Consider the following 140,570-nt stretch of genomic DNA (forward strand, 5'->3'; position numbering starts at 1 on the left):
CCACCCACTGCTGGAAAACTGCATTTTCAGCCCTGTAATTCAATAGGAATAATAGGTGGGGAGGAGCAGACAGAGCACATGGGAGGGCAGGGCACAAGCAGAGTTCAGTGAGGTCTTTACCATCTTCTGTGGCTCAGTGAAGCATCCCCAGATTTCCCATATTATTCCCATATTCCCAGCAGGGTTTCCTAGAGAGCAGAGTGTGCATGTGGGCAGTACAGTGAGTAAGAGCTCTGGGAATGTGCTCTGGGAAAAACCAGCTTTGCTGCTTGAGCCCAAAGTCCTTCAGTCCAACATGCCATGCACACATGAGTGTGTTTGGGTCACTGTGGCTCCCTGGCAGTGCCCTGGTGGGCATTGGACACCTCAGGGCAGGCAGTGAGTCCTCCAGAAACCCCTGAGCCTGGTAAAATTTTCAGAGTGAGGCAGAGAAAATGTATTTTGAGAAGCTCTGGCATAGGTGAACTCTTTTCCTGCTGATGGATAGAGGAAAATGCTCTAAGTGCTCTTCAGGTGTCCCCCTGGCCAGTGTCTCTGCCCTGAGTTAATGTGTTGGTTTTCTTCTCTCCCTTAACTCTGTGGGTCTCCCTCACTTTGTCCCAGCTCCCTGTGTTCTTCCACGCTGCTTTCCCTGCACAGCATCTCCTCTGCCAGCCCTCCCTCTCTCCCCTTAACATAAATGCTCATGGAAACATAAAATATCCCAGGTTAGAAGGGACACACAATGATCATCAAGTCAAACTCCTGGCCCTGCCCTGGACAATCCCAAGAATCCCACCATGTGCCTGTTGGACAGGGGTGGCCTGGGTGGACCAGCTGCATGGAGAGCTGGGCCCTTGCAGAAGGGTGGTTGTCTCTCCTCTTAATTGCCACAGGGAAGTGCTCCAGGCTCATTTGTGCTCCTAGTCAAGGGGATCCTCAGCAACTTGTTCCCAGCTCATCAGCTTTTTGGCAGTTGTGGGCTGGGGATGGAAATCAGATGAATTTTTTTCTCCCTTGACTGGCTCTTAGATGTTTTCCCCAACTCAGTGTGTCCTGGCCATCCCTCCATCTCTTGGTGCCCATGTCTTGGTAGGGGTGACCTTCCTGTGCAGCTGCCATCTGTCCCCACCTGCCTCCCTCCAACTCCACCAAGACCCAAATTATGATGTCAAACTTGCACACTTAGGGACAACTGGCACAGCCCAAGCTGAGCCTGCAATTTCCTGGCTCATAAAAACATGAGCTTCCTTCAGGCCCAGGTCTCTGCCAGGTCATACTGCTCTGAATCCCACACCACTTCCCCAAGGCCCCCCACCCCCAAAATATTTCGTGACACCAGCCATGAGCTAGACTTCTTTTTTTTTTTTTTTTTTTTTTTTTTTTAATTGCTCCATATGTTGGAGACTCATGGAAAAATGCACTGGAGAAATCCCCTTAGCAAGGGAGTGAAAAGCCCCCGAGTTTACAGGGTGTTGCAAATAATCTGAGGCAAAACAAATGTTTAAGGCTGCCTCGACTGCCAATTTTGAGTACGTTGTTTTAAATGCACAAAAACAGGCCAAGGGGCAGCAGTTAATGGGCCAGTAATTTTCTTCTTTTCTAGACACCCCAGAGCAACTAATATCAAATATTCCTTGGGAAAGGAATCAAGTGTGGGGGCCTTTTTACTTAACATATCAAAAGGTATCATTGACTCTCCCTCGGAGCTGCTGCTCCTTCCAGCGAGGGGCTTTTTTTACAAGCAATAACCTGTTTGGGAAGCAGAGCAGTGAAGCCACACAGCCCAGTTTGCAGCTTATTGTTGGTGCTGGCTTTTATAAGACACTGTGGGGGCTCACAACAGGCCTGCTTTTTGTAACCCAGTCCATTAAACAGCACAACCTGAGCTAAACAGCAGCGGGGGACGGAGCCCCCGGGGACCCTCCCGAGCCGACCCCTCTGCTTCTGTAATAAACTCAGCAGCATCCCACTTAGGGCTGGAGCAGCAAAGAGCCTGTACAGAGAGGCTAATGTGCTGCTGCAGGGAAGGTCAAGTGTGAAAAGACCCAGGGTTGGGATTTTCCAAGAGGTTTGGGTTGTTGCTGCAAGATTAGTTGGCCAAAACGCCGCTGGTCCTTGCGGGTTTGTTGCTGGTGTCAAGCCCTGGGTAAGGCACTTCAGGATCCTTGCTGAGAAGGTTTCTCTCATCAGGATCTCGGGGGTGTTACAGTGCTCTGCAGCCCAGGAGATGTGGCAGGGACAGGACCTGAGGGAATGGCACAGGGCTGAGCTGGGGAGGTTCAAGCTGGGTATCGGGAAGAGGTTCTTCCCCCAGAGGGTGGTTGGGCACTGAACAGGCTCCCCAGGGAAGTGGTCACAGCCCCAAGACTTCCAGAGTTCAAGAAGCTTTTGGACAACGCTCTCAGGTGTGTGGTGGGATTTTGGGGGCTCTTGGGCACACCTCTTGGTCCTGGTTCAGTCTTCACCAGATGGGCTTTGGCCCCAAGGCAAAGCCAGTGACTCTGAAAGAGCAGCAGCTGTTATGGGAAAGCTGCAGCTCTTTGGGATACTGGAGAAAAGTGTGTTTTGGAAGAGTTCAGGGAGGAGGAGGAGAAAATACCTTCTTTGGGAGGTGGGGGGGGTCATGTGCTTGCTGGCTGGGCAGGGACCACAGCTGGCAGCATGGGACACCTCTGTGACTGGTCTTTGCAGACCTTGGTGGTCTGTGCTTGGGGACATCAGCTGAGGGATGTCCCAAGCTGGAGAGGGCAACCAGCCCTTATTTGAACTTCTCAAACCTTTCTGAGCATTCAGTTGGTTTCATTGTCTTGTGCCAGGGTGTTCTCCAACTGGATTACAGACTGAAAGGGAAAAATCTTTCATGTATAAAATCTGCCACCTGAGCAGCACCTCGAGGTCCTTCTCTTGCATTGTCAGAAGAGGAGAGAGGGTGTCCCATCTACTCTCTCTGCCCAGAGCCTGGCTGCTCACCCCATCCTGACATGGGGCTGTTGGCAGTGGATGAAGAGCAGGAGCAGCTTTGGGCAGAAATGTAACCTTGTAACCTGGACACCCAAGGAGGGTTTGAGTTCCCTGCCTGAATGCTGAGCTGCAAAACCGAATTCAGTGTTCTGTGAGATGGGAAATAACCCTTTGGCATCCCAGCCTTATCTGCTCTTTCCTGCCCATCTATTTTTGCCATGGAAAAGGGAGAGAAAAGGGGATTATACATTTGCTTTTCACAGCCCCCAACTGCTCTGCCTGCGTGCGAAGGGCACAGGTACTCTCTGCCTTATTCCCTTTCTGGATCTGCTGGTGTTTTCTCAAGGAATAGCCATCTGGAGCACTTAAATCCTTCCCTCACCTCCAGCCCATCCCCTCTCAGGCAGCAGGATGGAAATCCTGCAGTGCCCAGCCTGCTGCGTGCAGGGCTCAGAGATCATTTGGCTGCAGCAAAACTCAGGGTGGACTTAAAGTGTGGGGTGAAAAAAACCAAACCAACCAATAATTTTCGCATTAAATTTGGCCTGCCCGACCCCCCTGGTGTCCTTCCTCTGCAGGGGCTGCCCTTGGTCTTCAGCTGCTGTCACTTGCTGTCACTTGAGCAGAGCATCTTCATGTCATCTGAGGAGGCTGTGGGCATCAAGGAGAGACCTGTGTCTGCTTGTCCTTCCCCCAGTGCTTTCAGTGTTTTGCTGTGAGGTTTTAACCTGTTGACAGGTTGTTTTCTCTCTACCAGGGCTGGGGGAGGAAAAGAAATTGCTACAAAATGCTCAAGGTCTGTGGGATAACACCAAGGTTGGCACAGGTCGCAGTTTCCACCAGTATTTTTAGTTGGGAAAAACAGAGATCTGGCAATCTGGGAATTTTTTGGGAGCATATTCTGGCACATTATTACTTTAGAAAAGTGAATTTCTCCTTGAACCCAAACTGTTCACCTCTGTAATTGCAGAATAGCCCTGTCATTTGCTTTGGAACAATCTTTCCTTTAAATTTTATTTAATCTTTGATTTTGAGGGTCTTACTCAAATTGATTGAATTACTTTGGAGCAAAATATCTTGATGAGTCAGTGCTTTAAATAAATTTCCAAACGATTTACTTGCAAACCCAGGGTGTTCTGTTGTGAATCGGGACAATTCTACTCAAATCCCCTCTGTGATAATTCAGCTACATGTTTTTGTGCACAGATACCTACTATTGCCCCAACCCTGGAGGTGTTCAAGGCCAGGCTGGATGGGACTTGGAGCCACCTGGGCTAGTGGAAGGTGTCCCTGTCCATGGCAGGGGGGTTGGAATAAGAAAATCTTTAAGGTCCCTTCCAACCCAAACCACCCTGTGATTCTATTGCACTCCCGAGCCAGAAAAAGTTTGTTATTATGAGTTTGAAAGCAATTTAGTCTGCTTATTTCTGGTCTAAAAAGTCTGGGTTGCAGGTCTCTGGGGGGATGAAAACTTAAGGAGGAATAATTCCAGTTCATTAAGGGATTCAGGACTGGGACAGGGACTTCATGGGCTGGACCCACGAAGCATCCCGTGGTCCAGCACCGATCACTGGGGGATGCTGCGCCCGGGGGGTTTCCATGGAGACGGGAAGATACCGAGTTTGAGATGCGGTTTGGTCGCCTCTGATGTCGCCGGGGTGGCGGTAGCGTGGCTGGATCCCCCCAGAGGGGCCGGGGGAGCTCTCGGGGGATGCCCCAGCCCGTCCCGGGCCGGCAGCGCTGCGGGAGCTCTCGGGGGGCTCAGGGCGAAGGGGGCGGGTGACACCTGGTGGCAGCGGCTCCTCGCCGGGGCTGTGTCCCCACAGCAGAGGCTGCTCGGCCATTCCGGCTCAAATCCCGGAGTCTGGGGCGGGGAGAGCTCCTCCAGGCCCCCAAACATTCCCTGGGAGTTTGGCTGCCGTCCGAAGCGCCCGCACAGCTCGAACTCTGCCAGGGTGTGCGGGTGGAGCTGGGGGCCAGGAAGCCCTGGTGCTCGGCAGGAGGATAAATTCCCCAGTTTTCCCCCCTTAGGCCAATCAGGAAGTGAAAGTTTCAGCTGTGGATGGGTTTTTCTGGGTTCATGCCGTGATGGGGACACGGGGGGCTCAGTTCACTCTGCCCTGATCCTGCCCAGTGGACTTAAAACCTGATGGAGGGTCTGTAATCCAACCTGAACTCACTGCTGTGAGATGCCAGGGAAGCCAGGAATATCAGGGGCTGGAAACCTTAGAAAGCAGAGGGCTGTCTGTCAGGGGATGTTAAACAGCAGGGCTTGGAGAAAACTTGGGATGTCCCTGGACCACTGGCAGCTGAGGCTGTAAATCCATGCACATGGGGCTGCCTTGCCTGACTGCCTGATGCTGGCTGGTGCGAGGAGGAGGATGCTGAGCCAGCTGGGTGTCCAGACTGGCCCCTTCCTGCTGTGTTTTATGCACTTTGTGTCTTTTGGGAATCTGCTTCAGTCCCAGATGTTGAGATAGAACATGAGGGCAGAGCTCTGAGAATTCATCACACCCTGAACCGCACCCAGAGCCTGTTCCTGTGCTCCAGTGTGGGGAGGAGGGACAAGCACCCTGCTTTCTTGGGAGATGGGGAGGTTTTACAGTGTCTGGCTCTTTAGGCTGCTTATTCTGTGCAGGAGAAGGTTAATCCCTGGACAGGGATGATGGCTGGGACTGTGCTACTGCTGAGCACATTGGAGATGTTCTTATTCCCCTTGATCTCCTTATGCCCTGGCTCTCAGCACCCTCCTGCCACTGTCCTGGTCCCCAGGAGTGACAGGGATCCACCTCCCCTGAGCTACTGTGGGAGCAGCCTCGACCTTTGCAGTCAGTAATGCCTGGTGCATCCATCCCTCCAGCTGCAGAGCAACTCCAGCAGCAGTCAAGGAATGAAGTGGCAACTCCAGCAGCAGCCAAGGACTAAAGTGGCCCTGGGGGTTTTGGTACCTGTAGGTCACTGGGCTCCTGCTCTTTGGCTCGGACATCCCTTCCCTGGCTGCCAGCAGCATGAAGCAGGGTCCATCTCCTGCTCTCTGTGTGTATTTTTGGCTGTACAAGGTCCCTGCTTTGAGTCCCCATGGCTTTTTGGGGTGGGAATTTCTTGGTTCAGACAGATCCCTGTGGAAGCGGGACTTGGAGTGCAGCTGGGATTTTGTATATGATGGGGGGACTGTAGGTGTGGATACTTCAATGCTGCAAATAATAAAGTGGATTTGCGGTGCTGTGGGGAAGGAAACATGGAGTGAAACCCTATTTTGGGGGTTGTGGTTCTGCTCCCCCCTCATGAGCCAATATTGGAGGGGGCAGGTGCTCCCCCCAGAGGCTTTTGAGAGCTCCTCTTTAGGCAGCTGAGTTGATGGAGGGTTAATGATTCAAGAAGGATGGAAAGGTTTAACCCTACCCTGCCTCAGCCACCATTTTTCTGGTTGGGTGGGCAGGAGGCTTAAAATGCCACTTTGGCTGGCAGAAAGATGGGGGCCAGGGGAAGGGTGAAGGGAAAAAAAAGGCTTTTACTTCCAAAAATAACTCTGGAACAAAATGAAGAGGTCAGAGGGCGAGCAGGAAAACGGAGAAGTGCCTTCCCCAGGGTGCAGCATCCCTGTTCTCATCCTCTGAGTACCTGAGGAAGGAAAGCTTGGCTGTATTAAAGGCAGTCCCCTGCTGCAGAGCTAAAACGAGCTGTGGCACGGCGAGCACGTGTGAGAGCAGACAGGTGATGATGGCACAGGGGCATCTCACTGCCCTTCCTCCACTGCCTGGTTGGAGTTGAGCCTCCCCCAGATCCCCCTCTCAACAAACTCTTCTCTTCTGTGCAGTCAGAGCTGGGATCCAGCAGGACATGGCCACGGTGGCATCGCTGTGATGGTCATGGCACCTCTCATTGCCTGCCTCTCTGGATCTTGTGTGGTGATGCTGCAGCTGCTCCCCAAGCCCAGGACTCCCATGACACTGGCATGGGGCAGGAGGGGACACTGAGGGGCTCCTCTGGTCCCTTACCCACGTGTGTGCTGGTCCACACCCGTGGGTGTCTGTCTGGAGATGAAGTTGGGATTACCCAGAGGGTGGAAACATTTGTGGGGTTTCACCAGGCTCTGCCTGCACTGGAGGGAAGATCAGCAGAGAGGGAGAAAGGACTGGGGTCTGCTGTGCATGAACCCAAGCAGAGGCATGAGGACATGTGACAGCTGGGGACCCATGTCCAGGCCCCCTTTGCAGAGCAGGATTTGATCTGGATAAAGGGAGATGCTGGGACCATGTTGGTGGAGGAGCTCTGGCTGGAAGTGTTACAGGTGGGGAAGGAGGAACCTGCTGCTCTGGTGGCTTTTATTTTTTCCCCACCCCACTTGATCTAAACACCAGTTTCCCACCCTTACACTGAGCTCAGGGCTTCGTGAAGAAGATGTTTCCTCTAACATCTTGGCACTGAGCTGGTCAGAGGGAGCAATCCATGAGCTGGCAGCTTTTCAGCACCAGGACACAGGGAAATCCAGTAGCCAAGTGGGAAAAAATCAGAATAACACCCCAAAGGGTGTCTGTTGACCAAAAGAGACCATCCTGCAGCATCCCTGCAGGGCTCTGTGGCCTCATTACCCAGGGCAAGGTGAGCACAGGGGCTGTCCTTGCTCCCTGGGCCCAGCACCCATCCCTGAACCCATCACCATCCCTGCTCCATGTGAGGGTTTTCCCTGTGGGTCCCAGTGCTTGATGCTACAAAGTCCTCCTCCTGTGCACTGAGCTGTCCCCCCAAAACAGGGATTTACAAAAGGAGATGATGCAGGGAGCATTTTTTCAGCAAGTGTTGGTTGTGCATTTAACCACCAGTGGTGGCCAGTGTGCCAGGAAATGCTGTTCTTCCTCCCCTTCCCAGAGCTGGGAGATGATAAACACTGGGGTCTGCCTCCATTCAGCTGTGATCCATCAAGGCAGGGGGGGGACTGGCCCCAGAGAGCGGGTGAAGGGAGGTCAGTGATTGTGTAAACAGGCACTTTAGAGTTCACCCCGAGCTGGTATTACTGTAATTCATTAGAGGTGTCAGCCTGCTTTGTAGTTCCTTGCTTGGAGAACCCCTTGCCTGGCAGCTTCCAACATCCAGCTTTGCCAGCAGGAAAATAAACCTCGGGAGATGGCTTTGCAGGAGGCAAAGTTGCAGTTGCAGCATCACTCTTTTTTTAAAAAAAAAAAAAGGGATTTGGAATCTCTGTGTTTCCAGGCCAGGATCTATTGCAGTAACAGGGGCTGCTCCTCTGCTGGGGGCCCTGGGGTTGAAGAGCATTTTGCTCCTGCCAGAGTGAGGTGCAATGTAGTGCCTGTCCAGGCAGAGCAAACTCACTGCTGGAATTGTGGAATTTGGTTAGGGGAGGAGTTGGGGCTGAATTCTTATACTGAGTGTGCAAATCTTCTGATAGGATTCCCGTGTTTCTCTGATATTTAATACCTCAGGTTTGCATGATTTCAGGCACTAATGTGTTGCCCTAATGAGGGTTTCTCCTGTACTGGGGCACCTGCTGCTGGAGTCCTCTTTGCTCCCAGCAAATCCATGCTAAGGGAGATGCAACGTGATGCCCACTGCTGAAATTACAGAATTGGCTTAGAAAAAGCTGTGAGGGCACTAAAAGCAGTTTGGGTTGTGCCTCTAGAGAAGGGATGGACACTTTGGATGGGGTGGGAGGAAGGAACAACCCTGGATGCAGTGGGACTGTCATCACTCGTGGTCTTTGCATCAAGCCCTGCTCAGTGAGGAGGGTGAGCTGCAAGGCACAGCACCTTGTTTTGGCAATAGGACAAGGGGAAATGGCCTCAGGTTGGACATTAGGAAAAAATTCTTCATTGAAAGAGTGGTTAAGTGTTTGAACAGGCTGCTGTTTGAACTGCAGGGAAGTGGTGGAGTCACCATCCCTCTAAGTATTCAAAAAACAGACAGACTTTGCAATATGTTGAGTGGGCACGGTGGTACTCAGCTGAGGGCTGGACTTGATCTTGAAGGCCTTTTCTCACCTTAATTATTCCATTCCTCTAAACAAATTACTATTAACCCAGGTGACAATTTCCATTTCTTCCTTATCTGCCTCCTCCATGCCACAACCTGCTCTAATCCCATCTCTCCACTCACCAAGCCCACTACAGAGTGCTGCATTCCCAAATGATTCCAGCCTCTCCTGCCCTGCTGCCAAGGGAGTGAGTGTGTGCTGGCAGGGGAAACAGGCTTGTCACCGACCCACCTCTGATGTCTTAGTGCTGGAATGAGAAAACAAGTGTGGGCTCCCAGCTCTTTAGTCACTAATAAACCATCTGGCCTTGCTTGTTTTAATTGTGTGGTGCCCTGATGAGGGTCAGCGAGGAGAGAGGGTGCCCTACATTCTCACCCGTGGCATTTGGTCAGGAATAATTGTGCTGATCCCAGCACTGGGGCCTTTGATTCCCGGCCAAGGGAGGCAGGTGCTTTCAATATTCCCCTTGCTAAGCCTCTCCGATGGGGAAAAGTGTTTGCAAGATGCATGTGGTGGAGGAGGGAGCTCAGCCCGGGTAGGTGGCAAGTCCTTGGTGGGGGCTGCCCCGTGGCCTCGTGTCACAGCCGTCCCTCGTTGTGCCGTGCCCTTGCCGTGCTGCCTGTCCCTGTGTGCGGCTCTCCCGAGGTGTCAGAGGTGGCCTGTCACCCTGTGCTGCCTCAGAGCAGCTTCAGCAGTGCCCAGTGCTCTGCCCTCCCTTCCCACTGCTGTCTGTCCCTCGCTGCTCTCCTGAATTCTCCCTCCAACCATGCCCAGGCGTCAGCTCTGGTTAGTCCATTTGGGGTGGGATGAAGGAGCTGCATCCCTGCACCGAGGGCTGTTCCTGCAGCTCAGGAAGCCTCTGGCCACCTCCATCACCTTCACAAAAGTGAGGGTCCTTGGGTTACCCCCGGTGCTGGAGCCCAAACAGCCCAGCAATGGCAAAGGGAGGTTGTGGTTGCACCCTGGCTGTGTCACCAGGCTTTCTCCTGTGCCTCTGTTTCCCTCTCTGTTCTTTGATTTTCAGCTTCCAAGAGCTGAGGTGCAGAACTTTGATTAGACATGGCTGTAGGTGCGGGCTGTGGATCTTGGTTTGTTACCAAGTGGGGGGGAAAGAGCTTTTTGTGGTCTGTGGGATATTTTGGCAGGTGAATCCTTTGGGCTGGGTGTTGTCTGACATGACTGTGTCTGCTGATCAGGCCATCCCTCCTGCCTTACTGCCACTTACTGGGATCTCATTTTTGTGGCAAATCTTCCCAAGGGGTCTTCCAGGTGAGATTTACTCACCTCATGTGGACACCCAGCACCTCCTGGCCCCACATCCTGTGGGTCTGGCACAGCAGGGCAGAGCTGGGGTTGGATTATTCATTCCTCAACTGCCATCCATCCTGGTCTGAGTGGAATGTCTGCAGCTGGGGGGGCTCAGCTTGGAGAAAAGGGGGCTCAGAGGGGACCTTCTTGCTCTCTACAACTCCCTCACAGGAGGGTGGAGCCAAGTAGGGGGCAGGTTCTGCTCGCAGGGGACAAATGACAGGACAAGAGGAAACAGCCCCAAGCTACACCAGGGGAGATTTAGAATGGATATTTGGGAAAATTTCTTCATGGAAAGCGTTTTCAAGCCCTGACACAGCTGCCCAGGGCAGTAGTGGAGTTCCCATCCCTGGAGAGATTCAAAAGACATGAAGGTGTGGCACTGAAGGACATGATTTAGTGGTGGGCTTGGAAGTGCTGGTTAGTGGTTGGATCTGATGGCTTGGAGGTCTCTTCCAACCTAAATGATCCTGTAATCTCAGCCATTCCCACTTGCTGTGGCAGCCCCTCCAGCTCACTGTGGAGGCAGTCAGCAGCATCCCAGCACAGAGCATCACCACTCTGGAGCAACCTGGAAGCCCAACCCTTGAGCTGCTGGTCTGTTCCCACAGCTCCCTGCCTCCCAATTCCCAAGCTCTGTGCCAGCCCCATCAGCTCTTAAGCCCAAAACTCTCCACCCACACCAAAAAAAAAACAACAAAAAGGCTCATCCCTGCTGGATTCCCAGCCTGGTGCAGGAGCAGACATCTTCATGTCTTTATTTTCCCAGGGATTGCTGATAAATCCTGTCTCCATAACCCCGGCCTTGATTGACTCATTATCAGGCAATGCACGGTGAGGAAGCGACCTGTGACCCCACCTGGGGACGGGGGTGACCCTGATGGAGCCGCCCTTATCGGCTTTAAAAGCTTCCCTTTTTAACATGACAGAGGAGCCTTGGCCAAGCCAAGCAGTGCCTGAATAGCCATGGAGTAGAGGAGGGTGTGGGCGGGTGCAGGCACGTGGGGGGGGATTATTCCTGCTGGCTGAGGTTGGGAAGAGCCTCTGCTGGGGTGAAAGCTGGGATGTGGTTCCCATTGGAAGAGCCAAGTATCGTGGTGGAGTGGGGCTGGCTGTAGCTCAGGGGGGCTGAGCTTGCCTGAGTCCACCTGCTCCTCCAGACAGGCTTCCCACTGGGATTATCAGGAGAAAGCCCAGCAGGAGATAAGAGTGTCTGTGGGGGAAGGTGACATGGGACAGGCTTGCCATCAGGGCCCAGCCCACACATGGGGCTGCCCTACATGCTGCCACCCACACACCTGGGATGGACAGGGGCTGGGAGCTGTGTCCCTGCTGTCCCCAAGTCCTGGGTGTCTGTCAGGAGGGGCTAATTTGTCTTCCCTTTTCCTCCCAGCTGTTTTTATAGCAAGTGACCTTTCAACCCTCGGCTCATCTTTTTGGAGGCGATAAAAGTCTTGGGGCATCACTGACCCGCTTTTCCTTCAGCTCCCTCTCTGAGGGGAAGGTGCAGGAGCTACAGGGTTTGGAGCTGGGATGGCAGAGATGCTGGCAGGGCTGCTCAGCATGTAAGAGTGGGGGTGAAATCACTGAGGGCAAAAGAAGAGATGAAAATGCCACCGCTTGCCTTGCTGCAGGGAGGGTAACACCCTGCTCAGGATGGGGCAGACAGGAGCAGCTCTGCTGCCCTCCACCCTGGGTCAGGGCATGGATCACTCCCTTCCACGGGCTGAGGGCTGCCCTGCCCGTGGGGGTCGCTGATCCAACCCCCCCAGCTCCCCAGCAGGGATTAGCTGGGATGGGTTTCTGCCAAGTCCCGGCTGTCACTGTGTTCCCACCTTTGATCAGGAGTCGGCATTCCTGAAGTGCTCCATCTCCCACATGTTGCGCTGATCAAAGGCAGCTGTTGCCTGGACCCTCCCCTGAGTCCATTTACACACATGCACACACCCCCAAAAATACAGAAATAAAGGGAACTGAAGGTGGTGGGGGGGTGATGGATGGGGTAGAGACTGGGAAAGGGGCAGCAGCAGGAAAATCCCTCTCCCTGGTCTCCTCATGGAGGGTCCCATCCACACCCATCAGAAGGGCTGCCATGGGCCTAAAGAGAGATCTGAAGGGTGACTTGGGGCAGCTTGGGGCAGCTTGGGAAGAAGTTGGACCTTATCTGTCACCTGGAGGAACCTGTCCCTGGTGGGTGACAGCAGCAGACTGGGCTGGATGCAGCTGTGGCAGAGACAGCCAGCATCTCCCATGGCTTTAGGTGGGAGACTGGATTGACCTTTCCTTGAAGTCCACTCCAATCTCAGCAGTCTGTGTGTGCTCAGTACCAAGGTCCCTGCAGTCCCCTCTGCTGGGGACAGATGTTACTGGAGACACGTGGGCTGGTGTGATGGGCAGAGTGATGCCATGAGAGGTTTGACCTCACAGACCATCTGCAGCTCTGCCAGCCACCAGCATCTGCTGCTTCAAAGGGAGAGGAGAAAGGTCTGAGACCTGCTCCGGTGGTGTCTCCTCTCCAAGGCAAGTGTGGTCCCATTAACAATGTTTTGGCAGATGATTTATTGTTCATTCACAGGATTTAACTCTGCTCCCCAGCTCCTGTAATGCAAAGGACTTGGATTATCTGGGGTGCCAAGACTTTCCTGAGTCCTCCTTGCTGGCTCCTTGTGCTCGATGAGATGGGGAAAATCTCCCCAGCCCTTCCTCGTCCTCACATTCATCTGCTGTTACTCAGCATTACAGTTTAGCTGTGGGGCTTTGAAAAAACACAGTGTCCACCCAAAAACTGCAGATAAACAGAGGGCAGAGAGCAGGGTCATGGGACACACCTGCAGACTGAGACAGCAGGTTCAGGGGAGGGTTGGTCTGGTTGAAAGCCAAACCGTGCTACCCATGGTGACATGCAGCAATCACACCCCCAGGCAAGGACAATAGTGTCCTGTCCCTCTAGCAGAGCAGAGGGTCCAGCAGGCCAGGCTGGGCAGAGTCCAGGGGAGGGGATGAAGGCCTTCAGAAGGGCAGTTTGTCCTCCTCCTCCCTGGCCCCATCCCGTTGTGCAGCACACCGTAGGGGCAGGTGTATCAGGCAATGAGTTTCCAAGCACCAACTGTGTCATTAAAGGCAGCCTTTTATCTCCTTCAGCATTGTCAGGACAATTGGCTTATACAAGGAGAGTTCAGCCGTCTCCTCTCCCAAAATCTAATGTCTCTGGCAGCAAAACTGAGGAGGTTCAGGCAGAATTTCCAATAGTGCTGTTAAAACAATGTTACCCACTTCAGCAGGGTGCCTTGGAGGGGTGTCAGCACACAAAAACCAGGTGGTGAGTACTGCTGGGTCACGTTCATCCCTGTCCTCACTGGTACCTGTGTGTTAATTCAATCAGCAGAAGGTCCTCAGCCAGGTTACAGCCCTCTGCAGTAATTCCCTGAGGCTGAATTTTGCTCATTACCCAGGGAAGGACTTAAGGTCTGAGTGCCAAGGAAACCAAGCACCTCCAGTGTTTACTGCTATGGAGGACTGTGGTACACTCAGAACCCCCCACAGCCCCCAAACCTGCTCAGCAGCATCTTATGAGCACCAGGAGAGCTGCCTGGAGTGAGGGATCCTGTCCCAGTGAAGGTGACCCTGCCTCAGATGGATCTTACCTTCCCCAGTGTCCAGCAGTGGCCAAGGCACTCCTGATCAGACAGGCATGAAGGGCACCCCGGGGCTGTGCTCGTCCTTCCCAGGCAGGGCTGGGCCAGGGATGGCAGCACCAGCCTCCAGCCCAGGGATGTCCAGGGCATGACACCACATCACAGCAGCTGCTCTGGCTCAGGGCCACAGCTCTGGCTGCCTGGGGTGGCACAAGTGGCACCTGGAGAAGTTGGGGGGAAACCTCTGGTGCCCCTTTGGACAGCACAGAGGCCGTAGAGCAAGAGCAGCATCTCTCCAGACACCGCAGCAGACTTTGCTCTGACCTCTGCCTTCTCATACCTGGAGGCAGACAGGATCTGCAGCAGCTCCTTCCTTTCTCTCCTTCTCAGCAGCACTTTAACCCCGGTGCACTCACGACCCGGAGCACAATGTCAGGGCCCCTTTGCCCCTCCGCCCACACCTGCCTCTTCCCACTGACACACGGCCCTGACACCACGGTCCCTTGCCCTAACCCTGCTTTCCAAAGTTCATTTCCCTGGCTGCAGGCAGCCCATAATACCATTTTACAGCCAGGTGACCCCTGCTCTTTGGTGCTGTGCCAGCCCCTGTCCGGCCAGTTGAGGGGCCGGGCACGTAACGCGCTCCGACAGCTCAGCTGGAGGGAGCTCACGGAGGGACCACGGCTTCCCCTCCCTCCAGTGTGGGGCTGACAGAGCCATGGGGGCTCCTCTCTGCCCGGCATGGCAGGGGGGATTTGCAGGAGTGAGGGAGAAGGGACAGTCATCACTCAGACCCTGCCACCAGCCCTTGGACACCCCAACACGGAGCCAACTGGAGGGGCAGGAGGCAAACCTGGTGCCCTCTCCAGGCAGCACCCTGGCTGTGGGTTGATGTGCCACCTTTGCTGGGCACATCACCTCCCTGTTACCCTCTGCCTCCTGCTGCTACAAGCCAGTTCAGGGAAAAAAAACAACTGGGCACAGTCCTTTTCCTTTCACTTCCCCACCCAGCTCCTACCCAACCGTCTGCATCCATCCCATCCACTGCCGGGAACACCTCGCCAGGAACAGGTCCAGCACACAGTGACCCTGGGACAGGAGTTTCTCACACTGGCATCACCAAGGACAATATTTTCCATGGGGAAAAGCATCCCAAACAATGCATTTGGACTCTTTCCCTGCCTCTGCTTTGGAGCACGGACTGTGTGACCTGCACCCAGTGACCCACCCAAGCTGGCTCTACAATGCCCGGTCCATCCCCTGCCTATGCTCTGTGCCAGCAGCAAAAGGGTTACAGATGATTTTCAGGACAGATATTTAGGTACTGGGAGCTGCTTTCCAAAACCTTGTCAGAACCTTCTCAAGACAGGGCCTCAGTTTCTCTTGTCTGCCCAGGGCTGGGGTCTCAGAGCAGAGGGTGCCTGCCTTGGGGAAGGACCTTCCGTGGTGCAGCAGAGCCACCAGCTGAAGGAGCAACTCTTGTCTCTCTGATCCCCTTAAAATCTCCAGTTTTTCAGAGAAAGGATGTTCTAAATCTCACATTTGTAAACTTAAAACCTTGACCCACCCTGGGGACCAGAACCAAATCTGAAGTCAGTGTGTATGTAAAGCTTGTGCTTCTGTACTGAATCTTTGCATCCGGGCAGGGATAAATTTGCTGTTTTCAAAGAAGTGAGATTAGTAAAGCTGAGCATCTCCATGGACTTTGCAAAACCCATGTCCCTGCATGGGCACTGAGGTTTTCCTGTTGGGATCAAGAACCCAGGTGCCTGGCTCAGTTAGGCACTGCTCTCCCAAGCTTCCCAGGAGAACTGGCTCTTTCTGATCCCAGGTATCCTTAGGGGTCGCAGCTGCAGCTGTTGAGCACTGGGCCAGGCTCTCACCTGGGGCAAATCATCCCCAATTGCAGAAAATTTCCATATTAGGAGGGAAATTGCAGCCTCAAGTGCAGCTGTGGCTGAGGACTCATGGGAAGCAGGATGGATGGACACAGCCAGGATCAATCCCTGTCCTGGCAGTGCCGGGCAGGAGCAGGAACAGACAAGGTCAGTGCTGTCTCCAGCGTGGGCAGGAGCTGGGCACTGCTGCTGGCTGCACACAGTAGGTGAGGAGGAGATGGGGAGGGAGAGAGGGGGACAAGTGTCTTGGAGAGGACAGGGATGACAAGGGCAAGGTCTGGAAGCGTTAGTGATGGTGAGAGTGTCCTGTCAGTGCCAGCCTTCATCCCAAGTGACATCCCTGACAGCCCGGCCAAGGACGAGGCAGGAGCAGAGGGCACAGGGGGGAGGGAGAGGAGGGAGCTGTGTCCCTGTGCTGTGACACCTCACAGAGACTCCTTTGAAGGGCAGGTGAAAGGGCACAGGAGCCCCCTGGGAGCCCCCACTTGGGGCTGTGGGGGTAGAGGGATTTGTGCTGAGCACTTTCCCTTTGAGCAGGGCACTGGATGACATTCCCAGCACCATCCCACCCTCTGCTGCTTCCCATGCACTGAGCCTGGCCATTGTCCCTGCTCTTCCCACCTGGAAAATAAATGCAAGTGTTTTCCTTGCTGCTCTCCTGAGGAGAGAGCATTGGCTCAGGCTGGAATCTGCAGTTAACCATCTTACATTCCAGTCCCACCAGGACACTGGGATGTAGCAGTGGTGTGGCTGGGTCAGGGCTGTCTCCCCCAGAGAGCTCTCTGTCCTGTGTTCCCTGATGCTCTGAGCCTTTGGGATAGGCTCAGCCAGCTGAACTGGACTCAAAGGGGCATTAGGACATGGCATGGGGGAGTGGAAAAGCTCCATGCTGGGGGGGCTTGATCTGGGCAGAGGCATCTCCATCCCTGGGGTAACTCCAGTGTGGAGCCAAACTGGGCAGGGAAACAGTGAGGTCTGTGCTGGAGCTGAGAGATGCCCTGAGGATCTTCCTCTGGGAATAAAGGTGTAAAGTCAGATTTTGGGTCCAGCTTACTTGTAGTGCCTTGTGTAAGATGGACAGAGCTGGGCTGAGGGGCTGTGAGCAGGAGGGGATGTTTGAAGGTGAACAGTCCTGCTTCCCCAAGGTATGCTCACCCTCCAGCAATGGATCATGGAATCATAGAATATCCTGAGTTGGAAGGGACCCACAAGGATCATCCAGTCCAACTCCTGGCCCTGCACAGACACCCCAAAAATCTCACCCTGTCCAAACACTCCTTGAGCTCTGGCAGCCTTGGGGTCATGCCCACTGCCCTGGGGAGCCTGTTCAGTGCCCAACCACCATCTGGGAGAAGAACCTTTTCCTGAAATCCAAATTAAACTTCCCCTGACACAACTCCAGCTGTTCCTGAGTCCTGTCCCTGCTCACAGAGAGCAGAGATCAGTGCTGCTCCTCTACTGCTCCTCATGAGGAAGTTGTAGTTGGATGTTTAGGTAGAAAAGGACCCACAGTGTTTAATAACCCTCAAGGGATTTTTTTTTTCCCCCCATGATTTTTGCCCTCTTTTGTCCATGGGACAACACATCTCCTGGCCGTGGGGTTATTTAGCTGTTGCTTGGAGGGAAGTTGTTTTCTCTTAGAATCACAGAATGGTTCGGTTTTGCAACGACCTTAAAGCTCATTTCATTCCACCCCCTGCCATGGGCAGGGACACCTTCCATAGACCAGGTTGCTCCAAGCCCCGTCCAACCGGGCCTTGGGCACTTCCAGGGATGGGGCAGCCACGGCTTCCCTGGTCCAGACCCTCCGTCCCCCTTCCCTCCTCGCTCCTTCGTGGCTTTTAGAGCAGCGGGGGACTGCGGCTTCCCCTCGCTCAAGCCCAACAGCTCCGGTGGGAATTCGGCTCCGTGGCCGCCCGGAGCCGGGACGGGCGGGCGCCGAGCTCCCTCCTGCGGCCCCGCCGAGCAGCGCAGACAGGCCGGGAGACCGCAGCCGCGCACCTCGGGGAAACCCGGGGGTGATCAGAGGGATTCTCCCCCTATTCCCCCCCTCGCCGCCTGTCGCTGTCCCCCGGTGCCCCAGTGACGCTCCCCCTGCCACCCGCAGGGCCCCGTTGCTAAGGGGCCGTTGCTAAGGACCAACATCCGGGTCCCGCCGCCCCCCCGGCCCACGTGACCCGCTGGGAACATGGCGGCGCCCACGGCGCGGCGTGCGCGGCGCTGAGAGCGGCGGCTCCGAGTGCTCCGGGCTCCCCTCCCCGCGGCTCCTGTCGCTGACATGTCGCGGCTTATCGTGAAGAACCTCCCCAATGGGGTGAGACCGCCGTGCGGCTGCGGAAAGGGCCGGTGGAAGGGGGGTGGCGGGTGTAGAGACGGGTCTGAGGGGATGCACCGGGGGGAGGCGGATGGGAGGGCAGGGAGAGGCACCGGGAGGGGAAGGGGGTACACGGGGAGGTTCCCGGTCAGGGAGAGGCACCAGGAGGGGAGGGAGTCCCGCGGTGTGGTGGGGACGGGTGTGAGCGGGAAGACACACACCACCACCACTCCCCGGCAGGGAAAGTTCTTGATTCGGGTTGGAGAGAGGAAGATGTTTTGATGGGGGAGCAGCGAGATGTCCTGGCGGAAGGGGCTCTGAGGACATAAGAGATTGTGAAGATGTACTGGGACGGGGGTCTTCCTGAGAGAGCGTGGGGATTCCCTCGGGGATAGGATAGTGGGGGATGCTGGGCAGGGAGAGCTCCTGGACTGGTCAGGGAGGTGCCCTGGGGGGCTGGAAGCAGCGTGTGGAGGTGCCCAGGCAGCCCCTCAGGGTGGGGGAGCAGAGTTTGTTGTGACCATTGCCCTTCCCTCGGTGCCTGGGAGGTGGGTACAGGTGCCCACTGTACTGCTCTGCCCCAGTCAGGTCCTCCCCAGGATCCCACCGTGTTCCCTCTCTGTCCATGGAGGGGATTCATGGAGGGGTGAAGGGATTTGGTTTCCACTGTGTGGTTCCTACAGCCCTTCAGAAGCCCTTTGATAGAGAACATTTTGTTTTGGGCTTGTCCACAAAGCATCTCTGTATTTGCATTCCATGGCTGACTTCCCCTCACGTTGTCCTTCCTCTTTCCCAGATGAAGGAGGATCGCTTCAGGAAACTGTTTGCTGCCTTTGGAACGCTGACTGACTGTTGCTTGAAGTTCACCAAGGATGGCAAGTTCAGGAAATTTGGCTTCATTGGCTACAGGTCTGAAGATGAAGCTCAAACGGCCCTGAAGCATTTCAACAAAAGCTTCATAGACACTTCCAGGATCACGGTGAGTTGGTGCTGAAAAATTATCTCCTTGGGATTTTTAAGAAGGTTTGGTGTTGAAGATTTTGGGGGTCTTGGGGGTGAATAGCTGGGGTCAGGAAAGCCTGAAGGTGAAGGTCTCTGCAGTAAAGCAGCAAAACCTGGTGCCAGCTCTCACTTCTGGAGTCTCAGCAGGTGCTGGGTTCAGCTGGGCTGTGGTTGTGCATAGCAGTGATTTCAGGGCTGGTTGGAGCAGCACAGTCAGATTGTGAGCTGTCATAATCCAAAATTTTAAATTTCAGCTCGTTTTTTCATTTCAAATCTTGCTGTTCTGGATAGAGAATGATTCAGGATAAACAGGATAACTTATTTGACTTGACTTGCATCAGGAACTGTAGTTACAGGACAAGGGGGAATGGCTTCAAATTGAAGGAGGGCAGGTTTAGATTAGGTATTAGGCAGAAGTTGTTCCCTGTGAGGGTGAGAAGGCCCTGGCACAGATTTCCCAGAGAAGCTGTGGCTACCCCATCCCTGGAAGTGTCCAAGGCCAGGTTGGATGGGGCTTGGAGCCACCTGGTCTAGTGGAACATGTCCCTGGAACAACATGAACTTTAAGGTCCCTTCCAACCCAAACCATTCCAGTATTATGTGATGATATGACACAGCTTAAATGAGCACAATAAAGTGTTTCCCATGTTAGATTGTTTCCCATGATTGAACATGTAGCTCTGTGCTTTTAAAATGAACATCTGTATGAAGTTGCCTGTTCTCTTGCACACACCCTCCATCCCTTTAGGGTTGCAATAAAGATTCTTGAGTGAAGTTATCCAGCAGTTACAGAAGCAGACTCTTGAACATGTGTTTAATTAGAGGTCTGATTCTTTCCAGGTGGAGTTATGCAAGTCTTTTGGTGACCCTTCAAAACCCAAAGCATGGAGCAAACACTCTCAGAAGGTTCCTGCCTCAGAAAAACAGACAGAGAAGCCTGTGGCAAGTGCAGCTCCTGCAGCCACAAAGAAAGTGAGTCTTGCCTGATCCCTTGAGGCTCTGATGTGTGTCAGTGAGGTGGCAGAGAGAAGGTTGGCCTGGTGTGTGGAGAAGGGGACAGAACAGCTGGATGTTGGAGTCCTGGTTCTGGGATTTTCTACCTTGGGATCTCTGTTCCCTGGACCATTATGTTCCCTGAAATTGGCTGTGCTTCTAATAAGCCTTTCTAATTTTTTTCCCCAAGGATAAAAAGAAGAAAGATCCCACGGATAACCTGAAGGAGGTGAGCTGAGGTTGAATTGCAGTCCCTACATCCTTGCTAGCTTGTATTAACAGCAAGAGTTGAATAGTTCCTTCCTGTAGTCCTTCCCATGCTATTAATTCAGGCTGTGACAGTCCAATTCTGCTGCAACAAACCCTCATTTTAACAGCCCCAACACTGGGGTCCAGTCTTTTAATTGTCAGCTACTCCCACATGACCACACTCTGCATCCAGGACAATCCTGTTTCAACATTTCTGGGTTTTAACCTTGTGCAAGATTTTTCACATTTAACTTCTGCATCTTTTGCTCTTTTTAATGTTTCATTTTCCTTTTTAAAGTACTTTCTAAAAATGAATTATAAAAAAAGAGTAGGAATGAGAGATCTCATGAAGACTTTAATCACTTTAAGGGCTCACCTTGTCAGTGTAAATTGAGCTCTCCTTAAGGGACTTTTGTTTTTGCTTTGCTGGAAATGAGGGGATATCTTTATTTCAAACTCACTGTTAGCTTTCCTGTGTCTGTCTTCACAGCTTATCTGCTTGGTTTCTTTTTTAACAGCTGGAAGAAGATAAAAAATTCCAGGAGTTCTTGGTGGTTCACCAGAAACGGTCTCAGGTGGCCACTTGGGCTAATGACACTTTGCCAGAGGAGCCCAAGAAGAGCAAACCAACAGCAGCAGCTGATTATCTCAACTTTGATTCAGATGAGTCTGAGGAGCTGAGTGAGGATGGGGATGAGCCCTCTGAAGATGAGGAGGAAACTAAAGGTACCAAAAGGAACTGTCACGTGGGTTGGTCGTGGTGACTGTGAGGGCAGAGGTGCTGCCAGGACCCAAATCAGAGTCCTTCCTGCACACAGAGACACTGTAACAAGGAAGGTGGTTCCTCAGGCATGGTGCTCATTCTGTGTGCTGTGGATGTATGGTTGTTTTCCCAAATTTGGGGAAATGTGGGAGATGCAGTTTCTGATATTTTCTGATATTAAGCATCTGTGCCTACCCCTGGGTCCTTAGGGCAGTGTTAGGGAAGAGAACAGGGCAAAAAGTTTGCACCTTTCCCTTAAATGCTCTCCTATTCTGCAGCTACTTTCATCCCTGGGATTTCCAGAGCTGGATGTGGTTTCTGTTTATTTAATAACCTGTCTGTGAACTTATCTAGTCTGCCTTTGATTGCATATTTCTGGAAATGGTGTGTGCTTGGGCCCTGTTGGAGTTGATGGGAAGGGACAGAGTTCAGTATCTTGGATCCTGAAAGGAAAACTGGAGTAGTGGGTTAACTTAGAAGACTGGGAAGTCTGGGCTGCAGTCTAGTATATGTCTTTTAGAATCCAGTGTCCCTACAGCAGTGATGGGTGTGGTTTTGGAGCCTTTCTCCCTCCCTACATGGTATTTCCTTATGCTGTTCCATTGGAGTGAACAGCATTTTCCCTGCTGCTCCTCTTCTCCCTTTGGGTAACTCAGGTGTAGGTGTGACTTGGCAAGGGGTGGAGGGGTGTTTTGGAGGAACAGCTTGCTCTGTCCTTCTCCTTGCAAAACTAAACTGAACATTTTAAAACCTTCTCTGTGGTCTGCTTGGAGTATTTAGTTAAAATTGTGACGAAATCCCTTGTCATGGAGTTCCTCCATCTCCTCTCTAATTTGTTTTATACATGAACTGTTGCTTTGAAAAACAAATTGTCAGCCTGGAAGTGCTGAGATAAAATTGCTCTGCTGCTCTCAAGCCTGTCATTCCCATGGAAAGGGTAGAGGAAGGGGATTGTCATGATTGTGCCAGTTCTGAGCTTTTCTCTGGCTGAGGAAAGAGCAGCAGCATCTGTGTGCAAAACTTCTCTGGTCTCTCCTCCCCAGCAGCAAAGAAAGGAGGGAAGAAGGCAGCTAACAGCAAAGACCTCTCAGATATGGAGTACCTGAAATCTAAAGTGGTGAAGGATTCTTCCTCCTCATCCAGTACAGAGGAAGAAACAGATACTGAGGAGGAGGTGGAAGAGGAAAGTGAGACTGAGGAGGATTCAGGCATTGCAGAAACCATTGGCACCTGCACAGATAAAAAGGGGAAGGTAAAAGCCCAAAACACACAGCAAGAGACACCAGTGGAGAAGAAGAAGAAAAAAGGATCTACAGTAGAGGTACAGCTGAATTAGACTTTTGTCTTCTCTAAAGCAGGAGCTTTATGGGTAGTATGTGTCTGTCAGTCTCTCCAGGGGTGAGCTGAAGGCCTGTGAAGGCTGCAGGACCCTCTAGGTACCAGCTGCTTTGGCTCACTGGGTGAGAACCATTAAAAAAAATCTCTTCTTAGGAATGAATTCCTAAAGATCAGCCTTCCAAACAAGTGCTGCTAGTGCCTCTTTTCAGAGGCTTTCCTGTTTTTCCCTGTGTGCAGAAAATGCTGTCCTGCAGAACTCAGTGTCAGTGATGGGGGGTGACTGTCCCAGCTTCCCAACCTGCCCCCCAGGCTGTTGTGGTGATGAGAATCTCTCGATATCCCCTCCCACTCTTCAACCTCCTGTTTGTTGGACAAGACCAGCTTGTTGTGCTGTGATTTTTCTTCTTTCATTCAGCTTTTTTTCCCCTTTATCTTCCCCATCCTTGTGTGCAGAACCAAGGCAGCTCAGCAGAAGCCAGCACCCCGTTCACAGTGAAGCTTCGTGGTGCCCCCTCGAACATCACTGAGGCAAGTTTTGTTACCCAGCTGGGGATGGAGGCTCCAAAGGGGGTTCTCAACATGATCCTTGCAGAGACTTTTCACTTATGGAGCAGTTTTGAGGGTTGTGTGGGCAGTCAGGGAAACTTTAGAACTGGCTTTGTGCAGAGACGTTTTGTTGCATGGGGTGTTTTTTATACTGGATGTAAAAACCTAAGTCTGCAACTTGCTGCTTCCTGCAGCTGAAAACTTATCCAGACTATTTTAATTCTTCCTGCAGGAAAAGATCCGTGATTTCTTCTTACCTCTGAAGCCAGTGGCAGTTAGGATAGGAAAAAATGCCCAGGGGAAGAATTCAGGTAATGTCTATGTGTGGAAGGGGGGGGGGTGGACCTGTGAGTTAGGGGACCTCTCAGTCCTTTTATCTGCTCTTTTTATCTGCGGTTTCAAAGCACTGGCTTGTGTCCTGATTATTCCAGACCTTTCTGTGACTTTGCAGCTCTCCTGCCCTACTTGCTGTCCTTAGGATGCCCGGGGCAGAGTAATGTTGGCTGTGCTCCCTTAGGAGTAGCTGCAGGATCTGCCTCCAGAATTTTCCTAAACATCCCAAACCATGCCAAGGAAAGGCCTGTTCCCCTGGGATAGCTGCAGCAGCACCCAGGGACTGTGCTGACCTGTGTTTATGGGCTGCAGGGCAGCCTTTAGCCAAGGTGGGTCTCCTGACAGGCTGTGACTGCTGGAGGTGCCTGTGAAAGAGTTTGGAGCAGGTTCTTGGAGTTGTCAGGGAGGTTTGCTGTGTGCCCTTTTCCTTTAATAGCCTAAAAACAGATGCACCTTTTATTTCCTCCTGTAGGTACCTGTAAAAGCCTCCTTCAGCTGTTAAGTTGGGCTTCTTTGATTTGTATGTAGAGAATAAGCTTTTTAAAGGCAGCCTTCCAGTCGGACGTGGCCGTTTTCAGGCTGGATCGAAGCTTTAATGGGAGCTGAATGCTTTATCTATAGGAATCTATATTAGAGAAAGCCCAATTCACCCTTAATTAGCCAATTAGTGGCTGTATGTTCCCCACATGATGCTCAGTTGAACGTTTCCTTCCTCCAAGGTTACATCTTTGTTGACTTGAAGAGTGAAGCAGAAGTGCAGAGGGCCTTGAAGAGAAAAAAAGAATACATGGGTAAGGGCTGTTTGTTCCTCCTTGTTCTGGCTGATGCCACTGGCAGGGTGCTCAGCTGCTGGAGTGTTCACTGTAGGAGTATCTCCTGTCGTTTAGTTTTTCCCAGGCAGATGGTGGGGGTGGTTCCTCTGCTCAGCCCACAGGGGATAAACCCGGTGCCGTGTCAGGAGGAAGTGACTGAACTGTGCGTGTTCCTCTTGGGCCCTCGTGTTTTGTCCTGTGCTCGAGGTGTATCTTGTTCCTGGGATAAAAGTGATGTTGTTTCAGTCTGGTTGGGATCTGTACAAACAGTTCTGTAAGCCTGTGCTTGAGACCTGTGCCTGGCCTTAGTGGAACTCCTGAAATTATGTTTGCAAAACCCACATGCAGAATGGGAACAGCTGCTCAGGAGCCTGGCTGGCACAGGCAGAGGAGCTGGAGCTCCCTGAAAGGAAGGGAGACTGAGGAGTTGTTGATAACCTGGTTTTTATGAGGACTGATCTCTTGTAGCCCCCACCACCTCTTTTTATTTATTTTTTTTTTTTTTTAAATCAGGCAGAGTCCTGCTCAGAGCTTGTGGGATTGGGATTGTAATTGCTTGTGGGATTGGGGTTGTAATTGTTTGTGTCACTGCTGTAACCCTGGGCTCTTTGTGCACTGATGTTGGCTGCCCATGGCCTTGGGAAGCACCTAACTTGTCTCTGTGTGTGGTTGTGGCTCAGGTGGACGATGTGTTGAGGTTTCCCGATGCAGGAACACCCCAAAAGAAACTGTTCCAGCAAAACCCACTAACCAACCATGGCAGAGAAGGCTGAGGGATGATGAGGAGGAAGAGGACTTGTCTGAATCAGGGAGACTCTTTGTCAGGAATCTTCCCTTTACGAGCACCGAGGAGGACTTGGAGAAGATCTTTTCAAAGTATGGTGAGTGTTTGCCCTAGGACTGAGACTTGCAGAGCAACATCTTTCATCTTTCCTCTGTAAACACAGAGGTTTTCATGCTGGGTGTGAATGGACAAAGCTCCATGTCCCACATCTCTTGAATATGGCCCAGCTCTCATCATCTTTATTGTGGGGTGTGCTTGGCAGGAGATTTATAGATGCTGCAGGTAAGAGGGGAATCTCTGAGATACACCCCAAGTTTGTTTGGAATGTTAGGTCGAAGCTTGGAGTTTCCCTTTTCTACCTTGAATTTAAACAGATTTAAGGCTATCTTTGCGTTTGAGTGTCCTGGGGGCAGAGAGGGTTAGGTTGTGGAAGGATTAAGACTGAAGATAAATGCAGCTGCTCAGAGCTTGCCTGGTTTGTGTCATGTTTCAGAGCCCTGTGAGCTGCCACGTGGTGCACAGCCAGGCTTGGGGTGCTTTTGTTGGACCCACCTTGTCAGCCTGCAGCTCCTGGCTCAGGTTGGTGGCTCACCACACACCCTGTGCAATATCCAGAGCTGCTCTGCCCTCCCTGACTCCCTCATCCCTGGCTGTGTCTGGGAGATGCCAGTTCAAAGTGTAACCCTTCCCATCCTCTTCAGAGGTTCAGATTGAACATCAGGGTTCACAGAAAGCATTGTTAAACATCATAAGGGGCTGCCCAGGGAGCTGGTGGAGTCACCATCCTTGGAGGTGTTCAAGAACCAACTGGACATGACACTTAGTGCCATGATCTAGTTGACAAGGTGGAGGTTGGTCTCAGGTTGGACTCAGTGATCTCAGAGCTCTTTTCCATCCTAAATGATTCTGGGATCCTGTGTGGTGGCTGTTCAGGGACATCTCTCACCATAAAGCCTTTCCCCCTGCAGGGCCCCTCTCGGAGATCCATTTCCCTATTGACAGACTGACCAAGAAGCCCAAAGGATTTGCTTTCATCACCTACATGATTCCCGAGCACGCAGTGAAGGCCTTTGCAGAATTGGATGGGCAGGTGTTCCAGGTACAGAACTGATGGTTTTCCTGTGCTGTTGGGCTGCAGCTGCTGGGAATGTTTGTTACTAACACAGCCAAAAGTTTCCTTCTGTGCTTTGCTGCACAGATTGAGTCTCTTCTGCTGTGCTGTTTGGGAACACAGGTGCTTTTGGTAGAGTAGCTTGGTTTGAGCAGCCTTGCAGGCACCAAAATCCTGGTAGAGGTGGGGAAAGAGCTCCAAGTCTGTCTCTTATGTGGCCTCTCTGACTTGCAACCGTGTCTCCTTTGGGAAGGAAAGTTCCCTCCTTCCACCTTGGCTGTTTGACTAGCAAAGGTGCCAGAAAATTTCCTCCACTCTACTCCAGCTCATGGACTTCTGTGGGTTATTTCAAAGCTGCTGGACTTCTTCTTCCTGTCTTGTAGGGCAGGATGATGCATCTTTTACCATCCACGATCAAAAAGGAGAAAATCGAAGATGGGGATGCAGAAGAATCTTCCTCCTACAAAAAGCGCAAAGAGGCCAAGGACAAAGCCAACAGTGCCAGGTACAACACAACCTGCCAAATTCCCAAGTGGCAGAAATGCATGTGGGGGCTTTGCAGGGCTGTCTAGATTCCCAAAGTCAATAAAGCATTTGCTGTGCAGCTCTGTTTCCTTTGTCTCTTACAAAGTCCTTTGTTCAGGTAGTTCAGTGAGCAGCAGAAATTGAGAAAAACAGGGTTTTGAATGGCTTTGTGTATGAGTTTATTTCTCTGGTGTCTAATAAAAGTTGCAATTCTTCAGGGTGATGGTTTCAGATCAGTTGGGTCTTTCTCCTCTACTTGACCACCTGTATTTTTAAAACTTGTAGGAACTTTATCTTGCTGTGTGACAAATTAGTTTGAAAGAAGTGGCGAATACTTTCTGATTTAAAGGGAAAGAGATGCAACCTTGCTTGCATGGGCTTTGTGGTTTTAGGAAAACAGTTGGAAGGTGTGTTCCTCTGAGCCAACACCTGAACTCCCAGCTATAGCTGCAGAGCTGTGACCAGTGAGATCTAGGGAAGAAGAGCTCAGCTGTCTGCACTGCTGCCTCTCTTTTTGCCCTCCAGACATGTCTCCCTCATCCTGTCAATTCTCTAAGGATATTCCACCCTACCTTCTCTCTGACTCTTCATTCTGGCTGCTCGTGGTGGCATTCAAAGCTATTTTTTCCCCAGGAGTATGAACTAGAGAGCCCTCAGTGGAAGAAGGGGCCGTATGACTGAACCTGGCCCTTGTTTGTCTCTGCAGCTCCCACAACTGGAACACGCTGTTTGTGGGGACCAACGCTGTGGCTGATGCCATGGCTCAGAAGTACAACGCTTCCAAAAGCCAAGTGCTGGATCCTGTGAGTTGGGTTCTCATCAGCTGGGGTGGGAGATCCCTTTCCTACCTGTTTCTTCGTGTCCTGGTCTCTCCTAAAGCCCCTGTGCTTCCGTGAGGCTGGGAGGTCTGTGATGCTGTAGCACCTCTGTGGGATCTGAGCCCATCAATCCCTTTGTCACTAGGACAGTGACACTCCCAGCCCTCTTTCCCCCTCTGCTTTTCTGTGCCTGAATTTTGTATTCCTACATAACCAGCAATTGATGGGAATTTACACCTGAAAGCTCAGTTCCTTCCTGGAAACTTTGTTTTGCTTTGGGAAGTGTTCCGATTCCAACAGCAAAACTTCCAGCAGCTTCAGAGGAGCTGGAGCATTTTACCTTTAAGCTTTCTGCCACATTTCCTTTACATCTGCTTCTTGGAGCAGCAGGAACAGCAGGTGACTGACATTCTTGCCTGCAGGAGAGTAAAGACAGCGTGGCAGTGAGAGTTGCTCTGGGAGAAACCGAGCTGGTCCAGGAAATCCGCCGGTTCCTCATTGAAAACGGAGTCAGCCTGGATTCCTTCAGTCAGGTGAGATGCTCAGCTGGAGGCAGCACTGTGGACCTACCTCCTCTAGTCCTGGTGTCCTCATCTCTCTCTGAAACGGGTAATTAAATCCTCACCATCTTGCAGGATTGAACCCTTAGGAAATGTTATATCTGTTTGAAAGTGCAGCTGCCCTCAGCATGGTTTAAATCCGTAATGTAATGGCTTTAGTATGGTCAGGGGAGGAGTCCTGTGTCCATATCAGGGTGGATCTGGAGCTGAAACCTCCACACACAAGCATTTGTGGAACAGGGAGGTTGTACTGGGGTGTGGATCTTACAGGAAGTGTTTTCTAAATGCCCGTTGGCCCTCTTGGCCCCTGGAAAGGGGCAGCGTGGAGCGAGAGAGCACGGCGTGTTGGATCTGAAACCTTCAGTTAGGCAGCTGTCAGAGTTTGCAGTTTTAAACCCATCTTCCCTTTCTTTCCCCACCGAACTTGCCAGGCTGCTGGGGAGCGGAGCAAGACGGTGATCCTGGTGAAGAACCTCCCGGCCGGCACCAGCGCGGCGGAGCTGGAGGACGTGTTCGGCCAACACGGCAGCCTGGGCCGGGTGCTGCTGCCAGAGGGGGGGATCACGGCCATCGTGGAGTTCCTGGAGCCAACAGAGGCCAAGCAGGCGTTCACCAGGCTGGCCTACTCCAGGGTGAGGCAGCTGCCTGGAGAGTGTGGGTCGTGGCTGCTTGGGAAGCTGCAGGAGGGAGTGCCTGCTGCGGGAGGGGGGCGGGAGTCCTGAGGGAAGCGAGTTGTCCCAGAGCCGCTGCTGTTATCCTCTGTCCCTTGGATCTGGGGAATTGCCTGATGCATCCTTGTGCAACAGTGGCTAAATAGGGTTCAGAAATAGGGTTCAGCCCGGAGAGGATGGCTGGAGGAGGGGGATGTGACATATTTAGAGGGTTTCTTTTCCCTTTCACAACACAGGAGTGTAATACTGTGGTCCTGCCTGAGGCTGGATCCTTTTGTGAAAGAATTTAACCAGCTAGAAAAGCTGCTCAACTTTTCCACTGGTGTTTTCCATTACAGAGCGAGATGAAAATGAGGCTGAGAGCAGAGGTTTTTCTTCAGGCCTTGCCCTTCAGTCTTCATTTCTTTCCTGTCTTCTCTTCACAGTTTCATTCTGTGCCGTTGTATCTGGAATGGGCTCCAATGGGTGTCTTTTTAAGCCCAGCCCCTCAGAAAAAAAAGACTGAGGTTCCAGAAAAGGAGGATGAAGCAGGGCTGGTACCAGGTAAGAACTTTGTCCAACTTGCTGTTGACAGGCTGTGGGTCCCTGCAGTGTTTCCCTGCTCGTGTCAGGCCACAATATATGCTTTGTCTGGGTGATTTCCCACTGCAAGGACATGATCTTCCCTTCTTTCTCCCCATTCCAGGAGCTCTCCCAGAATTTGAGTGGGCAAACTCCCCCCCTAAGTTTGACTTTGTTTCATCTTACAAAGTTTGGTTTATCCTTTTTGTTTCAGGTGAAGCTCTAAAGGTCTCAGGGGAAGCAGCAGCACAGGAAGAAGAAGAGGAAGAAGAGGAGGAGGAGGAAGAAGAAAACGTTCCTGGGTGTACCTTGTTCATCAAAAACCTCAACTTTGCCACCACAGAAGACACGCTGAAAGAGGTGAGCCATGGGGATATAGTGTTTAAAGCAGTTAAATTGCAGTGGGAGATGAGAAAACATTATTACACTGGGACTGGGAATATCCACTTTGGGGTTTCAGGCATCAGTTAAGACAAATGTATCTGAAACTGTTTTGATGGGGTTTAATTCCACCTTGGGACAGGTGGAGGCAGTAGAAAATCTTTTAAGACTCCTCATTTCCCATGCTTTCTGTAATGCTTCTCCTTGGGATAGGCATTTTCCTCATACTGCTTTGTGTGTGAAGGCAATGAATAAATAAAGGATGGTTTCAGAGATGTGCTTTTCATCTCAGCTTCTCCTGCCATTGAGCTGTCTGTGCTGCTTTGCCTCAGCAAAGCACTTGGGAGAGAGTGTAGCATTACTAAAGCCATGTGGGATGCTAATAGCAGAATAGGGAAAAGCAGCTGGGAATTCTCAGCTCTGCTAGTTTTTGTAGCTGTGTAAAATGCCACATTCCATGGCCCAAGAATGCTGGAGCAGTGTCAGTCCATCCTGGACCTGTGTTCCTCTGCCTTGGGACTGTGAGACTGTGTAGAGACCCTGGTCCATTTGGGTCTGGGGACAAATGTAAATGTTCAGAGGAGGACTGGGGCTTGTCCCCTCTTCTTTTTTTACCTTCTGGCTGTAGTTTTACAAAGAAGTCAAAAAAATAGTTTATCTTTGGAAAGAGGTGAATTTTTGGGGACATCACAGAAGTCACCCACCCCTAAGGTGTCTGAGGGCATCTTGTAATCCACAGTGTTGCTCCAGTGCCATCTCAGATCTCTGCACTGTTTCCAAGGAGTGGTAGATGATTTATGGGAACACATCGTGATTTCTTTAACAATCTTTTAGTGTGTGTGTGTGTATATTTTTACAGAAATGATTTTATAAGAAAGACTGAGCTGCAGTGACTGCTTGTCAGGTGTGTGCTGGGGGAGGTGGGCCTGTGAGTGTGTGCTGCTGTGGAAGAGGGACACGTTGTCACTCAAGTTGAGCTGCAAGCCTGTGACAAAGGGAACTGAATCACGTGTCCAAATTCCTTGCAGACATTCTCCAAAGTGGGAGCCCTGAAGAGCTGCACAATATCCAAGAAGAAAGACAAAGCAGGTACTCTAGATGTTGCTGTTCAGTTCCTTCCCTTGGCTGGTTGCTGAGGGCTCAGGTGTGGCATTGCTTTAGCATTCATCTGGCTGAGCATTTGTGTTCTCCTTGGCAAAATCCTTAGTGTCTCTAGAAGTGTTGCTGCTGAAATGGCTGAAAGCAGCAACCAAACATACCCCGGGGTTCGGTCTAGGAGGTTAAGCTCAATTGGCCTTCTCTTGAGATCTTGAGATAGAGAAGGCAGACTCCTTCAGAAGCACAGAAGAGAGCAGGATGTGGGTTGAAAGGAACCGGTGCCCCACCATGATTTGACTGCGCACGGCACGTTATCCTCGAGGGTGTCTGGCTGAGTGCTGGGCTGAGTGGGCTTCCTTTGCCTTCTGCCTGCCAGCCCTGGGCCCCACAGGCTGCAGGGACAAGTGGCTGTGCTCTTGCATTGACTGCTCTCGCTTTCCAGGCAGTTGGACAGGGAAAATTTGGATTAAGGCAAGCGCTGGCTGGAAGGGCCGTGTCTTCTTACTGGGAGCTGCAAAGCTTTATGAGATTTTGCCTTGACAGGGCTTCTCTTTCATGGGGTACTTAAAAACTTGGATCCAGTGAAAGAAAAAGAAATAAAGCAAACTCTTCAGTAGTGCTGGTGTGTCTGGTGTGCTCATGACCAGACAGCAACATCCCAGTCTGGGCTGATCTCGTACCACCTACCCAAGAGCTCCCCTTCTGTCCCTGTGGGTCATCCCTGCAGTCTGATACCACTGAGGTGGTGAAGTTGGAAACTGGGTGTGATGTTTTCACTTGTGGGTTTTTCCTTCCCTCATTATTAATCATACCTTAATTATGGCTCCTGTGCTGGTGTGACTGCAGGCGATGCAAACCTTTGCTGTGGAAGGGGGGGGTGGAATTGGTGTCCTCTCCCTTGTTGTAGAAGTGGCAGCTGCCCACTCAGGTTTAGGGAGTATTTGTGTCTCCATAACGGGATCACTTCCTCCTGTCTGTGTCAGCAGTTGCTTTGTGGGACTCAGTGTTTTATTTTAAGTTTTGCACTGAAATGTTGCAAAGCAAAAAATCTGTTCTGTGTGCAGCATTGATTATCTCCTTTTTGACATCAGCACCAAAACCAGCTGTTCTTGCTCAGAACAAATCAACCAGGGGTGCTCATGAGGAGCCTCAGGACATGGGCAGGCTGGCCTTTGCCTGGGGTATTAAGTTTTTGTCCCCCCAGTTTTGGCAATCAGTACTTGCTCCTGGTTTGTTTTTACATCTTAGACCATCCCTGTTTCCTGGTAGCTTAAAAAGTTTCCTTTCTTGACAGGCACTTTGCTTTCCATGGGCTTTGGGTTTGTGGAGTACAAGAAGCCAGAGAGTGCCCAGAAAGCCTTACGCCAGCTCCAGGTAAGCTCAGGTGTTCCCAGCCTGGAATTCTTTGCAGAGGTGGTGGGCAAGGACTTGGATGAACCCTGGAGTTCAAAATGGAGCTGAGGATGTCAGTGCTATGAGGTTCACTGGGCAGGTAGAGAAGCCTGTAAAAAGGGCCAGGTCTGTGAGGGAAGGGGGTTTGTAAAGGGACAAGACCATGCAGGAGAGTGTTTCCTAGTGCTGATCCAACGTGGGGGTGGCAGAAAACGTACAATGATTGAAGTGTAATGAATTTGAAATTTAATGAGGTTTTTCTGCAAGGTACCCTTTGCAGAGGGGCAGTGACCCAGGTTCTCCCTCACAGGGAGAACAGATATTGCTTAGTATTTAATTAGTGCTGCAGAGTTTGACTTCACCCTCTGTGACTCTGCCTGTGACTTCAGGGTCTTCCAACCTCCTCCTGCCTTCTCCATGGCACGGGATTTGGCTGCCCTCTGAAGGAATGAATGATAAAAATAAAACATCCAAGTGTTTGGTCCTCACTACCTGGATATTATGGGCCAGACAGCTGGAGATTGAAGGAATTACTGTCTCATCTGTGCATGTTCAATGACTGTTATCCATGAGTCCCCCCTTCACCAGGTGGTCATTTCACATTCCACAGCCTGGACAGTCTTGGGATAAATGTACATGCTCCATCCTTTTAAGAGGAAAATGGGTATTTTGGGCAGGGATTGGGCAGCAGGGCTCCAGGTTCCCAGTGTAGTGCCCACTGCATGTTTTGTGCCCTGTCAGGGATGATTAGGAAAGAGGCTGAACTCTATGAGGTTTTGGAGCATGGGAAGCATGACCAGTGTTCAACAGAGAAAAGCTTTGGTTGGGAGAAGGGGAGGACTAGATGGAAAAAAAGCAAGATTTGAAATGCTGTGCTTATGTCCTGGAAGCTGTTGTGACTTTGACTTTCAGTTACTTTATTTACATCAACTATATTTTTTTTGTTGTTGTTTCTTTGTTTTAACTTCTAGGGCTGCTCTGTAGATGGCCATAAGCTGGAAGTGAAACTCTCAGAGAGAGCTATCAGGTAAAGCTCATGTCTCACCTCTATAACAGGGTTATATTTAAGCTGCACTAATGCTTGGTGGGTTCTTCCCTTCTTTCCTGGCATCTGCATCACGAGGGATGTGAGCAGTGGTGCTCCAGCTGTTGAACACATCAGGCTTTGTGCTTTACTCAGAGTCAGTTTGGCTTGAAAAGAAGAAAAGAAATGATGAGTAGCTGTAGTGGCACCCCAGAAAGGAGCTCAGAGTGAGAACCAGGCACAGAGTTTCCTTCCATGCTCAAGGAAAAGGTTCCTCTAAACCCTCTGCTTTGCTCAGCATTGCAAAACCAACTATAGCCCAAGTTCCAGGGGGCTTAAAAAGTTCTTGAAGATAAATATTTTCTAGGTAATGAAATCTTTTACCCTAGTTCCTCTGAGAAAACAAGAGCTTAAGAATGATGTTCTGCTGCCAATTCTGATCAAATCAAGATAAACAGGTTTCTTGCTTGATAAAAAAATTTGGATTTACCTTCTTTTCTTTGGTCAGTCAAGTGCAGAGGAGATGGTTAATTGTGGGTGAGTTTACTTGAAATTAGAGTCTTGATTTTTAGGGTTTCCTTCCTAGTTTTTATTCAGTGCAGACTATTCTAAATGCAAAATTGAAAATTAATCCACATGTTTGAAGGTGAGTGTTGGCACCTAAACACTGTCCTTTAGGCACTTTGGAAACCCTACTGGAGCTGGTATATCTTAAATGTCAAAATTTGTTTGAAAATCTGGTTCCTGGGGACCAGAAGCTGTCTGACAGCTCCCTGTCTGCACTTTGTATTTCAGTTCTTTAATAAACCATTTTTATCCATTTTGATTTTTAAAATCCCTTCAGCAGGTACCCAACCCTCAATGTGAAGTGCTTTGCTTTATGAAATAAGCTGCTGTCTTTTGTGTTAGGTAAATTCTGACCTCGTCCAAATGCAATACAATTCTGGAGGTAAAAAAATTAATACTCTGTTACAAAATTTCACTTGATGTTTTATAAGCCAGGAAGAAAAAGAATCAAAATTGGCTTACATTAAGCTAACTTTTTAAAAATATATCAATTAGTGCATTCTCTTTGACAGCTGAATGGACGAGATTTGGTGTCAGAACAAAAGTTAGTGGAAAACATGAGTCCAGGACCCCAACTGGGGTTGAAGATGGACTATTTCATTTGCAGGTGTGGGGTTTAAATCAGTGCAATTCCTTCCTTCCTGGTGTGCTGGGTGACATTCCTGCTGTCAGGAGCGAGGGTCTCAGTGTGAACCAGCTGCCTCATTTTCCCACATTCCAAATCCTGAAGGAGCCCCAGTGCAAAGGGGGCTTTGCTGCCCCGTGGTCCTCACCTGCCCTTGCTGTTGCCTCCCCAGGCCTGCTGTGAAACCCTCCCGGAAGAAACAGACTGCCAAGAAGCAGAAGACCTCCAAGATCTTGGTCCGAAACATCCCCTTCCAGGCCACTGTCAGGGAAGTCAGGGAGCTCTTCAGGTAGGGGAAAAAAATGCTTCCTGTTGGGTCTGTGGGGTGCTCTGGGCTGGAGCTGCTGTGATTTTCATATGGGATTTTGTTGCTGGATTTTTAAATACTGGATTTTAAAATGGCAGTTTTGTTGTCTTTGTGGAAGTAAGCAAGCCTTTTACTGAGTGTAAAGACAAATGGTTTGACAGTGTAGAAATTCCAGTAGAGGTACCAGTGTGGAAATTCTGCTGGTGGGGTGGCTGGAGCCACTGTGAGCTGTTGGAGCCATGCAGTAGATATCCATGGAGCTTGGAGATCCCTGTGCCTGTCCAGTAAATGATCCAGCCTTGGGTATTTTTCCCTGTCTCCTGAAGGCTGTACAGCAGCATTCCTGATGCTCAGCACATCTGCCTGGGGAGGAGCACCCAGGTTGGAGTGGGGCTGGCTCCTTCCTCCACCTGCCTCGCCCACGTGTTGGTGCAGCTCCATCCCCTCGTGGAGGGAGCATTTCCATCTGGCTTTTCCCTTCCACTGCTTGTGCCTCCCACCCTTGGTGGGGTGTTGCCCCTTGCCTGTAAGGATGTGGAACTTTGCTGCCCTTAATACTCTCTCTGACAAGAAATAACCTTGTCAGCCATCAGAGATAATGCCAAGTGTTGGACAGGGATTTTGGGATCCCAGCCTGCCTTCTTTCTGTGTGTTCTGTATGCCCTCAACCTTTTCTGCTGCCTTGTAATGCATCCTGGAAAACGGGGGAAACTTGGTAAAAAGAAAACCATCTTTACTGCTCTCAGGATGAGAATGTTTAGCTCACTGTCCCGGGCCATGGTCCCTGCTCTGCTTGGAGAAGGAATCTGGGAGGAATTTGTGTTCAAATCTGCCCATCACTCTTTCCCACCTGCAAAATAAGGGTGATAGCTCAGATGTGCAGGGCATGGTGGAGTACTTGCTGTATTAGGAGGTGGCCTCTTTGTGTGCCTGTCTAAGCAGAGGCAGGTGCTTTTGTCACAACTGTGGGAATGAGTTCAGGAGTTCAGGAATTGCTTAACTCTTTGAAACCTGCCCAGATCATGCAATGAAAAGCACTGGCAGTGATTTGTTTGTGTTAGGGAAAACTGCAGTTCCCTGTCTGCAGGGAATTCCACCTACTTTTTTAGCATGCGGTGTTCTCCTGGCTTGTCTGCATGGCTGGGAGGCTGTTTACATGCAAGGTGTAAGGAAAGCTCTGTGTTGCAACACTGGGTTTGGGGTGAATTCTGGGGTTTTCACCGAAGGCAGACCATGACTTGGTTCTTAAACACACATTGCTGGAAGGCTGATAGTAGAATGTAAAGATCTGTGTAAAACAGCAAAAGCTTTTCCTTCCTTGTGCTGTGCAGCTTGGATGCTTTTGCTTCAGTGCTACCCTGACAGGTCCAGGCAAAATCCCTGGACTTCCAAGTCACTGCTCTGAGTTTTCTCACCACGTGCAGCACTGCTAATTTAAATCCCAGCACTGTGGCTGCAGAGGTGACCTTCCTAAAGCTTGAGCAAACAAAACCAGGGGCATCTGTTTGCTTTCTGGGGTGCTGGGTTAAGTTCAAGGAGCTGGGAGGTTTATGTGTATCACAAGGACAGACAAGCCCAGTAGAGACTGTGGGGTTTTTTCTAGTGTGGTTTTTTTTTTTTCCTCCTGTCTCTTGTCTGGCACCTCAGTGCTGTGGAGAGGAGGGGCAGAGGAACAGTCTGAATAATATTGTAAGGAATGTGCAACTTCCAGCTGCATGTGCTGGTGACAGTGGTCTTGGAGCAACGTGGAAACATCCTGGGATATTCAGAGATGGGGGGTTTATCCTCAAAACAACAGCTTGTGGGGAGACACACACAGCCTTCCATCCACCCCTGCCATCCCTCCTTCCCTTCAGAGAGGCTAAAACCAGGCATGGCAGAGCACTGCCAGGCACTTCATCCTCCTGGATTGCTTTGGTTTGTGCTTTTAAATCAGGTGCCTTTGCTCTGGAGCTTTTTAGCTGTCCTATTTTGTGTTTTGCTAGTTATTTATTTAAAATTGCAGGCAGTCACTTGGCAGTGGAATGGATGGCAGGGCTGCAGGGGGCACTCTTAGCCTGCCCAGAAAAGCCTGGCTGGGGACCACCAGGCTGGGGGGACAGCAAGGGACCACCAGGCCACTCCAGCAGGCATTGCCATGCAGGGTGGCAGCCCCAGGCCCGTGGAGGTGGGAGGCTTTGCAGGGTGAGCATCTTCTCTATTGTTTCACATGCTCCTGGGCCACTTTCCAGCCCTGCAGCTGATGTTGTCCCCCAACCTGCTTCCTCCTGTGCTTGCTTTTTTTTATTTTTTTTTCCAATTACCTGGGAAGGAGAAAAATTAATAAATAAATATATATATACACACACACAATATATTTGTGCATATATTTATTATACACACACATATGTGTATATTACATATACACACACAGTATATGTGTCTATCTATATATGTGCACACTGTATGTATCAACTCAAGTACATATATTGTGCCAGTACATATTTCCAAAAATATCCATAATACAAGTGTGTTGGATGTATTTCCCCAAATTAATATTTCCATGTTTTGAGCTTTTTCAAGGAACCCTGTGTCGCTTTTCAAACAGCCCCACAGAAGGTGTTAATGACACTGGAAAACAGCAAAACAAGAGAGCTGGGTGGTTTGAATAGTGGATTTTTAAAGCTGTTGTGCCTGTGCTGCTCAGCACTGGCAGTCCAGGGAATCCTGTCCTGGTTGCCTTTAGACTTTTTGATATTTTTATTTATGGACCCACCAGTTAAATGCTCAGACTTGCCCTGCACTGTCGTTTGTGTTCCTACAACAACCTGTAGGAACTTTTTAATTTTGGACTTTGAGGATATCGAGTTCTAATTCTTGGGCTGGAGAAAGTGGTGTTTAATCTTCTCTGTAGGGGAGTCGGGGACTCTCTGGTTAACAGCTCAAGTCCTCTGCCTGCAAAATCAATGTCTTCTAGTTCCACCAGCCTTAGGTGCTGCCCACCTTCCACCCCAGCCCCAGAGGCTTTGCTGGGATGTGTGATGCTGGTTCAGATCGTGTCCTGCCACGTTCTGCTGGAGGTTTTGACCTCTCTTGCACCCTCCTGGATTTATTTATTATTTTTTCTGAGACCCTATAGGTGTTGTTTTCTTCCGAGGGAGAGCTGTTCAATTATAGGGGCTGCTTCTGGGCTAGGTGTGAAGATTTAGCTTTTGTGGGTGTGTTTTTTTTCCCCCATTTTTGTTCTTTATTGGATTCTACTCTTATCTTTACTACCAGGAAAAATAACAAAAGATAAATGGTCCTTAGTTCTTTCCAAAGAGCCACAGTTAGGGGAGGAGAGACAAAGGGATTGCTATCCCATGAAGGCTGCTAATTTTTGCTACCAAATTGTGGGCCTTTTATGGCAAGAGGGTTTTTTTTTTTCTGTTTTTTTTTTTTTTTTTTTCAAAAGGAACTCTAGATGTGGCAAGCTGAATTGGAGATCTGTGAAAGGCCACATTTTCACAGATTGGAGCCCTGGCAATTTCTGAAAATTGGGCTCCTTTAAAAATCTATCACATTAGATCCACGCAGCCTTCATTGGAAGTTCCAATTAACTGTTTGTTTCAGAGCCTCCTCTTCCATCCTCCTTCCCCCTGTCTGTACCAACTGCATTAATATTAAAAATAAGGCTGTTTTGCAGCTCCTGTAGAACATTTTGAGGAGATGTATGTTGTATTTTCCTCAAAGGGGGAACGATTAGCTTTAGAAAAAGACTTTTTAAAAGATTCCTACCCAACCAAAGGCAACCTGAGGGATAGATACAGTCCAGAGTCTGCTTAGGGTTTGGCATCATTGATGCTTTACCACCAAAGGATGCAGTTGTTGGAGTTGCACCTCAGGTAGTGTGTTTGGGGGATGGAGTTGTTTCTTTTTTTCTGTGTAAAATAGATCTGAGAAGTTATCATATGGTCTGTATCTATAATTGCTCTTAAATTTGCAATGGCTGTCACTTTGAGCCCTCCCCTGCCACTTAGCTGTGGTAGCCCTCCAAATTCAGGGTGAGATCAGGGGCCAGCACTGCGTGTGGAAGGTGTTTTATCTTCCCTCTGGCCACCCCTTGCCTTTCACCTGTAGGAACTGCAGTCAAACACTTTGCATAAAGCTGTTAAATCACAAAATTATTATCAGTTGAGAGACTGGACTTCAGTTTGACTAAAGAAGCAGCGAGCAGAAAAGCAACTGAAAGGTATTCCAGGGCAGGGAACAGGTTATCAGGTGCATTTATCTCCACATTCTGACTTTCCTGTGAAGAAAGTAACGCTGCTTCTTGCAAAGACCTTTGGGGGTGGGTGTCTCTTTTAATTTTAACTCCTTTGCTGACTATTTTCTGCGTCCTGACAAAGACGTGGCATTTATTGCATCTGGCAAAACAAGTGTCTGGGATTGATTAGGAGGAAACAGATCTATTCCCTCTGATGGAGGGTAAAAGTGAAGACAGGCAGTGGGACAGGACTTTGGAGTCGTGTCTCTTCTAGGAGGAGAAAAATCTCTGAAGGGAGATGCAGTGGATAAAGTGGCAGAGATATTTTTTTTTAAAGGCAGCCTTTATGAAGTTAATTTTATAAGATGATGCCTTTCACTTCTTCTGACCTATTATAATAAAGTGTAGTTATCAGAATGGGCTTTTCATTTCCCATTATAAAGGACACGGTGGTATAATGAATCCTTCTGCCAGACATGCTTGCTGTTCACACCTTTCTCCCAGTAATGGAGTCTACATGACTGGAGACAATTTCTCCTTCCCAGAGTAACAGTGCCCTGTTGAAGCCGTGGAAATCTTTGCTAGTGAAAGGCAGAGGAGGAAAAAAATTAGTCCCTTCATAAACATGTGAGTTTGTTCAGCAAGTGCTGGGCAGAATTAATTAGAACATTCAATGCAAACAGCCCTGGGATGTCCAGTGCTGTCAGGATTTCTGGATGAACAGTGATGCTTTCACTTTTAAAACCCTTCATGTGCTGGAAACATCTCAAAACCCATTGCTGCTTCCTTTTAGCAGCTTAAAATTTTTCCTCCATGTTGTAGATGGGTGTGGGGAGAGCTGCAGAAGTCACCACGAGCATCTCCCTGTGGTGTAAGGGTCTGCTGGGGGTAGGACAGGGGCTGCACAGCTGCAGCAGGGGAAGGTGAAGGTGGTGAATGACATTTGGGAGAAACCAGGAGACATCTGAGACATCTGACCTAGGACAGATCTACTGATGCAACAGGGTGGCAGAAGGAACAGGCAGCCCAGGGTACCCTGCTTGCAAGCCTGGGCATGAAAAGGATGCCCAAAAATGAGTCTTGTTGAAGCAGAAAGCCCCTGGGGAAGAAGGTGACATTGGTGGACACCCTCATACAGCCATCAGGGTGTGGGATCCCAGCTTCCTGGCTTCCCCTGGGAATTAGGACATTGGTGCCAGCACATGGGAGGACTGTGGAGAGTTGTGTCTCACCTAGAGGTGTATGTTCAGGTGGAAACCTGTCAGAAACAGTATTAGGAGCAAGAACTGGCTCATTCCCCCTTTGAGCAGTAATGATGCCTCCGAGCTGGGTTTGGTGCTGGGTGGGAGCACCATATCGTGTTCTCCAGGAAACAAATGGGTTTTTTAAAAAGGTGACCCACCTTTTGAGATCTCTAAAGCCATTCCCAGGCTCCTTCTCCAGGCCATTGAGTGCCAGAGGTTACAGACACTTCATGGTGTGGTGGTTGGCATCCGAACCACCTTCAGCACACGGGAGGATTCCTGTGCCAGCAGCACTTCTGCCTTGTTTTGGTCTATCCTTAGGGATAATAATGTCTGGTTCCCGTTTCAAAGGTGGCTTTCCAGGGTGCAGGCCCACGCCAGGAGCACTGCAGGGCTGTGTGCACGGAAGAAGCATCAGTGAGGTGGTTCAGGGCCCATCCTCAGGAGGCGGAAACGCTCGCGGTGTCCGATGATGCCGCAGACGATGTGGCACTTGTGTTAATGCTGGATTCCAGCCTCTCATTAGAATGCAAGGTCTGTGCTGGGCTGCTGAGTGTCTGAGGAGGAGCATGTCTGGTGTGGGGGGCTCAGGATGCTGCTCTGGAGTGAAACTTTGCACCCCAGGGTGGCTCTGCCCCTCTCACCCACGGGCTGTGCGGGCCCTGTCCGCCCACGTTATTTAAAATTCTTACAAAAATTGCATCTCTGGATGTGTTTCCTTGTTTGGTTGATGGCTCCCTCCTCCCTGGCTGAAGAGCTTGGCCCCACTGGTTGCTTTTAGTGCCTTTTGGTGTGCAAGGGGAACACAAGGTGTGGATCTGCTGGAGCGAGTCCAGAGGAGTTGATCGGGGGGCTGGAGCTCCTCTGCTCCAGGGGAAGGCTGAGGGGGGTGAGGCTGTGCAGCCTGGAGAAGGCTCTGAGGAGACCTTAGAGCCCCTTCCAGTACCTAAAGGGGCTCCAAGAGAGCTGGAGAGGGACTTTGGACAAGGGCCTGATGTGGCAGGACAAGGGGGAAGCTGAAGGAGGGCAGGTCTAGATATGTGGAAGAAATTCCTCTCTGTGAGGGTGGTGAGGCCCTGGCACAGGTTGCCCAGAGAGGTAGTGGACTTACCATCCCTGGAAGTGTTCAAGGCCGAGTTGGACAGGGTTTGGAGCAACCTGGGACAGTGGAAGGTGTCCCTGCCCATGGCAGGAGGTTGGAGTGAGGTGATCTTTAGGGTTCCTTCCAACCCAAACCATTCCACGGTGTTTCTTTACTGGTACATTTTCCCCTGCTCTGCAGCATCCCTGGCACTGTCTCCTCCCTGCAGCCTTCCAGCAGGCTCAGGGCTGGTGTTTCCAGCAGGTCCTGGCTGCAGTGCAGCAGCTGGGCTGCTGTGATCTTCCCTGTGATCCCACTGCATAGCTTGGTTCTCTTCCCACCCTTGGTCTCTGTTAGCATCCCATTCCCTCCTTTGCTGGGGCTCTTGGAAGATTTAAGTCTTCCCTGAACCACCCCCTGCCATCTGCTCTTCCACACCTTGGGATTGTGTGCAACCTGGATCTCCTGCACAGCCCAGCTCAGGTACATCCTTAAAGCCTGGCTTAGCCCAGAGGATTTACCAGTCCTTTGTGTTTCCATGTCCAAATTGCAGTACCAGGGAATGTTGCACAGGGTGATGCAAGTGCTTTTCTGGGCAGCAGCTTGCAGATGTGTGCACCAGCATCATAAGCTGAGAGCTCCAGGTGGGAATAAAGGGCTCTGCTGGGCTGATTTTTTTTTTTTCCCCTTACTCTCTCAAAGATCATAAATTAAACTTTTTTTTTTGGTCTTTCTTCAAGTCTTTTCCTTGTGTGCTGGAAACCCAAACACAGCAGTGCCAACACTGAATATCTGTTGATATTCAGAGAGCAGAAATGTAACTGGCCACTTTAATTTGGCCGCTCTCCAAAGCGAGCCATGGGGTGGGGGAGAGTGAAATAGGTTTTCAGTGCTGTTTTTCAGTTTGAATCATAAAGGTGTTTAACATAGATAAGGAAATGTTTAACTCTGTGTTATCTTGGCGAGGTTGCTTTAAAAGGTGGCTCTTCCCAAGAGCAGAAGGAAGATTTTTCAGCATATCTCTTTCCCTGGTTTGAATATTCATTGCATACTTGATTTTTATGTTTATAGTTTTCCCCCTCTTCTGCACTCCACATACTCCATACCCACAGGTCCCTTTTCTGCTCACCCAAAACCTCTGCTGAGGAGTTTTCAGTTGCCTGCCTTGCTCAGTCTAGGTGCCCAATGCAAAAATGAAAGGGAGTTTCTGGGCTGCTTCCTCCCAGCTCCTGCCAGGGCACCCACCTGAACCTCCTGAAGGAGCTCAGTTTTACACACAGATTCCACTGTGTGTAGGGGCTCAGGGAGGGGGAGTGAGGTGGGAAAGGGGCTGCTTTGAGAATGTCTTATTCAAGTTGGGGTTTGCTTTGGGATTTTTACCTTTTTTTGGTGCCCAGTGGCACTGGCACATGTGTGTGCAGACATGTGGGCTGCTTCTCCTCTCAGGAAGCAACAAACCAAAACCTGCTTGTGCTGTCTCCTGTAAATAGCCCATTCAATGCTGATAGTATTATAAGGTCTCCTTTTGTCTGAATTGTTAAGAGTATGTGTGCCTCTGTGTATAAGGAAGGCAAAGCATCATTTTTTTTGCCTTATGTTGTACCCAGTTCTTGTTCACTCTCAAAATTGGCCCCTTGGCCACTGAGTCTGTTTTTGAGTCTGGCAGCCATTGCAGAATCTACAGTGTTGAAGTTCCACTGGACTAACTTTTGAGCTTGTGTCTCAGCCTTTAAGTCAAGGTGCAATCAAGATGATTATTTTCTTGATCTTAAAATCCATGTGTCTGTTGCATTTCTTAACTACAGCTCTTGCACAGTGCTGTTGACCCATCCACCTTCCTGTCTTTCACTACCATGTGCATGTGGGTATTTTTCAGTCTCACTTCTCGAGAAGGTCCTGAACAAGCCTCTAATGAATCACAGTTTTCTCCTCAGGATGACATCGTGTCCTTTATTTGCATCTCTGTTTGCATCATTTTTTTTTTTTTCACCTCGAGCCTGCTGCAGCCTTTCCCCCCTCTTCTCATCCAGTGGGTTTTCAGCCTTGGGATATGATTGCAATTAAGGACCTTCCATTGCCACAGTCTCTCACCTCCCCTGGGGCAGCCCCTGTGCCAAAGGCCTTTGAACCGTGTTGGCTTCTGCAGCTGGTGGCACCAGGAGCAGCTCTGTCTGCACGTTGTTTTTCCTGAAGAAACCAAGCTAAGGCAGAGCAGGATGACCATCTGTCTTCTCACCTCTCTTCCCTCCTCCCCCAGCAGTATCCTGAGCACTTCCAGGCATCTGGCAGAGGACAGGAGACCTTAAATTTGAGAGCTTGGTGCAATTAAGCACGGGAAGAAGCTCCTGAGCCTTGCCCTCTCAGGAAGGTGCTGTTGTGACCTTGACCCTTATGAGACATCCAGGAGTTCACATAAGCTGCCCTTGAAGATGGGACATTTTTTCTGACCAAGTTCCCATTTATCAGATGCCAGGCAAGCTGACCCTGGGAAAACCACTTCCTTTGTTCTGCTTGTGTTCTGCTGCCCATCAGTGGTCTGTGCACATCAGGCTCTCCCCCTCATGGGTGGTCTCTGGGCCTTGCCCAGGGATGTTTGGTGGACAGGTTTGGCCCCTCTTCAGCCCATCTATCTTTTTTTTTTTTTAAATTTCCTTGTGGAAACTCGCATGGAAAAGCAGCAATGATGACTTTTCCAAGCCCAGGAGTGCCAATCTCAGCACCTCAACAGGCTGAACCTGACCACTGGCAGGATCTGTGCCAAAACTTGCCGTGCAAATTCAATTGTCGGGGGGCTGCATGAGACCCCTCTTTGGTTCTCTTTAACCCAGTTCCTGTTCTCCCCACCCTTTGATCCCGCTGCCATGACAGCAACTGAAGGGTTAAAAGAGTCTGGGGGGCGAGGGGGTGGGGACAAGGTATTTCAGATGCTCATTACTCACTGCCAACTTCCCCCAAAATCATATTAATTTCACGCTGTCACGCAGGACTGCGCCGTCTCCCTCGTCAGCATCCGGGAGGGTGACGGGCATGGGGGGAGTGCAGGTCCCCCCCTCCTCACCACGGGTGTGCTTTGCAAAGCTCATTGGTGGCCTCTTTCCTGGCTGAGGCACCGACCCAGCGGGGCTGGCACTGGGCTGGGGCTGCTCACCTTGCGGGGGGATCTGGGGAACCGCCGTGCGCTGCCTCCCGAGGATCATTTTCCACCCCGCTGCTTGTGCAAAAACCCCATGAAATTAGGTCTGCTGCAGCAGGGAGGTCTGGAGGAGGGAAGGAGGGAGGCAGGGGAGCTGCCAGCCTGCCCTGCCCTACCTGTGGGCAGCCAGGGTGCTGCTTGAAAGTTGGTCTTTAACCATTTGCCTCCCTTTGTGTTTTTTAATGCCAGTGAGCACGGCCTGGCTCTGCCTGCAGAGATCGAGCTGCCATTGCCTCCTCTCTCATTTCTCCCCTTCTCCCCCTCTTTGGCTCTTTGCTTGCTGTGTCTGCCAGAGCTGTCACCTCTGCAGGGACTTCTTGCTGTCAGCTGGGACTCTGACAGCTCCCACACAAGCTTAGCATTCCCAAGCCCATCCCAGTTGGAAGCTCACTCTCTGGCTTCAGGCATTCCACTCTGTCCCCAACCATTTTTACTGTTGTCATCCCTAGAACCTGACTCACTTTTTTTTTTTTTCTCCATGTGTGTGCTTGTATTTTTTTGTGTTTTGGAACTGGAAGGATCATCCCCTCCCTTTTTCTTCCATCGTGTAGCCTGTGGCCACACTTCTTGGAGCACTTGGCAAAATCCAGAGCAGCAGCTCGGGGCTCCCTGTGTTTGCAGAGCTGGGAAGGAAATGGTACATTAAGAGACACAGCTCTCCCCACAGCAGAGAGCTGGTGGCTTGGGCTAAAAAGCCTTGTTTGAGGCTAAAAAGCTTTGGAATAAACCTTGAGAGAGGAGGGAAGAGGAGATTCATGAGCCCCAAGGGTTCTGTGGCTCTCGTGCCCACAGAGCTCTGGGCCCTTGGGAGTGGAGGATGAGAGCAGCAGCCTCTGGTACCTCCAGCTGTGTGCTGGGACTTATCAATGCTTTGGAAACATTAGGGAATCTATCATACTCCATTTCTTTAATCAACTGTGCTCGTGCTTTTCTGGCTCTCATTCCTTTCTGAGGTCCCATCTTGCTTGAAAAGGCCATCCTCTGATGTGTGAACTGAAAGCAGGCTCCTCCTACACAGACTCATCCCTTGGGAACATCAACATCTCCGTGCTGCGCCTCCCCCACTTTGGCATTGACCTTAGGAGCAGAGAGTGCTGCAGGAAAGCTCTCTGAACCTCCTTTTGCAGGGCCAAAGCACCACCCCAGCAGCTGGCACTGTGTGTGTGACCAGCCCATGTGATGCTTCCTGGCATTGGCTTTTACCCTTTCCCACGTAGTGGATCTTCCCCCAGGAGCAGAGCTGTTCCTTCTGGGAGGTATGTGGGGTGTTGTGGCCATTCCAAGGCAAACAGGTGCTGGTGGAGGTGGTTTCCTGAGCCCTGTTGCTTGATATCCATGCAAGAATCAGAGGAAAGCTCTTAACTTGGCAAGTTCCTCTATTCAAGCCAAGCATCTCTTCTCCAGGTGTTCTTACCTGCTCTCACCTCTTTGGCTCCTTCAGTATGGGCATGGCAGCTTGTGTACCAGCTTCAAGAGCTGTGCATGTGTAGCCTTTAAAAATTAGGATCATCTGTTGAAAGCCCCTGGCCCGGAAGCCTCACATCAAGTAGAGGTGGAGATCCCAACTTCTTGCAAGCTGGGTGTCCCTACTTGGGTATTCCATGCTGTTGGAAATGCCCCCTCTGGAGAGGGCAAACTCTGGCCCTTTTGGACCCATGGGTGCATTACAGCTCGTTCAGGTTGGCTGGTGAGGCACTGCCAGCAGATGCAGAACGATGTGGTTTCTGTTCCTCCTCTGGAGCCCCCTCATTTCTGCCTCACGTTCCCCTTCTCAGCCTGCAGCTGCCACCCGGCTCTGACAGCATCTGTCAGCCAGGTACAAGTGTCTGCTCCTGCCTGCCATCGATTGTGAACACCCAGGGCACTGGGATGAGCCTTCCCAGAGGTTTTGAGGGAGCAGTGGAAGGGGGATGATGGGCAGAGCTCACACCCTGCCATGCAGACACCCTGCTCAGCGTTCGGCGCTGCCTTTGACCTGTCCTGCCCAGCTCTGCCTTTATTTGCATCTTTCTGGCTCCCACCAGAGAGCAGAGCTGTAAAAGGCTCAGGCTGTGCATTTGTTGGGTGGTTTAATTTATGGGAGAGGCTCTGAGTTGGGAGGGGGCAGTCAGGGCTGGGGCAGGGAGATGGGGAGCATTGAAGCAGATGCTTCTCCTTGTCAAAATCCATTTATTAAATTAGCAAGGTTGTATCAACAGGGCTTAGGACTGCTGGTGTTTGTGTACTGATACAGTGATTCTGAGTGAGGACAAGGTTTGAAACCGAAGGAGGGTCAATTTAGACCAGATAAAAGGAAGAAGTTTTTTACGAGGAGGGTGGTGAGGCACTGGCATGGATTACCCAGAGAAGCTGTGGGTGCTCCCTCCCTGGAAGCATTCAAGGTCAGGTGGACAGGGCTCTGAACAACCTGGTCTAGTGGAAGGTGTCCCTGCTCATGGCAGGGGAGTTGGGTTAGATGATCTTTAAAGGTCCCTCTCAACCCAAACCATTCTGATTCTATGACAGTGCAGGGAGGTTTGTCCCACCTCTGGACATCTCCCTTCACAGGGGGATGTGAGTGGTTCACTCTATGCCTGGCAGAGGTCCATTCCCACAGGGAGGATCTGCCTCTGGGAAGTGTGTGCCTGGCTCCAGAGCAGCTCCCATGAACATGGGCTCCCACTTCCCTGCACCTGGACACTCCTGCTTCCTCTCAGTCACAGTTGTCTCAGTGCAGCCCTGCTGCACAGAAAATGCTCTTCTGTGCTAAGACATAAATAAGGAAACAAATTAGAAACCCAAACCCAACAGGCAGTTACTGCCACTGCAGTTTTCTTTGTCCAAAAGATCCCATGGGTGGATCAGCCAGAGTTGGCGACTTCCATCCTGGCCTCTGCCTCTCTTTGCTGGTTGTGGTGGTGCAAATAATCTGCTGTAGGTGACCCTGCCTTGGCAGGGGAGTTGGACTAGGTGATCTCCAGAGGCCCTTTCCAACCTTTCTTTGGTTCTGTGAAATCTCTCTCCTCGTGATCCAGCACTTTCTGAGATGGGTGGGTGGATACTGATGAACTTTCCACAGAAACAGAGCTTGAATCCCATGGTGGCTCAGGTAATGATTGCACCCTGCCATCACTCCCTGTCCTCCTGTCTTTTGGGAGTTTTCCACATGATCTCTAAAGATGAGTCCTGCTGTGTAAAGCAGCCTCTGAGCTTTAGCAGGTGGTGTGGTTGTGTCAGGTTGGGAAGGAGTGACCGAAGGACTGGGCACACTGGCAGCAGGAAGAGAACCACCATTGCAGCTTGGGTGACAGCCACACCTGCAGTTTGGGAACAGGATGGGTGAGTTGGGCCATTATCAGTGTAAAACAGTACCTCTAGAAGTACCCCTCTGTTCACACTGCTTTTACAATGAGGAAATCTACTGTTGTGCTGTGGGTCACGTCTCTGGAGGGGACAGTGCCGGCCGGGGGAGCACAGTGGTGTGGTGGCTCCCAACGAGCTGCTCTGTGCTTGGATCTCATGCTTTGCCTTGTTCTGATGCCTGGCAGACGTCAGATGTGGTCAGCCTGGGCTCTTCAGAGACAGCCCTGCCCTCAGGAGATCTCACCATCCTCCTTGTGTCTGAGTCACCAGAGCAGCTCCCGCGTTCCCGGTGCATTTGTGTGCATTTGATCTTCCCTACGTGTTTCTCTGTTCCTCTGATGAAAATAATTAATCAGGTTATTTTTCTAAGTCATCCTGCAGCTTTACAGGGGACAAGACTTAAATAAGGATTCTCTTTAAAGCAGAGCTATGTTAAAATAGCTGTCTGCCTATAAATATCTCATTGCTTCTATATTTATTCTCCTCCAGCTCAGTGCAGGAGGCTCTACAGTTGAATATGAGAGATATATAGATATATATATATATAATGGGGCTGATGCAGCTGGTATCTTAACAGCAAGGCTACCTTCTCCAAAGGATGCCCTGAGTACACCTCTGTGGGTACATGAGGCATGTCTAAATCCTCCTCCTGTGTTTCCTGCTTTGCTAGTTGTACAAATTTCCTCTTGTCTTTGAAACAAGCTGACTCACAGGAATCCTACAGGAGCAGAGATTTGCACCAGACCCTCCTGTGAGCACTATTTTTAGCATAACTTGTTTTTGACCAGAGCTGCACTCTGATCAGGATTTTCAAAAGAGCCCAGGAGAGATAAATCCCCAAATCTCAGTGCTGTTGGAGCTGCGGGTTCCTTTGAAATCCTGACCTGCTGGTGATTAGGGCAGTGACTTGGTGGCTCCTAAGCACTGGTCCTGCAAGGTGCTGTGTGTGGGGAGAATTGTGGCTTAGGAGTGTGAGCTCTGCAAAAGGCTCTGGTTGAAGTCCATGCAAGGATTGAGATTTTGTGAGGTTTGGGTTATAAGGGTCATTACTTCTGTTGTTTTTACATCTCAGGCAGAGCTGCCACGGGAGGGTGGTTTGATCCTGGTGTGGTCTGTGGAGGTGGGGGAAGACATCCTTTTTCAGTTGTCCTGATACAGCTGGTCCTTTCTCCAACAACCTTGAATGTCTTTTGTCTCCCCCAGAAAAAAAAAAAAAATAATTACAATAGGATTAAAAAGAGAACCATTGGTTAGATGAAATTAGAGAATCTGAGAATGGCCATGGCCCAGGCAGGGCTGGCCCATGGCAGCAGAGGAGAGGAGAGCCCTGCTGTGACCAGGACCAGCTCAGAGCTCTGTGAGGTTGCAAAAGTGGAGAGAAGCAGCAGCAAAACCTGAATAATATTAGAGTGGGATTTTCAGGCTCTCTCCTGGTTTGGGGTGACCTCTTCAGTCACATATGTCCATGAGCAGTTATCTTTAAATTCTCTGAGTCACCAGCTCACACTCTTTTGGGATGACTTTTAAGTCCCAGCTCCCTTTCAGAGTTCAAGTCCAGCAGTGCTGTTTAAATCTGGGGCTTCCTGAAGCTTATGGTGTTCCCTGTGCCAGCTCTACACCTTCCCCTGTGCCTTGGGAACTGGATTGGAAGTTGTGAGCATTGAGATGGAGAATTTCACAAGGAAATCCGATTGTGCTTTAACTAAATAGTGAATCATCATTGTCTTTAAAGCATGGAAATAAATGAGGATAATAGGCAGGTGTCTTGTGTGGGAGGTGTCAGCATGCTCAGCGAGTCCTGGGAGTTTTTCCTTGGTCTACACAACTCTAAAATAGGTTTATAAGAATGGATAGATTAAAAAGAACTCCCCACCCCAATGGTAGGCACTCTTCTATCAGCGAGGACCAGGAAACAAAGCAGGATAGATGTGAGCAGATGTGACTCTGCCTGTGGGCAGGCACAGGTAGGAATTGACCCTCAGAAGAGCTGAAATCTCACTTTGCTGTCAGACCAGAAAGATGGGAACAAATCAGGAGGTGACTGAGCCCATCCCTCCATCCAGAAAGCGTGGGGAGGCTGCTGGGTGGTTCTCTGCATGTCCCACCTCCCAGTTCAGGGGCTCCAGGGCTGGCTCTCCTCCCCTCCACCGTCCCCACCTTTCCTTTTGCCACACTGCCCCGTGAAATTCCAGCCTGGGAACCGGCTCTGTAGGACTAAATTACTGTGACAGTCACACCATAGCAACTGTACCTGTCTGCCTCCACGAGCTGGGGAGCTGTGGAAAAATAATCATGGACTGGGAGGAGCGGAGGGCCGAGGAGGGAAGGGAGGCTGCAAGGCAACACTGCCACCTCCTCCAGCAGCACAAATCCGTGCTGTCCAGGGAAGAGAAAGGCCCCTTTTAACACCAGCCTTTAAAGAAAATCACTTGAAGGAACCGACCGACGTTAAACCTTGCAAAGTAGGATTAAATGCGGCAAAATTAAGAAACCAAACCTGGTTGCAGCACCTGGTTAGAAATGACTGAAGTGGAGGGATATTAAAATTTTAAAGCTTGCTGCTGTGCTGGTGATGGAGGATTTAAAAAATAATAATTACTGTTGTGGGTTTGGGTGGGTTTTTTTTCCTTTTTGCTTGGTTTTCAGGATTGGTTTCTCTCTGTTTAGCGTGCAGCCTAATTGCGTAATTACACGATAGACTGGAGTAGAATTTAGTGCCTGTAATACCAGTTATAAAGAAGAGCCCTAATTATGTATATCTTCTCAGGTAAATAATACATCAGGGGCATGGAGTGGCCTAATTACTGTTCTGAAAACCTGCCTAATGACTAATTTACTTGGAATTTCAGAAAGCTTTTGATAAGGTCCCTCATAAGCAACTGTTAAGGAAAATAAATCGAGAAGGGGTAAAATGTTTTGCTACATTTTTAAACGAGCCATTTAAGCGACAGGAAGCAGCCACTGCCTTCTGGTCCTGCCTCCTGAGGAGAGGGAAGGTCCCACGGCTGCCTGTTGGTCTGGGGCCAAAGCTGTTGTGTTGCTGATCCCACTTGGCCATGAGTTCCAAGGGAGACTCCTACCAAGGTCCACTAAAAATGGGATTTGATATTAACAGGAGTCTTGTGGGTAAATTCACAGCTCCTTGGAAGAAGCTTGTCCTCACAGTCTCTGGCACTGGCAGTGGTTGTGGTGTTGAGCATTTAAATAATTTTGAAAGATCTGTGCCAAAAATCCAGTGAATTCAAAGGCAGCTGAACTTTGCTTAGTTGTCTGCAGGTGGGTATGGGAAGCAAGGGCAATCCAAAAGCTGGACCCACTTCCCCAGGGCTGGTTTCTGGGTGGATCTTGTGACCTTCCTCCATTTGCTGGAGCTGGGACCAGCACTGCTGTTACTCCATGGAGTGTGGGAGGCACATCAGGGAGAGGCGGCTGTGAAGCTTAAATCACAACCCCCCGCTTTGCTTTTGGGTCTCCTCTGGGAGAAAGCACAGCCTTGTGTTTCCAAGTGGAGGAGCCACAGAGGGGATTAGCACCGAAGGGTCCTTGGAGCAGCCACTGCAGAGATAAAGCTGGAGGATCTTTGTGCCTCACCAATGACATGCTAACTGGCTTTTCTTTCCCAGCAAACTCTGCAAATGATGCTCTTTAAGTTGCTGGCAAGATGAGCAGTTGCTGTGACAGGTGTGCCGAAAGCACCGTCTGGATGCAATTAGAGAGAGTATCCCGGAGACATGGATGGAGCCGGGCACGTCCCAGGGAGTCTGTCCTGCTGCCCCTCCTCTGCCAGGGGCAGGGCTGCTTTTGGAAAGCATTGGTCCCTTCCAGCCGAATTTTGGGGGGTTCAAGGTGGGAATTGGGCTGGTGTAGGACTCCTACGAGCCTGGTGGAAATAGAGAAACGGGGAAGGGTGTTGTTTGTGCTGCAGTGGCAGAAAGGTGGAAAATTCCACTCTGTGGCAAATCAGAGATTCTCCACATGGGACAGAGTGGCTTCACACTGACAGAGGGCAGAGTTAGATGGAATATTGGGAAGGAATCCTTCCCTGGGAGGGTGATGAGGTCCTGGCACAGGTTGCCCAGAGAAGCTGTGGCTAACTCATCCCTGTGAATGTTCAAGGCCAGGCTGGACAGGGCTTGGAGCAACCTGGGCTAGTGGAAGGTGTTCCTGCCCATGGCAGGGGATGGAACAAGATGATCCTTCCAACCCAAACCATTCCATGAGTCTATGACAGGGAGGGGGGTGGCTACCCAGGCTGGGCACCCCATGTCCCACCACCACAGCCCTCAGCAACCTGCTTCCTGTGGGCCTTTCTCTGGCTTCAGTTCTCCCAGCAAAGAGAAATCCCTGAGTGACTTCTCTCTCTTACAAGACCCATTTACCCATTTGCAGCACTTCCAGCTCTCCTGCTGCTTTTGCCATGAGGCTTTTGCTTTCTCTCTTGTACCAAAGTCGTGTTGCACAGGATATATTTTTTTTAAATCACAAGTCTCTCTGCAGCCTTGTATGTGTGTGTGAGGTGGGTAGGCAGCAGCTGTGGGTTTGCAGGCAGTGAGCTGGAAAAATGGGAGAGGTTAGGTATTCCAAGAGCACCTGTATGGGGAGCAGAGGCTGGAAAGGGGCCTGGAGTCTCCTCATTTCCTCCCCAGCATCACTGCTGGCTACTGAGCTCCTTAGGGAGCTGCAGCATCTCTTAGTGGTCACGTCTGCCTTATCCAAACCTGATGGTCGTCACTAATCCTGGAGAGAGTCCTGATTTGAAAATGCCATTCTTGATTTTTGTGGGCCCTTTACATAGGACTCCTGTCTGAGAAACCTTGTTTCAGAGAGACCTCTGTCTCTGGGGAGATTTGGGAATCTCTCCCTGTCCCTTCACTTTGTTGTTTCACTACCCTGTCAAGCACTTAAAGATTCTGGGGAATACGTTGTAGGTGTTTTTTGGGTAATATGACGTTGAATGCTGGCTGGGATGAGGTTGCAGCACCCCAGGAAAGCAGCTGCCTCTGGAGGGGCTGTGTGACCCTTTCCTGCCATCACCCAGCAGTGCAGCAGAGGGACAAGTGGGAATCACCCATATCCAGCATTGGAACAATTATTATTTCACAGGAACTGAGGATACAGGCTTGAACAGCTCAGAAACCTTGTCACGATGAGGCTTCCCACAGCTCCAACCCAAAGCAGGCAGGGCTGTGCTTTGTTCAGGTGGTACCCCACTGCATCCATGAGTTTCAGCATGACCAGCAGCTCCTGCCTGGAACTGCTTGGTGCCAAAAGGAATGATTTGGGATGAAATGCTGTGGCTGAGCTCAGACAGTTGCCCTCGGTGCTCGGCTTCCCTCGGTGTGGGTGAGCAGGAGGGAGCCTGGCTTTGGACCTGCCACTGGAGGCTCTGTGCACCATGGACAGGTCTTCCCCAGGAAACTGGGCTCAGAAAGGGGTCCATCACTTGGAGCAGCCAAGCTCAGAGAGGATGACAGCACTTCTCCCAGCAGCATGAGGCTGGCCCTGAAAAAGAGGAATCGCATAAAGCAAAGCCCGGTTTTGCTGCAGCAGCAGATCAAGAGGCCTCCAAACAAAGGCAGTGCTCCTGGGCAAGGAGCAGAGGAAGCTGGAAAAACTGATGACCCATGTAGTAAAGAACAAAGCACAGACATGGCTGTCCCCCTCCCGTGTCCCGCTGGCTTTTCCTGGGGATTTTGCAGCTGGTTTGATTATCCAGCAGGTCCGTCCAGTGCTGGCGAGGAGTGGGAGTGAAGGAGCAGCTCTGCAGTGGGGACCTGCTTCCCGGTGTCACTTCATCCATGCAGCCGTGGGCTGGGGGTCCACTGGGACACCTGCTCTGCTACCAAGTCCCTCCACCCGTGGCTCTTCCAGAGCTGGAGGCAGCGGCAGTTGGACTTGGCTCGGTGCATCCGGAGGCTCCGCTCCCGCCTTGCCCTCCTGTGCCTTCATTTGCTAATTTTCAGAGGTTACCGAGGAGACATTATTGATGATGATGATGATGATGGTAATAGGGGAGATAGGTGGCAGATTAATTCCTGAACTCTCTAACAGGATTTAAGCTAACAAGAGAGGAAGGCTTTTTTTCCTCCCTCTTTCCTTTCCCTTCCTCCTTTCAGGTATTTCCTGTGCTGGGGATAACAACACCAAGGAGTGTTAAATTGGCTCTGAATGTCCACCCCTGGCTGTCCACATTCTTGTAACGATTTCATTAGCTTGAATTATCCACGTTATTTTCTTGTAATGGGATTAGCTGTACTGGAGTCAGCTGAAGTCCTGGAGCGGGAGGCGGGAGGGACCTTCCACTGCGTATTCCATTAACTCCCTCATGCAGGGGGTGGAACTGGCCATGGCTCAGCCCAGGGGCAAAACCATTTGCCAGGGTCCTGCCTTCCTAAAGGAGGAAGAAAGAAAAAGGAACATTATTATATTTTTTTTTCTCTCCCCCTTATAATCAGCGAGTGGGTGCAGAGGCAGAGACGGGCAAGGCCGTAATTTTCTAGGGGAGGGAAGGTCCTGTTTGGGGGCGAGGGGGGAAAAATAATGAAATGAAGGCGACCATTGCAAAGCAACTGAGTGAATTCTGCTGGGCTGACGTGTGGCTGCAGCTTGTTCCTGGGGCTGAGGCTGGGAAGGGAAGGATTTGTGTCTCTTTTGGGCTCGTCATCCCTGCCCAGAGCCATCTCTGATGAGCGGTCACGCTGCCTGGCTCGTTCGCCTGAGCTCTGTCCTAGGGCTGCCAGCAGTCACGAGGGGGGATTTAGGCAGTGGCAGGGCTTGGGATGGGAAGGCAGGGAGAGGAGAGGAGGAGGAGGAGGAGGTGGTGGCAGTAGATGGCAAGCAACGAGAAGGTTGGCAGCCTTGCTAGAGGTTTTCAGGTTCAGTTTTTTCAACACGTTATTGCTGGTTTGTTTTTCTTGTAGGGATATAAAGGGGGATTTAGGATCCCCCCATGCCATGGGATGTCTGTACACATCTGCAGAAACCTAAGGGGAAGGGTTTTTGTTTGTTTTCCAAGAAGTTCTGCTCTCCTGGCAGTGGACAGTGGTTGGTCTCTCCAACCATGGCATGAATTTGTGGTGTCAGTTGTGCTTTCCCCTACAGAACTTGGCATCCCAGGAGTCTTTATTCAGCTCATGGCTTAGGGTGCACCAAGATCAAGCGTGATGAACACATCTGTGTGTTTGGGACTTGAAAATACCAATTAGGGATGGACAGGTCTTGGCCTGACCCAAGGATCTTGTAGTTCAAATGCTGCTATTTGAGACAGGGAAGGTGTTGCAATAGAGGGGTTGCTTCCCAGCTGGAGAGATGTTCACAGCTTCTTAGGAAGAAGCTGTTCCCTGTGAGGGTGGTGAGGCTCTGGCACAGGTTGTCCAGAAAAGCTGGGGCTGCCCCATCCCTGGAAGTGTCCAAGGCCAGGTTGGATGGAGCTCTGAGCAACCTGGGATAATGGAATGTGTCCCTGCCCATGGCAGGGTGTCAGAATGAGATGAACTTTAACGTTTCTTCCAACCCAAACCATTCTGTGATTCCATGTTTAACCTGATCCAGAGGTGCCTGTCCCATGAACAAGCATGTGTGAGTGGCTGTCACCACTGCCTGAGGCTGTGATGGGGCCAGACTTACACACTGGGAGCTGAGGGAGGGTGAGGAGAGGTTTGGGAGCAGGGGCAGAAATTCAAACAAAACCTAGGGGGAGAGGAGGAGCTGTGAAAAGAGGTGATGGAGTCAGTGGCAGAAGAGGACTGGTGTGCCTGGCAATCCTGGGGTGGAAGCACAGAGGGTTTGAGGCTGTGCCTGTCCCAGGATGATGGAAGGGGAGGGAGCTGCTGGGTGGAACTTGTGTGTCATGCTGGCATAGGAGGGAAGAGGGTTTCTGGAGACCACCTGTATCCCTGTCCTCCTCTGTCCTGTGTCTGCTGGGCTGTGTTGGTGAAGGATGTGCAGGCACCTTCTGGTGAACAGGCAAAGCCAAGTGAGCAGTGTGTTGTCTCCGAGCTGGAATGTTCTCTGTTTAATAGCAATATAATGTCCTATAATTAGCAGGCAAAGGACTTGCCTCCCAGCTGGCCTGTGCCAGAAGGATATAATTACAATCCCAAGGAGTGATGTTCCTCTGACCTGCAGCCAGCTTGCAGTGTACATCTTACAGCATGGAGGAGAAATCTACTTCTCCTCCCTCTGTTCAGCCAGGGAAGCGGGATGGCTGCGGCACCCCTGGAAGAGCTGCCAAAACATTGGGAAAGCAGCAGTGCCATGTAGAAGTGCTGGATCCCTTGTGGGTGGGAGGGAGGGGATGTCCCTTCTGGCATCTCTTGGAACATCCTGTGTCTCTGCTGAACTTGGAATGGGTGCCTAGTCAAGGGAGAGGCTGTGGCTGTCTTTATCCTGCAGCCCTGCAGATTGTCGCTCAGCCAGGGCCAGAACAGGCTTTTCCTGGTTTCCCAGTAAATCTGGATCAGCATAAAACAAAGGTTCTCATTTAGGAAATAGTAGTTGCAGTGTTTGCTCAGGGCTGTCATCCCTTCCAGCCAACGGAGTGAAAATGTGCCAAGCCTGGGAGAGCGAGCGTAGGCGCGAGGACAGAGTTGCCAGCCTGGCTGGCAGGATTCCTGCAGGGAGAGGGGAGCCCAGGCAGAGCCCCATCCCCAGACCCACCCCACACCTCTGCCCTCCCCTTCAGGCCCTGATTCCACTTGGGAATTCAGGGAGCAGCTGTTTGGACATCATTTTTCATGCTAGGGGAAGGAGGTAATGGAGCCGCCGTGTGCATGGCAGGTCACCAGGGGCTTTGCAGTCCTGCCACCTCTGTGGGAAAATTCTTTGCTTTTGCCCCCTCCCCCTGCCCCAACCTGCCCATATTAATTGTGAACAGCTCCACGGGGAGGTCATTCATACAGAGATTTGGTTTTACCACCCACCTTGGCTGCACTCATTACAGGTGAGATTCAGCCCAGTGCAGTACCACCAGGAACTGTGGGAGTGTCCTGCCAGAAATCCAGCCCCAGTGGGCCTGATGGGGACAGGATTCACCAGGAAGGAGGTTAGGATCTTCTGCAAAGTTAAGCCAGGCTGACTGTAAACCAGACAATGTCTCAAGATGGAAAAGGCTTTGCTCTCACAACCACCAGATCCTTCAACCCTGGTGCAGGGGCTCAGGAGCACTTGGAGAAGGCATGGATGCTGGTGGGTACAAATCCAGAAAGCTCTCAGGTTTCACACTCACACTGACTCCAGGAGCTTCCCTGTAAACCCTTGTGCATGAGGTGAGGAGCCTGGCATGGTGCTGTGCTCCACACCAGCAGCAGGGTTTGGTGCCAGCTCTTTCTGGTCTCTGTCCAGTTTGACAGGAAAGGAACATCAGCTCCCAGAGGAATCCCCACCCAGGGGCTGTGTGGGTTTTTTCACTCCTTGGAGCTCTGTGCTGGAAGGGGAAGGAGCTGGCAGTGACACCAGGTCTGAGCTGCTGTGATCCCCCTGCCTCCCCTGCCATCCCAGCCCCTGAGAGGACGTGTTTTCAAGCAGCTTGATGGGGTCTTATGGAAGAGCTGCCTTCTTCCCTCCTGTTTCAGTGTGCTCTGGCTTTACTTGGATGATGTGCTCCATCCCTTTTTCTTCTGCCATCCCCACCCCTGTGGCTTTGACTGTGGTGTGATCCATGTGCAGCCATCCCGGAGCTGGAAGGCTGCGGCATGGATGCAGCTGGAGTGGGAACAAACACGTCAGCACCTGGCTTCCCTGGGCACTGCGGGGGGTAATTGGGTTCCCTCTGCCTCTCTCCCCCCAAAACCAGGGGAAATAATTGGAAAAGAGAGGTGTGAGTCTCTGCCTGGCACTGGAGAGGAGAACATTAAAGGCCGGAGCTCTCCGCTTCATTCGCAGCTCCCGGGATGGTAATTGCTGTGTTGTGGTTTCTAATTAGCGCCGCAGTGGGGGGGACAACATTCTGCTCCACAACCCCAGTGGGGTCAGCCCTGTCTCCACTGTGCCCCTCGGCTTTCCTCACCCCCCCACTCTGCCTGTTCCCCAGATCCACCTCTCCGTGCTGGGTACCCCTGTCCTTCCCCCGAGCCGTCTGCCTGGGGAGATGCTCGTGGCCAGCCCAGCTCTGGATCAGATCCCCACCACCTCCACCTCTCCCAGCGTGGGTGGTTTGGACTGGTCTGAGCTGGGGAGGAAGGAAGAACCAACTTCTCCCACCTCTGCCCAGGCTCATGTGGGTCAGCACAGCTTCCCTGGGACCCTCAGCCTCGGGGTCCTGCTCCTGTGGGCACCTCCTTGCCCATCCTGTGTCCAAGGACACGTGGTGTTTCAGCACACAGAGTGAGTGTTGTCTGAGGCTTCCCTTTGACCAAGCACTCTGGTCCTGTTCCTTTAATGAATACTCTGCTCCCTTGGCAGTGCCCATGATGTTTTCCACAGAGAAATAGGTCGGAGCAAGAGCTCCCCTGCCCATGTCTCCCATCTTTCCTAGCTAGGTGGTCATCTCCTTGAGCCACGAGCTCTCTCCTTACCTCATCCTTAACCCAGCTGTGGCATTTGAGATGCTCCAGGGCTGCTCCAAGCAAGAGGAGCCACCTCTGCCACCTTGGGGGTCCCTGTCACCCCCACCCCCTTGCAGGAGGACCCTCCTGCTGCTGGAAACCCCAGGGTGCTCCTGCTGCTCCCCGAGCAGAGCATCCCCACCAGCCGAGAGCGGGGTTTGTTTGTTTGTTTGCGCAGCTCCAACTCGGAGGGAGCAGGAGGGAGAGAGGGAGGGAAAGCTCCGAGCAGGAGACGTGCAGATTCATTTCGAGGCTTCATAATGGTACATTTACACACCACGTTGCCTAAGGAAATTGGGTGGATGAATGCCTGGTCATGCTGCCAGTGCACCAGGTTAACTCCCAGGATTTAGCTTATATCATTTCACGAGAGCGTTTATGGCCTTTACTGTGTTTATTCCCAGGTGCTCTTTGGCACTGCTGTGTCCCAGGCTCCTTTTGTGTATGCACGCCTGTGTGTAGATTTTCAAATAAAATAACACATCTCTTCAGACCTGGGCCACATTAAATATTTATTGCCTGTAGTTTGTGCATATGTGTTTGATAAATGGGTGTGTGGGGAGGGGAGGAGAAGGGGAAGCGGCGGCAGAGGAAGCGTTGGCTTTGTCCTGGAATTTCTCCAGGGGATGGCACTGGAGAGGGTTGTCCAGCAAGCACTGCCTTTGGGGCTGTTTTCAGGCTTTTGGGGCAAGGTGGGATCCCTGGTGGGGTGGCTGAGGGCTCAAGACACAAGTTCTTTCTCTGGGGACAAGCCTGGGACAAGGTTCCTGCTGAGCACAGGTGCTGCCAGCTCTACCCCACAGCAGGAACCCCCTTATCTCCCCATTCCTGGCTTTCCATTGACGCTCAGAATAACTGAAATGCTGTCAGATCTGGAGGTTGTTGTGCAGGGCTTGGGTCTGCTGGATTTGCCTGTTTCCTTTTGTACATTCAGCAAGCTTAAGTAAAACCAGTTTATTCCAGCCCAGAGACTGGATGGGAAAGGCTGGTACCTGACTGAAGTGTTAGAGCAAGGAAATTCAGCCTTAAAACTGATGCCCAGCATCCATGGAGCAGAGGGATGAAATCTTTGTGTCACCTCTGGGGACAGAGTGGTTATTCTGGAAAGACATTAAACCCATGTGGGGCTGTTCTCTGTCTCATGCCCATATCCTGTGCACTCCAGCCCCTCTCCAGAGGTGCAAATAAATCTGCTTTGGTGGAAATTTGGAGAAGCCCTGTCTCCTGGTAACCTGGAGATGCTTTTTGTTCACCCTGAACAGGGCATGGCATGCAGGCTGGATCTCCTGAAGGGAGGAGAAGCATGGTAGTTATATAAAATAAGTTTTTTGCTTTGTTAAGGTTTGTGACCAGTAAGGATGATCCTTGAAATCCAAGCTGATTTTTTAGCTGTCAGTAGGTGCTTTGGACGTGGGGTTTACAGGGAAGCAGAGTGGCTGCAGGACACCCGGACCCAGACTCACCTGAGTCCACAGCAACGTGGGTCTGCAACCAGCCCTGGTTCTTCCCTTGACCTCACACTGTCTTTGCTTTTCCCTCCCTGATTCACAGCACCTTTGGAGAGCTGAAGACTGTCCGGCTGCCCAAGAAAATGGCAGGAACTGGATCCCACCGAGGCTTCGGCTTTGTGGATTTTGTCACCAAGCAGGATGCCAAGGTGAGCTGTGGTCCTTCCTCTCCGACATCTTCCCTGCCAGGTCTTGGAGCAGATGAGGAAGGGAGCCTGCAGGCTCTGTCCTGCTGAGTTTTATCCCAGATTTGGAGCAGGCTGTTGCCATTCCCAACAAAGCTGCATTGAGGCTGAAACCACCACACAGGCAAGCACTGGAGGTTGTGTGACAGAAACCCCAGCCTAGGCCATGATGGGGATAAGTTTGGTGTAATTGATAAAATGGCTGAAAATTCTTGTAACATAGAAGGACAGGAGCTTATTATTCAGGTTTCTCAGCAGTAAGATGAAAAAGGATGGTATTAACCCAACATTAACACATCAGGAAATCTCTGTACTTGTCCCATCTTCACCACCACCTTGGTTTTAGGGGAGTTTTGGATATTGTGGCTGTTTCCTGAGTTGTAAACTGCTCAAGGCTTGTGTTCATCGGTTCCTCTGTGTGTTTTGAGACCCTTTGCATGAGCAGCCTCACCCTGGTGCTTTCACAGTGAGTGTACCAGAAGATCAGGAGTTGTGAATTGATCTAGTTCATTTATTTTTTTAAAGCTTTCCTGTGTGTTCAAGTTCCATACTTGCAGCAGAAACAAAGGGATTGTAGCCTGCCTGATAATATCCAGCTCTTACCCTTTGCTAGAGGTTCCAGAGCAGGCTGGCTCAGGCATGAGCTCTGGTGCACTGGGCAGAAGAAGGTCCTTGTTCCTGCTGTGAGCTGCTCTGTGGGCACTCCCAGCACTGCAGCAGGGTGGATTTCATCCTGCTGTTGGTTCCTGGTGATTTGAGCAGTATCTGGAAGAGCATGGTGGTAGGCACAAACCATGGGATGTTATTGCTGAAGGGAAGGGACCACGTGGCTCCACTGATTCCCCAAGACTGCAGATTTTCAAGACTGTGAGCAGAGATGAAGGAGAGAGGAGGGGGGAGCCAGCATAGCCTGTGTTTATGTTTTTAGACAGGATTCATTGATCCAGGATCACAAGGGACTATTAGATCATCCATTCCAGTCTGACCTCCCATATAACACAGTACATGGAGTTTCTTTGTTAGTCCTGTATTGATCCTAATTCAAACTTCCCTCTGCTCAGCTTTCATCCTCTCCTTGAGGACCCACTGGCTGGGCAGCCTGGGGTGCACTGAGCCCCCCAGGAGCCTGGTTCCTCTCCCTGTACCATGAACTGTGCCCATGGTTCTCCTCAAAGTTCACCTCTGCCTTGCTCCACAGTTGTTCAGGCTTTATTCCTGGTTTTTGAATTAATCTTTTACTTAGGAATCTTTAGGCAGTTGATGGAAAGGTGCACAGAGGGACCTGGCTGGTTTTTTATTGCTGCTCTGTTTGGGGGGGATGTGAGGCAGCGCTCACTTTTCTGATGGTTTCTGGAGGAAACAGGCACAGGCTCAGTGTTTGCCTCCCCTTTTGATCCCTTTTCATCCCAGTGGCTGATTCCAGCTGCACTGGAGAACTAGGAATCTGAGGAGCAGGAAATCCATCTGTGGCTGATGAGGGGAGTGAGCCAGGCAGGGCTCTGGATCAGGGCACTGCTCCCAAAGCTGCGGGATTTGAGCGTGCAGGGAACAAGTTGCCCTGTGGAAGAGCTCTCAGTGGGGTTTTCTTCTTTTCCAGCAAAGCAGCTCTTCTTCCTTCTCCTTCATATTTTTTTCTACCCTCATCTCTTTGAGGAATTTAATTGTCTCACAAGTGGCACATCAAGTACACTCCATTGGCCGTCTGGAAAAGGATGCACAGTGTATTGATGAATAGGATCCTGAATATTGTAAACACGGTCATAATTGGCTTAGAGTTTATTGCTTAGTGAAATGAGAGAGGAGGGGAGTGGGCCCAGAGACCTCTGAGCTGAATAGCTGTGACTGCCAGTGACGTTTTTTGCTCAGAGTGGTAATCTGGAAATCGCTTATAAGCATCTTATAAAACATGATGGGTTTGTAATAGAATAGTTGGGCTGCCTTTGTTGGGCATTTAAAGCCTGTGACCTCCCGTGTTTGTCTTTTTCTCTCAGCAACCACGGCTGCTGTGGGAGCGCACACGGAGATTTTCCAAAGCCAGGATAGGGATGCAGGGCTCCCCCTCCCAACTCACTGATGCTGTGCCTGCAGATTCTGTCCCATCAGGCTTGGGTTTGTCTTCTCAGCCTCCCCTGAGGCTCTGCCACCCGCTCGAGGAGAGCCAGCCCTGCCAAAAGGTGTTGTCCCAGGAGGGGTGAACATCAGGCTGTGAGTCCCCTTGGCAGCCAGGGAGGTGACATTCAGGCAGGGCACGGGATGCTTCTGGTGGCAGCACCTTCTGCCCATCCTCTGCTCATCCTTCAGAGCCCCAGCCTCACTCCTGGCTTTCCCACGGTGACGTCTGTGGCCGGGGCTGTCTCTGGGGGTGCCTGACGGCTCCCAGGGTGATGGATGGACCTTGGCTGGGAGTGTTATACCCCCATCAGATGGAATTAGCAGCCCTCTCTCTCCTGTGTCGTGAACATTTACCAGATCCCAGGAATGGGGAGGAACCCACGGCAGAGACAGCAGCGGGAGGGACAGAGTGATGTTCACAAAGAGGCTGATCCAGCCTTTGTTTTTAAACCTCCAGTGCCAGCTGGCCACTAGCTGGGAGTGCCTGGAAGGTGGGGATGAGCAGGGGAACTTTGATCCACTGGCAATAACAAAATAACTCCCTTTAAGGAAGCACTAACCATTCGCGTTTCCTGATGTTCCCCGTGCAGAATTGTTGTGGAATTGTTTTTATTTTTGAACTATTAACTGGAAGCCGAGTTTCCACTTTTCTCCCCTGTTGATATAAAAATACATCTGGTCTCCAAATAGAGATTGCCCATTTGGGAAAGACAGTCGACGCTTTAAAAATGCACACACACGGAAGGAAAAATCCTCGTGTGCAGCTGGCATTGCAGAGAGCATCCTCAGCTGGGACTGGTTCTTGCAAGGAAGGGATATTTATCAATCTCCTAATGTTGTTGACCCTTTGTCCCTCTAATGATTCCAGCCCGAAGGCTCTTCGGCTTGAGTATTTAATAGGGCAAGGGGGAATCTATAGGCAGAGCAGCCCTGTCCTCCAAATTAATACAGCAGTTGGGGTTGGAGCTGTCACACTCAGGGGTGACAGACACCATGGTCCAGTCTCTGATCTCTGCCTCTCCATCGCCCTGGCACAGCAGGCTCTGCTCCAGAGCTCTGTCTGGCTCATCCCAACAGCCCAGGCTTCATCAGAGTTTATTTTGAAATTTCCTTTCTGAATCCCACAGATATTTTTCAGCTGCTGTTCCAGCCTTTCTCTGTCCACTTTTCCCTGCTCTGTCCACCTCTCCATCCACTTCCTGGGCAAGCTGTACTTGCAGGTAGTGACGATATCCTGCTGTGCTGAGCCGGAATGTTGAGCTCGAACCAAACTCTGCAAAATCATATTCAAAAAAATGTTCAGAAATGAAATTCCTAAACATGCTCACATGCTATTTTCTAAGGGGAGAAGACCATAGGTTTTTCATGCAACCCCTAAAAGCAAAAGGGGCCTGTGAGGAGGTTTGCCAGGGAGCTACAGCCTTCGGTGTGGCCTGGCAGTGGGTGTGTTACCAAATGCAGCTTTAACAAAATCCTTTTTTGGCATTTGAAAAGGAGCCTTGTGTGGCAAAGGCTCCCCTTTCCTTAAAGGTGTAGGAGGATGTGAGGCTGTGGGAATTAGAGGTCTTTTCTGGTGGTCTTAAGTGGACACCACACCTCTCTTTGTCCCTCGTTGGGGCACAGCTGCACAAACCTCTGGCTGTTCAGTGCTTGGGTCCTCAAAAGAAGTGTCCTAGGAAGGGAGATGCTCAGGTGGAGGAGCTGCACCCCAAAAATAGCTCCTGCCTCCAGCCCCACTTTCTGTGAAAACCAGCCTGCTTGTCCTCGTTTCATGTTTCTCACCTAATTAAAATATATTTTTTCCCTCCCTATCTTTTCATTTGGAACAGCAGCAGTGGCAAATTTCTTCCTCTCGCTGGAAGGTTTCCAGCAGTGTGGATGTATGGGAATGGCATTTCTCCCCTTCATCTCTTTGTCTTTTAAATCATCAGTGATTTCTCTTTTTTTGTCCCCCTGAAAAAGTCTTAATTCCTCTCAGAGCAGCAAACAGTTTCATTTTTTAGCTCTTTTTCCAAAGAAGTGACATTCGCGTGTTTGTCACCTGAAATGTGCAGCTTCTCTCCTGCAGCCCCAGCTCCGGGAGCTCAAATGGAAAACAGGTCACAGGGAGCAGAGCTCCCAGCACAGGCTGGAGCTTTCCTTCATCCTGGGTGCAAACCAGCTCATTTTGGGAATGTGCTTGACCGGGAAGGGCCGGTGTCACCAGGCTGCTGGCAGATGCCTCTCTCCCAGCGGGTTCCTTTCATGCAACACAACTTGATGGCAGCATCTGCCTTCCCTCTTGCTCCATGACCTTTCCCAGTGCTGCCAGCAGAACTAGAGGATGGCTCATCCCAGACTGGGCTGAGCAGCTGTGTGTGCCTGGTGAGGTGTGGAAGCAATCCTGCAAGGAGGAGGAGGAGGAGGTGGCAGAGAAGTGGCTCAGAGGACGAGAGACCACCGAGCGCCGCGTGTCACACCCCGTTCCTCACAGTCTGCCCTCCTCCACGACCTGCTGCAGAGCACACCGAGCTCACAGGGGCTGTGCAGTGCCATCCAACCTTCCTCTTCCTTGTGCTGTGGGAAGTGAGGAATTAAAAAGTATAAATTGACAAATGAAACCCGGCGATTAGAGCTGCAGTTGCCTGCCAGGCTTTGGAAGAGGCTTGTTCTGCCAACGTAAACAGCCATCACAACTCCCTCCTGCCGCCTCCCCCCGAGTGTTTATTTAAGCCAACACATTGCTCTGCTAATTGGAAGATAGGCCTTTAAAACACAGCAGCAGCAAATAAAAACAGCTGTAGCTTGCAGCCCTTCCGAGAGGAATGTGCCTCCCAAAAAGGGGCCACCCTCTGGGGTCACCCCGGGGAGCTGCTGACAGCTGGACAGTGGGAATCTCAGCCATGCTGTGGAGCTGGTGGTGCTGGTGCTCCTCATCTCTCTTTTTTTATAGCAAGTGAGAAAGGGATTCAGAAGGAGGGGGAAATGCAGGTTACTGAGTGCTGGTCACTGGAAGTGGGGAGGTTTTTGAGTTTCATAACCCAGCGGCTCAAAGAGGGTCCTGGCTGCTGAGGAGCAGTTGTGGGCAGCAAAGCCTCTTGCAGGAGAAGCCCCTCTGCCCAGACATGTGGCATTTGGGGACAACTATAGTGGTTCAAAGTTGCCACTTAGCAAATGGCTCGGAGGAGAGGTCTGGGCTTCTCCAGGACAGCTTTGGTGCTGTTTTGAGGGCCTCCAGATGAGAGGACAGGTCCCTGTTGGACTGCAGGATGTCTTTCTGTGGTCCTATAACTGCCGTATTTTTTCCAAGGATATGAGTTTGCAGAGCTAATCCCAGCCTTAGCTGGGGCTCTTAAAAGAGCATTTGGGGCATTTCTCTCCCCCTGTGCCCAGCCATGTGTCACGTTACTGTGGAGTACTTTGTGCCTGGGTATGAAAATACTTGACCAATATGTCTGTGTATTTGCATTATGGGCCCTACCTTACTCAGTCCTGAATTTCCTTGAAAGTCTGTGGGAAATAAGGACAAGGCCAAACTTCCCTGGATGGAGTTGCTGTTTTCTGAGTGTCTCTGCTTGTTGCCTTCAGGCATAAAAAGCCATCTGAGCTCTGTGCTGGCCGGCAGACTTGTATTCCACATCACCAAGAGCTATATGGATGTTATTAATCAGGATCTAACAATGAGGAGGCCTCTGGATTTCTATGACATAACAAACCACCATAGGCAGAAAGAGCAGAGGACTTCTCCAATGGCTTCTGCTCTGCCCTGTTTGCTGCCACTACGGCCAATATCACAAGATGGTTGGTGAGAGGAAGGCAGCTTTCAAACTTGTTGCCCCTGAGCAGAAAGGAACCTCTCTGCTCACACTGAGCCGTGCTTTCCTGTGTGCCAGCAGAGAACAGGGTGGTAGAGAGTCACGAGATGTCCCATGAAGGCCCTGGTTTGTTGCTGACCCCCCATGTGCTTCCCCAAGGCTCGACAGCCTTTCCAGGCTGCAGCTTTCCTGGCTCAGGTGTGGTCCCATCCTTGAGCTGCTCCCTGTGCTGGATTTCAGCCTGTTCCCATGAGCAGCAGCCTGAGGGAATGGCAGTGGGTATTTGCTCTGCTGCAAGTATGTAGAAGATAAATGATCCAGTCAAAGCCACTGATGGAGATGAATCCTGCCCCGTCAGAGCAAAGCGCTCAGAGCAGGATGTTCTCTGGTGGCCTTTTAGCTTCAGGGCGGAGGGAGGGACGTCTTTGCTTTCCCTTATGTGAGCCTGTTCTTATTTTCTCTTGCAATTTTTATTTCTTCTCATCTGAATTCTGCAGAAAGCCTTCAACGCCCTGTGCCACAGCACACATTTGTACGGCCGGAGGCTGGTCCTGGAGTGGGCAGACACGGAGGAGACGCTGGAGGCTCTGAGACGGAAAACAGCCGACCATTTCCACGGTAACACACAGCATCCTTCTGGCCTGTCCCTGCAGCCTGGCTGGCACCAGCCCATCTGGCACACGCTGCTGGTCCACGCCAGCCCTTTCCCTACTGCTGCTGGCGTGTTGGAGCTGGCAGGTAGATGCTGGAGCCTGAGGATGCAGGGGGAAGCGGGAGGCAGCCAGGCCAGGGCTTTGTCTGACAGCTCTGTGTGTGTGAGCTGCTTAACTCTCTGTGTGCTGGCACTGCCGAGGCACCTCAATGCCACCTGCCACCACGGTGCCTTTGCTCCATCCCCTAGCACCCCAGGGTGCTCCAGAGCTGGGGACAGGCTCTGTGCATGCAGCACACAGATTAAAAATGACCAATAATTTGGCCATGGGTTGAGATGCAGAGAGGGCTGTTTGGATCAGGTTGAGAATGGCAGCCCTGCAGATGACAGCACTGCAGGCTCCTATTGACAGCCATCGACAGGCACAAATGCATTGCTTGGCAAATATTTATGTAGGAAGGGCTCCCCTGGGCTGGAGGGCTAAGCTGGAGATCAATGTGCTTCCTCCTGCATCCCCTCCCAGCCTCCCCTCTCCATCACCACATGCCCATGGCCCGGGGGTTTGGCAGGAGCAGTTGTGGGGCTGCACATCACAATCCCTGGTGATGGAAGAGCAGCACGCCTCGGTTATTTAGTGAGCCTGACTCCAGCAGGGTCTGGCCACGTGTTCCTGAAATTGTGTGTGCAGGGCTAGTTATTCCAGGCTGGGGAAGCTGCAGGTTGGTGCTGGAAGGGCTGAGGGTGGGTAAAACCAGAGAGGTGTGGAGCAAAGTGCTGGGATCCAGAGGCTGTTCTCTCACGTGGTGCCAAAGAGGTAACTGAAAAGAGCACAATGGTGTCCAGGCACGTGTAAGAGCCTGGATGTGCAGGAGGCAGCAGGGAGGGTGGGCACAGCTGGGGGTTGGATGTGCCCACCCAGAACCCAGTGCTGGAGGGGGGACACATCGTGCTTACTCACAGTAACATGAGTCTCCACCTGGGTGGAGAAGGCAGCAGATGTGATGTTTCATGCACCCAGTTTTATCTTCAGCATCACCTTCCCTCCTTTCTCCTCTATTCAGCCCAGGGGGAATTAAATAGTCTTGGATTTGGGGTCGTTGCAAACTCACAGCAGATGCTGGCTGCTGCCTGTGAGCTCTGTCACCTCCCCCAGGTTTCTGTCTGCCTTTTGCTCCAGCCTCCTTCTCTGGGCTCTTCCTCACCGAGCTGGAGACTGGGTGAGCAGCAGGAAGAGCATTTTCACATCCCGAGGGGAATGCAGCCTCGGAGCTGAAGTGGCCCCAGGGGCTCGACTGAAAAACAGGAGCCAGGTTATCACTCCCCATCTTTAGGGACGGGGAATGGGATGGAAGCAGCAGCCACTGCTGTGCTCCAGTCTCGAGGGGAGAGCAATAACATCCAATGACTCCAGCCCTGGCTGGTGCACAGGCACGTCCTCCACAGCTAATCCTGCAGCAGAGGGACCTGCAGGAGCAGATCTCCGTAACAAAGCCAGGCTGGGGCACACAGCAGGCACTGGCCGGTGCCTGGGACCGGGTCTCAGCCTCTCCACACCGCCCTGGCAGGCTGGAGGGTCACAAGTGGGATTTTATTTCCTTGGAAAGTGTCCTTTCCTGATTTCGAGGGGGTTTCTGGCAGCGATGCCCGGTGGCTCCGAGGTGGGGGGGGAGCTGCACCCTGTCCCTCTTGCTGTGGGGGTGCAGAGTGTGATAGTGATAAAGAGGGGAAAACAGCAGCCACCACCCTGCCTGCAGCCCCCATGGGGATACTCCTTCACCTTTCCTGCCCGCTGTAGCTGGAGGCTGGTTTTCCCACAGGGAGCACACACAGCATTCCTGCCCTGCCTTGCATCCTCCCTACCCCTGCAGCCACCACTCAGCTGGGCTGAGACCACACATCTCATTGCACTGGTGATAACAGACCAGGTGCTGTCAACCAGAAACCAAACTCGCTTCTTCCTTCTCATACCCATTTCCCCTACTCTCCTCTCCCCAGGAGCAGCTCAGACATCCCTGTGCTGCTCATGGATGTCCCCCTGAGTTTTTCCCTCCCACCTCAGTGTGGGTGACTTGTGAGGGTCTTTTCACAGCTTTGCAGGCTGCAGTGGCCAGGCCCATCTGGTCTCTTACCTCCAGGTAGGAAGAGACTGAGCTGATAATGGGAAAGAAAAGATAATTTAGAGTCTTCAAGGTTCAGGAAACAGTCAAGACTGAAGTCCCTTGTGTCCTCAGCTGGTCTTTGTCCCCAAAAGTCACCACTGCTGCTGTCTTCAAGTTGCTCTCCAAGCCAAGCCCAGCCAGCAGTGCCTGGGAAGCAGGATGTGGAGGCAGATGCCATGTAAAGGCACAGTGTAGTAGATGAGATAGGCCTTATCCCACTATCCATCTCAGCTTATTCCTTGCTTTCTGCCCTGAACTTCTTTGCAGGGTTGAGCATTGCTGTCTCATGGGGGAGCCTTTGTTTTTTTCCTTTCTCTGCAGGTTTTCTCTGATCCTTTTGGACCTGGAGACCTCCAACACCACAAGCCACCCTTGGTGTTGGAGAAGCTGCTCTTGCCATTTGTATCCAGCTGTGTTGGCTTGCTATGCCATGGGTACAGGGTGACCTCTGTTGCTCCTGGCTCTTTTCCTGGTTATTCCATAGAAAAGCAACCAGGGAGCATACCAAGGACTTTGCACATGCCAGAGGAGGTCACAGGACAAAGGACTGAGCCACCTTGATCTTACAGGTGTCTTGAGTAGCAGCAGCCAAAACCCCTTATCCAGCAGCTCCAGTGTCATCCCCATCACCTTTGTCTTAGCAAGGAAACACTCTGGAGTATTTCCAAGTCCAGACCTGGGCTGTGAGAGACGTGTCCTACCACTGACTGCTCTCTGCTACAATTATGCACCTAATTTCTAGACGCCATTTACAGAGATTTGGCTTCCAGTTCCAGGTCTCTGCTGTTATTTGTTAAGTTAAAGAGAGGTCTGGGCTCCCAAATCTTTTTTTCCATGCAGGCGTTTGCCATGGCAATCAAGCCACTTCTGAGCCATCTTTTCAATAGGTCTAATAGATGCAATAAAATGGAATAGGCTTCCTTCCCATTTTGTGTAGTTTTCAGGTCATTCTTTATGGCTTGTTCTGAGGCTTTGTAATGTTCCACGAGAAAGTGAGGACCTCAGAAGTGGTCACTGACTGCCAGAGGTGGTTTCAGTAATGCTGTCAGGAGTGAAGCCACAGCTGAGCTCTGATGCCTGGGACTGCAGCACTGCACTCCACACTGGCTCTCCTGGCCCCCCAAGAACAGTCTGTAAGAGCTTTGAATCTTTTTACTCATTTCTGAGAGCACCTTCTTTTCACCCTGAGGCAGGAGCATCTTATATTAGGAAACAAAAAGCCACTTTGAGCTTTAACTGCACCCCACTCGTAATTTGGGGGGACCCACTGCTGCAAGGAGTGCAGAGAGCCTGAGAGCTGGGACAGTGACAGGGGAGGATTTGGTGCTGCTGTGGATAAACTTACCTACTCTAACTTGGTAAGGAGAAGCCAGGGAAAGGTTGGCCAACAGCTGTCCTTGGGGTTTATAATCCAGCTCATAACCTGAAGCAGGGTTGTGGCAGGTGCTACATCAGGGCAGTGAGGGATAGCAAACCCTGCCACCCACAGCATCTTGGCTCCTGAGTGGGAAACAAGGAAAACAAGGATCACTGATGTCCTTGAAACCACCACCCAAACAGTGACAAAGGGACCCCCCTGCCCTGCAGCTGAATTGCCAGGCCTGGGGTGAGAGGCAGATCTGGATCCGTGCCCTGCACAGGAAGCAACATTCCAGGGTCGCATCCAGAGCCCCGGTGCTGACCCGCACATCTCCTGCAGCCCCACAACCGCATAACCACAGCCCACCAAAGGTCTGCCAGCAGCTCAAGCCCCCTTTTCCCCCCCGCTTGCCCAGGTTGCTGCTGCAGCTCCAGCCTGGCAAGCCTTGCTGGGGGCAGGTTTGCGAGGGGAGGCGGCGATCCCGCTCTCCCGGGAGCCCGCAGTCCGTGCAGGGAAGGTACTTGCTCCCAATCCAGCTAAATTACTATTGACTTGTGTTCTCTGCGCTTCACAAACATCACACTCAGCCGGCTCCAGCGGGGCCGCCGGTATCCTGCCAGGGCTAACTTGGGAAGCCAGCTGTGCTGGGCCGTTTTTTCCTGCTCTTTCCCATCGATCAAAGAATTAAATTGACAGATGGGGAATTTTGCGCGAGGCGCGAGAAAGGGGAAGGAATGACTTGGGGGGGATTTTTATTTTTTTTTTTTTTTATGGGAAGGACGGGGTGGAAGGAGGGGAGGGTGAGTGAGGAGGGGGTTGCAGTTGTGAGTGTTTCCAGCGAGGGCCCTGCTCAGCAGAGGCTGTGGGTGGGTGTAAAGCAGAGGAGCCCCACTGCGGCTCATCCTTGTTATTTACAGTTGTTTACTGGAAGTTGGGGGTTTGCAAGGGAAGGCATGTTCCACTCTGGACCTGATCCTCCCTGGCGGGGTGGGAAAAGTCTTCCCTGTCCCCATCACCTTTCGGGTTGCTCCTCCTTTGGCCACAGCCCTCCAGGCTGCTCCTTTTCCCTCACCTCCCAGCTGTTTGGCCTCCCTTTTTTCTCCTTTCTTCTTCTTCTTCTCCATTTTTTTTTTTCTTTTAGAATTTTTTTAAGAGAGCATCTGTAACTAATGCAAACACATGCCGTAGCCGGAGAGTAAAACCCTGCAGGATTAGCGTGGCATCCGCAACCCTGCCACGTTCTAATCCCGTGGTAATCCCCCTCTCGGCCCACCCCCGCCGGCTTTGCCTATTGTTTAAAGGAAGCAAATGGGATCGTTAGCGGGCAAACCTTAACCAGCTTGGAGCAGCAGAACGGAAGTTGAACCAATTCGCTTCCCCACCCTCCTGGGTTTTTGTTGTCCCGTTTTCCTCCCTGTTACACGATGGGAGAATGTTCCCGGGGCTCCCCGTGGCCGAGCTGGTGAATCTGGAGGATGCAGTGGGGGGGCATTTGCCCTGCCAGCCCCCAGCCCGTGCCACTGCAGGTCCTGTGGGTCCAGCACTCTGCTTAGGGATGCTCCCTTTGAATCCAGCATCCCACGTCCTCTCCTCCATGCAACCCCCATCATTGCTTCCATGCAGGCTTTCTGCATGGGACACTTCAGGGTCTGCTGGGGACAGGGTGGCAGGTGCAGGACACACTTCCCTGCAATGGATTTGGGAGCTGAGGCCACGGTTGATGCTGTTTTCAAGCATGAGGGCAGAGTAAAGGCAAGGGAGAACTGCTGAGCTGGCACCTTTCTCCAGGGTGGGTTATCCCTTGTGCCTTTGGGTGATTGAACTGGGAAGAGCCGCTGGAGGGTCTTGGGGGTGGCACCTTGTGGTCCCTCTTGGCTCCCCTGAGCTCAGCAGGGTGGGTGCTGGGAGGGGAGCGGGGTCCATCAGCACCTCTGTCCCCAGCCTGTCCCCACAGCCCCCAGGGGGAAGGGAGGCAGATTCTGGCTCCCTGTCAAAGAATTAATTGAAAAATAAAATCATTAGATGGGAACTCCAGAAATGCAAAATTGTTGGGAGTTGGGGGGAGGTGGAGGGGGGGGGATGTGAGCTTTTGTCAGGTTAATTTCTTCTGTATTGATGTTTTGTGACATTTACTTGTTGTTTATCTCCCGCAGCAGCTGTAATACTAAAAGAAAATGCACAGCTTGTTCCATTTATTTATTTTACACCTTTTCTTTAGTCCTATGGTATGTTTGTTTGTTTGAGAAACCCAGCGAGGCTTTTGATGTCTGAAAGCAGGATTTAAACAGCTGTTCTCCATGTGCTGCTCGCAAGCGAGAGCCGCTGGCTGGGGAGTGAGAGGGGGGAGAGGGGGCTGTGCCGTGGCTCCTGCCAGGAGGGCATTTCTTGCCCACCAGAGAGGGGGGTGTTTGCCTCAGAACAGGGACTAAATGGCTCTGTCACCCTAAAGTGGGGTTGGGATGTTCACTCAGGTGCTGGCAGCCCCCAGGGCTGGCTGTAGCATCCGTGGGGAGGGATACACGGTGCTGCACCCCACGGGAGTTTGGGGAGCCAGGGGGTCACAGGACAGTGCTGTGAGTGTGGGGTAGGAGAAGCAAAGCAGGGACATCCTTGCCCCAGCTGTCTGGGCAGAGTCAGGTGAGAGATGTGGACTGGGCTATAGGAATTGTGTGGTCTCAGCGAGGGTGTTGGTGGGTCTGTGTTGGTTGGTGGTGCCTGGGTCACTTTTGCACAAGAGATGGGTGAATTGGGGTGAACAGGAGGGGTTGGCATCACCTCTGAGCCTGTTGGGCTGCTGGGGCTGTTTGCTTTCAGCAAAGCCTGTGAACTAAAGCACAGGTGGAAGGTAGAGAGTCACAGCTCCAGCCATGGTGCCCTGCCAGGACCTGGCTGGGGAGGAGAAGGACGTGATAGTTGAGGGGCTTCACCTGGAAGGGGGATGAGAGGACTGGAGGTATCCTGCTACCTCCAGCCCCCTCATGCCCTCCCAGGTAAATGAGCTGGAGGTGAGCTGTGTGTGAGTCCAGGTTGCAATTTTTGCTTTTCTTCTTCCCTGTTTCGCTGCCACCTGGGCCTGGACAGACTCCCCAAAGAAGAAAAAACGATCAGAAGTTTTGAATGAAATCCTGGAGCACCTGGAAGAGGAGGAGAACAACAAAGATGAGGACATGTAACAGCTGCCTGGTGTCTGGTGAGGTGGGTACAGGGCAGTGGGGCCGTGGTGGGCACAGCTGGCCCTAAAGGTCGGAATGTCTTGGGCTGCCACAGGGTTGTCAGTGCCAGGCAGAGGAGAAGGTGGAACTGCAAAGGCTCAGCAGCCTCCAAGCAGGGGTCCTACCCTCTGCCCCTCCTCCCTGTCACCCCACAGGCTCGTGGCCATGGTCTCAGGGGGTACAGCCCAGATTTGGGCTGGGGTTAGGCTCCATGTAGAAGTGAGTGCACACACTGCTTGTGTCCCTGTGTGCTCCCTTGTGTGTTTGCTTCCCTACAAGGGAAGGCAGCAGAATTGCTGCTGCAGCAGAAATCGCTGTCGAGGCACGAATTGGCCCTCCCTGTGGCTGGGGGAGAACAGATGGGCTGCCAAGAAATAAAAATGCCTGTTTGGAAACCAACCTGCAGCTACCACCTTGAAACAGAGGGTTTGGCAAAGGCCTTTTTCCTGCTATCACCCAGGACTTTCCTGGTTCGCTCCCTCCAAGGGCACCCTGGTCCCCAAGGGCTGGTTCATGCTGTCTCCAGTCCTGGCTGACATTACTCTTCCTTGGCATGTGTCTTCTTGGACATCTTGAGGCTGCAGAGTGTGAGGTGGCAGAGGTTGGCAGGAGGGAACCAGAATTAAATGTGCAGTCGTGCCAGCCCCCCACCTCCTTTTGAGACCACCGAGCACACCCTGGGTAGGTTCAAGAGAGCTGAGACAGGCTCATGGATCTGCTTTGCCTGTGTTTGTGGCCATGGTGGAGACCCTGGATTGCTGGTAGGAAACCTGTTCACCGACCACAGCGTCTGGAGAACACCAGGAGGGCTCCTAGGTCCCTTTGAGCTGCACCCTGTTCCCCTTTTCCCATCCACTGATGGACTGGCTGCACCTCACTCTGTGTGTGTGTGTGTGTTAGATGCACATTACTGCCAGAGAGGCTGTTTTCCTCTCAGCAATCTCTGCCTGTTGCTGCGAGGTGGTGCCCAATACACCAAGCAGTGGGGTGCTCATCACCTTACTTATTACCAGACTTTTGTTCAGCTCACACCACCGCTGGCCGCCTGAACCGCGGGCCCATCTGGCCCTGGAGCCAACCAATAACCCCATTAACCCACTGGAGCCAACCAATAACCCATTAACCCACGTGCCTTCCCGGGGCTGCCACTGGCACTGGGCACGAGCACAGCCCCGGGGCCCTCCTGATGAAAGGGAAGGTGCTTAGGTGACCACGGGAATAATCCAGGTTGGGTTAAACAACTGCCTGCTTCGTGCAGTGCCTCTGCAGGAAGTGCTGGGCCTTCCAGATAATGTTTGTCCCCTCGGAGCAGCTCTGATTTAAGGATCCCTCCAGGTGTACCTGCTGTTAACACCTTCTCCAGCCCGAGGGTGGAGCTGGGGAGGGATTGAGGAGGGGAAGGACGTGCAGTGTTGCTCAGAGGCCAGGCAAGCCCTGTGCTCACAGATGTGTCCTGTCCCAGTTCTTCTGGGACACAAATGTGACCTTACCAGTTTTTCTCCCAAAACCCATCCTCCCACGGGGCCTGGGGGTTGGCACTGGTGGGCTTGAGGCTCCCTGGCTCTTCCTGCAGTCCCAGGAGGAGGCTGAGCACTCTTGCTCAGTGACCAGAGCTGTGACACCCCATGCTGGTCCCCCAAGTTGTGCTGCAGTTCCAGAGCCCTGCTACTGCCACTGAGGGGCTTCCCAGACCCCAACTCCAGACATTCCTGCTGTTGGGGCCTGGGGGTGCTGGCTCAGGGGACAGACTCCCACAAAATTCAGGGATACCCCTTTGAGATCCCTGCAGAGCTGCAGTGTAAAACCCTCAGCCCTTATGGCAGCTCCAGTGCATCCGCCCTGCCCTTTGCAGGTGGGTAAACTGAGGTACAGGTGTAGAAGCAGGGCTGTCAAAGGAGATGTCAGTGTGTCACCTGCAGTGGTGACATGTTTTTTTCCCCCCTTTTTTTTTTGCTTAGCAATGATGAGTGACATTCCCATCCCCACTCCCTCTGCGTCTCCCCACTGCCTTTGCCTCCTGACCATCACCAGTCCCAGCAGCTCTGCACTGGGTGATCACTGCAGGGAAACTTTCCCCTTAGCTAAATTAGATTTAAATTTAGCAGGGATGTTTTTACATCCTGGGTGTGAAGGACCAACCAGCAGCTGACAGCCAGCACAGGGGACAGAGGAGCCGGGCAGGGTCCCTTCCAGGCACGTGTATCACCCAGCACATGATTTAAGTGAAGCTTTGCAGTGTTGCAGGTTGGGCTTGGATTTTCCTGGGGGGGTTTTTTCCTGATTTTTTTGAGGTTTGGGTTTTTTTGGGTTTTTTTTTTTTTTTTGGTTTTTCTTTTTTTTCCTCTCTTTCCCTTCATTGTCTTTTGTGGCAGGGCAGGTTTCTTGCTGAGTGTCTCTGAGGTCTGCAGCGGCGACGAAAAGGATTAGCGCAAGCAGAGCATGTAGGCTTTAGAGAACAGAGCAGAGTTTGGTTTCAACATCTAATTCAATTTGTTCTGCCGAGATTGAAATATGAAATGGTTGCCAGTCAAACGTTCAAAGGGGGAGGAGGGAGGAAAGAAGAGAGGGAGCCTTCTCAAATTTAAATTTTAATGAAAATTAATTTAACCCTTTGATATGTTTTAAAACATGTTATTTCCCGGGCTGGAAACAGGCTGGAAAACATTCATGAGGGTTTCTTTTTTTTTTTTCCCCCGTACCTTCAATCGTAATGAAGATTTTCTTTTTCCCTTAATGATACTTATCTTGTTGAGCAGTTTGACATTGGTTAATTTTTCAGGCAATTTGGTATCAAGGAAATCTGTTTGATGTGAGCGGAGGGGGGCTGTGTATGTGTATACAGATATATATGTGCCTGGACATTAATTATGAAAGTGCTGATCGCAGCTCTGAAGAACTGTTTGAGTTAATTCCTGCTCCACCAGCAAAGACTTCTTTGTTACGTATTGAGAATCCCACACATGGCACCCCTAAAATTACAGCGGGTTTACCGGGAATTTTTGGAAAACGAGCATATACCTGCTAATTACCCTGAATTAAAATGATTGCCTAAGTAGGTCTGCAGGAAATTCATCACTCCCCGCTGCCTGGGTTTTTTTTTTTTCCTCTGATCTGGAACAATCATAATGATAAAATAATACAAACTCTCTTAACTGTCCACGTAGTTAAAGCTGGGAAACAGCCTCCCACTGGTCCTTAACCTCGGCCGTGCTTCTCCAGCTCAACACCATCACAATGCACTTGTTTTCTTCGGGAGGGATAATAGTTTCTTTTAGCAATAACTGTTATTCAGAAAGGTTGTATCTGTACCAAATGATTGCACACTAATTGTTGTAATGAGGCTGTGAGGGGCTGTAGCCCTGGTCCCCTCGCTTTCCTGGCTCTTGGCACCCCAGGGTCGGTGTCACCGTGTGTGCCGGTCACCCCTCGGCTGCCCTGTGCTCCCTGGGGAGAGCTGGCCACTTGGGGATGCTCACCTGCTCTGGGTGTCCTTTTTGGGATGGGTGTGTTTACCCAGGCTGTGCTAATGGCAGAGGGGATGAGCAGCTCCAAGCCCATCATCACCCCTTGCTCTGCAGACAAGAGCTGGGGTACAGCCACCCTAAGATGGGGTCAGGGAGTCTCTCTGGGATCGTGCTCAGCACATGCTCTTCCCATTGGAGAGCTGAAACCAGTAGTTTACACTCAGTCCTGTCTTCTGGGACCCTGGGATACGATGCAGGGTCCCCATGGGGTCTGCAGATCCCAGGTTGGAGCTGGTGGGCTTCTGGCAGGTTGTGACATCTTCATCCAGGGTGAGACCCCAGCGAGCTGGACAACAGCAGGGGCTGTGACAGCTGTGGCTGTTCCCCAGGCACTCTCCATATCCCCTTCCCCAGGGCCAGCTCTGGAATTGGATTAGGATATTATTCAAATGCAGTCTTTTTACTGAATGAGAGGGTTAACTGGTTTTAATGTAGAACCAGCTCTCCTTCATTGCTGCCTGTTGCCAGAGGCCTGTGTGGGCTGTTATCTACTTACAGGGACAGCAGGCAAGGCAAGGCAGAGAGGATATCCAAGGGGCCTGGCTTTACTGGGCACTGCCAACCCCTCTGCTTGCAGGGCTGAGACAGCATGTCTCTGCTGAGCCAGGCTGTGCCACAGTGCCCTCTTTGATTGCTCAAAGTGACTCCCTGCCTTTGGAAAACTCCTGACCACGATCTGTGGTGTTTTTTCTCCCTGTTCCACGGGAGGAGGGGGCAGGAGAGTCAGAGCAGGCAGGGAGCATCCTGCTCTGTGAGCTCTTGGTGGTTTCTTTTCATCACCATTGCACTGCTCCTGCCTACAGGTCACAAATTTCAGCTCTTCTCATCCCTCTAGTCCCATCTTGCCTTTGCAAAGTCTTTCTCCTGGGTGTCCTACCTGGAGTGGAGCTCTGGGAAGTGCTGAAGAGCCAAGCAAGGCTGTCTCCTTGCAGAAAACACTGGAGATGCCATTCACCAGCCCTTTGCCAGGGCTGCACAGGCTTGCATCCCCCTGTGTCATGCCTGCTGTTTTCCAGCCAGGAACTCTGGAATCTCCAGCATTTTCTCAGCCTGTTTGTCAACAGCCATCCCCTTCTCCCCAGCAACTTTACCAGCTTTTCTTGCCTGCTCACAGAGGCAGTGAGTGTGGTGTCTGTGCATGTTTGCAGTTGTCTTGAGCAAGATGTGGCAGGGAACACGCTGGAAGGGTTTAGGCTTGGGAAACAAACAGTGCTTTGGTGGCTACTCCTTTGAGAGGGAAGAAGCAGTGTGGTCAGGGGAGACCTTTTTGCTCTCCACAGCTACCTGACAGGAGGTTGTGGTGAGGTGGGGGTCTCTTCTCCCAGGCAAATAAGTGATAGGACAAAAAGAAATGGCCTGAGGAGCTGTGCCAGGGGAGGTTCAGGTTGCACATCAGGAAGAATTTGGTGGTCAGGCACTGGAACTGGCTCCCTATCCCTGGGGGTGTTCAAGGAATGACTGGACGAAGCTCTCGGTGCTCTGGGCTGGGTGACAAGGTGGTGTTTGGTCAAAGGTTGGACTCGATGATCTTGGAGGTCTTTTCCAACCTCAGTGATTCTGTGATTCTATAAAGGCAAGCTGCTGCTAGTGGAGCAAAGCTCTCCCACAGAGACCTTCCCTCACTGCCTCAGTTTCCCCATTTGCAAAGGCTGTTACTGAGATGCTGGAGGGAGATTTGGGGAGCACGAGCTCCTCCTTGATACTGCAACACACCTGGACCTTACCCTGGGTCACACCATGGCCAGTGCTCGACACCACCACCTCCAGCTTCCACCACCACCTTCCTCCCCAGGAAACACAGCAGGAGAATGAGGAGGCAGCGTGCAGTTCTCCTTTCTCCAGAGCATGGCTCCGTGTGACTGAGACACGCTGCCTCCTGTTTTCCCTAAATATATGCATTGGAGAGGGAGAGAAATCGCATGGCCGGGCTTGAGATTTCAGACTTCGCCATTCATGAATAATAATCAGGCTCAGTAATTCACAGTAAATAGGTATCCAAATTGGCTAATAAGGGAGGCTTTCACCCCAAACTGGAGCTAGGAAGAGAGGCAGAGAGAACATGAGCAGAGTTGGCTGAGGCGCTGTGTGCACAGTGTGACCTGAATCGGTGAAACGCGGGAAGCGGTGCCAGCGCGGGAGTGGGGAGAAGGACCCTGGAGAAGGGATGGTATCCCACCTCCCCTGCTGTGGGGCAGCTGTGGCCAGGCTCAGGCATGCAGGAGCAGGATCCCTACGTTCCACAGTCCATAATTAGTGCTGTGTAATTGGGCTTGGCTCTCTCTCCCAGCCCCAGGACCACGCTGGGCTGCTGGGCCTGAGTGTGTGTGGGCAGGGAGGGTATGAAGACAGTGTCACCACATCCCCACATGTGACATCCCCAGCTCAGGGCTTAGCAAAGCTGCTGGGACAAGGGGAATGAGAGTAGGACAGTAGTAGGGAGGTCTGCAGCATGAGTCAGGAGAGGTGATCTGGGGGCAAAAAAGGTTTTCTTCGTGTTCATGCAACTAAAATTTGGGTTTTGCTTTGCTGGTGGTTAATTTTCTCCTGTGAGAGCTAATGAGGCAGTGGTGGGAGCTGCATTCAGGTGCAGTGAGGTGGCCTGTGGGTCTTCATCTGCTGGCAACAGGCTCTGACAGGGAGAAGATGGTGCCCCACAGACACCCCCTGCTCAGAGAACAGCTCTCAAATGCCCAACATCAGACAGAGCAGCAGTGATGGGCACTTGGGAAGTCACAGAGTCCTTCCCTGCTGCTTCCCAACAAATATTCCTCTAGCAGCTTCTTAAGGTGATGCTAGATCAAGTGAAGATAAACATGGAAAAGCCTCTCTGCAGACTGGTTCAGGCTATTTAAATAGGTTGGGTAGAAGCTGGAGGTGCAGCTGCTGAGTAGTTGGAGGAAGGCTGCCCCTCTGAGGGCTGGCTGCTACCAGGCAGTGTTTTGCAGCTGCTAAATGACTTTTTAAATTGAGGAGGAACCTACAGCCACGTTTACAGTCCCCTCAGCTCCCTTATATAGGGCAGCACAATGGCTGGAGAGCACCACTTGGTTCTGTTACCAGACAGCACAGTCCTGCTGTCCCACAGCAAGGAGTGGCTATGGATTCCAATAAACCACAGCAGCTCTGGCCAAAGGTGATTTCCCTCCTGCCCTTCTGCTCCCCTTCCCCACCTCTCCCTTCCCTGTGCCACTGGACTGAGGACACTCACAAAATTTAGCCCTCTGGGAGGCGTGGAGCAAACAAGCCTTCAGGGTTTTTTTTCCCTGTGACTTGGCTTATTTAAGTGTATTGGAGAGTGGGTTTGGGATGTGCAGTGTTTTTCCTTGGGGTCTGACAGATACTGTTGATGTCCCAGCAGCTGCAGCACCTTAGAGCTGATGGCTGGAGCCTCCCTGTCCTTTCCCTGCAGCTCAAACCATCCCTCATGGCCCAAAACCGTAGGTGGGATTTAGCAGGTGTAATGAGGACAGCTTTATAAGCCACAAGAGATGGAGAGAAATGTGTGCTCCTGCCTCTCCCACGTTCAGTGACCTAAAATCTTCTTTGGACTGAAGTGTAGCCTGTGTTTGCAGTCATCCTGCTGGTGCTGGTGGGGCTGGAGAAGTGCTTGGGTGCTGCCCTCAGTCCATCCAAAGGTTTTCTGCTTCATCAGCTTAGAAATCAGACCACAAAAGGCAAGAATCTCTTCACGAGAGTTCGGGCTCTGGACAGCCATTCCATTCCCTTTCAGAGACCACCCTGCCCCAAAAACCTGGCAGCAAAGCCCAGGCTTAACCTCAGGCTCATCCCTCCTGCTGAGCCTTGAGCCCTGCCAGAGCCTTCATGCCTGGCAGGGCCAGGGATCTCTCCTGGTGTTTTGGGTAAAGCTTTAATTTTGCATTTTGTAGTCTGGTTTCTAAGCTGATGAAGTAGAAACCCTTTTAATTTCTTTTCTCCCCCAGATTCCAGGTGGGTGTGAGGGACAAGCTGCCACCGTGGGCTCAACCCAAAGCGGGACCCCCCCTCCAGCTGCTCCCCCATCCCAGGGCTGGGAGCATCCTGCTGGGGTCTAAATTAACCCAGGTTATTTCAGCAGAGCCAAGGCAGGCAGAGACAACCCATGTGGGGCTGCTGGTGGCTCTAGAGGCTCCATGACACTCGATGGGGAGGTAGAAACAGGCAGATTGCAGACAGGAGCTGTTTTAATTTCATCTTCAGATGAATTCAGCCCAGTGTGTCAGCCTGGGCTGAGCAAGCCCTGGGAAACAGGAGGATGGACTGTCCCAGGAGCAATTTTAACCACGTGTCAGACAAACTGATACAGGGCTGCAGAGGCATCACACTGAGGGGGGGGAGGGTGTCACAGCTCATTCTACCCCCCCAGCAGGATAAATGGGACAGGCACATCCAGGCAGCTGCAAAACAGAGCAGGAGCTCCTCCCGCCAGTGATTTGGGCTGAAAAATGAAAACTAAGAAGTTTCTTTTTTTAATTTTAGAACTAAAAAAAGCAGATCACCCCACTCTCATGTTTCAGCTGGGGGTCTGGAGCCCCGTGTGGCAGTGGGAGGGGGCGGCGGGGGCCACGGCAGGCAGGAGCCTTGGACTTCGTTAGGATTCAGCCCTTAGATCTCTCCTTTCTCTCTGATGGCTGAGTGTGATTGACACTTACAAATTACCCAGCCAAAAGTGTCGAGTCTTTGACCCCTGAGTAACATCTTTGGCAAGCCTGAGATTTGCCAGCATTTTGTCATCTAATTACTACAAATCCCTTGAAAATTCACTGGCTGGTGAATTTTTAATGCGGGACAATTTCAATGTGATGCATCGCCCAGATGGGCACGCGCGCGCCTGCTCCTTCCCTCTCCCCCCGCTGCCGCTTCTCCTTCCCTTTCTTCTCCTCCTTCTCTCCTTGCTTTGCTCCACTTCCTCCCCCCATCCCGTTTCTTACCTCCCTCCTGCCTCTGTGCATTCACAGGCCCGGTGTCTCATCCCTTCCTGGGCTCTCCATCCTGCTGGATGTGCCCGGGATGGAGCCGGGCACTTGGTGTCCCCCCAGCCTGGCTCAGGTCCCCCTCGCTGTCTCGCCGGTGGTGACAGGGAGGTGCTACATGGGATTAATTCTCTTTCCATCTTCTCAGGTCTCTGGCTGATGGATGGAGCAGGAGAAGCCTCCGTGAGGACTCGGCAGCCAGCACACTTGTTGCCGGTGCCGTCCGCCCGCCCTGTGAACCCCGGGGCTGATTTATGCCATGGGTCCAGCTCTCGGTGTTCCCAGCCTTTTAAACAGACCTTAAATCCAGAGCGGGAGGAAAAAGCCCTTGTCTGCCAGCAGCTCCTGCCTGAGCATCACTTCTTAAATCCAGGCAGGGATGTGATTCCCTTCATCTCAGAAGCCGCCCAACCTGGTGGAAGAGGAACTTGGGGCGATGGACAGTTCCCTGCTGACCCCGGGGACTCGGGAACCCGCTTTTAGCCTCTGAACTAAACCACAGTTTCTGTACATTGAAAACCACACGTGTATTTTAAGTCTTCCACACGGAATCACGTCTGGGGTTTGTTTGGGTTGGTTTGTTTAATACCATCTTTGCCACAGGCAGGTAGTTCTGTTGGGCTGATGGGGAAATAAGCGTGTTTTGGGAGGGAGGCCTGGGGTTTGCCGCGCTGGGCTTTGTGCCTGTGTCATTTCTGTCCCTGCTCTCAGGCAGTCGCCTCCCATCTCTCCCTTCCCAGCTTTCAAAGGGAAAGAGGCTTTGCTTTTCAACCAGGGTACCGCTTTACATATGTAGGCAGCTGATAAAGTATTTTCACTTCGCCCCTTTCCCCTCTGGGAATCGCTGTCTTACGGCAAAACTGTTTTGTCTGACAAGGGCTGCAACAGATTACACATGTTGGCTGCAAACATGGGGCCTTTTCCCCCCCCCCTTTTTTTTTTCCTTTATGAGAACCACATGCCTTTAAAAAAAAAAAAAAATCTTTATCTCTGCACTGCCACGAGGAGCTTTTTTTTTTGCCTCAAGTCCCCAGGAGCGGCCCCGTGTTCGGATCTGCCTGTGGCATCAAACCTCCCGGGTGATGCACCTGCCCAGTTTGTTTTTCTCACATGAGGTTAATTTGAGCCTGAATCCATGAAAATACCACTGATTCTGTCAGGGATGAGCACTTCAGCTGGATTTGAGGTGGGATATTTTGGGACCCCTCGGCATCAGCACCCACAGCACCCATGGAGATCAGCAGGACTCGGAGGAGCTGAGGACCAAGCTCCAAGTTTCATGCTGGCAACCACAACAGGGAGCCACACATGATGGACTCAGTGGCTCAGGGACATCCCCTTTCCAACCCAAACATGGGTTATAGATTTCTCCCATCTTTAACTGGGAGCCAGGTGGGAAAAGTTTGGGCTCTGCTTTTCAAATTGGTTGTTTAGATGTTGAAAACCTTAAAACCCTCAGCTGGCTCCAGCAGGAGAGGGGCAGAGCCAGGAAACTCCTGGTCTCAGGCTCCATCTCCTGAGCTGCCCCTTCCAGAAATGTCCCTTGTTTTCCCAGCAGCACTGGCACCCAGAGGGAAGGGCTTGGAGAAGGTGGATTTAGGCACCAAGGATGAAGGGAACACCAGGATTCATGGATGTTTCGCTGTTACGAAGCTGCACACCAGGGCTGAGACGTGGCCAGGTTTCAGAGAGAGAAAAATGAGGACACTGCAGTGCCTTGGAGTGGGCACCCAAAACTGGGGGTGCCTGAGGGGGCTTTGGAAGAGAGGAGCCCTGAGAGGGGGGGCAGTTCATCACAAACTAACCCAGGCAGTGCCTTGTGTGTTTTAAGGGGGAAATACAAGATGATTAGTGATGGGTTTGAAGAATTAGGGTGTGTCACTGCAGGTGGAAGGCAGCTCAGGAGAAAGCTGCTCTCCAGGAGGGATCCTGGCTGGGAGGTGACATCCAAGTCAGGGAACCCAAACTGGATGCCATGGGGAAGTGTGAGCTTCCTGAAGCATGAGGTTAAGACATGAGGTTTAGTTTAACTTCTGAAAGCAGAAACTTGTTGTTTTGCAGTATGTTTTGTGTGTCACAGAGGACCTGGAGTCACACCAGGGTGCCAGCAGCTCTCCTTGTGCCACTGCTGATGGATGCTAGTCCTGCCTGCTCCCAAAGACCTCGGGGGACCCTGGCACTGAGCAGACTTTGGACCTGGGCACCATCCATCAGTTGTGTCAGCACTGGGGATGCTCAGACCCAGGGAGAAGCTGTGGTTGCCTCAAGTGTTGGTGATCCCACTGGATCCACCCGGCCTTTTCTGAAGGAGAAAGTCCCACAGCAGCACAGTCTGACTCCAGACTGAGAACACCATCCTTCTGGGCACATCATGATGGGCATTTTCATGCCCAAGGACACCCAGAAGCGATGTGAAGCCCAACCTGCTCTTTTCCAAATTAATGCCTTCCTTTTTTTTCCCCCCCCATTTCCACATTCTCACTCGTGAAATCCCATCGAAGCAGCAGGTCCAGGTCCAGGGAATACTTTGCTTCCCCCGAGTTGTTTGTGGAGATAATTAACTGTGTGTTCTCTCAGCTGAGACCTGCCATGGCAGTGCTGAGTGAAGGGAGCCCGAGGCCTGCGGCGTCGGCGGGGGATGGATGGGGAGAACCATGGATGGAAAACGCAGGAGGAACCAGCTGAGAGTGACCCTCACTGTGGTGTTTGCCAGGTGGGACCAGCCACCACGGGCTGCCCCTTCTCCTGGTCTCTAATTGTCCCCCAGCCTCAGGCCATTCAGCTTTGGGGACATCCTTTTTGCCCTTTCCCACCTTCTCTGTGCCGCGTTGGAGCTTCCTCCCCTCCTGCAGATGTGGCCACAGCTCTGGTCCGTATCATGACACAGTGATGATCCTGCTTGGTGCTTTTCCCAGCATTCCCATCTTTTCCCAGTGATTTCTGACCTTGAGCCTCCCATTACTTCCCACTCCTGTTTCTTGCAGAGCCAGGTCTGACGATGCTCCCTGCGGGCGGGGGGGACACGGTGGGTCAGCCCAGGGCACTGCCTGGTGTACAGGGTGACACTGCCAGGCCAGGCAAAGCCACCTGCACCCCAGCACCTCCCCAGGCTCTTCCCAGGTCTGGCGACATCCTGGTGCCCCCCAGCAGCCCCTGGCACTCCATAAAGCCCCTGCTCTCCTCACACCGCAGTGCCTGGGTAACTGAGAAGTAATTAGTGCCGCTTGCTATGGCAAGTAGTGCCCAAATGTCAAGGAACAGCAAAGTTATTAAACCTGTTTTTACTGCACTTTTGCAGCCAAAGTCTGTATGTGTGTGTGCTGAAGTTTGGGGGGATGAATCTGGCCCCAAAGCACTGGGCAAAGTCCCTTCCCCTGGCAGGTCATTCCCTGTTCCCTGCCTCAGTTTCCCCTCCACTGCCTTTGTAAGGGACCTGCTGTGTCCTACATGGGGAAAATCACATAGCTGTGTGATGGGAGAGGTCAGATCCCACCCTGGGGGTCACCAGTATCACTGGTTTCATCAGCTGGGGTGGGCAAGGGCAGCTCAGAAGCCCTGGGAAACCTTCTGCTCCCTTTTTGCTCTTAAAATCAAACGGGTTGGATTGAGCTGAAGGGCTGTCCCTGCCCATCAGAGTACTCCCACACCCCCAAACCTGTGTGCTTGAGGCTACAGGCAGGTTTTTGGGGGGCAGGCAGCTTGTCTGGGTGCAGGCAGGCAGAGGGTCCCATGGCAGGACTGTGATGCAGACTGTGCTTCCCATCCCTGCACCAAGCAGGAGAGGGAGAGAGCGGGAGAAAGCGGGAGGGAAAGGACGTGTCAAATCAATCATATTTAAACAAAAGCCTCTTCGGCCCAAGGGCCCTTTTAAAAGCTGCTTATTTAATTAAAAGTCCCATTTTCCATATTTATGGCCCTTATTCAGTTAAATATTAACCGCCTGGGCCAGGGCTGGTTTATTCTTTGGGAAGAGGCAGAGTTGGGAGGTTCATTAGGGGTTTATCAGGCAGCCAAGGCGCCTGGCAGGTGGATGGATGGAGGGATGTGGGACAGCACACATGGGCTCATGCCTGGGGACTGTGGGGATGACACCACCACTGCTCCATCACCTTCCAGCAGGATGCAGGGAGATGGGGTTAAAAATGGGGAAATTGGAGCTGTTGGGATGGTGTGAGAGATGAGCAGCTGATGTGAACGCTGGCATATCAGCTCCTGTAGGAAACAGCCTACAGGATGGCTTTGGGAGCTGGAAGCAGGGACCTCTGGGGGGGTGGAGGTGAGTCTTGGAGTCATGGAGGGGGGCCAGAGCAGCACAGCTGGCTGCAACGAGTCAGTGATGCCTCCAGAAAATCACAGGATCACAGAATGTGACAAGTTGGAAGGGACCCACAAGGATCATTGAGTCCAGCTGCTGGCCCTGCACAGGACCATCCCAAAGTCACATCATGTGCCTGGAGCTTATATAGGGGAGGGGATAAAATGGGATTTGGTTCCTTGGGGCTTGTTGGTGCTCCAAGGGAAAGCAGCACGTCCTGGTCATGACGGCAGCAAGAGGGAGTGGAGTGACCACCAGGAGAGGAGAAGGTACAGCTGGGGGGAGATGGGGCTGTGAGGTCTTTTCCAGCCTTAACAGTTCTGTGACTCTCTCCTGTGTGAGGTGTCCAGGCTCTTTCCTGGTGGCTGTTCTTACCTGATTGGGATCTTGCCCCTGGCTGTGTCACACAGGTGCTTGGGTCAGTGTCACCTCAGTGAGAACTGTCTGGTGATTTGAAGTTGTCTGACTGCTTCATCCCCCTGGGTGCTGTGCAGGGGGGTCCGGCCTCGGCTGGGTGGTTGGTAGGTCATTATCAAATAACTCTTGAATGTCATTTACATGGCAGCAGTGAAGCAAGAGGGTTCACCTGGGCTCTGCAGCTTTGCTGGAGGCGGGGCTGGTTGGAGAGCTTGGCCAGGCTCATCTGTGGGATTGGAGCTCCAGTCATGGGCCAGCCCAACTGGGGGGAAGCTGGAAGGTGCCTGAGGCCAGAAGTTTCTCTGTACAAAGGTGTCTCCCTCCATGTGCAGCTTCTTTTCCTCCAACAGACTCCCGGGCAGCTCTTGCAGCACAGGGTTTGAGCTGCCACCATCAAGGTGAGCCTCTCCAAGAATCATGGAATGGTTTGGGTTGGAAAGGACTGTAAAGACCATCCAGTTCCAGCACTGCTGCCATGTCCAGGTACACCTTCCACTGGAAGGGGATGCTTTCCTCCAAGGGGAAGACCATGGAGTGGAGGAGCAGCCATGCTACAGAAGGTGTCCATGGGTCCCTTTCCTGGATGGGTCCCTTACCTGGCTGTGAGCCCCAGTGCTCACCCTGCCTCCAGGAGGAGCTGCAGTGTCCTGTGGTGCTGGATCCTGCAGGACAACCTGCTTGAGATGTGCTGGGACACACCCTGGGGAGGGAAGGTCTCCTGTGAAGGCTGCAAGAGAGTGGAGCTCACCCGGCCAGACAAAAATCTTGCTCTGAGCCGTGTCCACCCCATTCTCCCTTTAATTTCTGGGAGCCAGCAAGTAGCCCTGTGCAGCCCCATGGCATGGCAAGGAATGCAGGGGGGGTGATGTGAGCTTCTCCCCCTCCCTCCCAGCGTGGTCAACACAATCCCAGCCCTCCTTCTCCTCTCCGTCCAAAATAACAGGACACCGAGGAGGCGGCGGAGCCCAACGGGGACCCTGCCTTGGGAGGGTGGTGCCGGCAGGGCAAGGAATGAAACGGAGCCGGTGATTTCCTCCAGGGAGCGGGGCGGTGAGGAGAGTGGGGGTTGGCTGCTGGGGGGGCCACGGGGGGGGTTGTGGGGGGTGGCAGGAGAGGGAGAGACACCGGGTTATCAGAGAAGTGTGAAGACAATAATGCAATCTGACATTTCTGAAATGAGACCCCCCGGTTGCCCTGGCAACGGCTCACGTGGGACCAGCTCCCGGGAGACGGCTCCGAGATGTGCTATAAATGATGTTTGATTAGAATTTAAATCATTTAGGCGGAGAGAAGATAGGCCTTTTGTCAGCGCGGGGACCCGCGGGGGTCAGCCCCCAGCAGCTGCCTGGGCGCGCGTCGGCCCCGGGGCAGCGCCGGCCCCGGGGCGAGGGGTCACCCCCGGCATTGATCCTGCCCTCCCTCCGCCGGGGCCCTGCTGACCTTTCCAGCCGCGAGAAGAGGGGGCTTGTGGCCGAGGCAAACAACGGCGCGGGAGGACGGCGGTGCCTCGGAGCCCCGGGAACGTCCCTGGCATCACCTGAGCTTTGGTTTTTCTCCCGGCTGGTGCAAAGCCACCAGAACTCTCCCGTGGCTCCCACCGGCTGAGAACCCGGCCCTTGGCTTTTCAGTGCCCTAATTAAGATGATCACACTTCAGAATCAATTCTGCCTCCCTAAAAGTTTCCTTAAGGAGCAGGGAATGAAGCATGACATTGCCTCTAAGAGGAGTGCCCTTCCCAGCTTGCCTTCGGGGATGTGACCAGGTTCTCCCCATCGCCTCCAGGCCACACTGGGAGAGCTCTCCATCATCCAGCCCTGTTCAGAGGAGCTGTCTGGGGGCAGGAATTTTGCTGGACAACCATACCCTGAGCATTTCTTGCTCCTTCCAGCTCCTTGATGCACACGCCGAAGCCCTTTTTGCTGTACGAAGCCTTCCTCGTGATGAAATATATTTTTCTCTGGCTCTGGGGGCTTGGAGGACTTCATGCATGGAGCAACAGAGATGGAGACGGGGTCAGCAGCCGTGGTTTATGTTCCTGTCATGCCCAAACCGCAGTTGCTGGGTTTATTGAACGAGGTCTCCAAGTAATGAAATGCAGGGAAGCCTCAGCTCGGGTGTGAGGTCTCTGCTTCGCTGCAGCACAAAGGAGTTGGGGTCACTCTGGTTCTGCACTGATGACACCACTCCAGGTAGCCCAGTTGTCTTCATCCAGTTCAGTCAGGTGACTTTAAAGCATCTGGACCTTATTCTGAGGTCTCATGGGCGGTGTGGAGAGGTGGCCACCATCAGAGCCAGAAGGCACCCCCATTTTGGGAAGGCTGGGCGTCTGGAGAAGCTGTTAATTTGCTTTAATATTAAAAAGCCTGAGCTCGGGCCTCAGATTGAGTGAGGAATAAAAGTGCCTGATTTCCCAGTTGGTGGGAGAACGGTTTTAGAAGCAAACCAGCAACAGGGCACAGGCTTTCTTCTTGGAAATTTTTTAAATTGCTTTCTCTTTAATGCCGTGGTTTAGGTTCGATGAATCTTCAGAGCTTGCTTTTCAACTCCCTGAAAATGCCATCTGATCATGAAATTAGAGCTAAACTAATAAGTCTCAACAAATATTAATCTAATGAATTTAGCTTCTTTCTGTTTGTGGACCAGCAAAGAGGGGAATTGCAATGTTCTCATATGTATTAATTGTTTGAATGTATTCGACAAACCTTTCCTGACTGCTTTGAGTGTGTGCCTTGGTCATGAATATTCTGAGTTTTGTTTCTGGGTTGTGACCACCCTGTACATTCAACTACAGCTGGTTTGGGGGAAAAACTCAACCAAGGGGAGTATGGGTCTTAAAATCATAGAATGGTTGGAAGGGACCTTGTTCAAACTCCCTGCCCGTGGCCACCTTCCACTAGACCAGGTTGCTCCAAGCCCCATCCAACCTGGCCTTGTCTTGCAAGCTCTGAGCTTTGCTGTAGGCTTCCCATCTCCTGATGGTCTTTCACCTCAGGTGGACTCTCTGAATGTCTGAAGGATGAATTGGATGAGAGAAGAAACTGTGCAGAGTGATCCAGGTTCTGGATGTGCGGGCGTCTTGGGGGCATTGGCCGGGATGAGGGATGTGCAGAGCTGGGCTTGGGGGCTGGAACATGATTCTTGCCACCTCTGGGTGGTTTTGATGGGTCTCACTATGATTTTAAAATCACTAATGAGCATCTGTGGTGTCTCCAGCAAGGTCTGTGGTGTTGCACTGAGTTGTTGTGTCTCTTGGTTTATTTGGTAGACATTATAGATGGGGTGGTGGTGAGGTACTCCTGCAAGGAGCAGCACAAGAGTGTGGTGTTTGGGCTTCTCCCCAAACTATCTAAACAAACTGGGAGCTTTGCCAGCAAGCAAAATCACTGCTCCTGTCCCTGTGTGCAGCTACAGAACCAGCACAGCCTGGGGGCAGGACCACAGGAAACCCAGTCAGCTGGAGCCCTCCCCTTTCATAGCTCTGCCTCTGCCAGTGAAATGGGGCTTGGAAGCTGGAGCCTCCCTGGGCAAGGTCCCTGCTTGCTTCCCAGAGTGCCAAAGGGCAGAGCTGTGCTGCTCCTCACTGCTTTGGAGCATCATTTTAATTAATAGGTGCTGTGCTCAGCTTTGGGGCATCTCTTCTGGGGGGTGGCAACAGAGCCAGAGGGCTGGCACTTGGGGTCTTTGGGGCTAGATTTTCCTCCTCCAGCCCACCCTCTAGGATTTGTGCACCCCCTGGTTGGGGAGAAGGGCTGGTTGGGCTTTGCAGGGGGGTGAGGTGTGGTGCTGAGGGGGGTGTGGGCAGGAGGTGCTGTGCAGGGCCAGCTCGGGGCCCCACTGCGGTGCCGTTGGTGACACCTCATTAATTGGCACAGGCTGGAAGTGCAAATCCATGACAGGAATGGGCTTGTCATTGGCTGGGAAGGTGTCCTGCAGCCCTGCCTGCCCCTGTCACCCTGTGCATGTCGAGTCAGGGCTGCTGCAAGTCCCCAAACCCGACGGTGAAGGTGGTAATAGAGGAGTCACCGCTGTGGTGTGGGGGAACCCAGCACTGTGAACTCACAGGGGCTCTGCTGGCTTTGGTGGCTGATCTGACCCTGATGAGGGTGGACAAACGTGCTGCTCTTTAAATGAGCACTGGATGGATGGGTTTGTGGCAGGGTAGCTGGCAGTGGGTGCCCAGCAGGCTGGTTGTCCTCCTGCATCCCCCAGGCGGGATGTGCAGGACTCTGCAATGGGCTGGGCTCATGTCCAGCCCTGGGAGGCTTGTAGGGCCTGGGGACGTACAGGGAGGATGTTTTAATAGGGACTGGCTGCAAAATGGGGATCCTGAAGCTCCCCAGTCAGTGCCAGGAGCAGGAGCATCAGGACAGGCAGGGAAGGGTGACCTGCCTCTGCTCTGAGTGCTCAGTCCAAGAGTTTGGATCCAGGGGGATGGCAGGGGAAAGGATGCTCAGAGCCTTCTCCTGCTGTTGGGGACTATCCTGGTGATCTGTAAGCTCAGAAATCATAGAATCACAGACTGGTTTGGGGTGGAAGCGACCTTGGAGATCCTCTAGTTCCAATCCCTCCACCATCAGACACTTTCCTCTAGACCAGGTTTCTCCAAGCCCCATCCAACCTGGCCTTGAACACTTCCAGGGATGCACCATCTCTCTGAGCAACCTCACTGTAAAAATCTTCCTTATACCTAATCCAAACCATGTCATGCTCTGCCCTGGCACAGCATTCCCAGGCTGCTTTAGGCAGCTCCTCCTGCAGCATTCCACCTCCTTCATGAGAATATCTGAAATGCTGGATTTCTGGCCTAGCTCCTGCCCCATTTCCCTTGGAGTCCCTGTATCAGATTGCAGTGGCATTCCCAGAGCTCCCTCTGACCCTCAGAATGGCTGATGGTGAGGATGTGACAGCCAGGAGCTCATGGGCCTGGAGAGACCCTTCCTGTCCCTTCCTCAGTGGAGAGAAGTGGCCCAAGGTGATACAGAAAGATACAGAATGGACATGAAACTAAATATATTGCTGTGTCTGATCAAAGATAAATTATTTTTGGCAAATATTAATGTTCCAGCAGGAGTGTGACAGGAGCCACTTCAGTGCCCTGGGAACATCTCTTTATTTCCATTTAGCTCTTTGGTTTGATACCTGAAACACCCTCCCCCCATGACTGGTGCATCCTTCCATGGGAAAGACACCTTTCCCACGGGGCTGGGGACAAGGGCAGGGAGAGGCAGCCCTTGTCACCTCCCTGGCACCAGCTGCTCCTCTCTTTCCTTGCCTGAAACATGGGCACTGTGGGGGGAAAGCTGTGTTTGCACCTCAGCTGATGTCTGAAGCATCCACTGAGGCTGGGCTGGCTGTGGAAAGGGCTTTCCCACTGGAAAAATAACTGCAGGCAACTGGGCAGGTCAGTGCTGTGGGGTTTAGCATCAATCTCTTGGCTTTGAGAAGGGGAGACACTGGAAGTGATGGCCTTGGGAAAACCTGATCCTTGGGAAGGGTCAAGGTGGTTGAAGGATGATGCTGTTACACTGGTGTGGTGTGTTACACAGGGACTCTCCTGGCATGGCTGGGAAATCTGGGAGGAACTGGTTATAAGGGCATGGAGGAACAGGACAAGGGGGAATGGCTTCCCACTGCCAGAGGGCAGGGTTAGATGGGGTATTGGGAAGAAATCCTTCCCTGGGAGGGTGGGGAGGCCCTGGCACAGGTTGCCCAGAGAAGCTGGGGCTGCCCCATCCCTGGAAGTGTCCAAGGCAAAGTTGGACAGTGCTTGGAGCAACCTGGACTGGTGGAATGTGTCGCTGCCCATGGCAGGGTGGGTGGAACAAGATGGTCCTTTAAGGTCCCTTCCAAGCCAAACAATTCCATGATTTCTGAGCCCCAAATCTGCCAATCACCCTTGCAGAGATGAGAGGTCCCAGCTCTGCTTCCAGGAAGGCTTTGATCAAAGCACAGAGCCAGGAGCTGCCTCTGGAGCAGTGACTGGCAGCGTCTGCATCTCCCTGGACCTTCTCCGAGGCACTAAATCCTGTGACCTCCCACCAAACCTTCACCCCTTGTAGTCTGTGAGGTCTCCAGAGGAGGAACAACCATCTTCCCCCTTTGTCTGGCTCCTCAGCAGTGGCTGTGGTGAGGGCAGTGCAGAAATGATTGATGGCAGGGAGGGAGAGGTGATGCCAGACACTGGGATGGACGGGATAGTTGGGAACCAAGCACAGCATCACTCCTCTCGTAGCTGCTTGACTGAAGTTCTTCTGCTCTTGGTATCTCACTTCCAGGTGCCCATTTCCCAGAGCAAACCCGTGGTTAACCCTTTCCACACCAGAGCAGCACAGCGATACAGAATCCCACTCCTGAACTCGCCTGATTTATTTTTTTAAGTATTTTTTTTTATCTCCAGACATTTGCTGCTTCCCCTCGCGTTAATGCAGGCATCTTCCATCACCAAAAAGCCTCCGGGGCAGAGGCAAATGGCATCAATAGCTCTGCAGCCTGTCAGGAGCACATGCCTGCCAGAGAGCGCCGGGAGGAGGGACGGCAGGACACAGGAGCAGATGGGGCCACTCCTCTTCCATCACCCCTCGCCGGCAGCAGCCTCAGCCGGTTGGTGCCTCTCGGTTCAGCCGGGACTTCCCCCACCCTCTGACCCCCTTGGCACTGTGCCTTCCTTGCAATTCCTCCTGTTTTCCCCTTTCCTCCTGTAACATCTCCCCTTCCCGCACAGCTGCAGCCCCGTTTGCTGCCCAGCTGTGTGTGCCTTTTGCTCCACCTCTTTTGCTCGTGGATATTTAGGAAGGGAGCCCAGGTTTGGGCTAGTCGGTGCCTGAAGAGCCTCATGCAGCATCCTGGTGAACTGGTGATTGACGTAGGGCTGGGGTGGAATACAGGGTGGGGAGGAGGAAGAAAGTGGGTGCCTTGCAAAGAAAACCCATTCGTGCATTTGTCTCTCAACCCGAGGGCAGAAATCCCTTCCTTTCTCCCTGGGAAATCAGGGGATGGAGCCGGTTTGCTGCTCCCTCTGCTGCAGAGCTGTTGAGTCCTGCTGGGGCAGCTGTGTGCGAGAGGAAGGCGGAATGGGGGTGGTTTGGGGGCTGTGAGGCCCCACACCTGGTAGTGGCATGAGGAGGTGGGACCAAGGACCGATTTCTTACACAGGGTCTTCAGGGAATCACTTGGAGCTCAGGTATTTGCCAGGCACTGCCCCTGCTGCCCCTCTACCTGAGGGGATGGGGACCTGGAGGAGTGGCACAGGGGGCTTCTGTCTGCTCAGTTGTGCCAGAGGAACAGGACACCTCCAAAAAAAAACCCTCTCTGTGGCAAGTTGTGCTCGGATAGCCACGCTTTGCTGGCCTGTGCTTCCCGACCCTCCTCCAGGTGAGGAATTCCCCTCGGCAGCTCCCACCTGCCTTTCCCAGGGCTGAGGTGGGGCCGCAGCCAACATTCCCAGCGCAGGGCTGCGGCAGCGCCAGCGAGCCCCGGATAATAAACAACCGAAGGTTAGTGAAGCTGTTCTGCCAAATTTACACCCTTTCCCAGCGAGGGGAGGGGGTGGCAGGAGCCGCGGCCGCTCCCCTTGATCGCCGCATCCATCACGGGGTATGAATGGCCGCGCTCCAGGAGGTATCGAGCGGCGTTTGCAGAGACGGTGCCGGCTGTGTCAGCTCCCCTCGTCCATCACCAGCCGGGGACAGCGCTGGCACCGAGCACCGGCAGCTCAGGGAATGCTTTGACAGCGGGGAGAAGCAGCAGGATCCATCCCCCCAGCTCTCCCTCCCTGCCCCAGCAGCTGGAAGGTGACCGGGGTGCCACATCCCCATGGCACGGGGGGCAGCGTGGTGAGGGGATTCACCCCACACAGCCTTTTAAAGGGAGTTTTACCAACTTTGTAGAGACTTGGGAAGTGGGGGCTTGGGGCAGCAGCATCACTCCAGCTCCTCGATTCTCTTCAAAGCCATAGTGTTTCCTTCTGTCTTCCAGCACTTGTTTTGTCTCTCTTCCCATCTCCTCTTGCACGTACAATTCGAGTGGCTCTTACCTATTTATTTTCTCTAATGGCATCAGGCTACAAGTGGCTGAACAGTTAAAATGAACACCCTCACAATGGTTTTCTCTTTCTTTTTTTTTTCTCTTGCATCCACTCTGGAAATGGGGATGTTTGCTCTTCTCTAGCTGCATTCCCAAGGGATGGGGGCTGTCCCTTTCCCCTTGTCCCCTTCTGACCCCATTGACTGAACATCCACCAAATTCCATGAATCAGAGAGGTCTGAACATACAGAGACATCCTTAATTGTGGTGCTCCTGTGCTTTTGGGATGCAAGCAGGTGCCTGGGGGGAGATGATCCTTTGCTGTTTTCACCAAATGGAACCACAGGAGCAGTGCTGGGGACAGGTGGCCACCACTCCTGCCGGTGGAGGGCCTGGCTCTTCTCATGCAAAACAGGGAATGAAACTGGATTTTGAGCCAGCAGGAAGGGGTTTCTGTGGATCCCACCTATTGCTTGGTGCTCCAAGTACTTTCCTGGCTTTGCCTCTAAATTCCCTGCATCCCCTCCTGCCAGGATGGAGGTGGCTGTGTCGTGCTCCTGTGGGTGATGGGAACCAGGGTGAGGTCTGTGCTGGTTCTGGGAGTACCAAGTGGCCCTGGACTGTGGCTCCTGGCTGGGCTGTGGGGGTGATCCCGTGTGCTTTGTGTGAAACAGGATGGGGTTTGCAGCCTGAAACCATCCCTGAGGTGTGATGGGTGCCAACACACATTGCTGTGACCCTGAGCTTTCCCAGCACCCTATAAATCCATGCCCACGTATTCCAGCTGCCTCAGTGATTAATGCAGCCAGGCTTCTTCAAGTTTATTGCTCAGAAGTTAAACCAACCAACTTCAGACTAAAAACAAGGTTATTTGCCCTTCTCTGAACTATTTTTCTGCAGTGCTGGCAACCCCAACAGCCCAAACCTTGTGAGGAGGGAAAGGGATCTTCCTCCTCTAGCCAGGCTGGATGAGGAAAAACAAACAAGATTGCAAACAAGCCTCTTGCAATTCGTGGGGTTAATAGAAACATCTCTGCTGGCTTTTAGAGAAATATATAACATTGCCAAGCCAGAGCTTTATGAACGAAGTCCTGTGTCTGCTGGTTCTCTGTTATCCCCTCTGTCCCAAAACAAACCGTGGGTGACTCCACAGCCTCAGGACTTTGACACACTCCTAAGTGAGTGATTCCTGAATATGGAGCATGTTTAGGGAGAGGTGGGAGTCAGCTGCTGAAGGAGACTCCAGCCCATCCAGCCAGCTTGGCCTGGCTTGAGGTGCAGGGCAGAACCTGCTGCCAGGTGTTGGGGGAGATTTTACCCAAGGTGGCAGCCACTGGGGTTCCATGTGATCCCAGCACAGGCACAAGCCCCTCACTGCACCCTCAGCACTGGTTTGGGAATCACTGTGGGGTGATGCTGATTGCACACCTGGGACGAGGAGAAGTCCCACAGCGTTGCTGGGATAAACGGGATTCAAGGGCTGGGCAGGTTTGGCCTCACCTGGATGGTGCCATGGGGCATTCCTGGCAACCTCAGTGCATGGTCCTCACCACACTCTCAGCTCGTGGTCTCCTCAGACCCTGCACTCCAACTCCTGCCTCCATCCCCAGCCCCTGGGGCTGCAGGGTGGGCTGGAGGAGAGGATGCTCCGAAGGAGAGGATGCTCCGAGCTGCTCCCCTCCTCCTGCTGCCTCTCCCGCCCCGCACCAGCGGTGGCTGGGCATGCTCCATCCCCGTCCTCCCCCACGGCTTGCTTTCCTCCTTCTTCCCTCACAGCTGCTTTCTCCTTCTGCTCCTGCTCCCCTCTCGCTCCCTCCACTCTGCCTCAGAGACACACATAACTCTCCCGTGAAATATATACAGTGTAAATATATAAAAAGCCGGCGTTTGCCTGCTGCTTATGTATTCATGAAATAGTAAATAAATTTTATGGGATAATGTGAAGGCTGCCAGGGAGCAGGAGGATGAAAACTAACCCCTAATGAGCCTCCGTGTCAGTTTGGCACACTCGGGATCGATCTGCCGCTTCCATTTAGCGCCCGAGCGTGGGGGTGGAGGAGGCGCTTCCTCGGCTTGGCCCCGAGCACCGCTGACGCCTCGGTGATGGGCGCGGGGTCACCGGCTCGGTCGAGTAGGACGGGGATGGGAAGGGCTGGGGGTGGGCTGTGAGGGTGCTGGTCAGGACCCGGGTGAGATTTGGGAGGATGCAAAATGATGGGGGGTGGGGGTTCCTGGGGAGGGGATGCTTAGGCTGGCATGGGGAGGGATGTGGGGACAGATGCAGGGTGGGATGCAGGGTGGGCTGCAGGGTGGCACAATGGGGGATGCAGGGAAGGATACAGAGTGGGATTCAGGCTGGCACAAGGAGAAATGCAGGGAAGGATACAGAGTGGGATTCAGGCTGGCACAAGAAGAGATGTAGGGAAGGATACAGGGTGGGATTCAGGCTGGCACAACGAGGGAGGCAGGGTGGGAAGCAGTCTTGCACGAGGAGGGATGTGGGAATGATGCAGGCTGGAATGCAGGGTGGGATGCAGGGAGGGTCACAGGCTTGCACGGGCTGCCAGGTTGCAGCAAGGATGCTGCCCTCAGCAGGCAGGCAAGGAGGGCTGGAGGTGACAGGGTGGTGAGGGGGCTGCAGAGGTGGAGGACAGCCAAGTAAGAGCCAAACATCAACTTTCCTGCCAGGGCTCTGGCCCTGTTGTTGATTTTGGCCATGCAGAGAGCCTGGCCCAGGAGGGTCTGGGCTACATCCTTCCACCAAGTTGCTCCCTTGGCAAAAGGTATCTCCTGGAGAAGAGCTGAGTTTCCCCTCTGCAGCTCCCCAAGGTCTTCAATCCTCCCCCAGGGAGCACCAGATCCTGCAGGGATGGAGACAGACAACAGCTACCCAGGTCATGGGCACATGGGGGTCCCCTTGCTCCCACTGTCCCATTCCAGTGGGAATAGTGGGGACACAGGATGTGGGGAGACCTGAAGAGGAGAAGGTCTGGGTTTTGGGAGGGCCCATAAAACCAGTGAGATCCTGAGCACCCCACAGCCCAGTGGGGCTCAGCCTTCCTGAGATGGGAAGAAGAAGGAGATGTGTTTGGGGCACTGTTGGTGCAGGACAGTGGGGTTTGCCCCAGTGCCAACTCTCTCACTACCATCTGCAACAGCAGGTGAGGTTTTGGGGTTATCTGTGGTATGAAAGGGCCTTTCCTTTAATTCAGTGTTTGAGTAGTGGGGTTGTATGTAATGGGGGAAAAGCAGGAAAAATATATGTGCTTCCAAATGCCCGGGGACGTGGTGAACACCAGACACCCCTGCACACCCCCCAAGCTTAGAAATAATAATATAGGGAATCCACTCACATGCAGGGTGAAATTTTAGGGGCTTTGTAGCTAAAACTCAGCCTGGGTTGGAAGGAAGCAGGAATGCTGATCTGGTTAATGAGCTCAGTTGGTGCAGATCAGCAAACGTGGCAGCACCATCCGGGGCACTGGGCTGTGGCTGTGTCTTCCCAGGTATCCCAGCAAAATTTAGGGCTTCATTTAGAAAACACCCAAGCAGCCTGATGGAATACTAGAGGGGGTAAGAATTATTTATGCCCATAAGTACATCAAGGCTTTACCCTTGTTGGTGCACCAGTTTTTGAGGTCACCTTTGGGTGCAGCACAGAGGAGTCCAGCAGGAGCCACGGGATGAGGGATGCTGCTGCTGCTGGTGAAAATTTGGCATTGGATGGGTTTTCCATCAAGGACTGTTGATTTGAGGGAAAGCAGCCCTTTCCCAGCAGAGGTTTTGCCAGCTTATGAAACTTTTGTGATGGGTGATGTGGCAGCATTTCCCCTCCATCATCACCCACCAGGTGCCAGCATCTTTGCAAGGCTGAGCTGCCCCACACAGGCCACAGGGCTTTGCTAAAGTCACAACACTCGGGGTATTTAATGCGCTGTTTCATTCCCAGCGACCACCCTCATCCAGGGGAGAGCTGGAGCCTGGATTTCTGACGCTTTCTGCACCTCTCTGTGAGACGCCTCCTGCAAACCACTCGCTGAGCACCAGGGCTCAGCCCCACACTGCACCAGCCCCTTTCCCCCAACCCCTCTGGCTCCCATGGGGTGGGACCAGCTCCAGGTACCGCTGGCTCCCCTCACCATTCCTCTCCCCAGCCCTTCCCTCCCGCACCGCCTCCTCCCTTCCTCCCTCCCTCCCTCCCTCCCCCGTCATATTTTTTTTTATGGACGGAATGAGATGGAGAAGTAAAAATTATTAACCCCGAGGTCAGCGCTGGCTGCCTCATTCCTCTCTAGCTTCAAGCACTTTCTCCCTCATCTGTTTCACAGACAGCGATGTTCGGCTCAACACATTTGCATATACTTATTGCATTTTTTTAGTCTTTATCTATTTATTTATTTTTAAAGAGACAGAGCTGCTCTTGCCTCTATTTTTTTTTTTTTTCCCCTCTCCTGTGAGCTTTCAACAGCTGCTGTTTGGGATTTGATTCCCCTGCCAGCACAGCTCGCTGACAGAGGCAGGGAAGTGCAGGACCTGGAGGGATGCTGGGCTTCTCTCTCTTCCTCCCACCTTGATTTCACCGCTGCTTTCTCCATGTTTTTCCTATAAAATGGATGAGTTGTCCCTCCTGGCTGCTGGGGGAACAGGAGCATTGTGGAGGATGGTCATAGGGATTCATCCATCTTGCTCTTCATGGTGATGCTTCCCCTCGGAGCACTGGTGGGGAAGAGCAGCAAAGAAGCTCATGATGGTCCCACGTTTCTCCAAAGCAGAGTGGAGATGGAAAACCCTCACCATTCCCAAGGTCTCTCCTGGGATTTTCATGGGTGCCATGGCCAAGCCAGCTGGGCACACAGGGAGGGATTGTCTATCTGTTTAGAAGCCACTGACACATGGCAAAACCTGCACTGTTATTTAGGCACTGAGAACACCCTCAGGCTCAGCATCCTCCTCCTCCTCTTCAGCACGGCAAAGCTTTTCTCCTCCCATCCACCCCAAGGAATACTCGGGGGGCAGGAAGAAAAAAAAAATAAAAATAAAAAATTAGAAACATTTTATCTTAGGCTCAGCATCTCCCAAAAATCTCTGGCAGATATTCATAATGGTCCAGCAGCTATTAGAGGAGTGAGAAGGAGGGAAAGGGAAGGAAATGAATGCCGGGCGAGAAAATTCATAGCCCCGCTGATACGCCATGATAAATAATTATGAGTTATTAATTTTAAATTACATCTTTAATGCGTTGCATGATTTTAATTCCCACCACAGTATTAATATAGGGACTCTGGGTTTGATTAATTTAAAGCGGAACAGAAAGGTGTCGATTCCCAGGGCTGCCGGGGACCTCGCGGGGCTGCACGGGGAGGGGTTTCATCCCGGGATGAGCGTTGGGATGGCTGCTCCGGCACGGTGGGATGGATGGGGATGGCCAAGCATGGGGTGGGAAACAGCGGCTGCCTTGTTTTGTGGCTGGGGTGGGGGGAATCCGCGAGGGAAGAGTGTCACGGATGGGTTCAGAGAGCCAGGAGCACCCCCCCTGCCTCCCACCCATCTCCCCGCCCAGGCAGGCAGATGAAGGCCACCAAATAGCATCCCCCAGCCTCTTCATCCCAAATCCGTACTAACAAAACTAAAACGGGGACCGTCGTCACCAAGAACCGTTCCGTGCATCCCCCCACAGCCCCTCCCACCGCAGGGACCATCCCACCACCCCCCCCTCCCGCCCCCGCTTTGCCAGGGCCGGGAAGCTGCTCCAAGTTTGCTTTCCGAGTAAACTTCCCCTAAGTGTGACAATCGCTTTAGCTTCCCAGCGAGGATTTACCGGGCTTCTGTTATCTCTTTGAAAGTCGGAGTTCTCCAAATGGGCATGAGAGAGCAGCCGGAGAGGTCAGAGCCAGTTAGGCTGCACAGCCGTTCAAAGCCCCCTTCCAAGCGGCATTAAAGACGGGATTAAGTCTAAGAGGGTTATGGAGGGAGGAGTAAAACAGCCTTGTCCTGCACACAGCGCCGAGATAAGGCTCTGTTCTCTAGGTGTGAACTCCCGCGTGTGCAAGCCCAGGCACTCCGGGGTTTGCGGCAGAAATTGGAAGGATAATACCGGAGGCGGCGGGATCAAGCCAGAGCCGGAGCGGCCCCCTCGCCGGCGGTGGGCTGGGGAGGTGCTGCTCACAGCCACCCCGCTATTTATAGGATTTTTTAATCCGGGGAGCAATGGCACAAGCAGCCTCGTTTTCCACTTGCTCGGCCGTGGGAAGGCACAGGGTTTGGGGGCCCTGGATGCGGGGCTGGGTGCTGGGATGGAGGGCACCAGAGCCCCCTTCCTGCCTCCTGGGCGAGCCAAAGGGATGGGTTAGGGATGGGTTTGGAGTCAAGACTGGGTTGGATGCTGTGCTGAAGCATCACATTGTCCTGAAGGATCATGTTATCCCAAAGAATCATGTTATCCTGAAGCATCACACTGTCCTGCTGCATCCCAAGGGCCAACACATCAGCAGGGTGTTAGTGTAACACACAGTGCTACCCTCACCCCAGAATTATGGGGTTTTCTCCCTTTCCCTTTTCCCAGGGCTGGAATCAGGTTTGGAAAAGCTTCCTACATCCTCCTGCATCTTCCCAGATGTTGGAGCCTGATGCAGCTCTTTATGCCCTGCCAATGAGGAGATACAACCCCAAAATCCTCATGGAACAGTGGGGTTTGCTTTGTTTAAGGGTTGCTGTGATTCTCCCTCTGGCTCCTCCAGGTTCATCTTCCTCTGTTTTTTTCAATCCATTCTCCCACCTAATGGTGCAGCAGCTTCTTGGAGATGCTGAGACCTGCCCAACTCATGACATGTCACTGCCATGTGTCCATGGGGACAGTCCCACATGTCCCTGGGGACAGCCCCTGCGTGGTGGTGCCAGCTCTGGAGATCATGGCAGTGGTTACGCCAGTCCCAGGGATTTTTCTTGGCAGCCAAATTCCTGCTCTATTTTTTTGTAAATCAGTAGGAAATGTTGGCAGGAATTTTCTAGACTTTGGGGATTTTTGCTGGGAAATAATAATTCTGAAAACAATCCCTTTTGCCCCAAATAGGGATTATGGGGATGGTGATTTGGGAGGGTGTTAAATGCTGATGGCTTCATTTTGTTATCTTGACACAGGGGTCCCACAGGCAGTCACAGAGTGGGGGGTTTAGGGTCGTAATTTTCCATATTAACCCCCAAAGCAGTGCCTGTAACCTCCAGCCTGGCCTGTCCCAGTACAGAGGGATCCAGGCTGGAATCTGCTGGATGAAGGGATATGGCCAAGGCAATTTGGGCAGATGGTGGCAGAGCAAAGGAAAAATGTCCTTTTTCTGGGCTCTTCAGCTCCTCTCCCTCAGCACATCTCACCCTCTGCCTCAGTGGGTTTGTTTTCCCCCAGTGATGCTGCAGAGAGCCCATGAGTGCAATTAGTCACCCCTAATTACCCCTGTGCCCACTCCCTGAGCAACCCCCTGGCAGCTGCCCATGTAGGAAAGGCGACCCATATCCCGGGAAGAGACCACAGTGGTGGGATTTTCCTTGGGGTTCATCCCTTCACTGGCCAAGTATTAGTGGTTTTATCCATCTCACAGCATGGCTGAGAAGAAACATCTCGTGCCAAAGGGGAAACTGAGGCACAGGTGGTGCAAAACCACTGATGGTGGTGCTCAGAATGGACATTTATGGGTTCCCTTCCAGCTGGAGATATTCCAGGATTCTATTATTTCAGTAGGGATGTAAGTACAGTATAGGGATGAGGAGGGGATGGGATGAGGATGGGGATGAGGAGGGAGAGGGAGATGGGGATGGGGCTGAAGCACCAGCTGCATTTACCCTCCCAAACCCTTCAAACAGCAGATGAAAGGCCCAGCTGAGGGAGATGCTCCTCACCAAGCACCCTCCAAGGGTGGTGGGGTCCTTCCTGGCACTCTTTGTCTTGCTTCACCACCCTCAGTGGGTTTCACAGCCCCAGGAGCCACTGCCGGCAGAGGGAGCGGGAACTGTGTGGGATTTGAGCCTCTCCCAAGTACACTGTTTGCATTTTCCCTTTATTGGCTGGGTCCCTGGGCTGCTCTCCGAAGAGCCAAGTGACAGTGTTCTGTCTGCACGCTCAGAGGCTGTTAAATTAAACAGTTCAGGGAATTAACTGCATGCCACGAGCTGCAGCAAACCCGCTCGCAGCCAGGGACGGCTGGATTTGCTCCTCGCCAAAAAAAACTGGGAAAACAACGCTAATAAAGAAGGATAACAGAGTCCCTGCCTGCTGCACGGAGGCTTTTATTTCTTTGTTGGCTTTGCTTCCTTATTTTTCCAGGTTTGAGGGCCCTGTGGTCAGGATGCAACTCCCTCAGGGGGTGGCTGGGATGGGGATGCCCAGAGCTGTGGCTTGGCTGGACCATGGGCTGCTGCCTCCATTCCTCGGAGCCCAGGAGGGATTTGCCAGGGCTGGCAAGCAGGAGCACTCCAGGCTCAGCCAGGAGCTCAGCCCAAGGTCAAACCTGGCTGGGTCTGTCCCAAGGCAGGCAGAGCTTAGCTCACTATGGCCAAACACTCAGGCTTTGCCTTCCCAAATGTGCCCTGTTTGTTTGGAGCATCTCCTGGATGGCTTCATGCCCTGTCTGCTCATCCCCCTGCCAGTGACCCCCTCCTTCCTCAATCCTGATTTTGTTGACCTGAGTCTCCCATTGCCCTTCCCTGTGCCAGGCAGGAGAGCCTTGGTGGTGCTGGAGTCCCCCCATTTCTCCTCTTCACCTCCCATCCCAAAGTTTTGGGCACACAGAACATCCCCATCCTGCCTATCCACAGGGCAGGGAACAGGAGGAGCACTTTTCTACTTAGGTTTTTAACTCCAAAACCAAAAAATTAAACGAGGGAAGAGTGGGAGCATTTTCACACCCACAAATCTCACCGAGGGGGTTTTCCAGGGTGGGGCTTGCTTGGTGCTGCCATGGGATTCAGGGATGGAGCCCTGCTGGCCTCACCACACACCCATGTCATGACGCCCTTCTGCTGCATGCAGAGGCTTTTTATGCTCCTTCTCCCACGCACAGCCAAAGATCTCCAAGCATTTTGGGTGATGGGACTGGCTGAGCTCCCTGCTTTCTTCCAGGGCACCGAGCCCTGAGCTTGGGATCTCTCCCAGCCCGGCCGGAGTGGGCTCCCTCCCCGTGCCGCTGTCAGGAGGAAGATGTAGAGCAATCACAGCTCTGTGCTGCAAATATTAATTATCCACTAACTGCTCTCCAGGCAGCCATTAGATCTCAGCTCTCTGACAGCTGTTCCCAGCCACCCGCCCAAGGGATGCTCTGGAGGGGGAGCAGCCGAGGGGCAGTGGGGGGCCAGGATGGAAGGGGTCCCCACACTGCTGTGTCCCACAGGGTGGATGAGCCAGTGAGGGAAGGGAGGATTTTGGCACCGGCACTTTTCTTTCCCGGAAAAATATTCCCATTCCAGCGTTTTGGGGGTTCACCCTTCCTTGCTAGCCCTCCTGCAGGAGGATGAGGAGGGCTTTCTGTCCCAAAGATTTTCACCTTTTCTCATTATTTTAGCTCCTGGCTCGCTGAACAGAGTCACAACATCTTCCTGTGATCCCCTGCAAACCCCTCACCCTCTGGCTCATTCTCCAGAGAGGTAAAATTGTTCTGTTTTGGTCCCATTTCCCTCCTTCCAGCAAGTGCTCCCGTTCCCACTCTCACCCTGGGGCATCACAAACCTTTCCCATTTTCCTACTTCTTGGGCAAATCCAGCTTTTTTTTACCACTGATCCCACAGGGTGGGAAGCTGTTGGCCACAGTCAGGGCACCACAGCTGCCCACAGACCCCCCAGTGCCAGGAGCCCCCAGACCCAAACCCTCCATGGCCCCACAGATTTCAGCTCTGACTGCACCAAGGAGCTGCAAACCCATGGAAGGAGCTGCTGGGAAGAGGATGGGAAGCATTGCCCACCTCAGCAGGGTGACCTGAGCTTTTAGGGCTCAGCAGGATGCACGCACAGGGATTCTCCCACCACACATCCCATATCCCTCTTCCCACAGGCGGAGCGGGCAGATACACCAAGAAGGAGCTAGTTAACGAAATAAATGAGAGAGGTAGGCCTGTGCTCATATAAATCTCTCTGAGAGAGCATTTAGACATTCCATATTTGAGCTGGCCATCATTTAAATTACTGCTCTGCCTCCCCTCAGCCCAGCCCCTTATTACCGTGGGTTTTATGCTCTGGGCTTAATTGCAATCGCTGGCGGGCTCCCCCTCCAAGCTCTCAGTGGAAATTAGCTGCCTCTCCTGCCCACTCATTATCCACCCAACCCAGGAGGCTCCAGTGTGGTCCAGGGAGAAGGTCTGGGTGTCTCCCGAGGGGTTTTGTGGGCTCCAGGGAAAAGCCCCTTCTCACGGGAGCTGCCTGGAGCATTAAAAATAATGGTATCTATTTAATGCTTTTCTCCATCTGCCTGGGAAGCACCTGGGGTTTAGGGCCTGGAGAAGCTGTTGGAAGGAGGAGAGGTCTTCTTCAAGAAGTTGAACTGTGGTGATGGCTTCCATACTCCTTTTCCCATGATTAATCCACTTATCCATCCCTCTGCCCTGGGACTGGGGGGGGTTCCCTGTCATCTCCCTCTGCTATCTGCCAGAGGGAAAAACAGTCACACCAGAGTTGTGGCTGTCCCATCCCTGGAAGTGTCCAAGGCCAGGTTGGACAGGGCTTGGAGCAACCTGGGCTGGTGGAAGGTGTCCCTGCCCATGGCAGGAGGTGGAACGAGATGAGCTTTAAGGTCCCTTCCAACCCAAACTGTTCTGTTATTCTTTGATCTTTGTCCCTCAAAGAGAGGTAGGAAAATGGGAAGGGCTGTGAAGCACCAGGGGGAGGGTGGGAGCAGAACCACTTGCTGGAAGGAGGGAGGTGGGACCAAAATTGAAAATTTTGCCTATCTGGAAAAGGAGCTAAAGGATGAGGGGTTTGCAAGGGATCGTGGTGAGATGTTGTGACCCTGGGAAGGTGTGACTGTTCAGTGAACCAAGGGGGAAAGTAATGAGAAAAGGTGAAAAAAATAGTCAGGGAATAATGCAATATGTTAAAAAATACTATGTATGTTCATCTCTTGAGGGGGAGGATCCAGAAAGAGCTCAAAGTTCAGGTCAGTTTCGTCAAAGGGTCCAGTGCAGAGGAGAATAAAAATATATTTATCCCCAGAAAAGTGCAAATGTTTGACTCTGGTCATTTTCCAACGGAAATATTTGGCCACCTTGTTGCAAAACAAGAGGTTTCCTTTACCAAACTTGCCTCTAACCCAACCCAAATCAACCCCGACCCACACTGGGTGATTTCTGTGCAAGTCCAAGACCCTCCCAAGGGTCCTGCAAAGCCCCAGGGGAGCAGAAGCTCGTGCTGAGTGACAAGACTAAGGCCATGCAGCAGGATTTCTGCACAGGGGGGATCCCAGGGGAGGGTGAGATGGTCCAGGGGGGGTCCCAGGGATGCTGATCCCAGTGCCTGGCATGGGGGGAAGTCATCAGTAATTGGCAACCTGGGCTCTGCTGCCCTTTCTGTGGCATCTTGTTTAATTGCACTGGCTAACGGTTCAGGGGAAGAGCTGCTCAGGGGCCTTATCTCTGCTTTCACCATTTTTCTTTCTGGGAAATGAAGTTAAAAATCCCTTCACAGCAGCTCCAGCTGAAAAAAAAATTAGTCCCATATCACTATTTAACATGCACTGCTAAAAACTAGATAAACACAGGCCGTCACTTGGAGATTAGCTCCTCACATGACTAAATGATTTATTTAGAAGATTCCTTCTTTTCTCTCCCACTCTCTTTCTCTCTCTCTCTCTCTCTCTCCCTTTTCCTTGGCTAAGAACATATTAATCAGAAATTAGAGGCAGACTGAGGGATGGAGAACAGACTGACAAAGAGCAAACCGAGAGGGGGAAAGGGGAGCAGGGGCTGAAGGAAGGAGGGATGTAAAGAGGGTAGGGGTGAAAACGGGATGGGGGAAGGAGAGGGGAAAGAGTGGAGGGGGACAAAAAATGGATAGAGATGGAAATTTGAGAGGGGGGAAAGAGTGGGAAGAAATGGGGATGGGGGGGATGTGCTGGGGACCAAGCAGGGAAGAGGGAGCTAATGCAAAGGTGAAAGGGTGGAGGGCAGGAATGAAAGCGAGGGAAAAATGTAAAGAGGGAGGGAGAAAGAGCCCTAATTGTGTGCGGCAGGAATGCGCGGGGCTTAGCCTGCGCCCCGGGGGACTCCTGGCCCTGAATGATTAAGGTACTTATCAGGCAGGGAGCTCCGGAGGGGCACGGAGCAGCCCCCCGCCCCTCTAAGCCTCCCTCCCGGCCGGGGCCGAGGGGATTTGTGCCCCCCAGCCCCGCTTTCCCACTCCAGGTGTTGGCGATAAGAGCATCCCGGCGCTGCTCAGCCCTCTCACATCCTTTCTGCCTCCCTGCTCAGGCGTGAAGGGAGGGGAGAGGGGCGTGGGGGGGGCCGGGGGCTTCTCGCTGGGGATTTGCAATAGGGGGATAAAGGGAGAAACAACCCTGGCAGGATTAAAGGGGAGGGGTCTCTGCTGGGATAGGTGCTGTGCAGTGTCCCTTTTCTTTTATCCATATAGATAACCAGGCCCTGAGGCTGAGGCCTACAACGATAAGGAGATTAGGAGGATTGGCTCATTTGTAGTGAGATCCTCCAGCAGGGATATTCTGGCTCTCTATAGACCCACCAGAAGGTTATCTAAATAGGCTAGACTTGAACTAACCCCGAGCTGGGCCCTGGGGGAGGCTCCCGGGACAAAGCTGGGATGGGGCAGGAGGGAGGGAGATGGGCAAGAGTGATGCTGCCTTTAGCCAGGGACTTCCAAAACACCCAGCCATGCCTGGAGCTGGCATCTCCAGCAGGAGAGGCCCGACTGTTCCCTCCAGCTCATGTGTGAACAACAATTCTCCACCTGAAATGACAGCTCAGGATGCTCCAGAGATGATCCATAAGGTGTGGAGGGAGCCTTCATCACCAGGCTGGGATGCTGGGACAGTGAGATGTTGGATGCTGGGATGCTGGGACAGTGGGATGTTGGATACTGGGATGCTGGGACAGTGAGATGTTGGATGCTGGGATGCTGGATACTGGGATGCTGGGACACTGGGATGCTGGGACAGTGGGAAGCTGGATACTGGGATGCTGGATGCTGGGATGCTGGGATGCTGGGACACTGGGATGCTGGGACAGTGGGAAGCTGGATACTGGGATGCTGGATGCTGGGATGCTGGGATGCTGGGACACTGGGATGCTGGGACAGTGGGATGCTGGATGCTGGGATGCTGGGACAGTGGGATGTTGGATGCTGGGGTGCTGGGACAGTGGGATGCTGGATGCTGGGATACTGGGACACTGGGAGAAGCCAAAGGAATGGGGAAATTCAGCATCCATTGATGTCGGGATGGGTCAGTGTGGTCACCTGTCCGTGCACACCCCATTGCCAGGTTCACCCCACATGGCATCGCTCTCCTGGGGTCCCACTGGCACTGCCACAGCTGTGCCCAGCTCTGGCCACCCCACACACTCAGTGCCAGGTGACTGGGGTGTCCTGGGGTTTCCTCCCCAAACGTGGACAGTGGAAGGTACCACATGGGTGAAAATCCATTTTTCCATCATATCAAACACTGCTTAGCTGGGAACTGGAATTCAATTAAACCTGCAAAAGTAAGATTTGACTTTTTTTTTATACCTTAACAAAACCTTAAATAAGTTGAATACGTAAGGGAAACAAGACCTTACATTTCCCAAACATTAAACAGATTTTTAGATAGGCTCTTGGAAGACTGGAAGTGTTGTCTGCAGCGAGGGACCCAAACCAACTGTCCCCCAGCAAACTTCACCCCTCACATGGCTTTAACCTGCAGAATTAGGAGACAAAAACACATTTTCCTGCCTTCAACCTTCCAATTCCTCTCCCAAGTTGGACAAATCAATCTTTGAGCTGGACTAACTGAGGAAACTGAAATAAAATAAGAAGTATCTTTACACATGTAATGTTATTAGCAAGGACCACCCTGGTAATTCAAGGTTTAGGTACTTAGCAGTCAACTTTTGGGTGGTTCAGTAATTCAACTTACTTAAAAACTTCAACTGCAAATACGTACAGCTGTCTTTTTATATATGTATATAAAATTGTACATATATATTTAATTTCCATGTGAATAGATTACACTAACCTTAGGCTTTCACATAGGTTTACCATAATGTTAACTTTAATTTTAATTCGATTAAGTTTTTAAGGCAAATGTAATTCATTTAAATTAAAAAATCCAGCTTCAATGAAAAATCAGCTTTTAATTATAACATCCACCTTTTAATTTCGGGTTTTTTTTTTTTTAATTGATTTTGATCCCCCCTTTGCACAGAATGATAAGCAACAGTCCTCAGGCATCATGGGTGTCCCTGTGGTCACTGGGATCAGTCACCCCTCGCTGGTGGCAGAGCCAGGCAAGCCTCAAAACACCACCCACCACTTCCACTGGCTGCTGCATTTCCCTTAGTCCCAGATCCATGGGCCAAATTTGGGAGGAGGAGCAGGGATTGGAGCTCCTGGATTTGCTCAGAGCTGCTGTGGTGGCTCTGAGGAGCTCCAGCGTCCCAGCAAAGTGGGGCTGGCAGGTGCCTGTGTGCGCATTCCATGTGGATACAAATCCTTGGGAGCCAGGAAAAGAGCTGTATAATGGGAGCAGGGACACCTTCCACTAGCCCAGGTTGCTCCAAGCCCTGTCCAACCCGACCCTGAACACCTCCAGGGATGGGGCAGCCAGAGCTTCTCTGGACAACCTGTGCCAGGGCCTCCCCACTCTCACAGGGAAGGATTTCTTCCCAACATCCCATCTAACCCTGCCCTCTGGCAGTGGGAAGCCATTCCCCCTTGTCCTGTCCCTCCATCCCCTGTCCCCAGTCCCTCTCCAGCTCTCCTGGAGCCCCTTTAGGCACTTGAAGGGACTCTCAGCTCTCCCTGGAGCCTTCTCTTCTCCAGGTGAAGTCCCCCAGCTCTCCCAGCCTGGCTCCAGAGCAGAGGGGCTCCAGCCCTTGGAGCATCTCCGTGGCCTCCTCTGGACTCTCTCCAGCAGCTCCATGTCCTTCTGATGTTTGGGATCCCAGAGCTGGAGGCAGCTCTGCAGGTGGGGTCTCACCAGAGCAGAGCAGAGGGGCAGAATCCCCCCTTTCCCCGCTGCCCACCCTGCTGTGGGATGAGCCCAGGACACAGGGTGCTCGATGGGATGGTGATCCCCCCCAAGCCGGGCTAAGCCCCTGCTCTCCCTGCCCAAAAGGGGCCAAACACCGCTGGGCCTGCCCCATTGCCCTGCTGAGATACAGATCAGGGCAAGCAGAGGTGTGCCCCCCACCATGGGCCTTCTCCCCGGGCATCCCCCCACTCCTGGTGGCAGATACAGCACATGGGATATGTGATAATGGCCACAGCCATTCCCCCCACAGCCTCCCTGCCTGGGCTCATCTGCACTTCTGACACCGGGAGCCTGAAAAGGACTTTTTTCTCCTGTACACCAGCCTCGCTATTCCTCCCGCGGTGTTTTTCCTTTCCCCCCAGATCAGAGCCCAGCGAGGCTGGGGCAGCCTGACAGCTCACACGAGCATCCTTCCTCCTCCCTCCCCCCCGCCGCTTCCTCCTCTTCCCTCCTTTCCCCCTTTTTATACGGCTTCTTTTTTATTTTTTTTTTTCTCTTTCCACTCCTTTCTCCTTCCTCTTTATTTTATCTCGATTTGCCACAAATCTGTTCCTCTACAAAGCAGCTGCCATCTTTGTTCTTGGCCATTATCAGCGGCGGCACACGGCCGGGCCGGGCTGCCTGGCAGACAATTGCTGACTAATAGACTGTCTGAGAGCTATTGTGAGGGGTGGCCGAGGCAGATCTGTCACCGTGTCCTATCACCCGCGCCGCGGTGACACCCGGGGAGAGCGGCGTGGAACGGGGAAAGGGGTGGGAAAGGGGAAAAAAACAAAAAAAAAGTAGCTGGAGGTGGAAAAAATAAAAGGAGAAGGAGGAGGAGGAGGAGGAGGGAGGAGAAGAAGAAGACTAAAAGAAATGGGGAGGGGGAAAGAAGAAGGACAAGAAGAAGGTAGAAAGAAGAAAGAAAATAAAAGAAGGAAAAAGAAGGGGGAAAAAAGGAGAAAGAACAAGGAGACCAAAAGAAAAGACGGGGGGAGAAAGTAAGAAAGAAGGAAAGAAGGAAAAGAAGAAGGAAGAAGGTAGAAAGAATAAAACAATATAAGGGGAAAAAGAGAAAGAAAGAAAGAAAGAAAGAAAGAAAGAAAGAAAGAAAGAAAGAAAGAAAGAAAGAAAGAAAGAAAGAAAGAAAGAAAGAAAGAAAGAAAGAAAGAAAGAAAGAAAGAAAGAAAGAAAGAAAAGACAGAAAAAGAAAGAAAAAAAGACAGAAAAAGAAAGAAAGAAGTTATAAGTAAGAAGGAAGAAATAAGAAAAAAGAAGGGGGAAAAAAGAAATAGAATAAGGAAAAAGTGGGGGGGAAGAAGAAAAAATAGATTTAAAAAGAAGAATGAAAAATGAAAGAAAATAGAAGAAGGAAAGAAGTATAAAGAAGGAGGGGGAAAGGAAGGAAAAAAGAAGGAAAAAATGAAAAAAGTAGGAAAAAAGAAGGAAAGAAAGAACTAAAAATAGAGGGGAAATAAGAAGGAAAAAAGAATATAAAAGAATCGGGGGAAAGAAGAATAAAAGGGGAAAGATTTAAAGAAAAGGAGGAGAAGAAGGGAAAAAATGAAAAAGGATAAAAAATTGAAGGAAAAAAATAAAACTATGGATGAGAGCAGAGCAGAAAGGGCAGAGCTGCAGGCCAGGTGGGCTTTGGAGGCTCCAGGACAAGGCTCCCAGCTCCCCCCTCCCAGGCCAGGGGGGAATGTCCAGAGGGTCTGGTGGTGGGATCAGTGGGTTTGGCCGGGATGAGGGGTCTTTTCTCCCCTCAAAGGCAGCTGCCACGTGTGGGAGCCAGCCCAGGCTGCTGGGAGGCCCCAGCTTTGGAGGGGCCCAGGCTGCTGAGCTGGGCTTGGCTCCTCTGGTGGCTGGTCCAGTGTCACACCACGCTATTCCAGCTGCCCTCCCCGAGCCCAGAGCCCACCAGCCTTTGAGCCCATCACCTCCCTGGCTGATGGAGCTGGAAGGGGTGATGCCCCCACAGCTTCAGCCCTCCCAGGGCTCAGCAATGTGTCTGGAAGTGCTCAGCCTCCAGTTCGGGGTGTCTGAGACAGCAACTGCCCATCCAGGGAGGGGAGAGGGGGCTCCAGGCCGGCCAGGGGGGAGCAGAGTGGTCCTGGGAATGGCCCTGTGGAGGGGTCTCTGCCTGCCCCCAGAGCACACACGATTATCCTGCTGCTCTTAATGAGGCCTCAGTGCCCAAGAGAAAATTCCGTGGCAGAAAAATGTCAGGGATCCTCATCCAGCAGCAACTGCCCTTCCTGGTGTCCTCGTGGACTGGCCCTCCACCCCTTCTGTGGCCAAGCCAGGGACTCCATGCAGGGACCAGGAATGATGTCCTGAGCCAGGTGGGCATCTGCCATGGAGATGAGAGGCAGGGGGGTCACAGCATCCCCTCAGAGCCCCACTGGGGCCCCCAGCACCCCAAGCAGGACCTGCCCGTCACCCCAGCTGGTCCCTGCTGTCTGAACTCACAAAGAGACCAAGAGAGAAAAGGAAGCAGCATTTTGGGTTGAATCCTTCCAAGTTTGGGTCTTTCAATTCCCTTCCTCACATCGTGGGCCCAAGGAAGGAGCAGTTCAGTGCCAGCTCCGTGAGAGGGGTGGTGCCTGCAGGGAGGGAGCGGGACAGAGGGGACACAGCAGGGAGGGAGGGGACACAGTGGGGCCAGAGGGGTCCCAGCAGCCGGGGCGGTGCAGGGCGGGAGCCTGTGCTCCCCGCGGGATGAATCCTGCGGGATGCGCCGGGGCCAGGCGGGAGCGGCGAACGGCAGAGGGGGCTGCAGGTCAGGAGGAGCGGGGACATCGCAGGGACACGGCGGGGGACACCGGTGAGGACAGGCACGGAGCAGTTCAGGGCTGCCAGGCCGTGGCGCGGGAGGGACAACGGGATGCATCCGGGATGCATCCCGGGCCGGGATGCAGCCGAGGGGCACGGAGGCATCCCGGGATGCCGCGGCGGTGATGCCTCTGCTCGCCGGCAAACACCGGCCCTGACACCGACATCTGTCCCCCAGGTGGCTTCCCCAGTGTGGAGTTCGACCCCAAAAAGCAGCGGGGTGGTCAGAGGCAGCGCGGGGAGGCAGCTTTATCCCGAGCCGGCTCCCGCGCTGCGGCTCCGTGCGTGTGCACACAAGGTGAGAGGAGCTGAATAGTTGATTTCCCCAGCGGGTTTCGCTCCCGCTTGCTGTAAAGTTGTGAACAAAATGACCGGCCATGCATTGAACGGGCTTACATCGCTCTCCATATGGAAATGAAGATAATCCAAGTCTCAGCTTTGTGTTCTCCAGGAGGGAGAGCGGGGAGGGAGCCGGGGGGCCGGGGGGATGGGGCAAGCTCAGAGCTGGGGGACGAATCCTGCCCTGATACCTCCTCCTCAGCCAGGCTTCATCCCCAGCCAGCACTGCCCCATCCCTCCTCACCCCGCTGGGGTGATGAAGACTTTTTAGGGTCACATCAGTTCCCAGTGCCTGGACAGCCCCAGTTAAAGCTAAGCCTGACCATGCACATGCTTAAACCGAAGCCTCATGTCCTGACATCCCCTCTGGAATATTTAGTTGCATAATTCAGCTGGTTTCTCCCTCTCTCACAAAAACACACACACATCCCACCCACCCACGTCTGCTTGTTCCAAATAATAACAAAGAAGGATTATTCTTCCCAAACAAAGTCTTACTAATTAGAGAGACTTTTTTTTTTATTTGTCGCTTGTAAAACCCTTGAAGTGCTGTTAACAGCAACTCATTTAAGAAAGACAAAAAAAACACCCCCAGTGAGCAAATACATGATCTGAAATAATCTCCAAAATGAAATAATTCTTCACTGGGCACCTTTTAAGCCTGTGGCTTGTGTGTTTGTCTCTGGATGTTGGTTGGTTTGCTTTCAGAGAGGACAGTATCCTGCAGTAATTGTGCTGGTTTATGGACTTTGCCATTTGTGTGGCTTGTTCTTAGTTCACTTCATGCCTTTTGGGTCACTTTTTGGGGCACAAACATGCAGAAACACACTGCTGACATCAAAAAGACCTGCTGGGTTGGGCTGGAGGAGTAGGAGGAGGTCCAGGGGATGTGAGGTCAGGATCCTGCCCTGCATCTGGGTTATATTTCTCTTGGCCACCCCACAGGTGACACTGGGACCCTCGCGGCCATCAACAATAGGGTTTCCAAGTTAAATCCCCCATGCAGCAAGACTTGGGGGTGGGGACATCCTCCTACTGCTGTGGGGAAGTCCTCACTGTGGGACAGGGGGGTGAAAGGTGGGCTGGGGGAGGATGGGCCTGGCTGGGTTACCTGCTCCAATAAGGATAAAGAGATGGAGAGCTCTGCCTCAGGGTGGAGCCCTCCCCTGGGGCACTGCGATGCTGCAATTCCAGCGTCACCCCTAAAAAATCGTGTGGATTTGGCAGCTTTGCCCCGGCTGTCCCCGCGCCCTCCCGCAGATCCCGGTGGGAGCACATCCTCACCGTGTGCTCTGCCTACCTTCTTCCAGGGATAAAACCCACGTCCCAGCTTAGCTCGATGTCTTGGCTCCCCCTGTAGCCAGTGGAGAGAGAGGCACCCCCAGACCCCCCCTCTCCAGCAGAGGGGTGCCAGCTGCCAGCCGGGTGAGCCAGGGCTTCCCTATCCCTTGCCAGCCCTGGTACAGTCCCCCTCCTTCTGAGGTGCCACCAGTTCAGATTGCACCCCAAACCCCTCCCCTGGGAGCATCCTCCCCCTGCCCCAGCACAGAGCATCCCCCCCAGAGTGGGCACCCATCAGAGCTGGGCACGAGGTCCAATTTGGGGACCATGGGGGGGATACCTGTGCTCCTCGAATAGGATCGAAGAGGTTTACTTTACCTCGAGCTGGACTAGAATTCCCCCAGGACACGGGCGAGGGGCCATCCTGCCACAGCAGGTGCCAGTGCCCCGCTCGGGGAGCCTTGGCATGGCAGGGACACGCAGCTGGCTGGAAATGGGGACAGCCTCTGGATCACACCACCCCGCTTGGGCAAATTGCCGTGACTTAACAAACTCCCGCTGCCGAGCTGAGCTGTGGAAATCGCTCCAGTGCACATTCCCAGCCCCTGCACATGTGCAGGCAGCACTTTTCGCCTAAGCCACATTTTCCTCTGCTGTTTGCAAGGCGCCCCAAGGGTCACCTGGTGATCAGCAATCCCCCAACCAGTGCCACCTCCCTCGGGAGCTGGGGACTGGCAGTGGGGGCACGGCCCTGCACTCCTGGGGACCCCCCAGGCTCTGGGTGGGCTTTGCCTGGATCTCCCCCACCACCACCTTGTAGCACACAGGGAACTGGGTCCAGCCTGTCCCTCGTGGAGACAACCTCATCCCACCCCAGGCATTTTCTAGGATCTCTTTAGGCCTCGCATGACTTCATATATATCAAGGCTTTGTAGAGCACAGGGATTTCTGAGAAGAATTCCCACCATCCTGACTTTAATTTGCTTCAGGTTCGTGGGGGTATTTTGGAAGGGGAGGCATTGCCAATGGATTGCCTGGTGGGATAAGGCCTGCCTGTGTGGGGTGGCTGCTCCTGGCAAGGGGGATGATGCCTCCCAAAAGAAAAGGGGACAAAACCCGAGGATGAGACTTTATCCAGAGCTGTGCCAGCTTTTGTGTCCTGAGACAAGAACCTCAGGCATCCCCATGGAAAACCCCAATCCCTCCTGGGCCTCCAGTGGGGAGCTCGTGCCTCTCCATGCCCCACGTACCCAGGGCTGGGAGGGGAGAATCAGGCTGACAAATTGTGTTGGACAGACAGAAATATTTGATAAAAGCCATTTGTACAGGCTCCTGTAGGGCTGCTGAGCTCATGGACATGGGAGGCTCACACTCTGCCTGGTCAGGAGCCACTCCTGTTGGGCTTGGGATGGAAGGAGAAGGGGGCTTGCCACGGGGGTCCAACAAAACCCAGAGTTAATGGGATGAGTTTCTGGAAATTAAGAGAAATGGACCACCTCCTCTTCCAAGGATCAAGCTCCAACTCCAGGCATACCAGGCCTCAACCTCTCCTGCCACCCAGGGTCTGGGAACACGAGTGGTAGGGCCAGGCTGGCACCCACAGGCAGGTTTTGCAGAGGTCTGGGCCACACTGTCAGCACAGCAATGTGGGTGTGCACTCAGCCCTGCTGCAAAAATCAAACCTGGCTGGTTAATTAAAGACTTGGGCCCCAAGATCTGCTTGTTCAGTCCTGCAGCAGCAGTGCCATAAAATTGTCATGCACCATTTCCCACACAGGGGCCGAGGCAGCTCCTGGAGGAGTCGGTGGCTTCGGGTGGAAGGGGCTCATCCCATTGCCCCGGGGTCACTTCTCATGGGCTGCAGCCTCAGAGTCAGGTTTTGTCCTGGCTGATTTCAGCAACAGCTTTCACCCTCTCCAGGTGGATCTCCCAGCCTGAATTTGGGAATCCATCCTTCCCTCCATCCATTTTTGAGACAATCACCAGGGCAAAGCAGCTCATCAGAAAACCTCGGTCCTGCCCACGATCTGCTCTCTGCACATCCAAAAAAACCCCAAGTACAAACAGGGGATGTGCTGGGGGATGTGCCCACAAACGAGCAATGCCCATTTGCCCAGAGCTGGGGAGTTCTGGCTTTTCACCCAACCCAAACCATGGCGCTTTTTTTCACCCAAATTTTGCTGGTTTGTCTAGACACAAGCTGCTTGCTCTGCCTGGGCATCTCCCTCAGCATCCCAGCCCCACACTCCTGGGCTCCAGCAGCCACCCCCAGCCCTGCCCTGCACCACACGACCCCGGGAGGGGCGGTCTGGGGTGGGGGAGAGCAGGGTGGGGGAGCGAGGGGGGCGCTTCTGCGGGCGTGTGCTTTTTATTTCAGTAATTCTTTTATCTTGTTCTCGCACCCTGAACAGTATAAGCGTTCATCAAAGTAATTGACGTGGATGAAATTAGCGCTTCCTGCTATGTCGGACAGATAAACTTTGCTGAATATTGATTTTGCACAAAGAAAATGACATGTGCTTGGTCCTCACCCTTTATCTGGACGGAGCAGGGAGATGCTGGGGGAGGCAGGGGGGGAAGGAGGCAAGCCTTCCGCTGGAGAAGCATCCATAAGAATTACTTTTATCTCTTCTTCCACGGGAAGACAACAGAAGATAAGGCTGGGAGACAGTGGTGGGGGAGGCGGGAGGGGAGGGGGATAAGGAAGAGGAGCCCAGCAGAGACCTCCGCCGTGGGTCCGCCGCGGCGCTGGAAGGGTTTGGGGGGCTCTTTGTGCCCTGACAGGCGCAGGATTTGGGGAAGATAACCGGCTTTTCAGGGACGTGTGACGCTGAGAAAGAGTGGAAAGAAACACGGGCTCCTCTTTCCCCTCCCCAAACCCCGCCGCTGCGGGTGGAGAGGGCTGGTGCTGCCGCGGAGGGCAGGGTGTGTCCTCCTCGGAGAAGGGGCAGCTCCGTGGGGTGATGGACACCCTGGGGGGGGACACTGAGAGGGATGTGACACCCCCCTCCCCGCCCCTCAGCCGAATCTGCAATGCCTGGGCGTGCTGGGAGCGGCGTGAGCTCTGCCGGCCCCGCGGGAACGGGGGTTCTGTGGGAAGGGAAAGGCTGGGCTTGGAGAAACCCACGTGCAGGCAGGGAGCCCCGCCACGGTAAGATTTGACTTCAGAGCTTCGTTTTCCCCGGCCTGAGCCGCGTAAAGCAAAGCGTCCCTGTTTATCACATCGTGCTGCTCCCTGCCGGCATCACCGGGGGCAGAGCCAGAGGGTCACCCGGGAAAACATCCCAGCAGGGCGGCTCATCCCCAGCTCCTCTGCTCCTCGGGAGACCAGTCCCCCTGCTCCAATGTTTGCACATCCACAAAAACCCTGAGGTTTTATGTCAACACCACGCTCCAGGGAAAGGTGCTGCAGGGGAACAAAGCTCTCACAGGTGCCAGCTTTCCCAAAGCAAGGGTCAAAGAAGGCTTTGGAGATGCATGTGCTGCACGTGGAATATCTCACGGGGCGAACAACAAACCAGCCTTGGACTTTTCAAAGGGAAATTCAGGGATATACCTTCTCCTGCCCTCGGTGCTGAGCCTCCTTCAGAGTCACCTGCTGACCCAGGCCCATCACAGCCCTGCCAGGTCCTGGTGGGCATCACCTAATAAAGTCATCACAACGTGATTTTTGCAAAGCCTGACACTCAGCTTGCTCAGTAAGGCCTCGGAGAACCTGGGGAGATGTGAAAATTGCCCTGTGTGAGGCTCAGAGAGCCACAGGGATGGACCTGGGGAAAGAAGGCCTGGGCAAGGAGCAGCTCGTGCTCACCAGCACAGCAGCAGTGATGATTTTATATATAATTCATTTATATATTTCATATATAAAGACTGAATAAAAAAGGATGTAGAAAGTAATGATCCCGAATTTCCCACCCCATGCTGAGCAGAGCTGGGCATGGAGCAGAAGGTAATGGGGGAGGAGACCAGGAGATGGATTTTGAGGGGTAAATCACCCCTATCCTGAGCACGTCCCCACATGGGGCCACCAGCAGGGCTGAACATTTTGGTTTAATTCCTGATCAAAGACTTCAAAATATTTATGGATGCTCAGTTGCAACTAGCAGGAAAATAGTGGTCCAAATGAGCTTCTCTGGAGGGTGGTTTTTGGGTGGGGGAGTTCTTTGCTTTGATTTCACTAAGACGTGTTGGTGTGAAGCTCCAGCAAACAACTCTCAGCAGCTTTGCAGAAGGCAGGTCCTCCTATACGAGGTCTTCTCAACCTTTTGGTATCCTCTAAAGCCTAAATTACAGGTTGGCAGGTGGTGGAATCTTGTCCCTGCATTTCCAAGGAGCTGGACTCAGCACCCCATCACACTGAGCTGAAAAATCATGCAGTGCATGGAATGATCCACATCCAGGTTTAATGGCTAAAACTCCAGAGCCCAGGACATCACTGGGGGCATGGGGATTGCCCATGTGGAGCTGAACCCCCAAAAGGACCCAGAGATCTTCCTTCAACTTGTGTGTGTGGTGAAATCCTCTTCCAGCTCAACACCAACCCCCCAGTTTTCCTGTTTTCCCCAAATCCTGGTGGGTGGCTGTTCAAATCTTGCCAGTGCAGAGCCAATAAAAGTCCGTGGTCTCCCAGACCAGCAAAAATGACCCCTTAGAACACCATGGGGCATGAGACAGTCAAACCCAGCACTTGTTTAACTTCCCACCATCCCAGCAGCAGCTCACAAGTCACCAGCAGAGTGTTCAGCTCCTTGTTTTCCTGGGAATATCCCCACCTAATCTGACATTACAAATCACCTTCCATCTGTGAAGTGAGGAGCCAATTCTGTGACCATTTCCCTTGGGTGATGCTCCCTTAGGAAGGCTACATTTAAACCAGCACCTCTTTCTCCTTTGCACCCTCATACACCAGCAGAGAATTAAAACCCTTGGTGGATTTGTTCTGCTTCCCACTTCCCATCAGAGTTTCCTATTTCCTCGGGTAAAAAGAAGCCAGGTTTCATCTCAGCTGGATCATTACAATTTCTGACTTCTCTTTCTTGATATTTCCCCCCCTAGATATACTAGGCCTTGGGGGAAAAAAAAAAAAAAAAGGGAATAAAAAATGCAGCCTTTGGTTGCTGCCTGTATTTTCTAGACACAGTGCCCTGACATTGAGAGCAAACAGTTATTAAATAAACGCATTGTTAGGCATGCTTTTAGTCCTGACACCTCTGGTAAATCTGCATTTATTATTTAGTGAATTAAGTGGTTTTAAATCAAGTTATAATCGGTGGGTGCCCTTGTGCTTCTCGGTATTTTATATCCTCCTGTGCATGCTTTGTTTGCAATTTCTGTACAGTTTCTTTAGGTGCATTATATATTTTCCTTGAAATAGCATCACAGGCCGCTCGTTTGGGTACCCAGCTTCCCAGGAAGGCTCCTGCCATCAGCAGTTTGATGCCCAGCCCCTGTCCCCTGTCCCCTGTCCCTGTCCCTGTGCCTGCCCTAGACCAGGGGAAGACCCCTGTCCCCTCCCAGCCAGGTCTACACAAGGCAAAGAGACCTTTGTAAAATCACCTTTGTCACTGAATTTCATTGACAGCCACCCAGTTTGTGGGCTCACAGCTTGGAGCCCATGGAAAGTTTTGCCAGCAGGAGACAGATGATGTTCAGCCTTTGGGAAGCTCGTGGAGCACGGGGTTGGTGATTCAAAGGTTCACATGTGGAGGTGCCCATGGCATGAGCAAGGACCAGCCAAGCTGACTCTGATCTCAGCAGCCCTTTGGGTGTCTCAATCTCCTTTTCTTCCCCTGAAAAGGTGCTGGTGAGCAGCAGCTGAGTGAATAAGGGGTCACTTCAAGCTCAGGTTGGTGTTTTGGCCACCTCAGCAGCACGACAAAGGCCATTTGTCACCCTGCCCGTGCCTGTGAGGTCCCTCCTGGCACACAGGAGGTTGCAGCTGCTTGGGCTGGAGGTGGTTTGCTGTCCTGCACACACCTGGCAGCAATGGGGCTTCCCAAGGAAAGAGATCCACTGCTGCAGGAGCTCTGTCACCTCCGAACCACACTCCCTCCTCCATGACTCTCCCCAGCGTGGGGAAGGTGCCGCTCCATGTCCCTGGAAAATGCAAAGCACAGCTCAGGAGGAACAAGCTTCCAGCTGGATTTCCACTTCCTCCATCCCAGTTGGTTCCAACACTGCAACAAACCCTCACACACCATCCCGGTGTCCTTGGATGGGTTCCCAGCTACATCTCAGTGCCTGGCAAACCTCAGGTTCAGCCTGAAGCAGCACTTGCACCATCAGCTCCTGCCCTGTGGCCAGGCCTGGACCAAGGGCAGCAGCCCAGCACTGCTCACCTTCTGCCAGCACCCACCTTCCAGCCACTGCCAGCTGAGGTCACAGGGCACCCAGCTCTCCGTGATGTGGTGACCCCCATCTCCCCAGGGCATGGCCATCACCTCTTCATGGTGTCATCTGACCTGCAAGACAGGGCCTGGGCACATGACTGGACACTGCCTTCTGCAACAAAGACTCTGAGTAAGAATAATCTCACCTAACTTTCTGGTGTTTTAAGTGAGCCACCAAAGCCTGAACTAGCTGAAACCCACTTTATAAGCCCGTCCATGAGGTTGCTTGAACCTCAGGGTCATGAATGTGCAGAAGAAAGGGCTTGACCAAAACACCATGATCATCCAGGGTGATTTCCCACCGGTCTTGAAGGAAATCCTGCCCTCCCTCCTCTAACACCACAGCACTAGAAATGGCCTTGCCATTGTCCAGGTGCCGTTCTACCTCCTCCTGGCTGTTGTCCCCTCTGTCACACATCATGGTACCCTGCTCACCCCCTCCTTCACCGTGGCCCTGATGCCTGTGCCCACTTGCTGCCCCTCCTTGTCCTACCCCGGGGTTCTGCATCCCACCCTCCCCCACGACCTGCCTCCCCTCCCCGTCCCCCTCTGAGCCTGTTTTCCCATTTATCTCCTTTGCCTGGTGAATATACATAAATATGAGCAACTGTGTCTGCGAGTGACCTTACCTGCCCTGACTAAATTCATGTAGTGTCTGTGAAGATAATTCTAAAGCCATAAGAAGATAATAAAAAAGGGAAAGATAAAAAAAAAAAAAAAAAAAGGGCAAGCATTGTGGTTTGTGTTCTCTTATCTAACCTTCTGCAGGCCCCGGGTGGGAGTGCAGTCCCTCGCTATTTAAAGGGATGCTGCAGTTGGGAACTGCACGAGGCAGCTGCAGAGAGAGGGATGGCAGAGCCACGAGGGATGGCACAGCCACGGGTACCACCAGGGACAGGGCAGGCCAGGTCCTTGTCCCCTCTGCAGCGCACGTGGTGACCTTCTTTTGGTGGAAGAGAAATCATCCTGCAGCAAAATCCCCCCCTCAAAACATCTGCCTGGCCCAATCCTCCCCCTTTTCCTGCTCCAGTGTGAGGGGCCATCCCAGCTGGGAAGCACATGGAGGCAGCGAATGGATGTGGGACCTCCAGGATGAGCAGCTGTTGCAAGGACTGAGCTCAGAAAGAGAAAAACAAATCTCTGGGTGTGAGTTTTATGGTTTGTTTTGTTTTTTTTTCCCATCTAAAAATCCCGCTGCAGCTGAAGGCAGCCTTTGCAGGAGAGGGCACTGATTGCAGGGACAGAGGGAATTATCACGGGCTGCATCACAGCAGTGTCATCTCCGAGCAGAATGGCTTGTCAGATAGACGGCAGTGAGGGAGTCAAAATGATCAGGGGAAACAAAATACGGCAACAAGACCTCGAGCAGATAAACCAGCAGGCCTGGGAGAGAAATCCTGAGAATTCCCCAGCTCCAAGAAAGGCTGAAATCTCTGAGATCACTTTCCCGTGGGTTTAAACCTCTGCTGCCCAAGCTGTGCTGCAGCCACGGGCTGGGGTCTGGCTCCAGCGGCTCTGCCAGCCCTCCCACCCTCTTTCTGAAGGCCCAAGGCTCAGATCAAAACCAGCCTGAGCAACCCTCAAGTGCCTCTGAGCTTTGCCCAAAAGCACTTTGCCCTTTTTTCCCCCCTTAGCTTTGTGGCTTTGCACTGCTGGGATCTGAGTGGGATAAGCCAAACCATCGTGGAGCTGGGAATAAAAGACTATGGAAGAAACAAATAAAGCCCCCAATGTGCAAAAGGAGGATGTGGTTGATGGGGTCACCACAGCTCTGGGTTTTGGTCTTGCAGGTCTCAGCCCTTGGGAGGAGAAGGGGTGTTGGGGACCTTTGCAGGGATCTGGGTGCTGCACATTCATCATGGTTGGAGACACCAGGCTGCTGAAGCATCCAGAGCTCCTTGGGTGAAGACACTCCCTGGGTGAAGCTGCTCCCCATCCTTGGTCTGATCCTGGTGCTGCAAACCCAACATCCTGGTGGAAGAGGAGGTGCGGGGGCAAGAAATCCCCCTGCCCACCCCTGACGGCCAGGGAGGCAGGTAGGACCTGATGGAAAGGTCCTGCCTGGCGAGTGGCTGATGGGAAAGGGACAGGGCTGGCCACTGCCAGCCCCGGGGAGCGAGAAGAGGGACACCAACATGCCTCAGCCCGCTGCTCTCCCCCCCCCCCCCTCCCCAGCTCCTCCCGCCCCCGCCGTACACGGCGAGGGCTTTCTGCCGCCTTTGTTCGGCAGCTCCGAAGTGGTGTCGCCACAAAGGCGGAGGTGAAAGGGGTTAATTCGGGGGACAGAGGTAGGATGTGAAGATGCAGAGCGGGACAATGGGCCGCCTTCCTCTTTTGTCGGCGCGGCCATTGTGCCGCGTGTGAAAAATGAAATCTGTTTCATTTTCCTCCCAGATGCGATCGGGCGCCTCTATTTAGAAGCCATCAAAAAAAGCAATCCAAGTGCTCGGGGGGGAGCCCACGGGGAGGGGGGGGGGGGGACGACACGGGCCTGTCAGACACGGGCGCACCCCACCCCAGAACGGCCTTTATTTATTTATTTGGCATTTAACGTTTATTTGGATTTAACCCACGCCCTGCCTCCGGCGTTCAAGTGGCTGAAACAACATTCGAAGTGAGCAGGGAGAGGTTTGGGGCAGTGCTGGGGGATTGGGATGGGGTGCTGGAAGGAGCAGGGTAGGACAAGCCCAGCTCCCAGCCCACAAGGCTCTCCATGGCCATCCTATGGCCATCACTCTGGATGTCCCACCTCGTCCCCTGTCACATCCCTCCCTCCCCCTCTGTTTTTGCAGGAAGGGTGGGCAGCTCTGGAGCAACTGTTAATCAATATTTCCCCTTCATCCTTGCAGAAGCAGATGAAAGTAGAAGGAAACCCAGTCCCACTGCTCTCCCCCTTCCTATCTCTCCCCAAACCAATCCCTGGGTTTGCTACCAATGTGAGAAATTTTCACCTCCAGTGAAGGTGTGAAACTTGGCAGTTTTGTTCCCTCCAAAGGGAATTACAGTCCTTGCAGAATGCAAACAAACAAACAAATGCAAATTAACTGGGAAAAAAGCATGTTTTTTTCAATACACGTTTTAACCTTTGCCTCAAATTAACAAATCCAGATGGAAACTCTCGAGTTTTATTTTTTCCCATCCAAACACACAGCTGGTTGTCCCTCAAGATGCTGGTGTGGGTGAGAGGCACCTGGCAGCAGGGGATGAATTTGGGTGGTGGGCAGAGCAAGCCCTGAACCCAAATTTGCTCCAAGAACTTGCAACTCCCCAAAAACAGAAGAGAGGGGAAGGTGGGCAGAGGACAGGCAAAGCAAGGGATGTTTGAGGAGGATACTGGGGCCACCATCCTCCTGCTGGTGGGATCTCACTCCTACTCAGTGCAACTACTCCCTTCTGAGAACCATTAAACTCATTCCAGCTGTGTTATGGGGTGTCCTGGGCTGGGCAGTGCTGCCAGCTCTCTCCTGGGCAGCCTGTGTCCCTCAGGCTCCCCATTCCCTTTGGTTGGACATGGCCAGGCAAGGCCATGCTGGTCCTCTGTTCTGCACAGCTTCACTGGCCAGCCCCATCCCTGGTGCATTTTGGGACCTTGCCCAGCCACTGGGTAGGGGGTCAGGCCCAGAGGGAGACTGAATTGGGGTCAGCACCGGTGCCAACCCTGTGAGGAGCAGGTTTGGTACCCAGGACATTTCCCAATGTCCCCCCAGGTCTGCAGGCACTGAGCCAAGGGGCTGCACGGGGTGATGGGCAGAAAGGGAGGCTCTGTGGGGTGACAGGGAGCCTGTGGCAGGAGAGGAATAATCTGCTGCTGGGGCCACTGGGCCTCTCAGCAGCTTCATTCATAGTCAGGGGACACATACCCTGCTCTCCATCCCACCCCTCACCACCCACCCACCCAAGGGCCCACTGCAGTCACCACAGGCACAGTTTGGGGGTGGAAGGTGACAAGCAGATGCGGCTCAGACCCAACTTTACACGATCTCCTTCTCCCAGCGACAGCGCGTGGGATGCGGGGAGGGGCACAGGGCAGGACCATCCTCCTCCTCCTCCCCGGCTCTTTGTGCCAGAGCCGGGCAGATGGGTGGCCCTGCCTGCCCGGTGGCCACAGCCCCCTCCAAGCCCGGCTTCATCTGCCAACCAATAACCCCGTGCTCCCACCCACCTCCACATTGTCTCCCCGCTCGCAGGAACACATGTCCCGGCCTTCTGGCAGCCCCGGGAAGGCACCGTCCCCGCAGCATCCCGAGAGAGGCGGCGGGCGGGACCCCGCGGCCAGGGGAAGGCAGGAGGGGAAGTTGGCGGAGAGACCGTGGGTGTCAGATCACATAAATCAAGCTCCGGAGCCTTCCTATTTAACACACTCTTCCCCTTCGAGTTGTCAGTGAAACCGTTAATTAATTAGCTAATCCCGCAATGAAGTGGATTCTAAATGGATCTCCCCTCCCTTCCCCCCATTTAGGTAATTACTGCTGAGGGAGCTTTTGTCAGAGTAATTTTCCAGCAGGGACAGCCCCGGCTGGCGGAGGGAGATGAATTTAAAGGGGGGGGGGAGAATCATAATAATGCAAAGGGGAAAGATGAAGGAGGACTCCACCTGCAGGGCAGCACACTTTGGAGTCATAGTTGGGGCCAGGAGACCTCTCTCCTGGCCTCTCCTGGCCAAGGAGGTGACCAGCACAGGGCATGTTCAACACCCATGCATGGGAGACACTGGGAAAGATCATCCCAGCCTTCTCCAGGATGCTCCTACGGTGGGTGCCACAGCACCAGCCCAGCTTCTCTCTGCCCACACACAGGCTCCAGCCTCCCCCAGGAATTGTCCAGGCTCTGGATTGTGGCAGAGCCATCCAAAACCAGGTTGGATGGGGCTTGGAGTAACCTGGTCTAGTGGAACTTGTGGCAGGAGGTTGGAACGAGATGAGCTTTAAGGTCCCTTGCAACCCAAACCATTCTATGATTTCATGAGCCCTGCAATGATGGTGGTGAAGTCATGGCATGTTTCCTACATCAGGATGTCCCTGCCTGTCCCACCACTCCACCAGCACCTCCCATGTCTCATCCTGAAGAGCTCCCCACAAGATACTGGTCAGTAGGAATGAAGACAAAACCCCAATGCCCTGAAGGGGGTTTCTTTTCCAAGACAAGCCAAGAGCGATGGGGTTTCCACAGCTGAGCAAGAATAAGCCAGCAGATCTCAGCCCAGAACCTGTTGGAGCATTTATTTCAGAGTCAAGGCACCAAAATAGCACTGGCACATCAGGAGCAGCACTTCTCCTTCATATCTTGCTCCTTCTGTGCCCCCATGCAGCTCCAAATCCTTTTTTGTTCCTCACTGTGTCAAGCAAAGTCACCAAGTGAAGATTTTTCAAAGGCAGGAAGAGTTTTAGATCCTCAGTTTCATGTCCCCAAGTTCTGCCGTGTCCAGCAGAGATAGGGCAGGAGCGGTGCAGGCTGTCTGCTGCAGCCCAGCTGCCTTTGAACTGCTCCAAAACACGCTCCAAACCAGAGGTTATTGCTGGAAAATCACAACCTGGCTCTGTTGTGTGTGCAGAGAAATCCCTGACAGCAGCCACACAGCTGTAAATACACCCCGAGCCCAGTCCTGACAACCAGGAGGGTGAGGTCTGATGGGTGGTAAAAACTGGAGTCTTGGGGATTCTTCCCCTTGGAGTGAGACAACATCCTAAAAATCTCCCTGGGGCATTTCTATGTGCTGGGTTGAGTAAAATAAAAGGTACAAACTCATCCCAAGCTTCTGGTGAGCTTTTGCTCATCACTACGGGGTAGAAAAATTGGTTCACTGAGGGGAGGTTACTCTAATTTAACGGGTGCCTATAGCCTGTCTCTGGGGAAAACATTCCTATCTCTTCAAGAGGTTCTCTGAGCAGCCATCCTGCACCTGGCAAAGAGATTCACATTTTCCACCCTTTCCCACATACTAATTTCCCCTGGGACAAAGAGCAGCAACTCTTGGTAGCTCACTGTATCCTATCAGGCTCCCAGGAAAAGCTAATTACTACCAAAAATGACCCGAGAGAAGCACGGGTGGGGAAGGCAGAACTTGTCTTTCTGACTTTGGGGATACAATGAACAGGGTGGTACAGCTAAAAGTGCTTTAACACCCTTTTTTCCCTAAGGCTGTGAGGGAAACAGGGAAGCAGCTCTATGCTTGCCATTGCCTTGTTCTGCTGATGGTGCAGCTGAAGTACCTTGCAGAACTTTCCATTCCTGCCTTCTTTCATGTGGCTTCTTCTTTTCCAGCTGCCTTCAAAGTCTGGCAGATGCAGCTCCTGGTTGCTTCTCTTCCTGAGGAATATCCTCAATGTTTCACATCACAAACCAGGGATGAACAGAGCATCCCAGGACAGCCCTGAGAAATGCTGGAGGTAATCTGGGGACAAGGACCTGCTCTTGGTCACTCTGGTCAAGTAGTGGAGAGGATCCCAGAGATGCTTGGACAGGGGGTCATCAAGCTCTGCTAAGACCATGGAAGATCTTTTATAAGCAGCCATGGAAAATCTGATTTTTTTAGAGATAAGGCCAGGACATCTGAGTGGCCGAGCAGGACATGGTGAGGTGGTGGCTCAGATTCAGGGTGTCAAATCAAAAACTAAAATGGTATGGGCTTAACCCCACACCCAAAGGATGCTGTCCTGGGCTGCAGCATGGATGGGATGGTCTGAGGGGCACCACTCTGATTCCTAATGTGAAACCAGCCCAGCTGTGCCCACACACCTCACCCAAAAGCCTGTGGCTGGGACATGCCACCCCTTCACCAGAAATTCCTCCCTGGAAGGCTTGGTCCCGCCAGGACAGCGTGGGAGGGGGAAAACCACCCCAACCCAGTTGTTATCCATCCTTCAGCCACATAGCGCCAGAGGCTGTGACTGGTTTAATCTGCATTTCCCCTCTCGCTCCTGTTAGGAACGAGGGTAGTCAGCTGGAAAATTAAGAGCCGGGGTTGAACCCGGAGGGGCATTGAGAGGGACGGCTCTGCCAGCGGACCTGCAGAGCAGCCGGCCGCTGCCCCGTGGCATCGCTGTGCCACCTCGGCTCTCTCTGCCTCCATCCCTGCCTCCCGCCACCTCCATCCCTGCCTCCCGCCACCTCCATCCCTGCCTCCCTCCCGCCCTCCCCGTGCAGCCACCCCGGCCCCGCGGGGCGGTAAATCACGGCCGACAGCTCCGGCGGGCACGGCGCGATGCGAGCGCGTCCCTGCCCGTGCTCGCGGGCAGCTGGCGCGGGCAGAGGTCCAAGGTCAGCTAAGTGTTTAATGGGCCTCCTGCGAGGACCTGCGATGAGAGGCGGGCGGGAGAGGAGGCGAGAAGGGAGCATATGTCACCGCCTGAGCTCCGGGGCTGCTTTTAAGTGACAGGGGGATGCTTCCCATGCCATAGGCGGGCGGAGAGGATCGCTTTCCCAAACCCCTCTCCTTTTCCAGCAGCGCAGCAGGGACCTGCTGTGGCCTTTAGCACCCAAATGCTCGTGACTCGAGGGTGGGTGATGGACACTGGATACCCACAGCGTGAGGGCAAAGGCCAGCAGAGCGTGGCCAGGAGCTGCAGCTCTCCAAACAGCTCTGACCAAAGCCACAATGCAAAGCACACCCAAATCAAGCCTCTCCTGTTTTGGTCCTGGCTCTGATCATTTTTTCCCTGTACTGTTAGCTCAGAGGATGAGCAGGAGAATGGAAAGGTGTGTGAGCTGTTTTACAACTTTGTGATCAGGAGAAACACAGTAAAGAGAGAGCACCTGGGGTGAGCTGGTCCTACAAGTCCCTTGTCCAAGCAAAACTGGAGCCAGGCATTCCTGACACCTCACTGCAGTGCTGTGGGACTGATAAAACATGCTTCCAGATGGAAAATCCTTCCAAACTCCTGGCCAAGCCACAAACAGAAGTTAATGACCATCTAGGTTAATGGTTGGACTAAATCTTAGAGGTCTTTTTCAACCTAAATGGTTCTGTGAGTCTGTGCATTTAAAAGATGTGTAGACACGACACATAGCATTCAGTGGTGGATTTAGCAGTGCAGAGTTAATGGCTGGACTTGATGATCTTTAAGGGCTTTTCCAACCTTAATGATTCTCTGATTTCAGCAGAATATATTCACTGCCATCCCAAAATGAAAAGGATGTAAAACTCTGATTCAAACTCAACATTTTGGAGTTGTTGGAACTGTTTTGGCATCTGAGTGTCCCCTGTTAAATATGCTGATCTCTTCACAACCACCCTGTTTTATCCTGCAGTGCCTCCATGCTGTACTGCACCACAGTAGCTGATGACTCTCCTATATTAGATGATACCTGGATGAACTTGGTGATTTCAGGTTGTTTTCTTGTGTCTGGTAGTTTGATAACTTCAAACAGCCACTGCTTTACTGGGCAGCTTCAAGCCAAGTAAGGAAACCTTTTCCCACTCCTGCAGCCAAAGGTGCAGGGTCATGTCCTTAGAAGGGCCCCTGGTTACAAATAACCACTCAAATCCGAAATAGGTGCTGAGTCCCTTCTGCAGTAAGGGCTGAAGTTCTCCCCACCCCTCTGCTTCACACCAGCTTTCCCTCCTCCACCTCCACATCACCTGGCTCATGACCCTTCCCATGACCGAACCCACATGAAGCCTGAGGGTTGTGCTCACCCCTTATCTGCTGGCCTGTTGCCTGGGCACGGGTGGCATCCCAGGAAAACACTGTCCAGGCTTGTGTTTTCCCACGTTTGTGAAGGCTGGCAGCACAGGAGAGCCTGGCTGCACGAGAGGCTGCTGCATCACCTGCCCACCACCTACACCTCAGCCTGATTTCAACCAGCCACCAGATTTTGGGGGGCAGAAGGGAAAAACAGGCACTGTGGGGAAGAGCAAAGGGCTGGTGCTGAGCAGCACGTCTTGGGGTGAGGCAGGAGGGGGAGAGGAGGCCACTGGGGACGTGGGATACAAGGTTTGCTTTTGCAGACTGAATCAAAGGCTGGAAAGCCGGTGAATTAGCACTGTTTGCTGAGCAAACGCTGCCGGGGAGGGATAGGCAGAGGAAGAGTGTTTGAGCACACAGTCCTTTATTTGCTAGCAAACACATCCAGCTCCTCCTCTCCCCTGTTCCTCCCTAGCCTTCCCCAGCCTGTGCTCCAAAGAGGCTGGACGGTGCCTTCCAAGAGGAGGAGGGGTGAAATTCCCACGGGAGAAGCGTTTTCTGCCACCGGGGTGCCTGCATTTGAGCAGCCAAGAGGACAGTGCTGGCTTGTGGGTGGGTTTTGTGTAATAAATGAACAAATAAATAAATAAATAAACACTCTCACGTTCAACATTACTTCTTTGGGCCGTGTTTTCCTTCTCAAAGAAGGATAGAGCCACTGAGGGCGCTGCAAAACACCCACTGCAGGGACCTGGGTATCACTGCAGAGAACCCTGTGCTCCTAAAGACTCAGGGCTCAGCTGCTGCAGAGCAGAATTGCTTCTTGTCAGTCAATATTGGATGGGTTTTTTGGACTCCATTGGCTCTCTGGGTTCTGATGCTGATCTCAAATCCCTCTCCCATCTGCAGTCCCACGGTGGAGAATTAATCTGGAAGAAGTTCCCAGAACTGCTGTGGGAATATGCAGCCCTTGTCCCTTGGCTGGAAGCAGCTGTGCCAAACTGAAGTGCCAGGTCCTCTCTTGGGCTGTGTAAAAGATGACAAATGTAATCTTTCTGTCACTGGGACTGGCAGGTAAGGGTGGAGCTGCAAAGGAAGGAATCTGGAGGAAGAAGTGAAGGCACCAGAGAGGGCAGTCCAGCAGGCTGGATTCCACCTCATGGCCAGGGGCTGGTCAGCATTCAACTCTCAGGGAGCTGCCAAAACCACTTTCTCTTCAGGTGTTCATAATTTCATCTGGTCTTGTGCCTACACAATGGGTAGGATCCTCAACCAACCCTGTCTGGCAGCCACCAGCTCCTTATCTATGCACCCAGAACTGAGCTACACCCTGATGGTCGGTGAGCAGCAGCACTGGGTGCTCCAGAATGACCCTCAGCACATCTCTGCCAGCTGTTTGTCCTGCTGTCTGTGCCATCTGATGGGTTTGGCTCAAAGGAGAGGAGAAAAGGTGGGGCCTGTGCTGCCCCATCACTTTGTGACTTCCAAGCAAGCCCAGACACATCTCCTCTGGAAACTCTGGCTGAAAAACTGCCCACTCTGAAATTCTTCCCAGATGTTCCACATCCCTCTGCTCCTGGGTGTTCCTAAACCTCCTCCCCTATTCCTCAGGCCTCCCCACCGTGCTCTGGTCTTCTCCAGCCTTTGGCCAACAGACACATACCACAAATCTCCTTCCACTACTGGTCAACTCCTGCAAAAAGGCTGGGTCCAGGTTGCCACCTCCATTCATAAAACATTCCCCCCCCCCTGCAACTGCTGGACTGGCTTTTATGGAACAATCTTAATGTTCATTCACCCTTTGAAGGCCAGGTGCTTAGACAGCAGCTGTGCTACACACGCTGCTGCCTGAATTACTCATCGCTGGCAACGTGAGCATCATTCATTATTAAACTGCTCCTGTGCTTGGCCTGAGGCTTAATCCAATGCCACCACAGTGGATACAGGAGAAATCCAGCCATCTGTAAAAGCAGGGACACCCTTCATGCCTCCCTCAGCCAGCAGTGGCACTGCCCTCGGTGATGATGGGGGCAGCTTTAATGTGCCCCTGAGGAAGGGCCGTGCCCTGGGATCCCCCGTGGCACCCCAGGGGAAAAGGATTAGAGGGGAACATACACAAAATGAGACTTTTTCAAGATGTAGATTATTGGTGATGTTCAGCAGCTATAAATCAGCAAAGTGGAGCAATGCTGATTTACACTGTTGATTTACACGTGGTCCAGCGTTGGGAGTTTTGTCTGGGATTATTGGGAGAAATTGTTAGAGGGGGGGAACAGTCTCATTACCTTGTCCTGGCTAATGCTTTGCTTTTTTCTGGTGCATATTGTTGTTAGGAGCTGGATCTAATTAGTCATTGCAGGAAATGCCTCAGCTTCCCCCTTTTCCTATTGCTCAGAGGGGAAGGGGGGAGTTAATCCTGGCCAACGTGGGAACAAACCCTCTTGGTAAAAGCAGGTCCTGATCCCACAGACAGCACAGTCCAGGGAGGGGGCAAAGGCACAAGGCCACCCTTAAGAAGAGCTGCTGGGCTCTGGGCAGATGTGGGTGACCCAGTTGAGGCTGGTCAGGGCAGTTAAGGGCAATCAGTGCCCTTGGGACTCTGACAAGGCTCATCTCTGCATCCCCATTCCCTCCATGTCAGTTGGCTTCAGTGTTCTTCCCTCAGGGATCAACTCAGTAAAGATGTGACTCTCCCATGAGATACTGTAATTTTAGGTGCCTGGTCTTGTCCCCTGCTCTTTTCTTGGAGTGCACCACATTCAAGGTTTCTGGCCTTTGGATGAAGAAGTTGTGGTTTGTAGATAGATTTAATGTCTCCTCTCATAAACATGTGAATTCATGTTCTGCTGATGCCTCTAGTTTCTTGTGCAGGTACCATCAGTGTTAGCAGGATCCCAGACTCACAGACCGTGGTGTTCTCTTCCAGGACTATTTATGCAAGATCCTGGGTATCACAGACATTTGAGTTTACTGGTTTGCTGGGACTAATTAGCTAAAAAACCTGACTCATTTCAATGTTGGAGCCACCTCTCCAGTCTGGGCTCTTCAGCTGAGCTGTAACAACAGGGCCATGTGTGCTTTGCCCTCACACACATGCTGGGCACGGTCTGTTTAGCTCAAAATATCGTGGTGGTGGTAAGTGCTTAAACAGCCCCAAGGATCTCCTCAACATGAAGGTGGCTTTGATTCAGTGGGATGTTTTTGGCATTACAGCAAACACCAAGGATATGATTTAATCCGAAGTCAAAAGGTGGGACAGGAGGAGAGGAAGGAATTTATCACCTCCTGCAGCAGAACCAGCACTGGGAAATACCTCCCCACACTTCATCAGCTGCAGTGCACAACTGGACATAAAGGCACATCTCCCTTTCTGGTACTGGAGTAATAACCTCCAGGACCAGGGAAGAGCAGACACATGTTGTGTTAGCCTGTCTAACACCTTTACATGTCATTGAATCATAGAATATGTAATGGTTTAGGTTGTAAGAGACCTTAAAGCTCATCTAGTCCCAACCCCTGCCACGGGAAGGAACACCTTCCACTAGACCAGGTTGCTCAGACCCCCACCCTGTCTGGCCTTGTCTGCTCTTCTTTCTCTCCCTGAGCCTTCTCCAGGCTTTGCTGGGGCCATATGTTGGCTCCATCAGTCCCAGTTTCCCAGGCAGCACTGGAAGCAGGGAGAAGTGCTGGAAGGTGAACAGGAACATCCCAGTTCAGAACTGCTCCACAAACAGCAGGTTTGGTCCAAATATTTTTCTTGTTGACTGGCAGTTTGCACGTCTAGTGCCAGTTTAGAGTGTTGGTTTTCATCAGACACAAGCACAGCTCAGAGGCAAACCAACTGGGAGTGGGTTTCACATGCCATGTATTCACTGTCTGGAAAACAGTGCAAAATCTGTTTCTCCCCACGGTGAGACAGGCAGCAATTCACCCCCACTGGTGGATGTGCCAATCCCTTCCCCTTTACCAGGATTCCTGTCTTCACAAGTGCCAGCTGGGTCTGGACCATGCTGGCAGCAGGAACATGCACAAACCCTGACTAAACCTGCCTTGGCCAGGATGGGAGATTGTTCTTTCTGCAGAGAGCTCAGCCTGGTAAATTCTCTTATCAGTTAAGGAGGGCTGATAACCAATTACCTCAATCAGTTGTGGGATCTTGGAAATCACACCTAAAGATTCCCATGGATAAACCCCCAGGGGGTGAAACAGTGAATTCCAGCAAACTCCATCTGTTTGCTGCTCTTGTTTCCCAGTGGTTGAAGCAGAGCAAGGGCAGCTTCCAGGATCCCCACTGCCTTTGGAAAATCTGCATTTTCAGTCACAATGTTGTCCTTCCTGAGATACAGTGACTGTCCTCACAAAACATCAAGCACTGGGATTGTCACTTGGAGCCAGCCATCTCTGAGGTCCTGCACAAGGCCAGGCAGCTGTACTCCTGCCTGAGCTTTTGGGTCAAAATCATGGGCAAAGGAGCTATTTTGATCCCAGAGAGATTGTTGACTGAGATCCTGGGCAGGTATTCCCACCACTGAGCTGTCAGCATCTCCACTGAGTGTTTGCAGAGGGTGGTTCACAGCCTGGTGCTCTGAGACTCTCCCCCCTGCAGGAAAACCTCTCCTTGCCAAATGTGGGAGAAGACAAACCTCTCCCTCAGTGTCCAGTGGCTGGAAGGGCTGCTGGGCTGCTGGCCTTTGTACCTGTCCAGGTAACCCACCCCAGGTCTGTGGTGGGGTCTCCAGCCCACACTTGTACCTTGATGACACTTTCCAGCACCAGCTCCATCAACCCTCAGACAGCCCATGGGTGTGAGATCCTTCTGCATCCTCCAACGCTGGCTGGCTCCTCAGCCCTTTTCTCCTGAAGGACTTTGCCATATGCCTCACATCTGGAGCTGAATAGCCCACGAGTAAAGCTTCCTGGGATCAAAACCCACATCAGAAATAGCCAGGGGGAGCCAAAAAACAACCCTCCAGCGTGGGGCAGGTGCTACAGACATCCAGATGCACGTGTGCGCACACACACACACACACACTGCTCCCCGTCTCCTCTCCCTCCTCCTGCTCCTTCTCTCTCTTTCATCCTTCTGAAAGAAAACCTGATGGTTTCTGGGCTTTGTTGGTGGTTAGGAGGACACTGGATAAAGAGTCTGAGAAAGTGAAAGAGGGTGTGCAGGGCTGCAGGAGGAGAAGGAGGGGAGAGCAGGAGAAGGAGGGATTCTCGGTATCTACAAGGGAATTAAAGAGCTTTTACCAGAGTGAAGAAATCAGCTAAAGAATGGCAGGCGAACAAAAGCAGCAAGGCTATGGACAAGTCTCTCTGAATAGATCCAGATCCCCTTAAGTTTGTAACACCCCCTACACACTTCTTTTTTTTCCCCTTCCCCCCCTTAAGCCTTTGCTCCTCACTCCTTCCAAGAACAAATGCAGAGCAAGGGGAAAGAAGAAAAAAAAGAAAACACCCACCACCACAAGGGAGGGGAGGAGTGGAAAAAAGCTAAAAAAAAAAAATCAAATAAAATAAAAGGTAATCCTCAGCCACTTTGCCCCTCTGGGGGCTGCTCTGGGCCAGATTAAAGGTCCGGTGTGAAACCATTCTGCTATTCAGATGCGATAAGCAGGATTTACAAGCAAAGAGAAAGAGAGAAAAGAATGGGCGAGAGGAGAAAAGGAGAATTATTTGTGTCTCTTAATACTTGTTAAGCACTTCTCTTTTGCTAGACCAGACAAGACACAGCTATGCTCAAAGTCCATGCACAATCCTGCCCGCTTGTCCAACACCCCCCCTGCTCCCTCCCTCCCCCCCTCCCTGCCCTCCACTTTGCTTTGCTCTCCCCCTACCCCCCCCCTCCAAAGCAAAGCAGGCAACACTTTGTTGCTACTGAGCTGAAATTGGTCTCCTCTCCGAGCGGCACACAAAGAGAATGGCAATTAACCTTCCTGTTCCCTGGTGACAGCGATCTAATCAGGGCTGCGCCCAGGCACTGCCAGCAGCTCCAAGGCAGCAGCCTTTGTGCGGGGCTGGGGAGCGCGGGGAGGGGGCGGCCGGGCACGGCCAGCCATGGGCTGGGTGCTCCACGGACGGCAAACTTGGATTATTTCGGGCCAGCCGGCTTGGTCTGGAAGAGGGGGAACCAGCACGGTGAGGAGACCTCGGTGGCCGCTGTGGATGAATCAGGAGCACCGACCTCCCCAAGAAATAAGGCAAGGACCTGTTGGAGCGGGTGCAGAGGAGGCTTCAAACATGCTCTGAGGGCTCCAGTGAAGAAAGGCTGCGAGAGCTGGGGGTGTTCAGGCTGAAGAAGACCTTAGAGTCCCTTCCAGTGCCTAAAGGGGCTTCAAGAGAGCTGAGAACAAACTTTTGGTTGCTGCCTACAGCAGTAGGACAAGGGGTAATGGTTTCAAACCGAAAGAGGGAAGATTCAGAATAGACACAACAAAGAATTTTTTTATGTTGAGGGTGATGAAACAGTGGCACAGGTTGCCCAGAGCGGTGGCAGATGCCCCATCCCTGGAAGCATTCAAGGTTAGGTCAGACAAGGCTCAGAGAAACCTGGTCTATTTGAAAGTGTCCTTGCTCATGGCAGGGGGGTTGGACTAGATGACTTTGAAGGTGCCTTCCAACCCAAAACATCCCATGATTCCATGAAATTCTGGCCCAGTGCAGACCTGGCCCAGGCAGCCCTAATACCTGGTGGCCCAGTAGCAGGTGCCCACTGAAGGCAGAGGGCGGGAGTAGAATGATGTGACAAAGACATCACAAGAGTGTCTGGGGTGACGTGATGGAGCTCCCAGGAAGAGCCTGGTAGAGCCTGGCCCACCCTGTGTGGAGCTGAACGGTCCTCAGGGCCACAGCCTGAGGAAACTGGGGGGTTTGGACTCTCCTCAGCTCTGCTGCTCACAGAAGGTTTATCAGTCCTCCCTGCTCCTTCATGTGCTTCAGAACAGGAGAACAATTCTTGTGGGAGGCAGGAGGGAAAGGCCAGGCCAGCTTCCCATCACCAGCACTCTTCTCTGGATGAGGAAGGCACTTGTGGTGCTTCATAGCCCAGAACGAAACGCTGAGACCTGCAAACACAGTCCTTGGTTTTAAAACTTCTGCGTAAGATTGTAATTTTTTCATCCTTTCTTTTCTTTTCCTTTTTTTTTTTTTTTATTTTTAAGTGGGAAATAGGGTTGTTAGAAAAGCCACAACCACCCTTTACAAAAGAACCACTATTCACCAATGACACTTTTCAAGCAATACTCCTCCACTCCATATTTTTCCATTTTCGTTAGGATTGGGGAATGAGGAACAGCCAGTGCTTTACTGAAAGACCAAGTTGTAAGTGTTGTGCTTGTGCTACGTTCAAGGGAGAAAACATGAACCTCCTGGAGGTCAGTCAAAAATTGAGAAATGCTTTCATTTAATTCTTTTAAACCTCTGTTGACCACTTCTCTAGTTGTGACCACGCACCCAGGTAAACAAAGTGAAAGATTCAGAATGAGCCTGATCTGAGACCCCAGCAGTGCAGGAAGATGACAGTGAAATATCCTCTTGCACCAAAAAAAAAAAAAACCAAAAAAACCCAAACAAACAAAACCCCCCAACCAAAACAAATAAACAAAAAATCTGACCAAAAAAACCTCAAACAAACAAAAAAACCCACCACCCAAATGGACACAACCGCTGCCTCCCAAAAAAATCAATTCAATCAATTCTTTTTTTTTTTTTTAAGAAGAAGAAAAACTTAAAGCTGTTGCTAAAGCAGTGAAAACTCGCCTGTTCCTCATGGGTTAGAAATAAATTTTCCTTCTGTGGCTGAGCAGGAGACCTGTACCTCCTACACCTGGAGGACATCCTGCTGGGAGATAGATGTTCCAGTTTGGAGATTGGACATCATTACCCATTCCATCCATATATAGGAAGTCTAGTCCATCATCACCTGCTTAAAAACCAATTCCTGATAATGTTTGTGCAGCGTGGAGCTTAAAGTTTCAGGCCTTCTGGCGGTGAGGGATCCTGTGTTTGTCTTCTGCAGGGCCTGGCACACCTCAGGATGGGTTAGCACGACTTTGTAATCCAAAAAGGTGCCAACACCTGTAGCTGCCTAACTTGCTTAGGGGCCTCTCTGCTCAGGTTTAGCCCCAGCTTTTAGGAAAGGAGTGGATTGAGGGAATCCTCCTCCTGAGCTCACCTAAGACCGACCATTAGGAAGGTGATCAAGTCACCGCCCTCTGCCCCTGTGTCCCGCAGGGCTTCGGGGGATGATTGCATCCTCCTCGGAGAGATAGGCACCAACATCTCAATTACACCTAAGAAGGAGCATAATTGAGCCTAAATTGATTCAAACAGAGGCAATTAAAGCAAAACTCGGATCCCCGCTGGGACGCCAAGGCGCGGCTTATTTTTAACTCATAACCACGACAAAAAAATAATGGTTAAAGGGCAGGATTGCGCCCCTCGCCTCCAGCCAGGTTAAGCTGTCGGGTGGGATGCCCACCCTCCTCCGCAGGTCTCCGGGGACGTGGGGAAGGTGCGGAGGGGCCGTTCAGCACCATGGCCAGCGGCGGGGCGCTCCTTCCCGCTGGCCCCAGGGCTGCCGGACTGGGATGATGCTCCCTCTGCTCCACACCAAGCCAGCAGCATTCCCAGCACGCGTCCCGCGGTGTTACCTCCGCGCCAGGAGCGGCTGAGGTCCCTTGGCTTGTTCTGCCTGGAGGACACGGAGGGGACACCTCACCGGGGTCTGCAGCCTCCCGAGGGGCAACTCGGATCTCTGCTCTCTGTGAGCAGGGGCAGGACCCGAGGGAACGGCTGGAGCTGTGCCAGGGCAGGATCAGGTTGGATCTCAGGCAAAGGTTCTTCCCCCAGAGGGTGGTTGGGCACTGCCCAGGCTCCCCAGGGTAGTGGGCACAGCACCAAAGCTGCCAGAGCTCCAGGAGGGTTTGGACAACGCTCTCAGGGACAGGGTGGGATTGTTGGGGTGTCTGTGCAGGGACAGGAGTTGGACTCGATGATTCTTGTGGGTTCCTTCCAAGCCAGGGTGTTCTGTGGTTCTGTGATTGTTCCACCCCATCTCACTGTCACGGCAAGGGCTCAGTGAACGTTGCTTTGCGAGGAGGCTTCTCCATCCCGGGTTAGGCACAGACCAGAGTGGGGCTGGATCACCAAATCACCAAATCAATGGTTGGGATTGGAAAGGAACACTGGAGGTCATCCAACCCACCCTCCCTGCTCCAGCAGAGTCCCCTGAGCACTTTACTCAGCACCATGTCCAGTCAGCTTCTGAGCATCTCCAGAGAGGGAGACCCCACAGACTTCCCTGGATGAGCTGTTCCAGTGTTCAGTCACCCTCACGGTAAAGAAATTCTTCCTCACATTCAGGTGGAACTTCCTGCATCCCGGTTTCTGCCTGATGCCTCTCATCCTGTTGCTCAGCACCATCAGGCAGAGCCTGGTGGATCCTCCTGGCACCCTCCCTTGGGATACTTACGGGCATGGATATGATCCCCTCTCAGCCTTCCCTTCTCCAGGATCGGATCATCATTGCTCTGTGCAGAGAGCAAACAAGAAGCATCAATTAGAAGTAATTACCACCCCCTCCCCATAACTTAAGAGGCTAATATTAGGCTTCATTTTTAAGAAAGGTAATTTGACGACCATAAATTACAATTATAAAAACTTCATTAGAGTCGGTAGCAATCCATCCACCATTGTTCTAATTACACACTGTAGGAGTAATGAATGCTAATGGTTTAATGTACAATAATTACCACAATTGAAAAATAATAATAATACAGAACAACCTCAGTTATCCAAATGTCATGGGGGACATGGAATGGGTTGGGGTAATCGTGGTTTCAGATAATTGAGGGGCTCTTCAGCGTGATTAATAGGTGATGTGACCTCTGGGTGGGGAATGAGGAGTTTTAAATGAATGCAGTGTGGTCAAGTGAGGGAAGGCAGAGTGTAGGGGAAAAAAATCAGGCATCTTCCATCTTAGCTTTGAGTTTTACTGGCTGCTTTCCATCTGAAGTAAATTTATTGGGTTTGCCACTGAACTGTGCCACCTCTTGATGATTTCCAGGTGTGGTTGGCAGGGTTTAAAGCAGAAGTACAGGGCTATGTTTGACATGCTGGGCAAAACACAAGAGGCAATTTCAGCCCCTTGCAGCACAGAGACAACCCTGGCTGGTAGGATATTCCACATGGGATGGGACCTCAGGAGGTCTCTAATTCAACCCTGTGCTCAAATCAAGCACCACACTGAATTCAGATTGAGTTTTTCAGACATTTTTCCAGCCAATTCTTGAACCTCCAAGGATGAGGATCCCATTGTTTCCTTTGGCCCGTGTTCCACTTCTGATTATGCTCACAGTGAATTTAATTTCTTCATATCCCATCAGATCCTCCCCTTCCTGAGGTTATACCCACCTCCTCTCCTGTCATGCACCTCAACAAAGAGCCTGAATACCCCCAGGCTCTCCTCCCTCCAGCCCCTTGAACATCCTGACATCCCTCTGCTGAACTAATACCCATTTATTTACATCTCTCTTACATTTATTTATTTATCAACACCTTAGTCCACCCCAGGGGCAGTTTTTGCATTTGCCCTTGTTAAATAACACACGTTTTTCTTCCAGCCAAATTCTCTAGTCCATCCAGAACCCTCTGCAGGGCTGCCCTGCCCTCCAGCAGGATGAACTCCACAATTTGCCATCATCCAGAAACTTGGGGAGGAGCATCCCACCTCATCCTCCAGGTCACACATTGCACAGGATGAACAAACAAAACAGGAGAGGTCTTGGGACAGATCCCAGAATAACTCTGCTTGCAACGTAGGCTAAAGAGGAAATAAAAGGGTTGACCCCAGCAATTATTCCTTTGAATTAATTGCTCGGTTTGCTCCTGAATTTGATCCTATTCAGAGGAACTTATCTGGTAAACAGATGGATAGGATTTGCTATGTTATCCTCCAGCAGCATCTGGAGGGTCTGTCAGCTGGATTGGTTACCTTGCCAGGTCACTGTGCCACCCTGGCTTTGCTTAGGTTGGAACACAAAGTCAACCCAAAATAGTTTCAACATCTGCCACTCTACAAGCAGTGTAGATCCAGGTCCCCTCACCGAGATGTTTCCCAGCAGGGATGGGGTTATCACAGGAAATCAGTTTGCTGTGGCCCCTTCCCCTGGCCCAGGCTGCACAGGAAATATAAAATACATCACAGACACAGAATGGGACTAAGGCAGAAAGAAATCAAGTACCCAGAGGAGAAAACAAAGCAAGTCTGCCTGTCAGGAAGCAGAAAGTGATCCTGGAAGTGCAGAACCATGGATCTCCAAGAAGCAGCTCTTAGAGCTCCTCAGGATTGGTACAATCTGAGCATCCAAGCAGATCCCTGAGGGTGTGAGCATAAGGGTGAGGCATGGCTTGAAGAGCACCATTAGCCCACCTTACAGCACATTCCCACATTTCCATGGACCTGTTGGTGTTTCTGAGCTTCGTTGGATGATGTGAGGG

General features: G+C 52.2%; 1 protein-coding gene across 3 annotated transcripts; it reads left to right on the top strand.

The window, feature by feature from the left end:
• The first annotated feature begins 17,952 nt into the window (after positions 1-17,952).
• On the top strand, positions 17,953-85,037 carry RBM19 (RNA binding motif protein 19). Of its 3 annotated transcripts, none has more exons than XM_051805279.1 (25): positions 17,953-18,087; positions 18,884-19,066; positions 19,930-20,061; positions 20,273-20,311; positions 20,850-21,057; positions 22,138-22,415; positions 22,886-22,960; positions 23,211-23,289; positions 24,031-24,102; positions 24,804-25,004; positions 25,876-26,006; positions 26,402-26,523; positions 27,250-27,346; positions 27,784-27,894; positions 28,353-28,553; positions 29,018-29,135; positions 29,368-29,513; positions 30,563-30,623; positions 31,927-32,006; positions 32,996-33,051; positions 34,413-34,529; positions 59,728-59,833; positions 66,273-66,393; positions 73,028-73,141; positions 81,801-85,037. In XM_051805279.1, the coding sequence occupies exons 1-24, from the start codon at positions 18,052-18,054 to the stop codon at positions 73,117-73,119; spliced, it is 2,862 nt and encodes a 953-aa protein (XP_051661239.1). In that variant the 5' UTR covers positions 17,953-18,051; the 3' UTR covers positions 73,120-73,141; positions 81,801-85,037. The 3 variants fall into 3 exon arrangements, with proteins under 3 accessions (XP_051661239.1, XP_051661241.1, XP_051661242.1); XM_051805281.1 differs by having other exon boundaries at positions 73,028-73,136; XM_051805282.1 differs by having other exon boundaries at positions 22,141-22,415.
• Positions 85,038-140,570: the final 55,533 nt, after the last annotated feature.

The sequence above is a fragment of the Manacus candei genome, unplaced genomic scaffold (assembly GCF_025592945.1).
Source record: "Manacus candei isolate 608988 ecotype Guabito, Panama unplaced genomic scaffold, ASM2559294v1 h1tg000064l, whole genome shotgun sequence".
Classification (NCBI taxonomy): domain Eukaryota; kingdom Metazoa; phylum Chordata; class Aves; order Passeriformes; family Pipridae; genus Manacus; species Manacus candei.

What these genes read in the sequence shown, in the direction of transcription:
- RBM19 (XM_051805279.1), top strand. Translation starts at nt 18,052, where the DNA reads ATGTCGCGGCTTATCGTGAAGAACCTCCCCAATGGG. An exon ending in TGGATGGGCAGGTGTTCCAG is followed by an intron (nt 26,007 to 26,401) that starts GTACAGAACTGA and finishes CCTGTCTTGTAG; the next exon opens with GGCAGGATGATGCATCTTTT. An exon ending in CAAGAAGAAAGACAAAGCAG is followed by an intron (nt 30,624 to 31,926) that starts GTACTCTAGATG and finishes CTTTCTTGACAG; the next exon opens with GCACTTTGCTTTCCATGGGC.